The 116333-nt window shown below is 50.6% G+C and overlaps 2 protein-coding genes and 1 long non-coding RNA gene across 11 annotated transcripts; 1 reads left to right on the top strand and 2 right to left on the bottom strand.

The window, feature by feature from the left end:
• Positions 1 to 25138: 25138 nt before the first annotated feature.
• On the bottom strand, positions 25139 to 44624 carry PPP5C (protein phosphatase 5 catalytic subunit). Its single transcript, XM_026013846.2, has 13 exons — positions 44335 to 44624; positions 38108 to 38349; positions 32168 to 32315; positions 31343 to 31464; positions 30446 to 30511; positions 30030 to 30128; positions 29111 to 29216; positions 28226 to 28368; positions 27990 to 28077; positions 27132 to 27172; positions 26863 to 27041; positions 25856 to 25937; positions 25139 to 25661 (listed from the first exon to the last, which is right to left on the bottom strand). Exons 1-13 carry the CDS (start codon positions 44453 to 44455, stop codon positions 25599 to 25601), a joined length of 1500 nt encoding a protein of 499 aa, XP_025869631.1. The 5' UTR covers positions 44456 to 44624; the 3' UTR covers positions 25139 to 25598.
• Positions 44534 to 58056, top strand: LOC112931231 (uncharacterized). The gene is made up of 3 exons (XR_003237302.2): positions 44534 to 44632; positions 50705 to 50861; positions 54680 to 58056. It is a non-coding gene; the product is annotated as an uncharacterized lncRNA (long non-coding RNA).
• On the bottom strand, positions 46714 to 75804 carry HIF3A (hypoxia inducible factor 3 subunit alpha). Of its 9 annotated transcripts, none has more exons than XM_026013801.2 (15): positions 75724 to 75804; positions 70595 to 70785; positions 69258 to 69403; positions 67503 to 67587; positions 67099 to 67211; positions 66740 to 66948; positions 64667 to 64773; positions 64308 to 64455; positions 60807 to 60925; positions 59622 to 59812; positions 58388 to 58492; positions 54083 to 54354; positions 53011 to 53128; positions 51541 to 51622; positions 46714 to 49395 (listed from the first exon to the last, which is right to left on the bottom strand). In XM_026013801.2, exons 1-15 carry the CDS (start codon positions 75747 to 75749, stop codon positions 49298 to 49300), a joined length of 2010 nt encoding a protein of 669 aa, XP_025869586.1. In that variant the 5' UTR covers positions 75750 to 75804; the 3' UTR covers positions 46714 to 49297. The 9 variants fall into 9 exon arrangements, 7 of the variants coding, with proteins under 7 accessions (XP_025869586.1, XP_072611438.1, XP_072611442.1 ...); XM_072755337.1 differs by lacking the exon at positions 75724 to 75804 and adding an exon at positions 74350 to 74474; XR_012000989.1 differs by lacking the exon at positions 53011 to 53128.
• Positions 75805 to 116333: the final 40529 nt, after the last annotated feature.

Raw genomic sequence — 116333 nt, 5'->3', positions numbered from 1 at the left:
AGATGCCCCTGGGGTATATATATTTTGACCAAAAAAGGAGATCATATGACAACCTTTCTGGCCTCCCGCTGCTTTTACTAAAAAGGACCCCATGGAAACTATGCAGGCTGCATGGACCCTCCAAACCCTGGGCATTCCCAGGGGGACTTCTGCCGCACAGGTGAGCCATCCTGATGCTCCAGACACGAGGCCTGGGCCAACCTGGGGTGCACCAGAGATCCTTTCCCTTTTCCCCCGAGCCCACTATCTGTGACAGCAGTGATTGTGTCACCTGATGGACCACGTGTATTTGAGCCTTCATCTGTTAAAAGTACTTGACCAAACTATATCACTGTGTCAGGCATACTCAACATATTTTGACACATCTTCATTAAAAAATATTTATTTATGTATTTGTTTGTTTGTTTGTTTGAGAGAGAGAGAGCACAAGTGGGTGAGGGGAAGTGCAGAAGGAGAAGCAGAATCCCCGCTGAGCAGGGAGCCTGACATGGGGTCAATTCCAGGACCCTGAGTTCATGACCTGAGCTAAAGGCAGAAGCTCTACCGACTGAGCCACCCAGGCACCCCTCAATATTGTTTTTAACTTGAGGAAGATTCAAAGGGTGCCTGCAGGGTCCAGACCCCAAATGCAGCCAGTTGGCTTCTGCAGGATTGTGATTTCAAATGTGCCAGGATTTGTAGGGAGGAAGCCCCTGTGTCCACTGTGTGTTCAGGAAATTGAAACCGCCCTTTAACTGGAGCAGCCCAGCTGCCCCCCACCATCACCAAGGAGAAAAAACAAATACAGATGAAGAGGCCACCTGGGTGGCTCAGTGGTTGAGCGTCTGCCTTTGGCTAAGGTTGTGATCCAGGGGTCCTGGGATCAAATTCCACACTGGGCTCTTTTCAGGGAGCCTGCTTCTCCCTCAGCCTATGTCTCTGCCTCTCTCTGTGTGTCTGTCATGGTAAATAAATAAAATCTTAAAAAAAAAAACACACACACAGATGAAGAGAGGAGAGATGCCACCCCATGATAGGTGGGGACCCCAACTCAGGCCTCATGGTGCTGTGACAGAAAAACAGGACTCCTAGGGGGATAGGGTGAGGAGGGATTTAGAGACCGGATCATTCTCAGGCCTGCCACTTATTACAAGCTATTCCCTTTCAGCTGCTTACCTAACCTTTCTGTGCCTGCAATTCTCATCAAAAAGGCAGATTATGATAGAATATTCCTCCCAGGATTGCTGAGATGATTGAAGAAGACATAATGTATTAGAGCTCAAATCAGCCCCAACAGATATCATCTCTCCTTGTCCTATTCCTGTTCCACATCAGAAGCAGCCAGAACTTCACCAGATGTCTCAGGCCCAGTTGGGGCCCCCAGGACCATGGTTCCCATCCTGGCTGGTAGGTGGACCGACCAGGGAGGTTCCCAACACCCTTGGCCAGCCTGCATATGCAGAGATTGTCATGCAAGTGGTGCAGGGTGAGGCTGGGGCTCCCAGAGCCCTGGGGCTTGCAGGGTGATTCCAGTGTGCACCCGGGACTGACCACTGCTACCCCAGGGCTCCGGGAGATGACCAGACCCCACAGCAGACCCTCTCCAGCTGGTCGTGCAGCAGAATCCTTGGGAGGCTTTCAAAACCACAGACTGCTGGGTCCCAACCCCAAGTGATTCACTAGGTGTGGGGTGGGCTCAGGAATATGCATCTGGTCCAGCTCAAGCTCGGGGTGAGAGCAGCTGGTGCTGCTGATCCCAGGACCTTACACGAAGGGCCCCTGCGCTGCAGAAACGTGCACTCTGGGCAGCCTGACGCTCCCAGGTGGAGCTTTGACCTGGAAGGCCCTGGGCCTGGGTCTGCAGCGTCCGCGCCCTCGGGGGAGCCTCCGCCCGCGCGCCCTCCCCGAGCGGTCCTGGAGCGCCCCCTGGTGGGAGCCGCAGTGGGTGCGGGCGCTCTCCCCTCTCCCGGGGCGGATCCGGCGGCGTCTGCTGGCCCCGGGTCGCTGGATCTTCCCTCTGGAAGCTCTGGGACCCGACCCCATTCGCAGGAGTCCTGGGACTCGAGCGGGCCGAGGGGCCGGCACCGGGGGGCGGGGGGGCGGCCTGGGGGTGGAAGGCGAGGTTGGTGGGGATCAGCGGGGCGGCGGACACGGAGGCCACAGGTTCAGGAACGTTAAGCGGTTATGCGAGGGAGCCCCGGAATAGGACAAATCCGGGTTCGAGCTCCCCTCCCCGCCTCTTGAGCCTCACTTGCGTCACCTGGGAAACGGGAGTGAAAACCTGCCTTCGCCCATCCTATTCCCCCAACCCTATTCTACGCACAGGATCAAAAACAGGACACACACGAGCCAGCCCCAATCTCGTCACCCCACAGACCCCACAAGGACACACACAGCACGGGGGGTGGCACTGGAGGGGCCCGGGATCACCCGGGAATGAGCCCTAGGCTCACGGGCCTGCCTCCGGGCTTGTGCCCCGCCGCTGGGCGGCCTGAATGCTCCTCCCTCCGGGATCCCCTCCCCCAGGCCTCACCTCTTCGGGTCCTCGCTCAGCCGGCACCTGCTGCGAGAGAGCGTCCCGGAGCCCTTCTCCCTCCTCACCCCCACCCCCTACCCCCACCCCCACGGGGGGTGCTGGCACCCTGCCCCGCCGCGGCTCGCCGGCAGCCTCGGGGTGCTGCACAGCGCGCACTGCTCCAGCCGCGTCTCCCCGGCGCCCCCGCCCCCCGCGCCCCGCGAGGGTCCTTCCCACCGCCGCGCCCAGCGCCGAGCATCGGGCGGGGCTCCGTGTCCCCGCGCCCGGCGGTCCCTGCCGCCTCCTCCCGCCGCCGCCTCCAGGCTCCCTGTCCTCGGGGCTGCGGGGTCTGGGTGGGGGCTCGGGCGGGGACCTCCTAACCTTGGGGCCACCTGACCTTCCCTTTCTGCACTTGGGCCTGAGGTACCCGTGTCACCGATGCCTCTACTACACCCCCTGACAAATAGAGTCAGCGGGTCATCTGGGAACAAATTAGTGTCGCAGGTGGCAAACAATTCGAGGTTGAAAAAGTGAGATGTGTGGGAAGGGCTATATTTTTTGTAGGGTGGTCAGGGAAGGCCTGCCTGGGAATGTTTGACAGTTGAACAAAGACAGGAATGAAGTGAAAGTGGAGCTACTCAAATATCCTGGGGAAAAGCACTCCAGGCCCCGGGGGAACAGCAAGTGCAAAGGCCCTGAGGCAGGAATAGGCTCCAAGAGTTTCCTGAAAATCAAGGAGATCTGGGCATCTGAAGGCCTGAGAGAGTGGTGAGCAGTGAGGCCGATGGAATGGAGAGAGTAAGCGAGCAGTGCTGTCCCAGAGAACTTTCTGCGATGGTGGAAATGACCTATACTTGCACCTGAATGGAAGCCAGTGCCCCCATGCAGCTCTTGAGCACCTATAATGTGACTGATACGGTTGAGGAAATGGATGGTCAATCTTACATTTAATCAATTCAATCAATTAAATTTAATTTTAAATTGTCTCGTTTGGGGACACCTGGGTGGCTCAGTGGTTGAGCATCTGCCTTTGGCTCAGGGCGTATCTTGGGGTCCCAGGATCGATTCCCGCATAGGTCTCCCCGCAGGAGGCCTGCTGCTCCCTCTGCCTATGTCTCTGCCTCTCTCTCTGTGAGTCTCTCATGAACAAATAAAATCGTTTTTATAAAGTTGTCCCAATTGCCCAGTGGTATTGGACAGAGCGTCTCTAACCATTATGAAGACTTTTGTCTTGACCTTTAGTGACCTAGGAAAACATTAGAGAGTTTGAGAAAGGGAGTGATTGCCTGGAACTTGACTTCTTGGTGAAATGGAGTTAAGTCCAGCCCAGATTCAAGCGGAGGGGAAACAGGGGCGTGATGGGCACTACTGGCGGGGAAGGAGTGGAGTGGCCCTTTTGGAGACAGTCCTCTGCAGCGCACCGGCTGGCAAGAAGACCCGGAGTCCATTTGTTCTGCTCCAGGCGGGACACAGCTGAGTCGGTGGGTCTGGACCCCAGCGTGAGCATCTGCAGCGGCTCGGATGCGGAGTGGGCACTTTGGTGACCTGGAGACGGAGGCACAAGTATTCACCATTTTCAAGGCCAGGAGAGTATAAATGGTGCCTGCAAGGCCTAGTCCGCGGATTCAGCCCGTGGATCCTTCTGGGTCTGTGGTTTCGGACTCAGCACGGTTGGTAAGGCTGTGGCCCCCAGGAAACCCGGGGCCTTGACTCCAAACCAGCGTTTGTGTGGAGCAGCCTAGGGGCCCTTGGCTGTCATCAAAGGGAATGTCGACAGAACACAGACCTGGAGCGAAGAGCATGTGCCTGGGCTGGGGGGAGGGACATAGATGGGGACATCATAGGTCCCCCATTCTTGGGGGGGTGGTGACAGGAAGAGATCCTGAACCCACACAGCCTGGGTACAGGTATTTGGCATGGAGCTGCCTGGGCTCTCGCCCACTCTCTGCCCATCCTCCTTATGACCTTTGGCTGGTTCCTGACCTCTGAGTGTCTCCACTCACTCACCCGGAAAATGGGGATGGTGTTTCCTTAGCGCCCTCAGGGAGATGGGAGGGTTTGATGTGCTCAGGCTTAGGGCGGGGCCTTAGGCTGCTGTGCTGGGCTCCCCTGCCCGCTCACCTGGAGCCTCTGCCTCTAGCTCACCTCCAGCAGCTCCCCTACACCTCACATTCCCCCTTCTGCAGGAACCCTGCTGGGAGATTGAAGGACCACAAAGGAGAAGCCTCATGGATTCTGGAGCCACACAGATCGAGTTTGAGTCCAGGTAGCCCGCCTGGGTTCAGATCCCAGCGCTGTATGACCCTAGGCAAGTCATCTACCTTCTCTGAGCCTCTCTTTCCTCCTGGGTAAAATGTGAACAACAGGGAGCCGAAAAACAATCTGAGTGTCATCGCTAAAATATGGGAGGAACACAAGCGACCATCCACCAATGGCTGGATAAGCAAAATGTGTTATATTCACTCAATGGAATAGTATTTGGCCTCAACTGGGAAGTTAATTCTGCAACATGCTACACCGTGGATGAACCTTCGGGGCATGATGCTAAGTGCAATAACCCAGCCACAAAAAGACAAGTGCTTCCAAATGGTTCCACGTATAGGGGGTAGTTAGAGTAGTCAAAATCATAAAGACGGAAAAATCTCGTGGTGATTGGCAGGGGTTGGGGGGCGTCAGGGAGAATGGGGAGCTATTGTTCAATAGGTAGAGGTTTACAAATGGAGGGTTCTGGGGTGGATGGTGGTGATGGCTGCACAATAGCGTGAGTGGATTTAATACCACCAAACTGTACAATTCAAAAATGGCTCTGAAGGTAAATTTTGTGTTATGTGTATTTTAACTAAAAAAAATAAAAAATTTAAAAAATAATTAGGCACCTGGGTGGCTTGGCGGTGGAGCATCTGCCTTCAGCCCAGGGTGAGATCCCAGAGTCCCGGTATGAGTCCCACATCAGGTTCCCCGCAGGGAACCTGTTCCCCCTCTGCCTATGACTCTACCTCTCTCTGGGTCTTTTATTAATAAATAAATAAATAAAAATCTTTAAAAAATGTTTTAAATAATAAAAAAAACTGAGTACCTCAAACAGTGCTTGGAATATAGAACTATAGAAGAAATGGTTAGTGTTATTTTTGTAATTAGCGTTGAACCCCCACTTCAGAGCTGAACGGATCTGGGCAGGTTATCCCCCCCCACCCCCACCCCCACCCCGAGCTGCGGAACCCCCTGCTGGGCGCGCCCTCAGCCAGCGGTCCTGGAGCGCCCCCTGGTGGGAATCCCGGGCACCGCAGCCTGCGTAGACTGCAGGTGTCCCGCATCCGCAGACTGGGGCGGGGCGGGGCGGGGTTGCCTTCCATCCCCAGAGCCCCCATTCCTCCTTCCGGCTGCTCTAAGATCTGGTCACACACTCAAGAGTGTCCGGGCGCCCCTCTCCTTGCCTGGACGGGCCGAAGGGCCGGGACAGGGTCAGCCTCAGGGGATGGATGTCGGGGGCTGGCGTGGGGACACCAGGACCTCAGCCTCGGGATTCGGTCCACACCCCCCTCCTCCACCACCCCCCACGCAGGACTAGGGATGGTCATAAAAGGCGCTGTGGGGTCAGACCCGGGTTGGAGGTCTTCTTCCAAGCCTCTCTGAGCCTCAGTTTTGTCGTCGGGGAAATGGGAGTGTAACCTGCCTCTGTCCTGTTCTCAGTGTCAGCCTGGGAGGGGCGCCGGGGTGGCTTCCACCAACCAGTCGGTGAGAATGGAGGGGAAAGCTTGAAGGTGCTAAGTTAGGAAGTAGGGTTTGGATAAATCTAAATATGGATTTCATGTGAACGTTGTAGTCTGAGATCATCTCCTACCCACTCTTTGGCTTTGTGGTTTCCTGTCTTCACGTGGGTTGTATTTTTATGTTTGTTTCTATTTATTTTTGCACTTATTTGTGTTAGGCCACAGAAGAGGTCAGTGACCCTGTATCTGGGAGTCCCCAGGATGCCAGAGATTACACTGAAGGTGACACCCGAACTTTGGGGGCCTGCTCGGGCGCAAGCTCTCCGTGGCTGCTCCGCACACGGACTCAGGGTGGTTTGGTAGCTTCAAGGTGTGGGGTAGGCTCGTGTCAGCCAGTGTCGCAATCACACTAACATGTTCACATACACAGAGGCTCACAGAAACTAACACACTCATAAAATACACACTCGGTCACAACTCACACATTCTAACACACCGAGGCACACTCATGCACTCACACATACAGCAGACCACCCAGGTATACACAGAGATTTGCACACCTTTGAGCATTCACATGCACCACACTTAGGGAGTGGGCTGGGGCATCAGACTGGAGGCCACCCCAGCCTCTCTTAGACTGGGACTGTACTGGACCTTCCCTCTCTGTGGAGCCCTGGGCTTCCCCCTGCTATCACCCTCACCCCCCAGTCCCCACCCCTCCTGTCTGGGTGCCTCCTTTCTGGTCCCAGCTCCCTTGTCTCTTCCCCATTTGCCTTCCACGTGGCTGCACAAATCTGGCCCTGCCCCTCCCCAGCTCACACCTGCCATGGCCCCCCCAGTGCCCGGCAGGACAGGGCCTGGCTCCTCATCGTGGCCCCCAAGGTCTGAAAAAGTCTGGACTCTACTCCTCCTGGGTCTCATTCCAGCCTAAAGGGCCTGGACCCCATCAGGTGCCCACTCTGGGCTGTCACTAATGTTTCAGCCTCTGAGCTGTGAGCCCTGGGAGGGCGGTCCAGGCCTGACATGGACAATGATGGGTCCCCAGCACCACCCAGCAGGTAGAAGGGGTTCAAGAAGTTCTTGGAATGAATAGATTAATTAATTCTCCGTTTAAACTTTGGCTTCCCCCCCACCCCCAAAAAAAAGAAAGAAAAAAAAAGAAAAAAGGGCAGCCCCGGTGGCGCAGCGGTTTAGCGCCGCCTGCAGCCCAGGGCCTGATCCTGGAGACCCAGGATCCAGTCCCATGTCGGGCTCCCTGCATGGAGCCTGCTCCTCCCTCTGCCTATGTCTCTGACTCTCTCTCTCTCTGTGTGTGTGTGTGTGTGTGTGTGTGTGTCTCAATCAATCAATCAATCAATCAATCAACCAATCAATCAATCAATCAAACTTTGGCTCCCTGTTCCTTTCCCTTGAGCTGTGGTTTCCTGTGCCCACCAGAGGGCGCCCTGACCCAACAAATATCTAATTCAGCGGGTCCCTCTGGGGCAGGGAGAAAGGAGGGACAATTCTGTTGTGGACAATTACTAATTTCAACCCTACTGCCTACCAGGCAGGCGTCTGCTGAGCGCCCCCACGCACCCGGTCTCCACATCAGCAGCGAGATGAGACCTAACCAAGATGGGTGAGGAAAGGCACAGAAAGATTGTTTAATTTCCCTAAGTCACACACATCCAAGCCACAGGCAGGCTTCCACTCCAGGCCTGTGTGACTTCACAGCTCCTTGCTCTGTTGTTTGCCAAGGTTCCCAGAAGAGAGAGTGGTGACAAGGTGCTTGGCCAACGCTTGGAAACAGGGCCTCCAACCAGGCGCGCCCCCCCCCACCCAGACCCCGCAGCCCCCAACAGGGCCTGTGTGCCATAGAGCATGTTCTTCCCAGCTTTAGCTGCTGACTGTAGCTCTCTCAGCGGTCCAGAGGTGCAGGTGCTACTATCATCCCCATTATACAGAGGAGGAAACAGGTTTGGGAGAATCCGGGGACCTGTCCAGGGTCACAGGGCACGGAGGTGGCAGGGCTGTGATTTAGTCTGTAGGATGCCACAGCTGGGAAGGAGGTATGGATGTCTTTCCAGAGAGAAGAAGGAACTAAAGGGTGAGGATCTGAGGGGAGAGTGGGAGCCTATTTTAGGAGGAGGAAAGATAATCCTTTGTAGATCTGCATCAAAGGTTCAAGGGAGCCCAGGGAACCTTGTCTTCTCTGAAGTTAATTTTAAAAAGAAACCGGGCACCTGGATGGCTCAGTGGTTGAGTGTCTGCCTTCAGCTCAGATGGTGATCCTGGGGTCCCGGGATCAAGTCCCGCATTAGGCTCCCCGCAGGGAGCCTGCTTCTCCTTCTGCCTATATCTCTGCCTCTCTCCTGTTGTCTCTCATGGATAAATAAATAAAACCTTTAAAAATAAAAATAAAATAAAAAGAAACCAAAGTAGGGGGGCCTGGGTGGCTCAGTCAGTTAAGCAATTGAATCTTCGTCTCAGGGGGGTGAGTTCAAGCCCCATGTCAGAGTGGCACTTCCTTAAAAGGAGAAAACAAAATATTTTTTTTCTATTAAAGATATATTTATGTATTTACTCACGAGAGATACACAGAGAGAAAGGCAGAGACACAGGCAGAGGGAGAAGCAGGCTCCTTGTGGGGAGCCTGATGTGGAACTTGATACCAGGACCCTGGGTCACGACCTGAGCCAAAGGCAGCTGCTCAACCGCTGAGCCACCCAGGTGCCCAGAAAAAAAAAAAAAATCTTAAAAAGAAAAAACCCAAAGGATGCAGAGTGAGGAAAAAGGAAGTAATAAACCATTCAGCTATTAGAAAGAAGACTCTAGATCCCTTATGGGCCAACCTGGAAAAAAATGTCCAGGTAATGTTATTAAGTGAAGAAAAAAGCCATGGGTAGAAATAGGAGTGTAGAGCCACTCCGTTTCGGTTCATTAAAGAAATAGTTTTATAAAGCTGACATTTATTACCTGCTAATGACATGCCAGGAATGGTCTAAGAATTTTATGTGGACTTTTGTCATTAATTTCCATAACCTTTATAGTTCCCATTTTACAGGCAAAAAAATTGCACGGAAAAAAAAAAATTGCACAAAGCCCAAGAGTGGCAAAGTGTGGTTGCAGACACAGGTTTTCGGACCCCAGAACCCCAGCTCCCAGTCCCTGTTCCCTGGTGCTCACAGCCCCAAACTTGCTCTGTGCCTGGGCTCCTCATGTTTCCCACGGTGCCCCCAAATAAATACCTGTTTTGTTTATTGTCTAGTTTGGCCCAAACATAAGTCCTTGTGTCCTAACAACTTAGTAGCCATTTGGGGGGAAAATAATAAAATAAATAAACACACACACACACGTATACATACATACATATGTGTGTATGTATATAGAAATAAAAAACCAATATTTTAATTTCATTCTTAAATAAGCATAATTATTCACTAAGGAGATGTGTGTGCTTGTTGGGCACAGTCCAACTTCTCAAACCTTGGGATAAAATTGAGATCGCCCCTTTCATTCTGTTTCGTCTTCCGGCGCGGGGTTTGCTTCTTACTCTCTGCAACCCACGAAAACGCAGCTCCACCTGCAAAGGCCGGTAGCAAGCGGGGGAGACTTCGAGCTCCCTGAGCCGGTAGTTCACACAGTGTCCGACAGACGGCGCTGGAGTCCAATAAAAAACTTAAAAGATGCCTTGGGAACCGGGGCGCTGATGCTTTTCTACATATAAATAGAAAACTGTCAGAGCGAGTTTTTGTTTGAAAACCACAGATGGCCCATGAAGAGCTGAGTAAATATATATAGGAAACGAAAATTGGTTTGCTTTTTTTTAAAGATTTTATTTATTCATGAGAGACGCAGAGAGACGCAGAGAGACGCAGAGACATAGGCAGAAGGAGAAGCAGGGAGCCTGATGGGGCACTCGATCCCAGGACCCCAGGATCACAACCTGAGCCAAAGGCAGATGCACAACCACTGAGCTACCCAGGCGTCCCAGGAAACAAAATTGAATCCCTAATTTACACTGCTATTCACAAAGGTGGACTCTAGAGCTCTATGGAAAAAAAAACAAAAAACCCCAAAACAACAAAACCCACAAAAAGCCATCCAAGCTCAGAAGACTAGGATGAACTTGGGGGTTTAGGGTAAGCAAGAAGTACATCTTCGACAAAACTTCAAAAATATAAACTCTCACGCAAAATCCGGGTGAATCTGATTATATAAAAAATTAGAGTTTTTATTTAATTATTCATAAGAGAGAGAGAGGCAGAGAGAGAAGCAGGCTCCATGCAGGGAGCCCAACGTGGGACTCGATCCCGGGACTCCAGGACCGTGCCCTGGGCCAAAGGCAGACGCTAAACTGCTGAGCCACCCAGGGATCCCCAAATTAGAGTTTTTAAAAAAGAGTAGCTCTTAAAAGTTTTCACCACACACTCACAATAAAATAAATGGTAACTATGTGAAGTGATGGGTGTGTTAACTATTGTTAACTAACCTTAATGGTTGTGCAGTACACACATATACCAAATCATCCCATTGCACACCTTAAACTTACACAATGTTGTATGTCAAAAAATTTAAAGATTAAGAGCCTCTGTTAACACATCACCAGAAAGTAAAGGCACAGAGAATGGAAGTGGAACATTGCAAACTGTTACATGTTAGGAACACATGATGAGAAATGTACACAGTATTAACGCAAATCGGGGAGAAAAAGAAGGCAATCCAGGAGAAAAATGGGCGAGAATACAAACAGGCAGTGTAGAAAAGAGGGCAGCTCAAGGGCTCATCCATACATGATTAGATGCTCAAAAATCATTAAAATTCGAGATGTACGAAAGGAAGTAACAATGAGCTTATCGCTTTACAACCTGTAAGACCGGAGAAATGAGAAAGCTGGATAATGCTATTAATATACCCATTTTCCAGAGGAGAAACCTGATACTTGGTGGGGAAAAAGGTGGGGGATCTTACCAAGTCCCACAAGCTGGGAAGTGGAAGGACAGGAAGTCACTGGTCTCTCATACCTCAAACCCCACACTGTTAACAACTATACGTCAGGCAGGCTTCAGTAGCACCATCCCTGCCATTCGTTCATTTACTCGTTGATTCATTCATTCTTCCATCAGTCCATCCATCCCTCCAACCGTCCACTTATCCATCCAAGAGAGCACCCACCGTTGTTGGATACCATTGAGATGAAGATAAGTCTGGTTCCAGTTGACAATATAAGTCACATAAACATCTGTTTAATTACTACCTGTCAACAACATGGACTGTGGCATGACCATTAAAAAATCATGAGCCGGATCCCAAAGCACTGACCTGGCAAATAGGGGAAAATGGGTTATGGGGGAAGAGACCTAGTTAGTGCAGTCACTCATATCAATCAACTATAGTCAACCGTCCTCATCAATGACCTGTCAAGTTATTTAGAAAATGTATGCATTTTCTGCCCCCCTATTTAAAATTTTTTTCAACTTATGTGATGAAAATGTTTAGCTGTAATGGGGAAGATGGGTTTAAAAAAACGATTTTATTTATATATTTGAGAGAGGGAGAGTGAACAGGGAGAGGAAGAGAGGGGCAGAGGGAGAGGGAGAAATAATCTCCAGTGACTCCGTGCCGAACGCAGAGCCCGACATGGGGCTGGATCCCACATCCCTGAGATCATGATCTGAATCAAAACCAAGAGTTGGATGCCTAACCAACTGAGCCACCCAGGCACCCCAGAAGGTAGGTCTTCAAAACACTTTTTGGGGATCCCTGGGTGGCTCAATTGTTTAGCGCCTACGTTCAGCCCAGGGCGTGATCCTGGAGTCCTCGGGTTGAATCCCACATCAGGCTCCCTGCATGGAGCCTGCTTCTCCCTCTGCCTGAGTCTCTGCCTCTCTCTCTCTCTGTGTCTCTCATGAATAAATAAATAAAATCTTTTAAAAACCCCACTTTTTTAGGGGATACAAAAAAATAAAGCTTGAAGTCCACCATCCTAGGTGACTTTCATTTGCTATACATGTTCTTATTTAATTTAAAGGCGGACAGAAGCACAGGACACAATCCTGAGAAGAAAGGAAATCCTAAGTAGATGGAGCAGGAAAAGCTCCTTCTGACCAAAGACCTGCAATGATTAAGCCAAGGTCAAGGAAAGGGGGTGAGTGTCCCCCCACTGAGGCTCAACCTGAGTAGGGGAGCAGGGGAACCCTCCAGGTGTCTTTCGTGTCCTTCCAGAGGTGTACGCACATGTACACACACATGTGCAATGTGACATGTTCTTTCTGCCATACAAAAGGCATCACATTCCACACACCTTTCTACTCCTTGTATTTTGCGCTTAACACCACATCTCAGAGTTGATTTCTTATCAGGACACTTAGAACCACAACCAACTTTCTCTTTGATTTTCTCTCTCTTTCTTTCCTTCCTTCCTTCCTTCCTTCCTTCCTTCCTCCCTCCCTCCCTCCCTTCCTTTCTTCCTTTCTTCCTTCCTTCATTCTTTCTTTCCTTCTTTCCTTCCTCCCTTCCTTCTCTCCTTCCTTCCTTTTTAGGGGTAATAGCTTTATTGAGATATAATTCATATACCACGAAATTCACCCATTTAAAGCGTACAGTTCAGTGGTTTTGAGTACAGTATCAACACAATCTATTTTTTAAAGTTTTCATGACCCCCCAAAGAAACTGTACACCGGTTAGCAGTCGATCCCCATCTTTCTCCCTCCCTCCTCGCTCCCAGCTCCTGACAAGATCCTATGACCCCAAGATCGTAATCTGAGCCAAAATCAAGTCAGATGCTCAACTGACTGAGCCACCCAAGTGCCCTGACTTAGTGTATTTTTTATGTGTTGTTGTTGTTGTTGTTGGTTTTTTTTAGTGTAATATTTTGAAGGTTCATCCATGTTGGTACCACAAGTCACTGCTTCATTTCTTTTTTTTTTTAATTATTTTTTTGGTTTGATGTTTCCCCAGTTTGTAACAGTAGGATTAAAGTCTTTTTTTTTTAAGATTTTATTTATTTATTCATGAGAGACACAGAGAGAAAGAGAGAGGCAAAGACACAGGCAGAGGGAGAAGCAGGCTCCATGCAGGGAGCCCGACGTGGGACTCGATCCCAGGTCTCCAGGATCAGGCCCTGGGCTGAAGGCGGCGCTATACTGCTGAGCCACCTGGGCTGCCCTGCTTCATTTCTTTTTATGGCCAAGTAAGACTCCATCTCCCAGATCTACCACATTTGGGCTATCCATTCATCAACTGGTATACATTTGGGTTGTTTCTGCTTTTTGACTATTATGAACGTTCATGGACAAGCTTTTGTGTAGACAAGATGTTTTCATTTCTCTCAGGTAGAGACCTAGGACTGGCACTGCTGAATCATATGGGGTATCAGTTGGCTAGCGCTGCCATCACAGAGGACCAGATTGACTTCAACAACCGAAAAGTATTTTCTTGGAATTCTGGAGGCTCGAGGTCTGAGATGGGGGGCAGAGGTGATTTCTTCTGAGGCCACTCTCCTCGCCTTGCTGATGGCTTCTCTCCATGTCCTCACATGGTCTTCCCTCTGCGTGTGTCTGTGTCCTAACCTCTTGTTATCAGGACACCAGTCACACTGGATGAGAGCCCACCCTACTGACCTCATTTAACCACCTCTTATGGTCCTTGGAGGGACTCACATTTGGAGGGACTGGGGATTGGGATTTCATCATACGAATTTGGGGATGTAATTCAGCCCATCCCATGTGGTAATCCCGATTTACCTCTTGGGGAACTGCCAGACTGTTTGCCACAGCAGTATTTTTTTGTTTAGTTTTGTTTTTTTCTTTTTCTTTTTTTTTTCATTTTTTAAAAATATTTTATGTATTGGAGAGAGAGAGAGAGAAAGCCTGAGCAAGGAGAGAGAGAGAGGGAGAAGCAGGGGAAAGGGAGGGACAGGGAAGAGGAAGGGTAGGGGGAGAGGGAGAAACAGACTCCCTGCTGAGCAGGGGGCCCAACACAAGGCTGTATCCCAGGTCCCCAAGATCATGACCTGAACCCAAAGGCAGAAACCTAACCGACTGAGCCACCCAGGCTCCCCCACCTCCAGCAGCATTTTAATTTAAATTTGGCTGTGTTTTCTCTGCACTCATCCTGCCCTCTCAAAAATTCCTGTGAACTGAGGCAAGTTAGCCTAACTAAATTGTTTTCAAATGTAGAGACATGCAGGCTTATTTAATAGTTACTTGACTTGACTCACTGTCAGACATTGAAAGGAGGGTTAGCTAACCACGATTTTGCTGGTTTCTTTCTGTATTTAGGAAACCAATATATTTTTCCCTGATTCAGACATTTTGGGGAGGTGCTAGTGGGCAGAAGCAGCTGTTTTTTGAGCTCCTGCTGGCTGGACCTTGCAGACAAAGTATTAAAGCAACTCAAAGCAAATGTCTTAAGTATGTGAATTTGGGTTTGATTTTCATAGCTGTGGAAAGCTCAGCATCCCTCCTGGGGAGAAATAAGGGGAGAACTTTGCCATAGTTTTTTTCTCCCCTCGCTATAGTTTTACTATTAATAAAGTAATTTTGGGGGTGCCTGGGTGTCTCAGTGGCTGAGAGTCTGCCTTGGGCTCAGGTCATGATCCCAGGGTCCTGGGTTCAAGTCCTGCATCGGGCTCCCTGCATGGAGCCTGCTGTTCCCTCTGCCTGTCTCTGCCTCTCCCTGTGTGTCTCTCATTAATAGATAAATAAAATAAAATCTTAAAAAAAATAAACTAAGGGGAGAGGTTGCTTGAATCAGAATCCGTAGAGATAATTAAGGGTAAGGTTGCTCTGATGAAAAGCCAGAACAAGATCTTCGGTGGACTGCTGTTCTCACTTCTTCAACCAGACAGCTAGCAACCAAAGGATAATTACGGGTCAAAAAAAGGTGGATTTGTTTCAAGTCTTCTGTTGGTTGGTTCCATTCACCTGGGAGTCCGTGATCTCTCATTACCAGGATGGTCTCTCTCTCTCTCTCTTTTTTCTCTCTTTTTCTTTTTTTCTCTCTCTTTCTTTTTAAAGATTTTATTTATTTTCATGAGACACACAGAGAGAGGCAGAGACACGGGCAGAGGGAGAACCAGGCTCTCTGTGGGGATCCCAATGTGGGACTCCATTCCGGGACTCTGGGATCACCACCTGAGCCAAAGACAGACACTCAACCACTGAGCCCCCCAGGTGTGCCTCAGGACGTTCTCTAATCAGATTATTTTTTCCCTTATATTCTTGCTTTATGATTCCCCAGGTGTTCCTCTGAAGTTTTGTGTAGAAGATACAAGAAAGTGTTTTGCTGACTGAAGCCAGAGGGGAAACTAGATCTGACTTTCTTCAGGGGTTGGTGGACTGTTGTCACCAAGCGTATCCCATGACAGGAGAGTGACAGTGACTGCGGAGTCTTTCGACTCTTGCCCTGCAAGTGTCCAGCCTGAGAGCAGCCTCTCCATCCACAGCAGAGGACGACGGTTTCCAAGAAGCTATGAGTCCTGGCTCCCGGGCCTGAAACCCAGCAGGACTCTGCAAAGTCTGACCAGGTCAGGGCTGCTGGTTTGTCACTTGAATCTCTAAACACTTATTTGACTTTTTACAGGTATTTTTGACCAGTCGGATTGTTCCCACACGTGGACTTTTGGCTCTCATTCATTTCTCTAACTACTGTTATTTTAAGTGCTATTTGCTTTCATTTTGAATTGTATGGATTTCACGCCTCTGCACTCCCCCCATATTTCATATACCCAAACACATGCATATGGACATGTGGTGTGCAGAGAACCTTTATAAAGCCTAAAATTAAATAAGCCATAGAGGTAAAAGACTCAAGTTATTGAATTTAGCTATAATTAGGGGTTTGTGTCAGGGTGAGGCTGGACTGTGCCGGTCCTTCTGGGCTCTGCTAGGGGTTTATCCTGAGAATGCCGTGGGGCATGGAATTGCCTAGAACAGGAGAAGGGCACCAGCAGCGCTCCATTGCACAGAAGACTTGAAATCTTGGCCAGCGTGACAGGTGCTGAGCCCCACCTTGGGAGAACGTGGGTAAAATGGTGGCCTGCCACCTGCACAGGAGGAGGTGGGGAACGGGAGGGGCCAGGACATGCCCTGGGTGACAGAGAGGACAGAGCAGCCACCTGAGATGGGCAGAAGAGCAGCAGGAGGAGGCTTGGGACGAGAGGGTAATAAGGCCGGTTTTATGAAGCTTTCCCTGTATTCCTCAGAATGGTGATAGATTTCTTCTTTTTTAACACAACTAATAAACTAATCTACGCTCTTCGAAAGGATTTGGATAAATACAAAAGTAAAAATCAGCTAGGGGCAGCCCCGGTGGCGCAGCGGTTTAGCGCTGCCTGCAGCCCAGGGCGTGATCCTGGAGACCCTGGATTGAGTCCCAGGTCAGGCTCTCTGTATGATGCCTGCTTCTCCCTCTGCCTGTGTCTCTGCCTCTCTCTCTCTGTCTCTATGAATAAATAAATAAAATCTTTAAAAAAATCAGCTAGGATTCTTCGTAAAATAATTCCTATTGTTATTTGATTGTATACGTATAATCTTGGTTACACAGACACAGGGGTATAGATACAGGTGCAGACAGGGATACGCACATAGGTAAGGATATGCTCAGAGGTATGGATGCAGCCGTGGATGTGCATGTGGATACACAGAAGGATGTAGATGCTGCTACAGACAGAAGCATAGCTATTATAGTGGGGTGAATGTTGATCCCCCCGAAAATATGTCCACATCCTAACCCAACCCCTGGAACCTGTGACTGAGGCCTCATCTGGAATAAAGGTCTTTGCAAATGTAATAAAGGATTTTTAGATGAGATCATCCTGGATTATGAGAGTGGGGGCTAAACCCAATGACCAGCGTCATCATGGGTGAGAGAAGACACGGGGAAGAGGGGCCAAAACAGAGGCAGAGGCGGGAGCCACGAAATGCCAGGAGCCCCAGGGAGCTGGAAGGAGCAAGCAAGCTTGTCCCCTAGGGCCTCGAGACGGAGCGTGGCCCTGCTGATAATTCTGATTTAGAGCCTCTGGCCTCCAGAATTGGGAGCAAAGAAAAAAAAACATTTCTGTGACTACGCCACTGAGGTTGTGGGGATCCGTTAGGGCAGCCCTAGGAGAGGAACACAGATGGGCCTGGAAGGCGGCAAGGAGATCGCTGCGGATGCAGATCCAGATGAGGTGGTGGCTGCGGATGCGCACGCACGTGGCTGTCAGCGCAGGAACGGAGGGGCATAATAATCACTGTGGCTGCCGGCACAGACAGACAGAACCCAGGTCTTGAGGAAGCTCTGATGAAGGACCGGAGCCAGCCCGGGCTGCCTGTGGGGCGCCGCCACAGGGAGGCCACCGCAGATGTCACAGGCACAGCCTCCCCCCACACGCTCTGCAGCTGAACTCTCAAGGTTTTCTGGAAAATCCCACATATCCTGTAATCGTTTTAGTGCCCCCTGCAAGCCTGCTCATTCCTGGTTTCTGGATAATCATTTTGTCCCCCCAAATGTAAAAACAAATCCGGTTCCCAGACTCTCTGTAGGTTTCTCGCTTTTTCCTTTCTCGTGTAAATCCTGTTTGCCTTTGCGCATTGACAGCGGTCCAGTGGCCACCTCCCTCCCCTTCACATGCCCATAACTATTTTAGAATCAGGGCTTTGGAGCCTGGGAAAGAGGAGGGAGCTAGAAAGGGCTGAGGGAGGGAGGGCAGGGCCAGTAAGGAAGGAAAGGAGGGGAGCATGCACCCTGTCACCTGGGGATCCAGCAGCCAGGGCTTTTAAACCAGCTTCCCTCTCCAGACAGAAACTGTCCCACATGCGTCATGGGAAAGAGACCTCCTCCTCCCAAAACTCCTTTAAATACCCATCATCCTTCCTGATGGGAAGACTAAGGCCCAGATAGAAGGGGACACAGAAGTGCACCTCCGTGGCTCAGTGGGTTAAGCGTCTGCCTTCGGCTCAGGTTATGATCCCGGAGTCCTGGGGGAGCCTGCTTCTCCCTCTCCCTCTGCATGCCATTCCCCCTGCTTGTGTCCTCTGTGAAATAAATAAAATCTTTAAAAAAAAAAAAATAGAAAAGCGTAAGCCCACAAATACTTTGATTCAGGCTCTGTTAAGATTGGTAGTTGGAACCAAATTACAGCAATTAGAAATATGAGTATCCTGTACAAATCCTGAGGATTAGGACAAATCAGGTGCATTAGGAAAAAGTCACTCCCTTTACAGAGGCACTTCCCTGAAAATTATGTCTCTTGTGTGCTGAAAGGGCCACAAAGTCTCCCCCAGATGTTCTACTTTTAGCATTTGCATCCAAGGTTCTAATTTCCCGGTTCAGGGCTCACTTCCTCACGCTATTGTCAGGCAGCCGGCTTGCTGCCCCTGTGCCTGTGTCCTCACCTGTAACACCGGGCCACAGGTTGTGAGGAGCCAGTGTGCCCGTGCTTGCGAACTTGCCTGACACAAAGTGGGCCCTGGCTAAGGGCGCAGACTCTCGAGCAGCCTGCTGGTGTTCACAGTCTGGCTCTGCCACTTGCTGGCTGGGTGATCTGGGGCATGGAGCGTAACCTTTCTTTCCTGCAATTTGTTCATCTGGAAAATGGCCACCAAAAAGTGTGTCTACCTCACAGCTCTGACTTAATTTTTTTTAAGATTTCATTTGACATAGAGAGCATAAGCAGGGGGAGCGGCAGGCAGAGGGAGAGGGAGAAGCAGGCTCCTGGCTACCAGGGAGCCTGATTGTGGGGCTCAATCCCAGGACCCCAGGATCATGAACTAAGCCAACAGCAAACACTTAACCATCTGAGCCAGCCAGGTGCCCCAAGAATGAAATGTTAATACAGGTAAAGTACTTAGGACAGAACCAGGCATAGAGCAATTACCTGTTTTTTTAAAAATACGCTCCACTCCCATCATGGGGCTTGAACTCACGACTTTGAGGTCAAGAATCGAATGCTCCACAACTGAGCCAGCCAGGCGCTCCCAGTGCAGTTACTCTCTCAGAGTTGACCGTTAAGGTCTCCATTGGCAGACAGCATGGGTGCAGATGCCCCTTGAAGGTCTTCTCTCAGGGAGGACTGGGCGAGCTGGGAGAGAGCCCCAGTTCTGGCCAGGTTGCTGTCCCAGCCGGGGTCTCTGTGAGGACAGGGGGAGTGGCATCCCCTCTCAGCACCGCTGAGCCGCTGGACTTCCTTCCCCGCTCCGCAACATCCCACATCCCTGTTTTTCTAAGTGCATGCCTGTTTCATTTTTTTAGCAAATGCTGGCCCCATGTGTTTGTTTTATATTGCAGTAAAAATACACACAAAATTTACCATTTCAGCCATTTTGAAGTGCACAATTTGAGTGCATTTAGTACATTCACAGTGTTGTACAACTATTACAGACCACTATTTCCAAAGCATCCCTATCGCCCTGAAGAAACCCCGTCCCCCTGGGTGGCTTAGTGGTTGAGTGTCTGCCTTTGGCTCAGGTCATGATCCCAGGGTCCAGAGATCGAGTCCCACACTGGGCTTCCCATGGAGAACCTGCTTTTCCCTCTCCCTGTGTCTCTGCCTCTCTGATGAATAAATAAAATCCTTAAAAAAAAAAACCTCCACTGTCACTTCCCCTCCCACAAGCCTGGCCACCACTAATCTGCTTTCCATCTCCACGGATGTGCCCTCCTGGGCATTTCGTATTACTGGAATCCTACCACTGTCTAGATCTGCCACATTTTGTTTACCCATCCACCCACCTGCTGACGGACATTCGTTTGGGTTGGCCTTTTGGCAACTGTGAACAGCACTGCTGTGAACATTCATGTACAAGTGTTTGAAGACCTGTCTTAACTCCTTCTGAAAAGTCACCTGGCAGAGGGCTGCTGGATGTCGGGAACCACTGACACCCACAGGGGTGGCACCGCCTTACATTCCCCCAGCAATGTTGGAGGGTTCCAGTTCCTACATGACTGTGATTCAGAATATAGGCTGCGAAGCTCGAGCTCCCAGAACCCTGAAAGCTGCCCCGATTCATCCTGAGGTGGACACTCACCCTCCCCTCCTGGCACCACCAGGCTTGCACTGCTTCCACCCAGGTTCATTTTCAAATTCAAATTCAAGCTGGCTCCCTTCACCCTTTGGGCCTTGTGGATGTTAACTCCAGGTTTAGGCAGGCCTGGGGCTCAAATCCTGACCCCCCTGCTGTGTGCCCTAGGGCAAATGGCTTCACCTGTTTCCTCCTCTTACAGAAACCATGGAAAAGCCGGGTCATGACAGAATGAGGACAGCAATCTGGTGCATGAATGGAGGCAGTGACTGGTTCGCAAGCACACTGCAAGCACTCGCACCGTGCCGGGGGCTGTTTACAGCACTGAACACACAGCTGCGGACACGACAGAGAAAGCCCCTGCCCTCGGAGGCCAGGACTCTAGTGGGGACACAAGCAATGAGCATGAGCAGCAAACACTGGACAGTGTGTTGGGAGCTGGTGTGCGCTCTGGAGGAAGAGTGCTGTGCCACGTGACATGGCGCGTGCGCTCTGGGCAGACTTCTCTGAGCAGGGACTGAAGGACCGGCAGGAGGTATTTAATAAGTGAGAAGGGGCAACATGGAAAAGGCTAGAACAGATGCAAAGGCAGGTGTGCCTGTAAGGTTCCAGAACACCAAGGAGCTTGAAGGAATCTGGCTTTTACAGAGATGGGAACCACAGGCGGGTCACAGGCAGAGGGACCAACGGGTGCACCGTGTGGTGGTCAGGGAGCAGCAGGCGTCTGTCACTTTGGCTGCCAAGCACCTGACATCCCCCGACAGGTGGGTGCCCCCAGCCTGTGCAATGGGGCTGGTGATCTCTCCTTGCCTGGTGGCCAGTTTGGGCCCAGGACCTGACTAAACATGCCAATGACAGGCTGAGTGGGGTTGTGGAGGGAGGTGTGGAGGGAAAGGCAGCTTCAAAGGAAGAGAGAGGCCCAGATCCAGCTACTTCCAAGCCTCAGCTCTGTCATGGGGCAGCTGCCTGGGTCCATCACAGCAGTTGGGGAGGGAAGCTTCCGAGACCCCTTCTGGTTCTCCAGCTTCTCCTGTGTAGCCGTCCCGAACTCTGACAGGCCCTCCTCAGGTAGCAGGGTTATCTCAGGGGCCCCTCATTCATGCCCAGACTCTGACAACCTCCACATTTGTTCCTGCTCAGATCCCAAGAACTTCCAATGGTTTCTGACATGACCATGCATCACAGTGTCTACACCTGACCTCAGTGTCTCCCCACTCAGCCACCCTGTGCACCTCTCATGTCCCCAGCTTGGTGACCCTGACCTAAATTCTAAAGGCTGGGGGAGGGGAGCCCCCATCCCAGCATCTGTAACCTTGCATCTAATTACCTGTTTTCATGGGCATCTCTTGGCCAAATTCCCTTTAGTATTTAGTCTTGTATTTAGACATTGGTTGTTTTTGCTGTTGTTCAATTAGCTGCCTTGAACCTTATGTTCATACAGATCCGTCCCTACTGGTACCTGTAAAACTTACGGACATACGGCAACCTTCCCCTCACAGGTCCCTCTCCCTGTCCTTCCTGCACCTCCACCCAACCTCCTTCATGCGGATGTTTAGTGTTAGTTCTTGTTGGGGGTATATCTCCTGACTTCCTTAATTCCTTTTTTTGTCAAGACATAAACACTACTGAGGTGTTATGACGGATCACTGGAACTGCCCCTCCCAGCATCTCCTGAAGTGGTTTCTCTTTTCATTAAAAAACTCCTCTGGTAGCCACTCAGGGAAAGATAACACCCCACATACAAGAATAAGCAAACTCCAAACAGACCTGAGATCTAGATGGAAAACAAGGAATTGCACAAACGTGGGAAGAAAACCTGTCGGGGGCAGCCCGGGTGGCTCAGCAGTTTAACGCCGCCTTCAGCCCAGGGCCTGATCTTGGAGACCCAGGATCAAGTTCTGGTCCTGGAGACCCAGGATCGAGTCCCACGTCAGGCTCCCTGCATGGAGCCTGCTTCTCCCTCTGCCTGTGTCTCTGCCTCTCACTCTTTCTGTGTGTCTCTCATGAATAAATAAATAAAATCTTTAAAAAAAAAAAAAAAAGAAAGAAAGAAAAAGAGAAGAAAACCTATGGGGATTTCTATGAAACCTGGGTATAGAGTTCTAACCCTGACTCACAATGCAGAGACCATGAAAGGAAAACCCATACATTCAATTTCATCAAAATAGACTTTTGCACGGCACAAGCAAAGTCTAAAGAGAAAAGACTGGCATATAAACTGAAATATGGTTAAGACTAACACAGAGTATAAGTTTTATGTTCTGTGTAAATTTTTACAATTAAAAAATAAAAAAGGAAAGACCAGGAAAAAACTTATTTGCAGCCTATTTCCCAAGCAGAGGGCTTCCAATACATTCCTTACAAGCTGTTCCAGTTAGAGGTCCACAAGAATCTCATGAAGAAACACCAGACCAACCCCCCAAATAAGCATTCTTTAAAAAGGATCACATTCATCACAAATGTCAATGTCATAAAAGACAAAGAGTGTGAGGAAACATTCCAGATTGAAGCAGACCAAAGGGGACAGGACAACTAAATTTAATTAGGGCATGCCTGGGTCAACTGACATGAATTGATATACACGGTGGCTGGAAGTAAATACAAACATCCTATGACTGTGAGGCTGACTAGTAAGTGTAGCGTGGTTATGTTATCCTTACTCAGGAAAAACACACTGGAGGACACAGGGCTAATGGGCTATGACCTATGCTCTGCAACTTTCTCCCAAAGGCTCAGGAAACACTGGTGTGCGTGTGTGCATGCGCGCCCCACACCGAGTGTGTCAAGCAAACGGAACTGAAATGAAATGTTTTGTTCCTTGGTGAATCTAGGTAAAAAGTATACAAGTGTTCTTTGTACTTCTCTTGTGGGCTTTTGTTCAGTTTAACATTGTTACCAAATAAAAAGTTAAAAAAAAAAAAAAACCAACAGGATTTTATGAAGAATGCCAGCAATATACATTCTAGAATCCAGACATCCTTAACATATAAAGCCAAGCAGTCGACAAATTAAATGCTTGCTATAGGCCTCTTTCTATAGAAAAACTGCATCATCTCCTGGCTTAAAAGAATCTGGCTTCTCGAGATCAACCCAAAACTGTACTTTGAATCAGAAATTTGCACAAATAAATATTTATTTCTATCTGGGTTGGCCTTAGTGACTTGCTTGACAAGCAGAATGTGGTGGCAGTGATGCTGTGGGATCTCCATGATCAGGTCACGAGGACTTATGGGCTCTCCCACCCAGTGTGTAGGGTGCCTCTCCAACCACCCTCCCGACACCCCCCATCCCACACCCTGCCGCACCAGGACCCAATTACACTGGGAGAAGACCAAGCAACATGGAGGCCCTGTGTGGACGCTCCAGTGACAGTTCCCAGCCTGCACCAGCTTCCAGGCCTCGGAATGAGCCACCATAAATGTCCAGCTAGGCTAGTCTTCTAGTCTCCAGGTGACTCTGGCCCCAGATGTCACCTGACAGCAAATGCCTAAGACCTCAATTGAGAACCGCACAGTGAAGCCCAGTCAACCCACAGAACCGAGACAAATACACAGGTCTAAAGGCAGTTGTTTGTTGTGTAGCAAAAGGACTCACCTTGCCTAAATAAAGGTTTGGCCCTTGCCCAGCTCCCAGGAGGGGACCTTGAAGCCCTGAGAACATCCTCCCTGATGAGGGTTTTTATTTACTGAGGGCCTTGGGCCACCTGAGGTGGTTTATGCTGGGGACTCTGGGCTACATGACACCAGCCCGTCTCTGGAGACGAAGGGTCAGCCCGCAGTTGAGGAAGTCAAAGTGACCAACCCCAATAAAGACCCTGAGTGCCAAGGCCTGAGTGAGCTGCTTCTGTGCTGGGAGAAATCAGTGTGTGTGACTCTCCTGTGTATAGGACAAGTGGGAGCTCCAGCCTTGTCTCTCCTGGACTCCCTGCTCCCCTGTCCCCGTCCCTGTGTGTCCCTTATCTCTATTGATTTTAATCTTTTTGCTGTAATAAACTAACCATAACCGCTTTTTCTGAGTCCCGTGAGTCCTCCTAGCAAATTACCAAGCAGGAGGGGTAGGTGGTCTGGGGCCTCTTGGCTACGGCTGCTGGAGAGCCACAACCCCAGTGTGCTTGTGGAGACTGCAGCTTCTCACCAGGCCTGATCCACATGCAGGTCTGAAGGCCTCCTCAGAACACGTCCTTCCTGTGGGGAGTAAATGGGACTCGGCACATCAGGATCTGTGCCTATCCTCCTCAGGATATGCTAACCCCCAGGAAGGAGGTTCCCATACCACATTGCTAAAGTGGAGTCTCTCCAAATACCACAGTGAAATCAGGACAGCCATCTCATTTCTGCCCCAGGGGAGGCAACCCAGGGGGTCAACGTGCTCACAGGACCCCACTCTCCTACACAGACAATAACCCAGGTCTACATCTCCCCAGGAAAAGGTGGGTCCAGAGGAGCTCAAACTTGAAAACAAAAATGTCTCCAGAGGGCCAGAGCCAGGCATAGCAGCCTGGACGGGATTCGATACTCATCTCTGATGGAGAATGAAAGAACAACAGTAGAAAATACCTCTGGTCTTCCTTGGCGGGGGGAAATGTCTGCTTCACTGGGTGCTGTAAGAGCCAGAGTGGGGTCTGCCCTGGCGGACACTGAGTGGCTGAGGGCAGGCGGTAGCCTCAGTGAGGACCTGCTGACCAGATCGTTAGAGGGAAGGACGAGGCTTTCCAGCTTCTGTTCTGGCCTGGCCACCCCGGCCCAGCCTGCACCTTGCTTCCCGGTGTGCACCCTGGGCCACTGCTGGGGTGGGGGTGGGGGGTCCTCCCACCAGAGCCCGTGGGAAGGGCAGACATTGGGTGGCCTGGCTGGTCCAGTCCCAAGGTACCCCAAGCTTTGTGGCACCCCTCCCAACCCCTCCAGATGCTGTGCTCATCCCAATCCCAGCAGCTCCACCGAGACCAGTTGACTTACAATAATGACTTTATTTTAACATTTAATTACAGACATAAAATAGCTGGGGAAGGGGGTGAGCCCCAGCCTCGCCCCATCTCGGGGCTGCCAGGAGGGGGGATGCAGGCGAGGCCTCCCTGATGACCCTCCTTCTGGGGGGGGTCTTCCTATGGCGGGGCCCTATTGCTTCAGGGGGAGGGGCCATGCAAACAAGGGAGGCGGGGAAACCTCTGGGCCCCGCCCACCCCACATGCAGTGGCCTCCCTCCCTCTGCAATGCCCGGATGTGCCCCAACCCCAGCCTCTCCACCTCCTTTCTCTTTCTCCGGAGAGCGGACCCTCTGGTCGGCTCCCCACCCCCTCTGCAAACCTATAGGGGAATAAATACAAACTTTACAAAGTAAAAGGGGTCCAACGTTGCCCTGGGCTGGGCCTGGGGTCACATGGGGTGCAGGCCCTGGGACATTCGGGCCTCACATCATCCCTAACTGCAGCAGCGTGCTGGCGTAGGCCATGGGCTTGACGTCGGGATGAGGCTGGGGAGCAAAAGCACAGAGGACAAGGAAGACAGAAATGGGGCGGCTTCAGGGGGAGTCTGAGCACTAGATGCAGAGAACCTCCCTCCCCGCAAGAGCTGTTGGGCACTGGGCCCTGACCCTGACTAGGCCTCTCAGCCTGGTCCTCCCTACGTCCAGGCCAGGGAAAGCAGGGGACCCAGCTGGTGACTCACCACTGCTGTGAACTGGTGGAACTGGGGTCGCAGATCGGAGCCCCGGAGGTGGATGTAGGAGGCTTTATTCCCCATCTGGTCACTGTGGGGACAGGGCAGAGTGGCCAGTCAGGGATGGGATGGGGGAAGAAGAGACCCAAGGAGGCTAGATGGCAGAAAGTCCAAGAAAGGAGGGAGAGACAGACGGTCAGAGTCCATCGGAGACCGACAGAAACAGGTACATAGATGTTGAGAGCCAGGAGAGGATGAGAAACACAGACACAGGTGGACAGAGACATGTAAGTGAGAAAGAGGCCAACGCAGAAACACAGGGATCCTGGGGAAAGGAGGGAGGATGAGGGGAGGGAGGAGGAAGGTAGGATGGGGGGCCAGTAGAGGGCCTTCCTGAGCTGACAGGGAGCACAAGCAGCCCCATGGAGGCAGGGCTCTTGCCAAACCCTGAACTCTTGACCACCCGGAGACATAGAGGATAGAGGAACGTGTGACTGGCACCCAGGGTATGGGTGGCCTGGTCCAGAGCACAGGCAACCCTGCAGGTCAGGGCACCTGGTTTCTTCCACCAAAACCCAGCAAGTGGCAGGGAAGGAGGGACAGGGAACTGGGAGACCAGGACACTGAGAATGGGGCCCTTACTCGGGTCCTACTAGGAAGAACTCAAACTGCAAAGAGACATTTATGTGAGACGTGGAAACAGAGCTCTGCGTTCAGGTGACTTCTCCTGACACCTGACAGTAGGACAGTGGTACCCTGCTTGCATAGAGAAAAGGAGAGTCCTTTCTTTCAGAAACATAAGGGGGTGTCGGTGCATAAAAGAGGTGATGCCTAGGGTTTGCTTTAAAAGAGCCCAGGAGTTGGTAACTACTGAATCTGAGTGACTGCCACGCAGGTGTTCCTGATACTATTTGACCTACTCTTACCTGTCTTTGAAATGTTATCATAAAGTTAAAAAAAAAAAAATCAGTGGGTGGGAAAAAGAAGCCCAGATCAGCGGAGGAGGTGGGACCCACCAGTAGTTGGGGGCGGAGAAGACTGTGACACAGCGGCCACCGTGTGCCACCTCGTAGCCCTCCGCCTTGACTTCGTGGCTGCGGATGATGTAGTCCAGGTGGTTCTCTTCCAGGAAAGCCTTGGTGACATCAGGGCCAAACTGGCAGCTCACACCCCGCTTGCTGACCGAGCGCCCGTTCTGGGGAGACAGGGAGCTCAGGGTGCTGACCGCCCCACCCCTCTCTGCCCGCAGCCCACACCTGCCGGCCGCAGCCCTGCGCACACTGACCTGCGGCTGTGGGTCTGACCAGAGCAGGTCGCACATGGGACCTGGGGGGGAGGAGAGGGGACGTCAGGGACTGGCCCACTCCACAGTACAGGTGGGGTGGGGGCTGGGCAGGGCATCCCTGAGCAGGGGCATGTGAAATAGGGTTCTGAGCCTCGTGACCTCCGCTTCCTCCAGACCCATTCAATGTATTATGGCCCCACAATGGGAGGAACTTTTAACAGTATAGCTCAGATCACACACCCCTGCTGTTCAAAACCTGCTGTGGCCCCCACTGCCCTAGGAACAAAGCCCAAGCTCATCACTCAGGCCTGTGAGGCTCTGCGGGGTCTGGCCTCATTAATCCCTTTAACGTACATCCTGGCTCACCCCTAAACCACTGGCCTGCCAGCTGTTCCTCCCACCTGCAAACTCACCCCTGATGTGGGGCCCCCTGTGCTTGCCCCAGACATCTTCTATGTGGCAGGTGGGTCCTTCCCCATGAGTTCTAATGTGGCATCCCTAGAGAGGCCATCCTAACCTCTTCAGGCCCGGGCAGCACTTCCCACAGTTGTGTGCATGTGCATGAGAACGCTCCGTCAGTCCTCACTGCCGAAACAGGAGCCCTGATTTGTCTGTCACTCTCTGGGCTCGGCAGCTGAACTCACAAATGAGTGACCGATATGTGCTCCCCGTGAACACAAATGCTCCCTCACCAGCCCAGCCCCATGAAGGAGGTGCGGCAACCAGAGGACACGGAGGCTCAGCCTTGCTGTCCTTGCCGAGGGTGTGAAGCCCACCCCGGGGCAGGGCCACCCGTCTCTGCTGGAGATGCTGCAGCCCTGGAAGGAAAGGGACTGCCACTCAGCCCGCCCTGGTCACCTGAATCTGGGGGCTGCCGGTTCCGCTCGATCTTCCTGATATCGTCCAGGGTGACGCCGTCCTCACTGAATAAGCCCCCATGCATGATCTGGATGTGGGAGTGACACAGCTGTGTGAGTGGAGGTGCCAGCCACACCCTACCCCTCCAACTTGCTTCACCAGCATATCTGTCTGCATGTGGCCCCCATGGGTGCAGGGGTGGGAGGAGCCTGAGGGGTCCTGTCTGCCACCCTCACCAGTACTTTGCCGTTGATACACTGGGCCAGTGGGAGCCACTCGAACACTTCGCTGAAGAGTTCATACATCTGGGCTGTGTATTTGGCCTTCACCTCTCCCTCGAAGCCATAGATCTGGTTCATGTTGTCCGTCTCGTGGTTGCCTGGCCAGCAGCAGAACGAAGAGAAGCTTCAGCATCCCCTGCCTGGGCGCCCCTGGGGCCCACATCCTGGGGCTTAGGGTGACTGCCTGGCGGCCCCAAGCCAACAACATTCACACCTCTGCTTGTTGGCCCTTCACAGAAACCTTACAAGGTGCAGACACTGTTCTCGGTCCCTTTTCTGGAGGGAGAAACAGTCTGAAAAGCACACATCAGGTGTGTGGCCATGAGGTGCAGGCCTGGTTCAGCCTTGGGCTTCATTTTGGAGAAGCCTTGTGCCTTGTAAGCCAGAAGGACCAAGGAGGGGCCTGCTACAGAACACCTATTGTGGGCTGGCCCCGTGCTGTGCTTCCAACTTCCCACACACAACCTCATTCTCCCCTCCCGGGTTCCTGGGGCTCGGGGGAGATAAAGAAGCTGCCCAGGCCCCCATGTCTGCTGAGTCTGGATTAGTCAAATCTTCTGCTAGACCCACCTCTTCACCACCTCCTACAGAGAAGCCCACAGCAGGTGGTTACTGAGCACTTACCGTGTACCAAGTGCTGTTGTGTGAACCCCCCCGAACCTGGCCATGAACCTGGCCACCACTAGTGCTCAGACCCCTGGGAGCCCCAAGCCCGGCCCACCCTTACCCTCTCCATCTCTCAATGGTCAGGACCACCACCCCCCGGGGCTCCTTGTTCCCTGGCGAGCTCATCCTGCACAAGGCCACACTGACCCCAAACCCTGCTGCTGCCCAGCTTACCTCGAAGTAGGTGAAAGTGATCTGGGTACAGGAGCTTAAAGCCAAACAGGGTGAGGATCACTTCTACAGAAAAGGAGCCGCGGTCCACAAAGTCGCCATTAAATATCTGCTCTGCTAAGGAAAACGAGGTGGGGCATGCACTGCCTTCTTCCCCTGCCTTTCCAGGTCCCATGGCTCCCGGTTCCTTCCTAGGAGTGGGGATGTCAGCAAGCCTGGAGGATCTGGGGTGTTCTCTCTGGCCCGGCAGCTGGGCCTATCTGAGCCTCAGCAGGACAGTCCTGAGATCCCCCACCTCACCTGTTTCTCAGGGAAACAGATGGTAGAGGGGGACATGACGTGGTCAGCTCGCTTTGCTCCCCCTCCTCAACCAAATACAAGCCCAAAATCACAGGGGAAATGGAACACAGACCCTCCCACCCCATACTGTGCAGGCCTGGTGGCCCCACACGGTGGCCATTAATCAAGCAATTGTCATAACCTCAGCAAACACTTATACAGCTCTGACTGTGAGGCTCAGAGCCTCAGCTCTTTGCAACCCTCTCAACAATGAGGCAGACTCTACGATCCCCATTTTTCAAACGAGGAATCTGAGGCACTGAGAGGAGGTATTGCTAACGGTCACACAGCTGGGAAGTGGCAATGCCTGGTATTGTTACACATATGATCTTATAGCAGCCTCATCTGGAGATGAAGAGAGGCTGGGGCCCAGAGAGACTGAGCCACCTGCCCAGGTCACACAGCATGTAGGGAACGAGCCCTGGCCTATCTGGTGCTGGCCGGCCACTCGCACCACATCCTTGTGCCTGAGCAACTGGTCAGGCTTCTCCCTTTGCAGGTCCACGCCTTGCTCTGTGGCAGGAGCGCCTCTCTCAAATCCAGGTGGAGGAAGGGGAGGGTGTGCTTTTCTGAGGAAGGATACATAGGGGTTGGTCTCCGAAGGTAAACCATTGAGCTCAAATATGTTGAGGAGGTCATAGAACTGGCCATGAGTGTCCCCGCACACCGTAATCTTCTCTGTCTGGAAGAAAAGAGGCCACCGGAGAGGGAGGGGCCCAGAGAGAGACGTGGGGAGGGGGCAGAGGTGAGGGGAGGGGCAAGAGGTCACAGCAGACCAAGAAGAGGCATGCAAAAGACACAAGCAGGGGACACAGAAATGGAGAAGGTGGGACAAAGACCAGGAGGGGAGAGGGACATTCAGGGGAGAGGCAGGAGGTGGGGGGAGAGGAAAGGCAGACCAAGCCAGGTGGGTCTGTGAGTTTCTGAGCTCCACAGCCCCTCCCCAGCCAGGGAGCCCCCCACCCCTGGCCGGTCCACATACCACCCAACAGCGCGCACCTCTTTGAGTGTGGTCTCTACGAGCGTGCTCAGCTTGGAGAGGGCCTCTTTGACCTGTACCAGGATCTGGAAGGGAGGGCAGGCTGTGAGCGCAGCCGGTGGGACTGCTTGCTGCCCACTCCGGGTCCCGGAGAGCCTGGGCTGACCAGGAGGCACCACTGAGTGGAGAGCAGGGAAAAGTGGGGGCAAAACTGGAGAGCACAGAACTCCCCCAGCGGCCCAAAAATCTGGCTATGGGGCTGAAAATCCGAGTGCTCCCACAGTTCTGGAAGCTGGAGACTTCACAACTTAAAGACATTCCCAGGATGCTACCAGGGCTGAAGGAGAGTCCTGATTCCAGTGTGAAAACACCACGAGTCAGCGGTGACCGCCAAGAGCTGCGCCAACTGCAGATTGCCGGGATTCAGCCCCTCACACCAGTGGCCCAACACAAGACGGGGCCGCCATCTTCGGCGGAGAATTCTTACTCAGCTCAGTCTCTACTGTTCTTTTACACAAAATGTCTGGCATACGATTTAAAAAAGGATGAGACGCATGAAGAACAGACAACAGAAGCAGACCCAGAGATGACCCAGATGGTGGAATTACCAGAGACTTTAAAATAACTATGATAAATGTGTAAAAGATCTAGTGGAAAAGACAACGTGCATGAACATATGGGGCAGAGAGATGAAAACTATTAATAAAAATAACTAGATGGAAATGCCAGAAACGAAAATGCAGCATCAGAAATAAAGCCTTCCTCTGCACTGCTCAGCACACTCCCCACTCGGCGGTGCCGTCTGCCGTGGCCACCCTTCTTCTCAACCTGCCCTCCGTGGCTGAGGCTGGGCACTGCCAGCGCTGCGATGCTATCGTGCGGTGACAGGTGTGAGCAGTGCCTGACACAGGCCTTACCTGGTAGGCGCATTTCCGGTGCAGTTTCTTCTGGTCCTTGTACCACTGCATGAGCTCCTTCATGAAGGTGATTGTCACTTTGCCATCCTCGAGCTTGGGCCCACTGTACTCATCCTCAATGGCTGGTGTGCGAATGGAAAGCAGGGGCGAGAGTCAGTGGCCGCAGCCCTCAAGGTGGTGGTGGGGGCATGGAGGGGTGGCTGGCTCCTGGGCATGGGGTGAGAGGATGAGGGAGGGAGAAGGTCCCTCCCCTGCCCACTCCCTTCTGCTCAGGCCAGCTCTGCTAACCTCTCTGTATAGTGAGCTCCCTCTTCCAGCACCCCTCCCCCCTGCTGCCTACTTGGTTTTATAGCACTTAACACAGTTAATTCATTTGTTTACTTGTTAATCATCTCTCTCCCCACCAGGCCATCAGCTTGATGAGGGCAGAGACTATTTTAATCGCAGCTGTATCCCGAGGGCCTAGAACAGGGTTTGGCACCTAGTAGTTATCTGTAGAACGAGTGACTGAATTGTATGAGCACCCGGGGGACTGAGACAAATCCCATGGGGAGGCCCTTGAGGGTGGGGTGGGCTGTACAGATGCCAGTAGGAAGCTGGGCCCTGGCACGGGGCAGGAGGGACTCGCCCACCTCGCCTGAACCAGGGAACACAAACCCTGGCAAACCTCGGCATGGAACTGTGGCGCTCCCAGGAGCGTAGACAGAGGAGCAACAGACATTGGGCTGGGGACAGGGGTATAGTCACGTGGGGAGTGGAGAAGGCCCAGGCAAGGATGTGGTGCGTTCAGGGCTGGGCGTGGCAGGGCACCTAGGCCTGACTCACTCATGCTCTCAATGTCCAGCGAGTCCACAACGGAGCGCTTGTGCTCATCGCCTGCAATGGCCCGCTCAAAGGCTTTCTGCTTCACGATCTTGTTGCACTCCTGGTACTTCATTTTGGCATCCTTGTCGTGGGGCTTTACCTTCACCACCTGGGCAGGCAGGCAGAAAGGGAGGGAGCGAGGGAAGGAAGAAAAGAGGCATCAAGGCCCAGGCACAGCTGGCCTAGGGCAGAGAAGCAGACAGGAAGTGGGGACACTGAGGCTGCGCTCAGCCTGCCTGGTGCTGGGCTCCCCAGACACGGAAGCCAGACCACCGGCCTCCACGCACCACTGGCACACCCCTCCACTCTCTCACTTCCAGCCTGTGTGCCCCAAAACAGGGCAAGGAGAGCTGCCGGCACAAAGAGGGCTGTCCTGGGGTTTGGTAAACACCGTGAACCCATGCAAGCGGGGATTTCTTACAAAAATAAGCTCTGTCGTTAAAATAAGCGTCCCGGCTGAGGAGTACACGCTCAGCTTTTGGCTGCTTGTGGGAACCACAGCAGGCTGAGGCTCACTCTACTGACATGAGAGTCAACACCAAGGGGGATAGGATTAGAAGGAAAGGATGGGCTGGGTCTACAATCACGAACAGCCCCAGATGCAACAGAACCAATGATTTGCTGGCTGACTGGGACCGTTTTTATCACCTATAAAGGCGGGGTGTGGGTGTGGGGTGTGTGTGTGACAACATGGGACACGACTAGCTCCACCTGACAGGGCCGTGGGGAAGAACAGGTAACAAACAGAGGGCCCGGCACGTCGCAGCCAGCACCTACTGCTGTCCCCTTGGTGTCCTCCTCTGCAGGGCAGTAAAAGCTGTGGGCCGCCTGGGTTCAAATCTCAGCCCCACCAGTCCTCAGCTGAGTAACCCAGGACCAGCCTCTCTGCAAGAGGGAAGCTGTAGCAGTATCCGCCCAAGAGGCAGCAGCTCACAGGAGTGAACATGCACAAAGTGTGCACGGTGGTGCCAGCAAGAGTAAAGTCCACACAAGTGGAGGCTGCCCTTCGTGGCTCCTCTCATGGGCCGCCATGCTGGAAATGGGATTACACACACACAAAAAGCCCCAGGCACGTGACTGTGGGGTCCAGTAAGTGTGCAACAAAGGCACCTGATCCCTCCCCACCCTCCACCACTCCACCACCTTCTATCTCACTTCCCACAAACTCTGATCCTCCCAGTTTGGAAGCACACAAGGCCACATGCCCCGGCTCTGTCACTTCTTTTTTTTTTTTTTTTTTTAATTTTTATTTATTTATGATAGTCATCAGAGAGAGAGAGAGAGAGAGAGAGAGGTAGAGACATAGGCAGAGGGAGAAGCAGGCTCCATGCACCGGGAGCCCGACGTGGGATTCGATCCCGGGTCTCCAGGATCGCGCCCTGGGCCAAAGGCTAAACCGCTGCGCCACCCAGGGATCCCGCTCTGTCACTTCCTTACCGTGTCATCTTGGCAAGGACGTCATGCCCCCAGGCCTCAGTGTCATTTTCTGTAACTATAACTGCTATGCTCAGACCCTGCCCAACTTGCCCACCCTGCGGGTTGACCAAGGAGTAGGTCCTGCAGCTCCTGTGCCAGGGGCCCAGAGAGAGGTGCCAGAGCCAGCCCTCAAGTGCGGGATGCCACCGCCCCCAGGGAAAGGCTGGCAGAGGGAGTCAGAAGCCTGTACAGAGGTACTTGCTAACCCCCGTGCGGGCAACCCTGGTGGCACAGCGGTTTAGCGCCGCCTGCAGCCTGGGGTGTGATCCTGGGGACCCTGGATCGAGTCCCACATCGGGCTCCCTGCATGGAGCCTGCTTCTCCCTCTGCCTGTTCCTCTGCCCCTCTCTCTCTCTGTGTCTCTATGAATAAATAAATAAAAATAAAATCTTAAAAAAAAAAAAAAGAATAAAAGCCACAAAAAAAGAAAAAAAAAAACCCATGGGTCACTGTGGCTCATTCACTCTGGGAACGGGTGCACAGACACAGTGGATGGCAGGAAGCTGGGTCATGGCACGCGGTGGCTTCCTCCCTGTCTGGGCAGGCTTCGGCTAGGGCAGCCTGCCAGGCAGCTCCACCTGGGGTGTGGGCGTGGTGTGAGGCTCGGGGAGGTAGGCGGCACCAGACACCACCTGGAGTCCTTCCCACTGGGGAGGGTATGAGTCCACACCCTGGGATCAAGTCCAAACCGCCACTTGGCCTGGCCCACACAGGCCTGCCCACCTCTCTGCTCTCTGTTTGCCCAGCACAACCCAGCCAAACCAAACCCACAAGTCCAACGTGCCAGCTCCCTGTCACCTGGTGCGGGCTGCCCCCAGCCCAGAACACCTCACTTGCACCTCCAACTCCTTCCTAGCTCCTCCTCCTCCTCCAGCTGTCAGCACCGCCGCCCCTCCTCCAGGAGCACCCTTACCCCCCTGGCTGGGTCGAGACCCCGGGGCTCACCTGCCCCAGTCCTAAGCACGGCTGGAGATGGGTGTCTCCACTGGAAGGTGGCCCCATGAAGGTGAGGCTGTGGCTGTGCCCCAAGAGGGAGTGAATGCCTCCCAGGGGATGGATGAACCACTAAGCATTTCCTCTGGCCAGTCCCCTGTTCTCAGAGAGTTCCTAGGGTGGGTGGAGGACAGGGATAAATACTAACAAGGCAGGGAAAAGGGGAGAAGGAGCAGTAACAATACACAAGTAATTTTTGGAGCACTTATTACGTGCCTGACATCATTGTATGCACTGAACTTGCTCATTTTATCCTCAAAGTGGTTCTACTAGGTGTTACCACAATCCCCACTTAATGGATGTGGAAATTGAGGCCCAGAGACATGAGGCCTAAGGAGCCAGGATTCCGTTTTCTTCCCGCCTAGGGTCCAGTCTTCCACCATGCAAGCTAGGACACATTCCCTCCTGGCCTGCTGCCACCTGTCCCCACAGCACCTCGTATACCCTCTGGGGAGTTGCAGGGCCACGCCACCTCTATCCTCAGCTCCCCTCAGCTTTCAGGAGGGCAGGGTGCCAGTGGAGGGCCGTCACAGGCACTGGCAGCCAGCGAGTGCTCATTCCATGCCTGGTGGCTGGCACTGCTGCTAGGACTCACTACGGGCTGGCAAAGGAGAGGTGGCCCTGCCAAGCCCCCCTGCTCCTGGGGAAGGTCATTTGCTCCAGACTGGAGGGGCCTGTGAGAGAGAACTCAACACTGGACTCTTCTTTAGAAAGTAGTATGTGAGTTGTATCCCGGTCCGGATCCGGACTATGGTGTCTGCATAGTTAACACAGATGTGTCACTGGGGTAACCAGGGAGCTAGGTCTCACTTGTTCACTTCTTACAACTGCATGTGAAGCTATGATGCTCTCAAGAGCTGCTTTTGACAACTGCCACCTTCAGTTGGGAATGCTCACAGGCAAGAGCCACATGCTCAAACTGATCAAACAGGAACCCAGGTTTGTGAACCCTCCATGACACTGGAAGGCCACCTGTGTAATAACCGGGAAATGCCACGCATGATGTCACGCCCCCAACAAGTCCAATCAGCACCTAATAATTACAAGTGTTCCGGGCTGTGGTTGCAGAACCTCCAGTCACCTGGAGGGGCACACCGGCATCTGCACCCAGCCCCTCCTGTGGGCCACAGGCCCTCCCCCTCCATCCCCCACAACACCCTCCTGGAGAAATGGCAGCAAGTGCCAAGGAGGGGCAGGCCCCACTCTCAATTTACTTATCTTATTTATTCCTTGCAAGAACGCTCTAAGGCAGGCCCTAGTGTTCTTCCCCTTTTACAGAGGAGGACACTGAGGGCAGAGAGCCAAAGCACTCAGAGCTACCCAACCAATGGCTGGGTGTCCTGACCATGCTGCCAGTGCCAACTCCTACATTAGTGACCTTGAGGCTTTTGATTATGACTCACCATAAGGAAATACACATTTTATATCACATCCATATCCACATAAATGAGAATTTTTTTTTCCACAAATACATACACAATTCCTCTAAACGAATTACTTTTTTTTCTATTCTAGTTGAGGAAGACAGATGTAATGGTCTCAAACCACTAAGTCACAAGACGGGACTCCAGGTCCTAGTCTTAGCTCTGCCAGGAGACCTTGGAGGAGGGGTTTCCCCCTCCAGACCTCAGTTTCCTGCCTGTACGATGGACTGAATTCATGCGTGCTAAGAGCTCACGAGGCCCACGGTGAGCATGTAGATGAGGACACAGAGGCCAAGAAAGCAAAGGCCCTTGGACTTAAGGCCAGGGCTGCTGAGAGGCAAAGCCTCAGGCTTGTGTTCATCCAAGGTCACGTCTTGGCTCTGCCTCCATGGAAGCTGTGATCCAAGAGGGGGCCTGAAGCTCTAGCATATCTGCAAGGCACCGGGGCAGAAGGTAGCGCGCGCGGATGGGCAGCCCTGCTGCCTGCTGGGAGTTCACAGAGCCTGATGAAATGTGTCACAGCAGAGAAGCAGATCACCCCGCAGGCTGGGGGAGGAGCCACATGGGCGAGGATCTCAGGCTCATGTGGGGACTCCCCACGGCTCCTGGCTGAAGACTCCACGGGAAAATAGGCTGTGACAATTTTTTTTTTTTTAAGGCTGTGACAATTTAAGTGCTGAGTGTGGCCCCACCTGAGGGTGGTTCCCAAAGGCTGTGGATCCCCTACCACCAGCCTTCCATGACATCCAAAAGACCAAGGAAGAAGTTCAGATGTGATTATGTCCACAAGATGGCTGGAACTGACCATCTCAGCTTCATGGAGTATGTGGGGTTAGGCCCTGCCTGTGAAGAAGGAGTCTTCACCCCAGGAAAGACTTTTTCCTACAGTTCCAGGCATGGTGAAGGCCCTGCCATAGACCTGTGCTCAGGCCCTCTGGTCCTCTGTCCTGTCCCGTCTCCCCCACGTCTCCCCCTGCACTGGGAGCTCAGCAGGAAAACCCTGCCCCCGACCAACCCCAAGTGCCCTCCTGGGTTACTCATTAATGGACCCTGTGCCCCAATGACCTCCACTCACCAGAGTCCCACAGCCACCCCACTCCTCTTGCCACCATTCTCTAGATAAGAACAAGGGGGAAGTTACACTAGGGAACGCCCTGGGACCTGAAGCTCTGCAGTTCCTTCCCCCATCCTCCCAGGTATCACCATGCTTCCTCCTCCATTTTGCCCCCCAGTCTCTAAATTACTTCCTATTCCATGCCCCTGCCCCCACCCTGACACAGGTGTCTCCTGACCCACGACTTGGCTCAAGACTTTACCTGACCTGAAATCCACCCTCCACCCCAGGCCAGCAGCCAGCCCCTTTCCCTCCAACAGCAGCCTGTGGCTCTCACCCCCCCAGGCGCCCCTCCCCACACAACAGAAGTTGCTCATCGCAGTATGGTGAATGAAACAAAAGGAGGGAATATGGGGGTGAATGGGGGGGGGGTCAGAATTATAATGCAACACATTCTGATTGAGCCTCTGCTGGTGCCAAGCAATGACCCAATGAACAGAACAAGCAAAACCCCTCCTCTCAGGGGGCATGGGTGCCAGGGGTTCGAATCCCAGTTCTGCCACTTGCCAGCTGCATGCTGACAGAGAGGTGACTTAACTCCCTGGGCCTCAGCCTCCCCATCTGCACAATGGAGTTAATCACCGTCCCTCCAGAGACTCATTTATTCCTCACCGCAACCCTCAGAGGTAGGTCTCAGTGTTCTCCCCATTTCATGATGTGGAACAGGTGGCACAGAGAGGCCAGGTACTAAGCAAGTTATGGTAGAGCTGGGATGTGAACCCCTGAAGAGGGCTCCGGGCCAAGGGGCCTCACAGGCATTTATCTGTTGGATGGGTGAGGGGTGGTTGAATGCATGAATGGCCACCCATACCCTCCCAAGCCAGCCACGCACCCTGAGGCCAACCTTCCCCAGCTGGCCTACTCCCCAGGCCCACCCTCCAAGGCCCGGCTCACCGTCTCATAGTCACGCAGGGCGGCTCGGAACTTGCCCAATGCCATGTTGCTGGCGGCCCGGCGGTAGTAGCCTTTAATGTACTTCTTGTCGATCTCGATGGCCCGCGTGGCATCAGCCAGTGCGTAGCCATAGCACTCAGTGCGCAGGTAGGCCAGGCTGCGGTTGCCATAGTAGATGGCATTGCTGGGGTTCAGCTCAATGGCCTGGCTGTAGAACTTGATCGCGTTCTCGTAGTCCTTGGCTGTGGAGATGGAGAAGGTGGTGGCATGAGGCACAGCGTCGGCATGAGGTACAGCGGCTGCCACCCAGGAAGAACAGGCCCTAGGCTGGGTAATGGCCCAGTCTCCCCATTCATGGATAGGGAAACTGAAGTCCACAGCTGGGTTCAGCAATGTCTTTTCAGCCTACCTCCTCTCCCTGTCCCAACTGTCCTATGCTTTGTTTCCTCAGGTTCCAATCCCCAGGACTCAAAGTCACTTCCACATAATCATCCAGCCATGCCATCACCCCTTATGGCCCCAACCTGGATACTTCTTCCAGGACTTCAGGAGGGTCTTACTCCAGTCCTATGGCCTAGAGAGGATATATATTAGAATGCCAGAGCGGAGATGTTGTGAATCAGCAAATCTGAGTCCGCCCTGAGCCCCCTGGATGTCCAGCCCCACAAAACAAGTAAACAAGCCCAAAGAAGGGGCCTAGTAGAACAACAAGTAGGAAAAGAGAAGGGACTTACTCAGGCCTCGAGAAGGGGAAATATTAGCAGAGACCCAAAAGAAAAGAACTGGACAAGAGGAAAAGCATTCCCAAGAGAAGGAACAGGGGGTCCAGCAAAGGCCCCGGGCAAGGACAGAGGGAGTGTGCTGCCAGCATAAGCCTTGTATTTTAGGATTAGTGAGTGAGAGGCTGGTGGGGCTGCAGAGTGAGTGGGAGGATGGAAGGGTGAGGGCAAGGACAAGACACATCCCAAAGGCCACTGCCACAGTAGGGTGTGGACACTGAGGTGTAAGTGTAGAGCAGCAGGATGTGTCATCTGGCCAATGGGAAAAGGTTCATTTTATTGGAAATGAGCTATGACTGTGCCTTGCACTTTACATCTTGACTCAGGGAACCGTCACTTCTCCACGGCATAGGCACTGTCTGGTGCTCACTTTACAGATGAGCCACGGAGGTCTTGTGCAAGGTCAGACACCCAGGCTGTGTCTGCGGAGCCAAGCTTGGACCCTTCCCATGTGCCCGTTCAATAGAGAGGAGGCTATGGCTCAGGGGCTTGCCTGATTTGGGGGACCATAATGTGCCAAGTGCTACGCTGGGCTCTTGGTACATGAGTCCCTTCCCTGAACCCTCATCACACCTCTGAGGATAACTGAACTAGCCCCATTTTCCAGATGAGTGTACTGAGGCTCAGTGAGGGAAACTCATACTTGAGGTCACAAGGCAAATGGTACACAGGAACTGTGAGCCAAGCCAAGACCAAACATTCCCATTCTCATTCTCCATGCCAGGTAGCCCGAGAGGGAATCCAGCACAAGGCGCGGGTGGCCTGAGCCCAATCCGTGGCTTCACCTCTTATTTGCCGGGTGTCTTTGGGCAACTTATGTTACCCGCTCTGGACTTGAGTCTGAGAGTCCTTCTCCCAGCACTTGGCCTAAAATGGGAATGCTTGCCCTAACTCCCACCTCATTTTTGTCCAGCGGCATCAGATAAACCATAACTTTCCTTTTTGTTTGCTTATAATCTATTTCCCCAATTTGAACCTAAGCTCTATGGGGGCCAGGGCCCTGCCCTGAGGACACAGCATCCCCTCTGCTCTGGCCTGCCCTGCTGGGGCTCACAGTCCAGTGGGCGACAAACACACACACACACACACACACACAGACACACACACACACACACACACAACTGATGAGCGTTTAGCACGGGGGGCAGACCAAGAAGATGCCAGAGCGAGAGACCTGGAGAGTGAGAAAAGAATGAGTCAGGTGAAGAAAACGGAAGAGAGTTCCAAGCTCCATGAATAATTCTTCAATGAATAAAGGAAGGAAGGAAGGAAGGAAGGAAGGAAGGAAGGAAGGAAGGTAGGAAGGAAGGAAGGAAGGAAGACAGAGACAGAAAGATTGACACTAGGAAAAGGAGAAGTCAGGTCCCGGGAGACAGCCAGGAACAAAATAATACCTCCTGTAGGCTAATACCCACTATCTTTCAAAGAGGGTTCAGATGTCCCCTCTTCTGGAATGCCCTCCTTGACTCCAAGGCTGGGTCGGGCACTCCTTTGGGCTGCCCTGGCCTCTGGGCTAACCTATCCCAGCCCTGCTCATTTCTGGGTTTGTCACCTTTAGGTGATGGGTGTGTCTCTTCAGGACTAGGAGTCCCGGAGGGCAGGCCCCACAGACTTCCCAGAAACAAGCAAGGGCAGAACCAGACAGCCTAAGTCTGCCGGACCCTCCCTGGAATGCCAGCGCCTTCGAGGACTACTTCCAGCCACCTGGCTAAGTTCCAGAGGCCAGCTGGCCAGCTCTCTTGATGGCTGAGGTGTTACTCTAGTGGCCATTTGGCCTGGGGTGGGGAGCCTGGTGTCTTGGAGCCTGACACCTCGCTCTGCGGATGCTGACCACGAAGCCTCAGGCAAACAGCCTTCCCTCCCTGCATCTTCACTGGCTCATCTGAAAAAGCAGGAATGACGATCAGCCGTTCTCTGCTTCACCCAGCTGTGAGGGCTACATAAACTCTCCTATGAAATGTGGCTACGGCAGAGAAAGCCATCAGCAGATACTTCCAAAAGAAGTGAATATATGACTAACTGAAAAGGAGAGGAGAATCGGGCAGAGGAAATGGGAGGGGACTGTACTTCCCGCATCTACCCAACGACACCAAATCCTGGCCCTGTTCTATGCACCTGGCGGTGCATCTAATCCTCAAGACAGTCCCTATTTTAGAGATGAGGACAGGAAGTCACAGAGAGGTTAAGTCATTTGCCCGGGGGGTGACACAGCACATAAGGGAAATAAACAAGATTTGAATCCAGGCAGCCTGAGCTCTTAACCATGTCTACAAAATCTTAGACCCAGAGGCTTCTCTGGGGGTTAAATCCAACCCCTCCCATTTTATAGAATGGGGGATGATGAGGCCCGGAGAGCAGAGCAACAGCAGGGACCAGGCTCTGAGCTCGTAGAGGGGATTCAGCCATGCTGGCAGGGGGATATCCTCTTCCCCCTGCAGGCTGCAGGTAAGAACTCTGAACAAGAGAGCACGTGGTGAGGAAGGGGGATATCCGGGCTCTGCTGCTCACACTCTGACCTTGGGCAAGCGGTTTCACTTCTGAGCCTCAGCTTCCTCTATAAAACAAACAGGGCTGCTCCTACTACCTTTCAGTGCCCGGGGGGAAGATTAAGCAAAGTGGTGTACGTGGCCACCACAGGGGCTCAATTAAAGAGAGCTGTAATTATTCTTTTTATTGTTATTCCCACAGCCCCCGAGGCTGGGGCTCTGTGCCTGCCATTGCCTGCCAGACAGTGAGGGGCCTGGACCAGTAGCTTTCTCCTCTGTGCCAGCTCAATGCGAGCACCTCTGGCTGCATGCCTGGCCTCAGGGATTCTGAGCGCCCAGGTCCTGGGGGGCAGGGGGCCCCTCCCCGTGGCTTACGGTTTCCCAGAATTCTTACCTCGCCTCAGCATCAACCCTCATACTTGCTGCTCTTCCTCAGCCCCATTTCAGGGACAGCCAATCCCCAGCTGGAGACCATGCCTCATCCTGGACACCTCTCCCGATGACACCTCTCCCGAACCCTCAACCCCCCGAAGCCAGGCAGTCACCATGTTCTGTCAAGGCAGCCTCCTGAACATCTCAGATCTATTCATCCACTTCCATCCCTCCAGCCCCGCCCTGCCCTGGTCTGGCCTTCAATCTGTCCGCCTGCCTGGGTTCCTGCCTCAGCCTCCTCCCTGCTCTCCCAGCCTCCAGTCCTGCCTCTCTGTAGGGGTCCAGCTAAAGCACAAACCTAACCCTGTCCTTCCCTTTCTCAGAACTATCCATGGCTCCCCAGAGTCCACAGTAGAAAGCTCAGCATCCTCCCTTGCCTCCTATACTCCGGCCCCACTTACTTCCTTGAGGCTAGGTTCTGCTCACCTTTGCCAGGATAGGCCTCTGCCATCCTGTTCTTTCTGCCTGGCATTCCCTCCTCCGTCTCACCAGCCCTCATATTCTCTCTGAAACATTTCTTGTTGGTTTCTGACCAGAGACACCTCTCATCTACCTGTCCACCATCCTTTTCTCCTTCCTGCCTCCAGCTCTGCCCTTGCATCCAATCTCAGCCCAGAAGCTGGGGAATCTTACCATGCCTCCCCACCACCCTCAGGATGACATCCACACTCCCTGAACTGGCCTCCAAGGCTCCGCTTCATCTCTCACTGGTCCTCTCCTCGTGGCTGCAGCCTGACCAAATGTTCCCGCTCTGAATCCCCTTGTGCTTCCACTGAAGGCCAACTGAAGGCTGCTAAGGCTCTAGATTCCAACTCCATTTCTTTTCCCCAGCTTTGCTGCTGTAAGTCTCCCATCTCTCTTGTAGGATCAATTCCAGCTCTCTACTGGACCAGACTCTTGGGACTCTTCTTCCATCCTTTAAGAGAAAGAAAGCAAGCACCTCCCTCTCTCCATTTCTCCACTCCCTTTTAGGACGGACCAAAATACTCGAACCACTTTGTCAACATTTGCTGTCTCTACTTCACTTCCTGTTCACCCTTGGGTGTTCTCTTAGCTAATTACCAACTTCATTGTTGCCCAAAACTGTTCTTATAAACTGCCCTTCTTAGGGCTACCACCAACATTCGTGAAGCCAAATCCAATGGTCAATGCTCAGTGCTCACCCTGGCAGCACCCGACCCAAGGCACAGCCCCCCTCCTAGAAGCACTCTCTTCTCTCATCTTTCCTGACACCTTTCCCAACTTCCCTTCCACTTCACTGACCACTCCTCCTCAGCCTCTTCTTCTTCTTTTCTAAACATTAGAATTCCTAAGGTTTCAGCCCCTTCTCTCCCTAGATGACCTCATCCATTCGCAGGTGTTCTATTCCATACATAGGCTGATCAGGCCCAAATTCCTCTCCTTGCAGCTCCAGACTGGCCCATCTGTCTACTCAATGTCTCCTCTTGAATAGCCCAGTAAAATCCAAACCAGCTTTGCAATGACTTATAAAACCCCACCTGGTCTGGCCCTAAACTTATCTTGTATCCATCTCCCTGCTAACTTGCTACAGCTTCCGCCACACTAGTCTTTCATTTCCTACCTCAGGGCCTTTGCACATCTGGCTGCATCCACCTGAAACACTCCTTCACGATTCTTATCAAATGCCTTCTCAGTAAGGCTTTCCCTGACCACGCTCTCTATAAAGTAGCCTCCAGCCCTCATTCTCTCCTTCACACCCTGTTGGGGTTTGTTCAAAGCATTCTTCATAACTTCTAAGCATTTTATTATTTCTTGTGTTTTTGCTCAATGTCTTATTCTCCTGCTGAATTACAAGCTATAAAAGGGCAGGGCCACATCTGCTTCATTCCCTGCTAAATCCCCAGAGTCTGGCACAGTCCTTAGCGCAAAGCAGGTGCTCTAGAAACATAATGAATTACTGAATGAATGAGTGAGTGCCCCCACATCTTACTCTTTCCCAAGATCGGATGTCATACTATTCTTGGGATTTCCCCACCTTTACTCCCAGGGCCTCCCACGCATCCCTTTTTCTCGTGCAACCCCCAATCTCCTTGCCCTCCCATCTAATGATCTATTCCCCACCCCTACAATTCCCTACTCTACTGGGACAGTGCCCCCCCCCCCCCGCCCATCTCCCCACTGGGTAGCACCATCACTCCCCGGCCCTCTGTCACTACTTGGCAGCGCCCTCTTCAGGTCTCACCACAACTAGCACCTCTCAAGGACCTCACGTTCGGAAATGCCCTCGCTCCCGTCCCCCTCCCGCCGCACACTTGGTAGCGCCCTCCCCAGTCTCCCCATTTAGTAGCACCCGCTCCGAATGCCGCTTCTAGGTATCACCCCTCCTGTCAGAAGCCCCCCCTGTCGGCCCCTGGTAGCGGCATCCTGGGCCTCCCCAAGCCGGGTCACTTGGTAGTGCCTGCCCCGCGCCCAGGCTGCCGCTCCGCGTTGCCATGGTTCCGCGCGGGCCGGGCACCCCTTGCCCCGGGCCGCTCTCCACCCTCCCTGGCCCCCTCCGGGGCAGGCGCACCTTTGAAGTAGTCGTTGGCCTGCGTCTTGAGCTCCTCTGCCCGCTTCAGAGCGCCATCAGCCGGGGGCTCGTCCCGGGGGGGCTCAGCACACTCAGTCCGCTCGCCCTCCGCCATCGCCATGCCGCAAAGCGACCCCCACCCTGGCAACGGCCGCCAGCGGCACCCGGCCGAATCGTCGCGAAGGAGTGCCGAGTTGCTGCGGCCGCTGCTGCACAAGTGTCGTAAAGCGCGGGCCCCGAAGGCTCCCTTCGCGCGCCTGCGCAGGGCCCTTTCGCCATAGAGCGCGCGGAGGACAAGGTGACCAGAGGGCCCCTAGACAGCGCCCTTCGTAGAACGAGCCAATGGGGAGGGCGAAAGGGGGCGCGCGGGGCGGGGGCGAGCGGGGAAGGTCTGGCTGGGCCCGCGTTCGCGAAGTTGCCGTGTTCGAAGGCCGCCGAAGTTCTGGAGGGGGGTTCCCCTGCGATTTCCCCGGGGTCTTCTTGGGTGGGTGGGTGGGTGTGGCTGCAAGGCAGCCCCGTGCCCCACGCAGAACCAGAGCCGGGAGACTAGCCCTACGGCCCGTTATTTGGGTGACCTTGAGCAATTAGGGGCAATTACACCCCCCTCTGAAAAATGCGTGGATTCTCAAACCAAGAGACTAAAGTTCCAACCCTGAAGGTTAACTGTATCTCTGTCTGTTAACTGAAGGCGCTCTGGATGCCCTAGTCCTGAGCAAGGCTCAGAAGTTTGTTGCACCATCTCCTTTCTTCATCCTCATCCCCTAGTCCCCAGCCTACCACAGTGCCCTTAGAAAAACCTACTCTTTCTACTGCATTACCTAGGAAACACTGAATAGGATAGCCCCAGGCAACATCTCCAGATGCGCGCGCGGCGCGGGCACACACACACCCTAACCATTACATCCTAGCAGACCATCCTCTCCAAGCCCTCAACTGATCCTCCTGTGGAACTATGGCACTAAATCATTTAAGGACCTGCTGGGGCTCCCATCTTACAACCACAGCTGTCCCACTTCTCAGTCGCCTTGTCCTGACAGCCGGATCCCACCACCTCGTATCATAGCCAACAATCAGCCTAGAAGGTAGATAATAGTGTCAGCTCCATTTTACCACTGAGGACACCGAGGTTTGTAGAAGTCAACCAACTTCTTCCCCAAGGTCATACAATGAGAGTGGCAGAGCCAGGACTTCACCTTGTCCCATCTGATTCTGTGCTCTTAAGCCCTGCTCCACTGTCCCTAGACTCTAGATTTTTGAGATTTTTAGAAGTGTGTATGGGAAGGCTGCTGTGATGGATTTGAATCCCGGATTCGAATCCAGCTCACTCCTTCCCTGCTGTGTGACCCTGGCAAGTGATCATCCTCTCTGAACCTGTTTCCTCTTCTGTAAAATGGGGACAATAACTGTGCTTATTATATATGATTAGAGGAAATTTGATAAGATCATAGGAATAAAGTATTTGGCAGAGGGCCTAACACAGAGTAAGCACTTTTTATATACACTCCGATAAAATACTCAGAATGGTATTGAGTACCTAGACCTGAGAGTAGAGAGGAGGGGCTCACCCTGTTGGACAAGCAGGGAAGAGTTCCTGGAGGAGGGGATGTTTGAACCAAGAGCTGAGAATGAGTAGGAGATAACCAAGTGTGAAGGAGGAAGGAAGAAAAAAGCATTTTAGGCAAGGGAGCAACGAGGCCTGAAAGTTTTATTTCTTTAAAAAGATTCCTACATGATAGGGTCATGGCTGGCTCAGTAGAGCATGTGGCTCTTGACCTTGGGGTCATGATTTCAAACCCCACGTTGGGTGTAGAGATTACTTAAAAAATTTTAAAGTAGTAATAAAAAAATATTCCTGCATGGAACATAGGAAGAGGGTTATTATAAAAGTCATACAGAGATGGGACAGAACAGGCACACCCATCTGCACCTGAATCTGTCGACACACAGTCTCTCTTTCTCCCTCTTTCTTTCTCACACACACACACACTCAAATATAGAGAACCATGTCATACAGATACCAGTATACAGAATGATAGTGTCAAAACAGTCCCATATGTGTAAGCATAATTGTAACACCACAAAACCTCCCACATTCAGGAACACAGAAACCCAAAGTAACCAGAAACACAAAGCAGAATCATTTCACTCAGACACTAACATACAGGTAGAAGGAATTACAACTCCCCACCCCTCACAGGTTCACAGAATTATGTCACAGCAAATGTCACAATAAATAGACTTACAACATCTCCAGGCATACAACTTTACATAGACCCATATAGGAACACAGTCACACACACACACACTCACAGCGACATGGAACAGCCAGTGTACCCACATACCCTGAAGCAACCCCACAGATGAGTCAACACACGGAGCTCTGGTGCCCACCAAGGCAAGATCTTTATGGTGGTGTAGAAATTAGTGGGTTTCAGAGCCAGAGTGGCTGGTCCAGTCCCTTCCCCTCCCCAACCCAGCCCAGTTCCCCGGAACCTAATTTGAGGGCCCAGATTACCCCCTGAGGGAGAGAGGGCCCAGACCCTCTTCCCCCATAGCACCAATCTGGATAGGCCATCCCATGACAAAACAGTGAGAAGTGCCTTCCAAAAAGGGGGTGAATTGAGCTGAGAGAGGGAGGCCTTTTTGTGTGGGAGACCCAGAGTAGCACCATCGTAGAAATAGGTTTGGAGGGTAAGAGTGACACAAAGGTGGTCGTAGAAGACTGAGGAGTCCTGGCCTCTCTCCCCACCCTGTGATATGCAGATAGGGCTGTGCGTGTCTCTGTGCGGCTGGGGAAGTCTCTTGGATTATAAAGGGAGCCCCAGGTCCCCCAGGTACCTGGGGTAAAGTAAAGGTAAGTGCATCCCTGGAGAGCTAAGGGGGGCAGTGATGGTGGCTCTAGGACAGGGAAACTGTAAGGTATGAGCTTGAGGATGGCGAGGCTTGAGCATGAAGTCCCCTAGCAGAGGGACTTGGAATGGGAAGACTTGAGACAGAACAGGAAGTGGGGCAAGTTGAGTAGGATAGGAAGCCTAGAATAGAGTTACGAGGATGGGGTCTGGAATCAGAGAGTCAGAGGAATCCAAACCAGAGGAATCCACAGGGTGACATCCAGATTGTAGAATCAGGAACACCTGGAGGCTAAGTTCTAGAGCCAAAAGAATTTGGATCTGAAGTCAGAGATAGCTGGAGGCTGTGAGGCCTAGAACCAGAGGAATCTATAGAGCAAGAATAGAATTCACAAAACTCTAAGAACTGAGTTCTAGAACCAGAGAGATTTTGGAGTCATAAGATCTAGATCTAAAATCAGGAGTTGGGCATTGTAGGGTCTAGAACCAGAAAAATGTATAAAGGCAAGGTCTATAATCAGAAGATGTCTGAAAGCTAAGTTCTAGATCTAGAGTAATTTGGAGTCATAAGATCTGGGGAGCAAACTGGAGATTGTGAGGTCTAGAACCACAGGAATTAACAGGGTGCGGTCTGGAATCAGAAGACATCTGAAGCCACGTTCAAAAATCAGAGAAAAGAGATCATCATCTCTGGAATCACAGGGTCCTGGGAACTGCAAGTTCTAAAGGTGATGTAGTCAGGAACCAGTGTATGGTGGAGGTCACAAGGTCTAGAGCAGAAGAGACCTGGCGTGCGGTGTCTGCCCTGGAAGTACTATAATGGTTGTAAGAGTGACATAAAACTCATTTCACTCCTCTTTGATTGGAAAAGCAAGTGTTGAGTGTAAAAAGTTGAAAAGGAATGAGCTGGGCATTGTGAAGTGTACCACCAAAATGACTTAGAAATTTGGAATTCTGGGTTTGGAGCCAAATGTATCACACATGAGGAAGACTAAAACCAATACGAAGCTTGGGTTGTGGGTTCAGTCTGGAATCAGAGGCAGTTGTTGGTTGTAAGAGGTGGAATCAGCAGGAGTTGGAGCATGTGACATCTGGTACAAGGGAGACTTATTTACAGAGAGGTCTGGAACCAAAGGAAGTCAGAGTGAGTTCTAGAACCAGAGGACTCTGGTGGGTGTAGGCTCTGGAGCTTGAGGGACCTGGGAGCTGTGAGACCAAGAACCAGACAACTTAGGAGACCACGGAAGTATGAAAAGAGACAGCGCTAGAGGTGGTGGGTCCAGGACGAGAAGAGGGGTTTGGGGGATATGGGGTCTGAACCCAACCTGCTGGGGGCTGTGCAGTCTAGGACTAGAGAAGGTCTGAGGTTGTGTGGTCTAGAAGCATAGAGAGCTCGAGGTTGCATGGTCCGGGAGCAGAGGAAGCTGCAGGTTACCCCTGGTAATAGGAAGCCCGTAAATGGAGCTAGTGTCCCGGCAAGGCTGGGGGCTGCAGAAGTCCCAAGTGGAGGGGCGAGTGGAGCGGGGTGGCCACTTGGGAGGCTAAGGGATTGATCAGAAGTTGCTAGGGGTGAAGTCTGCGCCAGAGGCCCCTCCCCATTAATACCTGAGGGAGGAGGGGGGATCAGGGTCCTGCATTCTCATGGACCCCAGGCAATTCATAGCGATTAAAAACATCATGAGAACAACAAAGATAAAAATAAAAGAAAGATGGATGGAAAGAAAGGTGATCATGGTTATCAGTACTCCCCAGAGCCCAGAAACACAGGTCTGAATCCCAACCTCCCCCCCAATTACCAAAATTGAGCCAGGAGAGTTGGAGAAAGAGATGAGGTAAGCAGTATTGAGAACCCCAAGGGAAGTCCTGAGAGAAGGAGGAGGAGGGCTCCAGGGACCCTCCTCCCAGAGGTCACTGAGCTGAGACCACCCCAAAGAGCCCCCAGATGTCGGGGGCAGAGGGGTGAGGGCTGAGGTAGGCCCAAGATGGGCAGGGGCCACCAAGAAGAGAGAGGGAACCCCTCTCCTGGCACCCCCATCCTGTGCGTTGGCTGCCGGCGTGGAGTGTGGTTGAGGTCCTTTCTGGGGAGTGGCAGGGAGAAGGGAAGAGGGCCTGGCTCAGTTGGCCTGGGCCAAGCCCACCGCTGGTTGGAAGTGGCTCCTGGGCTCCACGGTGTCCTCATCCGGGTAGAGAGAGAGCAGCGAGGGGCCCAGGCCTGTGGGGGAAGATGGGAAGGTCAGCCAGTGGGGAATTACTACCCAAACCCATCTTCCCCTCATGACAGTAGCGTGGGTGGTGAGGCAGGCGTGCCTGGATTCACATCGTAGGAAAATCGTGGGCAAGTTCTAATCTCTGAACCTCAGGTGCTCGGGCTGTTTAAGGCAGCTGGAGCCAGATGCTGCCTGAGTTTGCCGCTCTTTACTTGCTGTGTGAGCCGAGGCAGGTGACTTCACCTCTCTCTGCGCCAGCTACCTCATCTGCAAAATGGGCTACTGCTACTTCCTTTCCAGGGCTGCCGTGGGAAGTAAACCAGTGAATCCCTGTAAAGTGCTTTGAACAATAATTAGCACTGGTGAGCGCTCAGTAAATGAGCTGTCGTTACTGAGGGAACAGGCGTACTTACTTATACCTACCCCATTCGGAAAATGTCTATTGAGCACCTGCTGTGTGCCAGGCACGGGGGACAGGGCAGGTAATGGGACAGACGAAACTCCCCGTCCTGAGTTCCAGCAAGGGGTGTCAGTTCGGTCATGTATACAGTAGGTTTCGCACAAAACTTGGCACAGAGTGAGTGCTAGATAAATCTTAGTTCTTCCTTTACAAACATGTACTGAGGCCCTGCTCTGTGCTCAGCCACTGCCCTGCCTCACCCAGACTGTGGAGTATGGCAGTGACAAGACAAGCCTGGCCCCTGCCCTCACACGGCTCATACCCACAGGGAGAGGACAGCCAAAAATCAAATGGCAAACACCATGAGCTTAGGAAGTTAGGGAGGGCTCCACAGAAGGGGTAATATTTGATCTGAGATCTAAAGGATGCAGTAATTAGGCAAAGAATAGAAGGAAAAGCATTTCAGGCAGAAGGATCAGCATATGCAAAGGCCCTGAGGCTATCTCCTCAAGCCAGATTGCTTCAAGGTCAGCAGGATGCCTTCTGGAGTCCCCATGTAATTAGTCCCCCAACCCTTCTTCCTTCTTTGCTGCAGTTGTACTGGCCTTGCTTCCCCCAGCTAAGATACACTTCTACCTCAGGACCTTTGCATTTGCTCTTCCTTCCACCTCGAATGCTCTTCCCCTAGAAATTTTCATGGTTTACTCTCTCACTTCCTTCAAGTCTTTGCTCAAATGTCACTTTCTCAATGAGACCACTCTTAACTGTACTACTTGAAATTGAAATCCCACCCCCCTCCCCCCACCCCAGAGTTCCTTTTCCCTTTGCATGCATTATTTTTCCCAGAAGCATGTGTTTCCCTCTCTTGCCTCCCTTCAGCTCTGTGACAGCAGGGATTTCTGTTTTGTTCACAGTTGTGTCCCAGCTCCCAGGACAGTGCCTGGCACTTATTTGTGTTCAGTAAATCTTTGTTTCATGTCTGAAGGACAGAATGAACCAAACAAAAGACTGTAACTGTGGCTGGAACAGAGGATGTGCAGCAGTCAGACCCCGCAGAGACTGGAGGACAAGGTGAGGAGCCTGTTTTTTCTCGGAAGGGCACTAGGGAGCCATGGATGAGTTTGGAGTGGAGGGAGGCCTGGGTCAGATGTGTGGAGGTTTGGAGTGGAGCTCTGGCTACTGACAGGTGTGCTGGAAGGTGAGGATGGTAGCGCAAACAAGCCTAGCAGCTGGTCTCGCTCTGTGGCTCGGTGGCGGGGCTGTGGGGCCAACATGGCGTGAGGGCAGACATTTCTTGAGTGTTTACTACCAATCAGATCTTGTGCTGGGCTCTCCTTGTGCTGCCCCTCCACAGTTCCTGCACACATCTCCTTAAGGTTAGAACTATTGTAACACATCTGTCGGAGGAGGCAAGGCTCCAGAAGCAAAAACTATTTCCCAAAGCCACGTAGCTGGGAATGACCAAGGCAGGACAAGCCCAAAGCATAATCAGACACAGGCTTCGGGAGCCTAGACTGAGCCTGGGCTCAGCTTCCACCCCAAAGGGCAGCTCTGGGAAGTCTCTGCCTTCCACCCCTCAGGACCTCTCTTTCCTCCTCACAGTGCTGCTGAGAGCAGAAAGGGGATGTCTGTCTTTACCAGGGTTGCATACAGGCACTGACAGCTGCCCCCAACTTTCTGGATTGCCCCCCCCCTCAGCCATCTGGGGCACCTTCTTGGGGAGAGAGGGATCCAGGGCCTTGCTACTCACGCAGGGGCTCATTCAGTTCCAGGAGGTGGGTGCTGGGATCCTGCTGGCTCCCTGGGGCTGGCCCTCCTGTCAGAAGGAAACTCTGTAGGAGAGAGACAAAGCTGCCACAACCATCATCGTCATCAATATCCCAGGAGACAGGATGGTGCAATGTGGTTAAGAGCTCTGCACGGTCCAGCGGCCTCTTATGGGCTATGTGACTGTGGGTTAAGCCAATGTCCTACATCTCCTCCGTGTGTCCCTCCAGAGCCCCGTCCTGCCCTTCACCTGTGCTCCAGCAGGTAGACCATGCACATGGACCCAATCAACATGCAGCCTTGCTCCACATGTTCATGTTAACGGGAGATGCCAGCACGATGGACGAGAAAGCAAGGGTATCTGATCTAGCTGCATCTCTGCTGGGTCGTCCTGGGTTGGCTGTGTCCCGCCATGGAAAGTTTTGGCTCTCACAAGACCTACTGTCTCCAGGATCGAGTGACCACCCTCTGCCGTGTGCCTTCAGGCAAGGGACAGTGCCAGCTCCCCATGCTGCTGGCCCCATGGTGATGCACCACCTCTTGCTGATTCCTAGACACTGACCCATGCAGTTGCTTGTCCTCTCATGTGCAAATGTGAATGCTAATAGTAACGATCATGGCAACAACATCTTAAGAGTGGTCATGGGGATTAAATAACTTAATCATGCAAGGCACTTAGTACAGTGTCTGCTACAAGGTAAGCACTCAGTAAATATCAGCTGTTGATACTATCAACCACAAATAGCCCTGCTCTGAGTGAGGAGCCAGAGAGCCACGGAAGATCCTGGAGGGAGGAAGTGGTGCAGCCTAGGATGGGTTTTGGAAAGGGCAGAAAGGACAGCAGAGGTGAGATGGAAGCAGGGAGATGGGGGAAGGTGGGATACGGGATGCTGCCTTTGCTTGCTTGTTTTTATACTATTTATCACAGCCACTAAGGATGGGCCTAATTTCATTTGTTTCTCTTGAGTCCTGTGAGATGTAACCATCCCACTTCCCAGATGAGGAAACTGAGGTTCACAGTGGTCCCATCCACCTGCCCGATGGTCTCACAGTTACTAGGTGGCAGACCTGGGACTTGAACTTAAGTCAGTCTGACTCCAGTGTCTGGACTCTTAATGCTACACTAATAATCCAAGGCCAAGAACTGTCTAGGTTTGGGGGGAGGCTCTCGGGAGAAGAGGAGGTTCCTATACCTACTAACATTTGTCATTTCTCCCCTTCACCCTGCTTAATTTTTCTTCTTAGAACTTACCACCAACTTACATAAATTTGCACAGCCCTTCCATACCCCTGACCTGAGCTAGCAAATCAAGGTCCTAGCCTCACCTGGATGACTGACCTTCCATTTGACCTTCAGCCAGTACCTGCCCCTCTCTGGTTTTCCCACCCATAAAACAGGCTTAAGGCCACTAGGTTCTGAGGGCCAGAGAATCACATGAGTCACCCAACATACCAGGCTGAGGGGAGGCAGCAGGAAGTTTTCGGGTTCTGGGCTAGGGGACCGTTTGGGGGGTCTCACTCCCAGCAGCTCCGCCCCCTCAGCCTCGTCTTCTGAGCTCTGAGCTAGGGTCCTGGAGGGAAACAGAATCTCAGAACACAACAACCCAAGCAGGTGTGGGCACCACTGTAAGCAGGTGATAAGCACTCATTCACTCTCCCAGGTGCCTGTTTATTCCTTTACTCATACACTCACCCATCCATCCACCCATCATCCACCCATCCATCTGTCATCTATCCATCCATCTACCCACTTACCCATCTCTCCATCCACCAATCATACATCCACCCATCTACCCACCCATCCACCAATCCATCTTCCCATTCATCCAGTGATCCATCTACCACCTACCCACTCAGCATCCATCCATCTGCTGTATTTATTAATTTCCTCCCTCCCTTGTTCAGTAAGTCTTTATTTAGGCACCCCCTGCATATCCAGCACCAAGCTGAGAGCCTTGGGAAATAATGAGATGTATCCATAAAGCCTCATACAGATAGTAAAGGGACCATTCTGGACACTAAATGGGCACATGCCTACAACGTGGAAAGTAAAAACTTGAGTATTAGTAATTTAATGTCTCTGGAAGGCAGACATGAACCCTCTGAAATTATATGCAAAATTGTGCGTCTGTATGTGTGTGTAAATGTTCTTGGGAAAGAGTCCATAGCTTTCCACAGATTCTCAAAGGTGTTAGGAAACTTGGTTTTAGACAGTTGCTTTGACACTTGCAATGTCCTTTTAACTGTGACAAAAATCATCACTAGGCCAGATAAAAATCTGTTCCAAAGGAGAGGGCTCTGGTGGACTGGATAAACAAAGAGAACAGTGGAGGGCCCTCTGGGGTGGGATGGGGGGGGGGCACAGCTGAGGCAAAAACAGAGGTTGAAATGAACATGGCATGGGCTGGGGACACCGAGAGCCCAGCTGGAGCAGAGGCCAGCAGGTCAGCAGGAGGAATGATGAGGGATGGGGCTGAAACAGGAGGTAGAAGCAAGACAGGGGGTCCCTCCCCTTATATCCTCACCTCTTCCGAGCCCCAGCCATGGAGGAGGAGGCCGAGGGGTCCCCTCTGGAAGGGCTGGAACAGCTCAGCCGGGGGTCACTCCCCCAGCGGGGCAGCAGGGAGGACTCAGTGGTTGGGGGTGACAGGCCATGGAAGCTCCGCGCACGGGGCCTGGGGATGGCTCCTGGAGGTCTGTGGAAGGCCCTGGGTAGCTGCTCACTGGAGTTGAGTTGGAAGTCATCATCCATGGAGATGTAGGGGGCCAGCATCTCCAAATCCAGAGCATCGACATCCTGCGGGAAGCAGAAGGAGGTTAAGAACAAGAGCCTTGAGTCCCAGCTCTACCACCTCTGAGTTGTGTGCCCGTGTGGCTGACATCAAGAGTCTGAGCTTCACTTTCCTCGTCTGTAGAATGGGTGGAAGGACTCTGGTAGCCAGTCCCCAAGGTGGCTCCCAAGGATCCTCACCTCTTGGTGTTCATATCCTAGTATAGTCCCCTACTACGGTGACCAGGGTTGATCTGGGAACAATAGAATATTGAGGCGATGATAGTGTGGGACTCTGGAAATCAGATTATAAAGGTACCATGGCTTCTGTTTCTGCTGCAAACTCTCTCAGGTCACGTGCTCTGTGAGAAGCCCTACGGAGAAGCTCACATGGCAAGAAACAGACCTCCCGCCAGCAAACCAGCGAGTCATCTTGGAAGTGCACCCTCTAGTCCCTTTCAAGCCTTCAAGTCACCGCAGCCCTGGGTGGTGACATCTGGACTGCAACCTCACAAGAGACCCAGAGCAAAAGCCACCCTGCTAAGTGACTCCCAGGCCCCTGATCCCCAGAAATTATGTGAGCTAATACACGCTTGTTATTTTCAGTTTTAGGGGATTGTGTTACCCAGAAACAAACAGCAAGTAAAATTTTGATCCCAAGAGTGGGGCGCTGCCCTAACAAAAAGCCTAAAATGCAGAGTGGCTTTGGCACTGAGCAGTAGGGTAAGGGCAGGGGCTGGAAGGGCTTTAAAGAGCCTGTCAGAGCCTAGATTGCCTTGAAACATTAATGGAAACTATTAATGGAAACATGAAGCACAAGGAGCTGGCCAGTGAGGGCACAAAGGGAGGTGAGGAACACGTGACCAGAAGCCCAAGGAAAGGGGATTTTTGTTGTGAAGTGACTAAAGTTTAGCACCAGTGTTGTGTGCAGTTTTGTGGAACTCAGAACACATAACTAGTGAGCCGGGCAATCCACCTGTGAGATTGCCAGCCAGAATGCCGAACGGCTGCCTGATTTCTTCTTGCCACTCAGAGTAAAGGCAAGAGGAGAAATCTTTTCTTTTTAAAGAATTTATTTATTCATGAGAGACACAGAGAGAGAGGCAGAGACATAAGCAGAGGGAGAAGCAGGCTCCTTGTGGGGAGCCCGATGTGGGACTCGATCCCAGGACCCCAGGATCATAACCTGAACTTAAGGCAGGCGCTTAACCACTGAGCCACCCAGGTGCCCTAAGAAGAGAAATGTTAAACAGAAGGAGCTGAAACTTGAAGGTCTGGAAGATTCTCAACCTCCCTGTGAAGAATCAACTTTACCCAAAATGAGGTGTGGTCTTTGCCCCAGCTCGTTGGGATTTCCTGAGTGGCCAGATATGTCTTTGCTCCTCGGGGTGAGCCCCTGGGGCCATATCTGATACTGTGCCAACAAGACAACTCAAGCTGGGGGCTGGTCATACCCGAATGGCCAACCATGTGATGGGAGGGTTGGGACCACGTGAGATCAGACTGACCTCCAGGGGAAGTGTGTGTATCAGGGAGGTAAGATGAAGATTAAGGTTAACTACATGGGGAATAATCCAGTCATGCCTACATAATGATACTTCAGTGAAAACTGGACACCTGGGGCACCTGGCTGGCTCAATTGGTTGTATCCGACTCTTGGTTTTGGCTCAGGTCATGACCTCACGGTCCTGGGATCGAACCCCATGTCAGACTCCGTGCTCAGCAGGAGTCTGGATATTCTCTACCTCTGCCCCTCCCCCTATTTATGGTCTCTCTCTCTCTCTCTCTCTCTCTCAAATAAATAATAAATTAATCATTAAAAAAACAAAATTCTGGACATCACAGCTTGGGTGAGCTTCCTGGTGTGGTGATACACCATGTATGCTCCCAGGAGCGTGATATGTCTCTGGGGTCATGAAAGCTTTGCATGTGGGACCCTCCCGGTCTCAGATTCCACCCTATGCACCTCTTCCTTTGGCTATAATATTCTTTTGCTATAATAAAACTATTATCATAAGTCCAGTGCTGTCCTAAGTTCTAGAGCTACTTTTTTTTTTAAGATTTTATTTATTTATTCATGAGAGAGAGAGAGACAGAGAGGGGCAGAGACATAGGCAGAGGCAGAAGCAGGCTCACCATGGGGAGCCCAATGTGGGACTCCATCCCAGGACCCCGGGATCACACCCTGAGCCAAAGGCAGATGCTCAGCCACTGAGCCACCAGGGGTGTCTCTCTAGAGCTACTTCTAGCAATTATTGAAACTGAGGGACTCAGTGGGAATCTCTGAATTTGTAGGCAGCTAATCTGAAGTGAGGATGGCCCTGGGGACCAAGCTTGTAGCTGATGTCAGGAGTCTTGGATAGACTTGGCAGACAGGAGGACTGCAGCCTTCACCTTGTGTTTGCCCAGATGGCAAAGGATGCTAAACCTGAGTCAAAAAGAGCACTCTTGGGAAGGCATGGTCTAAAGATGAAGCCCAAGGTGTGACTATAAAATTCTTGGTGATGGCTTTGGAAAGATCAAAGGTGTTGCCTAGAGTATCCTTCAGTCAGACAACAGCGCTCTAGAGTTTAAGGATGTGTCTTCTCAATCAGACAAAAGGGCTTCTATTAAACTTCCAGGCACTGTCACTCAGCATCTCAGTAAAAGCCCCAAGGTAGGGGCTTATCTCAAAGAGATCATGGGCATGACTTTTGTGTAATGGAGTGAACTCCAAAGAGATTCACATAAGACCCACACTTTTTTTTTTTTTTGTACAGATTAATATATAAACAGAAATGTTGTCAGCTTGGACTGGAAGGGACAGAGATGGTTACTAAATGAAAAGACCCTTGGGTCACCAAAGTCCCCTAACAAGAAAGCAGGTCATGAAAACGCTCTCAGCTGCAAAAACATGTTACCTTTTATGAAGAAGCAAGGAGGATTCCAAGCGAGGAGTCTAGTCTAGAGGGTGGAGTCAAGAACCATGGAGAAAGTAGTAGGAATAAGTTCTCATCAAGGAACTTCCCACAGTTGTCCAACCAGATTTCAAAATTGCTGTGGACCAGTGACACCTGTACACCCTCCAATCCTCTCACTCTTTTTGAATAGGAGAACACATGGCCTTACTTTGTGCCTGTCCCACCATTGTATATGGGGCATGTGGCTGGCACATCACTTGTCTCTTTAGTTCACAGGCCAACAGAGTGAGGGCTTCACCACTCTCAGACCCGATGTAGGTGATGAGGTTCCAGACTTTAGGCTGATGCTGTCATGGGAAGAGACTTTGCGGGCACTTGGGAGGAGGTGAGTATATTTTGCAGGAGGGAGAGACATGAATTATTGGGGGCCCCAATGATCCTCACTTTCTGGTGTATGCAGATGCCTTCTGCATTGTATCAGGGTTGGTCTGTATGACCAATACAATATAGTTGCTTCTGAGATTAGGTTATAAAAGACTGCATTTTCTGTCTTGGGCTCACTCTTGTTATCTCTTGGATTCCTTGCCTTGGGGAGAGCCAGCCTATGTGGTAAGGAACTGAGGCTTCCAGCCAGAGCCAGTGAGGGGCTGATGCCTGTCAACAACCATGTATATGAGCTTGGAAGTGGATCCTCTAGCCCCACATGACTGAACCCCTGATGGAGTACTTGACTTCCTCCAAACAAGGGACTCAGCAAAAACCAGCTGAGCTGCTCCGAGATTCCTGAATCTCAGAAATAGTGTGACTAAATAAATGTTACTTCTTTCAAGGTGCTCTGTTTGGGGATGATTTATTATGCAGCAATAGATAATACATCATATCACTGTCATTTATCTAGCCACTCAATCATCCAAATATCCATCCATCCATCCATCCATCCATCCATCATCTATCCAAAGAACCAGTGGCCTATCTAACTACTCATCCAAACATCCAATATCCATCCATCCATCGACCATCATCCACCTAATGAATACAGTGGCCTTTCTATCCATCCATCCATTCATGCCCTTAACCATTCAGTCACCCTCTCTAAAGCTCAGATATATCAGCCCCCAGAGCACAGAGGTAAAGACTGTTCCTTCCAGGCCATCCCTTACCTGAGCTATATCTAGATCCGTCTCCACAGCCTCAAGGTCTTTCCCTGAGGCCAAGAGTTTGTGTGTATTCTCCATGTTCATGAGTGGTTCATCTGGGAGATCAGCCTGTGGGGAGAGAGTAGCCACTTAAAGGAAATCTGGAGCCTAGGAAATGTTAACAGTAAGATAGTCTGATATTTGAGCTCAGGGGTAGAAGTGAGGGTTAAATGTCAGATGGCTGGGACACCAAGGAAGTCAAACAGCAAAAGCGAATGAATTCTGGACCCCGCTGTTCAGTAGGTGGAAGAAGCTGGGGATAGCTTGACAGGGAAAACTCAAAGATTAAAAGACTAAAGCCTGAGGCCAAGGTACTCAGGCCCTCTAGGGTTAAAGGTCTTGGAATCTGAAGTCTGGGTAAAAATGATGCAGAGTCCACTCTCCCAGGTGAGGTCAAAGGCCACAATCTTATTTTGCTGGTGGAGAAAAGATTTTAGGGGGGGCAGGGATTGGGTAAGGATGAGAAAGTCAACATCATATAATATGGGCCCCTGAGTCAAAGGTTATACTATGGGTGCCTGTGTGGCTCAGTGGTTGAGCGTCTGCCTTCGGCTCAGGGCATAATCCCAGGGTCCTGGGATGGAGTCCCACCTCGGGCTCCCCGCAGGGAGCCTGCTTCTCCCTCTGCCTATGTCTCTGTGTCTTTCATGAATAAATAAAAAAATCTTCAAAAAAAAAAAAAAGGTCACACTATGTGAACTCACGTAAAAAATGTAACTGCTCTGGTATACTGAGCACCTACTAGGTATCAGGTGTCTACTAAGCACTTCCCATGAATGATCTCAGTGAACCCTCAAAACAATCAGTGAGATAGCTACTTGCTGTGATCCTAATTTTATATATATAAAGACATGGAGAGCCCACTTGCCCAGGACAACATAGCTGGTAAGTGGCAGATTCAGGACTTGAATCCTGGTTTGTGTAATTTAAGACATTAGACATTCTTGACTGAGAGCCTGGATGATTGGTCACAAAGCAAGGAGGGGGTCACCCATGCCAGTCCCAAATATCCCAGGTTTTGGTCCAGATAAAAGTTGAAGAATCTGAGATGTAGGTCTTAAGGGAACCCCAAACCCCATCTCACCCCAGCCTTCCCATCGCACAGATGGAGAACTGAGGCCCAGAGAATAGCAAGATTCAAAAGCCAGAAGCCAAAGCAGCATGGATCCTGAGGGTTTACTCAGGAGGAACTGCTTACCGGAAGAGGACTTTGGGGGCGCCGTGTGGCTAGGGGTGCACTAGGGGTGGCGGCTACTGAAGTCCCATCCAGGATTGGTGCCAGGAGGCGACGAAGGTCAGGGCTACAGAAGCGGCGGGGATCAGCGGCCAGGGTGGCTTCGCTCAGGGCAGGGGGGTGCAGGAAGGCCAGGATCCGGGGACCAGAGGCATCTACGAGATGCAGAGATGGGGAGGACACAGGATGATCATCCAGGGCTGAGGGGCAGAGCCCTCCACACCAACCCCAGGGAGCCTCATTGACATTTTCAACAAAGTATCAGAGGAGATGCCATTCACGTGCTGCGGAGCTAAATTCTGCAGAACGCTTGCTGGACCAGGTCTAATCCCTTCCGTTGCCAGATTGTGGTGAGACCGGAGGGTCCTCGGGGGGGCCAGTGCAGGGTGGGGGGCACACAGTAGGCTCAGGATAGTAGCAACTGCTCAATGATGGGGAAATGTTTTACTATTTAAAATCAGCACGGCTGGGCCGAGGCCCGTGACTGACCCTATTTTCCAGTGACACAGAACAGCCATCAGCCACTCAGCTCTGGGGGGCTTGCATGTTAGGAGAAAAGACTGGCCCAGGGCCCTCAAGGAGGTTCTAAGGTCCCTGGAGGGGAGTTCTGAGCCAGAAAAGGAAAGGATATCAGTGACCCCATACCACACCCAGGAGCACTGGCTGCCAGTGACAGCTTGGAGAAGGTGATTGGCCTTGAAGAACCAACAGGAAGAGAAGCTGGTCCAGGATTGGGGAGTCACCGAGAAAGGAGCCAGACTTGGGAGGGTCAAGATTCCTGGATGCCAAGGAGCAGCGAGGTGGGAGCAGGGAACCAACCAGCTGAAGTGTGGGGGCCATGGGGAGCCATAGCAGGATTCAGAGCAGAGGAGCCACAAGACTGAAAGAATCATCCCAAGGACACAGGAGAAGAGGAAGGATAGCAGAGAGAAGAGCATTCTGGGCAGAGGAAACTGCCAGTGCATAGGTCCTGAGGCATAAGAGTCTAGCATGTTCCAAGAGGGCTAACTAAGGAATCTGGTGCCGCTCAGAGAGTGAGAAGAGGAAGGAGACAGGAGTCCGGTCACACAGGGCCTGGTGAGCCCTTTATTAAGGCATCTGGGCTTTTCTGGAGCCACAACCCCTCCCGGTCCCGGCCCTGCCCCATACCAAGGCTGTCCCCGGGATTAGGGGTGTCCTTCTGAGAGGGGGTGCCCCGCTGAGAGTGTCTGCGAGAGTGTCGCTCCGTTTGCTCCAGGGACAGCACCACTCCGGTCTCTTCCACCCGGCTGGGGTACAGGGCAAAAAGGGGAGTGGAAGTCAGGGAGCATCCTCGGCCCCCAGCCCAGGCAGCCCCTTCAGATGACGTCCTGTCATAGGAGGCGATCTCGTTCAGGGGCAGAAGGGCATTGTGCAGAAAATAATGTGCCACATTTACTTGTTGCCTTTAAGGATTTAATTTTTGTTGAATGCTTTTTATGATAATAGCTTTTAAAATAAAATTATGTGTGTCTTCCCAAGCTCTCTCTGTGGAAGGAGACAGAAAAAAAAAGAGTTGGCATTTAGCACAGCCTGGGTAGAGAGGGGAGACGGGTGGGGGCGGGGGTGACAAGGGACAGAGAAGGGGAGAATAAAAAGGCATAAGAACAAAATATTCTCTTTATATTTGCTTATAAACATATTCTTAGAAATGACTGATTAAGTATATATATTTAACATTCTTACATTACCAAATATGAAGAATTCAGAGGGATATATTTTAATGAATAAGATTTTATTTATGAAGTTTCTATTCATAGACATTTTTCATATTCAAGGGAATGGATTTATAAATATATCCTTCTTATGTCCCCCGCGCCTCCCTTCCCCCCAGTCTCTAGCTGCTCAGACAACCCAAATGTTCGCTAAGGGAACTGGCTTTTGGAGAATTGGTCTGGGGGCTGAAGACCAGACCCTTGTTTGCATCTCATTTGCATAACAATATGCGGGAGGGCCTGTGGGTGGTCCTCCCACCCGCTCTTTGAGAAGCTACAACCCCTTCCCCACCCTCACCAAATCCCTTCTGGGCTGGACACATCCCAGTTTAGGCTGGACCAAAGCCACCCCATCCCCTTTGAAAAACACAAGCACGCACATGTCACACATGTACACACGCATGGTACACAGGAGAACAGCAATGCTCATATACCCCCAAGTGTATACACAGACAGATATGGATGCATAATCCATGCTCTCCACGCTCACACATGTGCATATTCAGCACATGAAGTTCACTCATTCGTTCATTCCATAAACATTTCCTAGACAACTAGTACTGCCTGATGGCTAAGAGCAATGGCTCTGCAGGCAGTGGCCTGGGTTCAAATCCCTACCATGCCACTTTTGAGCTGTGTGACCTTGAGCATGCGGCTGAACCTCTCTGTGCCTCATTTTCCTTCCCTGTAAAGAGGCAATATAATAATACCTCCTCCCCAAGTTGTTATGAGGCCTAAGTGGGCAAATGCACATCAAATGCATAGAACTATGCCTGACACATGGTGAGCTCTATGTAAGTATTTGCGATTTTTGTTTATTGAACAACTACTAGGTGCCAGGCGCTGTTCTGGGTGCTGAAGATTCAGCAATGCCCGTGTAAATGAGTTTTTTTCCTTATAAAGCAATTGCTCACTGCAATGGACAGAGGCTCAGGTGTGGAAGAGGAGGGGTTCTTATATATAGAGTATTACCACCTGACACACAGATAGCCATGCAACTGCACACCACACAACAAGTACACAGAACAAGGGCAATTAACACCATATGCTCCTTATTTCACTATCATTAAGTAAACTCCTATTCTTTCCTCATCCATTTCTGCCAGGCCTGCTCTTTGCTTTGAGTAAAGAAGACTGAAATCACATGGCCCGGCCATAGAAAAACAAATCCTCACAATGAATGAAAGGCATTTCCAGAAGGGGGGGGGGGGGATAGGCCCCCTCTCATTTGTAGTGACAATGGCAATGGGAGGCCTCTTGCCACCTCTACAAGCTACTCAAAGACTCTGATTCGGAAAGGTGTTAAGATGAGAACCCCTAGATGATCAGTCTTGTTTTCTTGTACAATACAAAGACTCATATGGATATTCCTGTTACTTGCTTTTTTTTTTTTTTTTTTAAGTAAATTCCATGCCCAACATGGAGCCCAATGCAGGGCTTGAACTCAGGACCGCAAAATGGAGAGCTGAGCTGCGATGAAGAGCTGGATGCTTAACCAACTGAGCCACGCAGACACCTCTACCCATTTCTGTTTTCTAATAGAATCTGTCCTCGATCAGGGGTGCCTGGGTGGCTCAGTGGTTGAGCGTCTGCCTTCAGCCCAGGTCATGATCCTGGGGCCCTGGAATTGAGTACTCCATTGGGCTTCCCGCAAGAAGCCTGCTTCTCCCTCTGCCTGTGCCTCAGCCTCTCTCTGTGTGTCTCTTATGAATAAATAAGTAAAATCTTAAACAAAGAAAGAATCTGTCCTTGATCAAAAAGACATAAGAAAACTCCTAAGGCTTTAGAAATTGATACCATGTCCTGGAAGTTAATTTGCAAAGAAAAGCTGTAATTTTGTCTTCTGTGGTAATTTGCTGCCCTCGCCACAATGTTGTCATGGTGAAAACTTCTAATATGCTTAATGCAGTGGAGGAGAGCCTGTGATTTACCAGTGCACATCCATTAGAATGGTTAAAATTAAAAGAAGACAAAAACAGACAATACAAAATGCTGGCAGCCATGCAGAGGAACGGGAACCCTTGCAGGGCTGGTGGGAATGCAAAATGGTGCCGCCTTTTTGTAAAATGACCTGGTGGTTTCTTGTGAAGTTAAATATACACTGACCATATGACCCATCCACTCCATGCCTAGGTGTTTACCCAAGGGAAATGAAAACATGATCTCACAAAATCTTCTATGAGAATGTTTACAGTAGCTTTTTTCGTAATCACCCGAAATAGGAACCAGCCCAAATGTCCTCCAACTGGTGAATGGTAAACAAACTCTGGTCTGTTCATATTCATACCATAGAACACCACTCAGCATTAAAAAGGAGCGTCTCATACACACAACAGAGATATGTTTTAAATATATTATGCTAAGTGAAAGATGCCAGACTCAAAATGCTCCATACTGTAGGATTCCATGAACCTGACATTCTGGAAAAGGCAAAAGCCTAGGGTCAGAGAACAGCTCTTGGTGGCCAGGGGCTGGGGGGTGGGGTGGGATTCACTATGACAGAATGTTTTGGGTGATTCTCTATACCTTGATTGTAGAAGCAATTCACAATCCCACATCTTTGTCAAAACTCAGAGAGCTGTATACCAAAAAGTGAATTCATTATATGTAAATTACACTTTAGTTTTTTAAAAAGCCCCCACGATTCTGCTGTATTTCTTCTTTTTTCTGCTGTATTTCTCACTTTAAATTGAATATAGAGTCCTTTTCCATTTCAGTGAACAGTGCACACATGTGCATGGGTGTGCGCACACCCATGCATGTGTGTGTACATGCAGACACATCTGTGTGCATTTAGTCACACATGCTCTGCATACGTGCACATGTGAACACTCCCTCTCAGAGTTGGATGCACAACACACGCACGCTGTATGCACACACACACAGATCAGACCCACACACACCCCCTCACACTTACCTGATCAAGAAGTGGACGCAGACGATACTCTCAGAATGGGGACCCCGGCCCCCTGACACCACTGTGGCCTGAGTCTGGGTCCACAGATAGCCACCACTCCGGGCCAGGAAGCGATACTGCCCCGTTACTGCCTGGCCCTTGCTCAGCACTGGGGAAGGGGACGGGGAGGGGTCAGGGCCCCAGAAGGGACAAATGGGGCAAGAAGGTGCTGGGGGCAGGGACTTGGGTATGGGGACCAGGAAAGAGAAGGTTCCTTGGGGTGTGGGGAGCAGGGAGCCGGGATCGGGTTTGGGGGGAAGGCTCTCTGGAGCATGGGGAGCTGGGGGGCTGGTTTCAGAGTGCCAGGAAGTCTCACGTACGGGTGTGGATGCTCTGGCCAACGGCGTCCGAGTCCAGAGCGTGAATGTACTCATAGGCAGAGCAGCCAATCAGGTCATCAGGGCTGTAGCCAGCGACCTCTGCGATCCTGGGGTGGGTGCAGTGGGGCCTGGTCAGTTCAACTGGCTGAGGTGGAGGGTGGGGCTAGGGAACATGGGGATGAAGCTGCCAGGACAGAGACAGACGGGGTTGTAACAGAGAGAAAGGGAGAGTAAGAAATAGAAAAGGGTAATTATGATAGGCTGAATTAATGGTCCCCAGAGAGGTCTGCCTCCTCATCCTGGGGACCTGTGACTACTGCAACCTCCCAGGGCAAATGAGACCATGGGTGGCTGATTAAGTGAAAGATCTTGAGATGCGGAGCTTCATCTAGATGAGCCAGGTGGGCCCAGTGTGGCGACAGGGGCCCTCACAAGAGGGATACAGAGAACAGGACAGGTGCTGATGGAGGCGGAGGGCAGGGCCTTGTGTTTTGAAGATAGAGAAAGGGGTTCCAAACCAAGGAATGTAGGAAAATTCTAGAAGATTTTAAGGCAAGGAACCTTCAGAAGGAATGAGGCTCTTGGCTTTAGCTCCATAAACTCATTTCAGGGGCGCCGCACCTGGATGGCTCAGTCCACTAAGCATCTGCCTTCAGTTCAGATCATGATCCCAGGGTCCTGAGATCAAGCCCCACATCAGGCTCCCTCTCAGCAGGAAGCCTGCTTCCCCCTCTGCCTTCACTGCTCCCCCTGCTTGTGCTCTCTGGCTCTCTCTCAAATAAATAAGTAAAATCTTAAAAAAAAAAAAAAAATCTAACTCATTTCAGGCTTCTGACCTCCAGAAGTCTGTGATGTTTTGAGCCACTTGGCTTATGGTGATTGCTACAGCCGCATGGCAGGAGAGGAATGGGGGTGGTGGGGATGGGAAGAGTAAAGAAGGGAAGAGAGAAAAGAAGCGGGGAAGAGAAAGGACGAAAGAAAACCACAAAATGAAAGATTGGAAAAAATGAATAAAATAGAGAGTAATAATGATGATAATGATTAAAAATATTCTCTCATATTCTCTTGGCTGGCTTAGTTGGTGGAGCATGCTTCATGGAGACTCTTGATCTCAGGGTCACAAGTTAAAGCCCCACTTAATGAAAAAAAGATTTTTAAAAAAAAACACACTTTTAGGGGTGCCTGAGTGGCTCAGTGGTTGAACATCTGCCTTTGCCTCAGGTCGTGATCCCGGGGTCCTGAGATCAAGTCCTGCATCAGACTCGCTGCATGGAGCCTGCTTCTCCCTCTGCCTGTGTCTCAGCCTCTCTCTCTCTGTCTCTCATGAATAAATAAAATCTTACAACACACACACACACACACACACACACACACACACACACACACACATCTATAGCGCTCTGCACTGGGCAACCCACTGAGTGCTCAGAACAGCTGCTCTAAGGAGGTTCTGGTCTCTCACTCCACTGGAGGGACTGGGAGAGCACAGCACAGAGAGGTGCCGGCGTGTAGCGAAGGGTACACAGCCAGGCTTTAAACCCGAGCCCGACAACGGAGCCCAGACTTGCCATTCTCAAGCGACTCCAGGACCTCCAGGACGGAGGGAAGGAAGGAAGATGCAGGAACAGGAAGAGCCGATGGGAGAGAGGGGAAGAGGGAAGAAAAGGAGAGGAAGGAAAGGCTGGGGGGGTGGGTTAGGGCAGTGTGCTGAGTGCTGCCTTCCGTGTTGGGCACTGCGCTAACTGCTTCAAATGCATGGATTCATTTAGGGAAGGCGACAGAGGGACAGAGAGAGAGAGAGTAAGGAAGACTCAAAGAGCACAGGGAGAGAACACAAGGTAAAAAGACCCACAGAGAATTCAAGGACAGACAGCCACACAGAGACAGAGAGAGATAGCATTAGAGAGAGACAGAAGTGGATCAGATGGAGAACCAGGGGAGGGGGTGGGGAGGCAGGAAAAGGACCAGAGAGTGACTGGGGCAGAAAGGAAGAGGAGGAGCTGGGCCAGTGGAGGTTGGGGGGGGGGGCGTGGGGAGGAGTGGGGGTGGATGGGCCTTGGGACTCCTGCCCACCTCTCATCACAGTAGGTGAACTTCATATCCAGGCTGTGGCGGCTGAGGAAGGCCCCCCGGCCTAGTGGGGGCTCCAAGCTGCCCGGGTGGGGGATGGCTTCACAGATGAGCACCAGGCATTGCAAAGGAGGCTCCAAGTTGGGGCTCCCCGCTGGGGAAGCCTGTGCAGGGGGCTTGTAGACCCTCATGTGTCCAGAGCAGTGCAGCACCTAGTTTGGGCGGGGACAAGGCGGTAATTCACGTGGGCCCAGGGCTCCCAACGGGGCTGGGAGGTATGTCTCTTTGGGACCTCCCCTGCCTTCCCCCCAGAAGCTGAGAAGGAGAAACCCCTGACCCACCCCAGGCCAGGCCCTGCACACCTTCCAGGTGGCTGCCTTGAGGTTGAGGGTGCGCCCACGGTTGGTGAGAGTACTCTTCATGCGCAGGGAGAAGCAGCGCTCGGTGGGGACCTCCGGCTTCTTTTTGGATAGGCCTGGGGTGGGGGGCCACAGGGATGGGGATGAGCAGGTCACCAGGTGGCTCTGGACAGGGCCCAATTCCCTCCAAAATCCTGCTTACTAAAATCTCCCCGGCCTCAAAGGTCGCAGCCTCCAGCAAGGGCCCCCAGGAGTAGGGAATCCTCCCTCAGATACCCCAGGGCAGGGCTATGTCCCCCTCTTCCCATCTCCCTCAGTCCAGGCTTCCAGAGGAGGAGGGGATGTGCTGAGGGACAGGTGGAGCCTTGGCACCTATGACCAGGGTCAGAGGCCTCGGAGGAACTCACTCTGCCGCGGAGTCAGCGCATCCTGGAGCTCCTCTTGGTCGCAGGGATGGATGAAATCAAAGATACTGTGTCCGATGAGCTCAAGCTGCCGGGGAGGGGGGGGTAGGATATAGGGGGTGTCTAGGAGGAAGAGCACTTTTACCAGGGCCTCTGACCCGCCCCCTCCTACCCATCTTCACCATCCCTGCCCAAATTCATGAGCCTGGATTACTTCACTAGTTCATTCATTCATTCACTTGTCTTCATTCATTCACTCACACACTCACTGAGCAACCATCTCTTCGGCACCTGCTATAGCCAGGCCCTCTTCTAGATGGTAGGCAAAGCTGTGCCACACAGGCAAAATCCCTGCTTCTCAGAGCTTATTGGCTAGCGGGGCAGATGGTCCATAAGGAAACAAATAAAACAAAACAACACAGATATAAAACAATATGGTAAGGAAATGAAGAAAACTAGTGTAAGGCCATGAAATGAGGGGATGCTATCTTAGAGGCCATGGTCAGAGTCCGTGTCTTGAGGTGATATTTACACGAACTGCTGAACCAAGCCAGTGAGGTGGTCATGTGGCTCTCTGCAGTGTTCTGGAAAGAGGGAACAGCAAGTGCAAAGGCCCTGAGGTGAGACCCCATTCAAATCCCACCCGTTTGGGCAAGCCAAAGATTCAACCTATTGTTTCAATTTAGAAAATGAGCCTGGTGCTGGCAGGAGGGGATTCACACGGAAGGGGGCCCACACAGCTCACAGTCCAGTGGCGGTGCTGACTAGGGGAAGAAGGCTCGCTCTCCTCTGACAGCACCTCCTGTAGCTGGATTCAAATCCTGGCTCTGCCACTTCCTAGCTTTGGGGCCTTGGGACATTCACCTCTCTGAACCCCAGAGCTCAAGCTAATGGAGGAATTGGTGCCAGGAATGGGATAAGAAGGCAGGAGAAAGGAACAGATGCCAACTATGGAGCCCATTTGTGTGACATAGGAAAAAGAAGGATAACTCTCCTGTGGGGCATGCCGTATGGGTTAGCTGAGCTCAGCTCTCCACCTGTGTCTCCTGCCTTCCCATCCCCAGGCCTCTGGGGATTCTTCTTCTCCCACCCAGGGCCCCACACCCCTCCCTGTGAACGGACCCTCAAGCCTCTAGTCTCTTCCCTCCAACTCTACCTCTGTGTGCACCACAAGGGAGCTCTCCAAATCCTAAATCCGATTCTACCTCTCTCGCAGTCTCTCCCCTGCTGAATATCCTTCCATGGCTCCCCAGTGCCCTGGCAATAAACCTGATTTGGCCCTAAGGCATCTAGCTCTGTTGACTTCTCTAAACTTTTTTCTCTCTCCTTTCCCACTGCACTTAGCACATAGCCAGGACACACCTTTTTCTTTACCTCAAATTCTCTATTTTATCTTACCTCTGGGTCTTTGCATATTCTGTTCCCTCCACCATGAACACTGCCAGTCTTTGCTGTTCCCATCCATTCCCCATACCTTCTGACTGGCTAAAGGCCTTCAGGTTTCAGCTCAGATGTCTTCTTTCCCAGGAAGCCCTTGGTTCCCCACTGAGGCTGGCTCAGGTAACCCTCTTTCCCCAAGGGGCCCCCTAGGCTGCCCCCTCCCAGCCCTGGCCGTTCTGAATCTTCCTGTGTGATGACACATCTGTCTCCCCTCTGTGCTGTGAGCCCTGTAAAGACAGGGCTCAGGCAGTCTCTGTCGCCTCTGTAACCCAGCATCCCCTGCACAGGGCCAGGCACAAAGCTGGCAGCTCCTCTCACCTGACTGAGGCCCAGGTGTTTGCTGACATTCTCCGACAGGTAAGCCATGTCTCCCTCGGCAGTGAGCACCATGACGAAGCCCTCCAGGGCCTTCAGGTAGCAGGCATCCAGAGCTTCGCCCCCTGCTCCCACCTGGTTCCACTCCCCTGGTGTCCAGGCCAGGGTGGATGGGGTGTCTCTAGTCAGCCATGGATCCACCCTGGCTAGCCTCCCTCTGCCTTCCCTCACTTAGTAGAACTTATAGATGCCCCCAGGTGTGCAAGAACATATGCCAGTGGCTTGGGAATTCCAAGGAAGGCAGGGCCACCATGGATTATAATCGTAAGGGGACAGGGCTTCTCCGGGGCACAGAAGTCTAAAGAGGTGGGGGTCTCCCAGGAGAATAGAATTCAAAGGGGGTGGCCTCCTTGGATGGAGGGCAGACTTCTAAGAGGATGGGATTCCCAGGGGTCAAAATTTAAGGGGCCAGGGGCTAGAAGGAGTCAGAATTCTAAGGGGGCAAGCCTCCCAGGGGTTCAGAATTTCAGAATTTTGGGGGCAGGACCTTGTAGATGGGCAAAATTCTAAGGAAGCAGGGACTCGCAGATGACAGAATAGTAAAGGGGCAGAGCCTCCCAGAGAAGGAAAATTCTATGGGGCAGGGAAGTCTCATGGGCAGAACCTGCCAGAAGATGGCTCCACATCCCTCATAAATAAAATCTTTTTCAGGGTCCTGGAGATTCTACAGTGTGTGTGTGTGTGTGTAAAACCCCCCTGCAGGATAGATCTCCAACGGTGTGGGAATTCAAGAGGATGGCTACTCAGGGGAGGGGCGATGGACCCAGGGAGCTTGGGAGGGGACTCTCTTAAGTAGTCATTAAAAGTTGGGCAGTGGGACGCCCGGGTGGCTCAGCGATTGACCGTCTGCCTTTGGCTCAGGTCGTGCTCCGGAGCCCTGGGATCGAGTCCCGCATCGGGCTCCCGGCGAGGACCCTGCTTCTCCCTCTGCCTATATCTCTGCCTCTCTCTGTGTGTCTCTCATAAATAAATAGAATTAAAAAAAAAAAAAAGTTGGGCAGCTAAGCCTCCCAGGGATATTTATTGCAAGAAGGTCTCTCTCCCTGGGGACCAAACCCTGAGGGTTGAAGCGCTAAGGGAGCTAGCCCGCCTCCTCCTAGTCCTTAGAAGTCTAACTCGAAAGAGGTGGGGCTTCCCCAGGGGGCGGGGCCTCACCGCGAAAGCCGGCGGGGGGCGGGGCCTCGTCGGGCAGGCGGGCCCCCAGGGGAAGGGGCTCCGCCGGGAAGGCGTTAGGGGGCGGGGCCTTGCCAAGGTGGGACTTCCCGGGGGGCGGGGCTCACCTGCGGCGCAGAGGCGGTGCATGCGCAGGTAGCTGATGGTGAGGCGCATGATGGAGGCCTTGTCCAGGTGCGCGCTGACCCCGCGCGCGAAGGGCAGCGTGTGCGCCAGCTGGTACAGCACCTCGGTCTCCTGGCTGCGCCGGCTGCGGGCCGCATCCCGGGACTTCTCCTTGCGCAGCTCGGTGCTCGACCTGCGGGCGTCGGCAGCGTTCACCGGCGGCGCCCGCGGGACGGAAGGAGCTGCGTGGGACCTGCACGTGGGGCGCTGCCACATGGGGCCCGGGCTCGCGGACGGCAGGGCCGCCACCGCGCACGTCTCGCTGTGCGGCCCGGGCGAGTTTCCGGAGCTCTCTGGGCCCTGCTACGGTTATATTCTGGGGCAGCTCCTAGCCACGGATTTTATCTGTCCCCGAGCCTGCCCGGCTGCCCCCAGCGCCTCGCTCTCTGAGGCGTGCCGGGGCCACTGTCCCCTCCCTGACTTATCTGCTGTTTGTTCCCCGGGCTTGGGACGCCAGGGGACCAGGAGGCCTCCTGCTGGGAGGGGGCTGGCCGAGCTGGCCCCAAGCCAGGAAAGGGAGGGAACATGAAGATGTCAGCAGCCTCCTGGCCCCCTGCTCTGCAGCCTCCCAGAACCCCCTCTCTCCTGCCCTTTCCCCTCCTCAGCTGAGCTGAATCCTCAGAATCTTAGAACACAGATCTCAAAGTCCAACCACCCACCAACAAGGGCCCTGCCAATGTGACACAGCGAACCAACCCCAGTGTTCTGTGGAGCCAACAGCTAACCACTCACCCCTGCCCTTGAATCTGCTTCAAATGCCTGACTTCTACGTGTGGGGTTGGGAGAAGGATGGGTACGGTTTTGTCAGAAATATCTGTCACTTATCCAGCTTTTTGCCATCAGTTCCCTGTGCCAAGTGGGTAACTTACATTAACCCCCTTAGAGCTCAGACAATCCCAGAGAGAAGGTAGTAACATTATCCTCATTGAACAGATGAGGAAACCAAGGCACAGAGAGGTTGCAGTGCTTGCCCCCTAAGGAGTGAAGTCAGATTTGAACAATTGTCTGCCTGAACTCTTCAGTTTTCTCTGTTCTGTGGTCCTGGGTGTATCTCCAGGCTAGTGCTTCTCACTGTCTTAAATGTCCAAGTCCAAACAACATGGTTTTTTGATAAAAAAAAAAAGAAAAGAAAAATTAGAGTACATTATATATAGTATAGTATGTGTTATCTTCTCCATATTAATAATATTGATAAAACCATTAACAAGCAGTTATGATTTGCTGAGCAGCACATGCGTGTCTGGCACTAAGTACTCATTCAATCCCACCTTAAACTTCCATTTCACAAAAGGGACACGGAGGCTCTGAAAAGTAAAGTCCCTGGTCACAAAAAGTCACAAAGCTAGTAATTGGCAGAGCCGGGATCTGAACTCAGGGAGTGCGGTTCCAAAGCCTTCCATCTTCTTCTGATTCCTTCCTTGTGACCCACCCCGGAGAAGCAGAACTCTAGGAAGGGAGGCTGGCCCTTCCAAAAACCAGAGGCCACTCCTGGGCATGGTATCAACCTCGCTCGCACAAGCAGACCTGCAGCCCCACCCCCAGACATGACGGAAAGGGGAGGGGACTGTCCTGTCAGGCTGCAGAGGGGAAAAAACTCAGTGCAACCACTGGGAGGCACAGGAGGGGGCAGGCTGGGTGGAACAGTGGAGGGAGCCAGTGATCACCCCCATCCCCTCCTCCCTGGCTGGTGGGAGGCAGGGGCCCCCAGTCCTGCTCTGCCCAGAGGACATTCCGTCCTGTCCTGTTCTGTTCTGTTCCAGCCCTGTTTGTCTTCCTGCCCAGAGGGTGGGGGTGGGCGGGCCTCACTGAGCTGGGGGCCCAGACAGAGGGAAGAGGGAGTGAGATCGCGAATGGGGGTGGGGCCGGCCCCCCACCTCCCTGGGCAGCTGGGCTCTGTAATCCTCTCCGTGGCTTCTCCCTCCATAGAAAGAGCCAGCTGGTGGCTGCAGCAGGACCCTCCTTCCAGCTCCCAGCCTGATCTCTGGATACTCTTCTGGCAGGAAGTGTGGGCCTCTTACTGGCTTCAGAGATGCCTGGGTCTCTAGCCTTTCGTTCAACAGAGTAGGGACTAGTTCCTCTGGTTCAGGGTTCCAGTCTCACTCCACTACTTATTAGCTGTGTAACTTTGGGACAAATCACAGGGCTTCCCTGAACATAGCACCACAACCCCACAGGGTTGTTTTAAAGATTAAAATGAATTTATATACGTCAAGGACTTAGAACAGGGCCTGGCAGTTGATTAGTGCCACCGAGAAGGTTAAGCTTTTCATTATTCCTTCTTTGTCCACATCAGGAATGGAAGGCTCAGGAGTCTTTTGCTCCCTGGAGACCCCCGTGGGCTTTGGTGGTGACCCTGTGGAGTGGTGTGGGTGCAATTACACACACGACTTTTGCACAAGCGCCTTGGAAGTAGACCAAACCATCATGACAGTAAGATTAATGATCACTTTGCTGTACTGAGCACTCAAGGAGCTAGAAACCCCACCACTACCACCACCACCTTCAATCCTCTCAATAGCACTCCGCAGCAGGAAAAGTGATCTCCCTTTCCCAGGGTCTGAACCTGAGGCTCAGAGCAATGGGATCACTGGCCCAAGTAACCCAAGTGGGGCCCTCTACCCCAGAACCACCCCATGTTCCAACCACACCCCAGTCCGACTGACTGTGTATCTACTTCTGCCCAGAACACTGCTACCAAGCTTATTGCACACCTGTCGGGTATCCTGCCCTAAAGATCAGTTCCCTCACTGCTCCTCCTCTTGGGTAAGGAGAGGTATGACCCCCATCTTCTAGGATATGTTACCGGGGCTCAGAGAGGCAGTCACTGGCACAAGGCCACACATCCAGGAAGCAGATGAGCTGGGATCTGAACCTGACTTTGCAGTCAGTGCTCTTAACTGCCATGCCTGGGTGGCACGTCCACGCCAGGGGTCTCCACCCTGCCCCTCTTTGCCCAGTGGCCTCCATGCCTTCCCCTTGTCCCACCTCTGCTGCCTCCGGATTTCCCCAGCTGGCCAGTCTCCCCAGCTGGCCCCATGCCCAGCCCTGGTCCAGCCCCCTGGCACTCTGCCCAGCTTGGGACGTGCAGCTGGAACCCTGCCACCCTTCCTCTGTGTTCCAGCAGAGAACAGGGGGCGGGACCAGGGTCTGGAGGCCCCAGGGTGAGGCCTGGGAATGGGGGCTGGGGCGTGGTGCCCCCCATCCCCCAACTAAGAGAGGGAGAAGCCCACCTCTGAAGAACCTGCCACCCGAGAGCAAAGGCATAGATAAAGTAGGAAGACCCTGAGCCACACTCGGGGCTGCTCTTGGCCCTCTCTCTTCTGACACTGAGCTGGATATTGGGGGGGGGGTGTCATGAAAAAAGTGTAGGGGATCTAGGGGGCCTTAGGTTGTATCTGGGCATGGACCCCTCTTGGCACTGCAAGGCCAGAGGCAGGGTTTGGGTTTGAGAAAGGACTTGGGTGGGCTCAGTCAGGAGGAATCTCTCTGCCTCTGCTCATTCCCAAGGATATGGTAATCCAGTGGGGTGCCTGTACCCAAAGTCCCATCTTCTCTGGGAACCCTCTGATCTGGGGGGCACCCGGGGCCCTTACACCCATCAGAGACCTTCTAAGAACATCCCTGCCCCGGGGTGGGATGGCAATATGCCTGAGCTGGAAGAAAGGAAGGGGGTGAGGAGGTATGGGGGCCCACTCACCATCACCCAGGCCCCCTTTGGCCCAAGTGCCATCCTAGGGGTGCAGGAGGGGACGGAGCGTGGCCGGGATCCGGGTGCGAGTTATGAGTGGGTGGTGCGCAGCACTGGGATGACACCACAGGAAAGGGTTGGCCTTGGTGGGGAGGGGGGAGCGCCCCAGCTCAGCCAGGAGGGGCCCCCACCCAGCCAGGAGGGGGCGCTGGGAGGGGCCGGGCTGAGGCTGGCCCAGAAGGAATGGGATGGAGTTCCCTGCAGGCCAGGAGCCAGAGACTGGAATAGAACTGAAGGGGGGAACAGTGAGGCAGGGGCGGGGGGTGGGGGCTAAAAAACATGGTGTTGTGGACAGATCCAATCAGACCTGTGAAGCCAGGGAGGAGGGAAGGGGGTGAGGCTTACTGGATGCCTCAGATTGGACAAGGAAACCAAGGGCCTGCAGGATTTTCCGGGGCCCCACGAAAACATAGCCAGATAGACCCTCTGGCATCGGACCCAGAGCACTCAGCACATCTGCACCTGCTGGGAGGTGATCACAGAAACCTACCCTCTGGCCAGGAGGACCCAGCTGAACACTCTGGCAGGGGAGGTGCTCCCAGGAAGGCTTGCACTGAACCAGGCACAGCACCCTCCATGGGGGATTCCCCAAATAGGGCTTGGCTGGGGTGCTCCTGTCCCCAGTCCCTGGCCCTGAGTGGGGGTGGGGAGGGAGATAAGGGACTAGACTGTGGGAAGAGGGTCAGGCTGTTTCTCCGTTATTAAAAGAGGTGACTCCACCTTTCAAAAGGGTACAAAAAGGTCCCTGGGAACGGTCCCAGGTAGCTTCTGAAAGGGGACCCCCTCTGCTTATGTCTGGGGAACCCAAGGTTTGAGAGACTGTCGGAGAGCATCCAGTTATAGGGCATCTCTCTTCTCCCGAACTCAGCATCTGACTCCTCGTTCCAAGGGAGTCCCTGTATCTGGGAAGGCTTAGTTTGGGGGTATCCCATGAACCCTAGGATCCCAGGGGCCCGGGGGCAAGGAACAACCTCATTGCTGGGAATTCGGAGGCCAGTAGGTTCAGGATGTGGAAAGAGAATGCCGCCCGCTCCCGCAGAAGCCCGGGCACCCCCAATTCCGTGGGGACCCTGGAAACAGGAGGGAAAGCGAACCCGGAGCGGCAGGAAATTGGGGATCACCACCCTGAAGTCACTCCAGGCTAGAGGGGCGGGGCAATCCCCCTCCCCTGCAATCCGCAGGCTGGAGGGTGCGGCGGGGACGGGCCTCCAACCGCGCGTCCTGGGGCGTCCTCGACTGGACCCGCGCATCCCCCGCCCGGCTCAGGGGTCCCTGGAAGGAGAGCCCCCCGACTCCGAGCATTCCTGCCCCGAACCCCGGTACCTTGCGCGCTGGAGCCCCAGCGCCATGGCTCGCCGTCGCCGCTCCCGAGCCCTTCGAGGCCCCTAGCCCCCTCCCCTGCCCTGCGAGCCCCCTCCCCAGCCCCGCCCCCGCCGCGCCATTGGCTGCGCCGCGCCCGGCCCGCGGCTCCGGTTGGTCGGCGGGTGTGTCACTTCCGAGAAAGAGGCGGGACCAGAGGCGAGGACCTGGAGCTCCAGGGGTGGGGGGGCACCGCGGCGTCCGCCGCCCCCCAGCCACACCCCTCGCCGCGGACTTCCTCGCCTCCTGGCCCGGCCCCTCGCGCGGAGTTCCCGCACCAGCGCTCTCCCGAACCCAGCCGGGCCGCCCTGACCCTTACCCCGCCGCCCCGGCCCACCCCTCCATTCCCTGCCCCCGGTCGGGCCCCTCGGACCACCAGTCCCACGCCCTTCTAGTCGCACAGCTCTGCCTCCTCCGTCGCTTCCTGAGATCCCCCCGCTTCTCGCCACCCCCACCCCACCCCGGCTCTCCAATCCCTCCCCCTCCGTACCCCACCTTTCCCTCTCGGTCCCATCCCTGCAGCCAGTACTCCCACCTCACCCCGCTCCTGCTCCCCAGCCTGGCACCCCCTGCACCCCAGCCCCACCTCCTTGCCTCCCTAACTCCCTTCTCAAGTTCCAACAGCTGAATGATTACGTTTATGTCAAGTAAATATGTCAAACCCAATCACACCCACTTTTGAAAAGAGCAGAGAAATGGTATCTTTCTACTAGGGAAGTAAGAAGAGAAAGGTACAAGGTCACCAAGGAGTGGCTAAAGCCTTAGGATTGGTTAGGGAAAAGTGTGTGTGTGTGTGTGTGTGTGTGTGTGTGTGTGTATGGAACAGTTTACTAATCCACAGGGCACCCTTAGTCTGGATGCAGCTTTGAACAGGGAAAAGAATAGTATAGCCAAAGTTTGTAGGATTTGCCTTCTCCAGTATCTCACTCATTTTTCTTATAGGGAACCACTTCTCTCTGTTCTATTCTGTTGTCGTTTTTTTTTTTTTTTTAAGACTTTATTTATTCATTCATTCCCACTGAGCAGGGAGTCTGGTGCAGGACTCGATCCCAGGACTCCAGGATCATGACCTGAGCCAAAGGCAGATGCTCAACCACTGAGCCACCCAGGTGCCCCTGTTTTACTCTATTTAACTTAAATAGGGCTGACCATAACCCTCCCTGCACCAGCTCCAGGGACATAGGATTCAAACCCAGCCAATCAGTTTATTCTGTTTCCCTGGTCACAGAGATTGGTTCAGGGAAGATGTGTGACCTAACCCAGCCCAGTGAGAACCATTTGCTGCAGACTGGGACATTTGCTGCAACTAAAGAAAAAAGATTCTTTATTTCTCCCAGAGTTGCCCAGCTGGTGGGAGGTGAGCCTGGAACTGATGGAAAGAAGAGGCTTTACAAGATAAAAGTCAATACGGAAGAAGGCAGAAATGAAATTTTGTGAAAGATAGTCCTGACATCAGCACTTGGGTACCTGGATCCAGCCATACCTAAACTCCAATTTAATATCAGAACCATTTTGGCTTTTCTTGGCTGTTGCTGTTGTTAAATAAATATTACTTTATTCATTTACTTTGTGCTTAGATTAGTATGAGTCGGGTTTCATCTGCTTTCACCCAAAAGAAAGAATCTTGATTAAACAAAGGAAATATCTCCCAAGCTCCAGCGTGGAGGCATGTGGAGTATGAGAAAACAAGAGGCCTAAATTAGACAGGGCTGCAGGGGAAGCAGTGTCCTACAGGAGGAAGCAGAGGCTATGCAAGTCATAGCAGAGAGCCAGTGTGAGCGTCCGAGGAAACCTGGCACGTGTTAAACACACATCAAAACGGAATTCACAAATATGTACGGATGCGCCGGGCATCTACGGTCTGGGTTAGCATTAAACTTCACTCACTGGTTCCTGGCAGCTAAGGCAATAGGGGAAATGTGTTTGTTGAAATGGTTTCCAATTTTTGCTGAATGAGTAAGTTCTCGTCTGCCTCGAGAAACAAGGTTTGTTCCTGGAACTGAAGTTCAGCGGATACCTTCTCGTTATTAAAATGTAGAGTAAGCCACCAGGGAGCTCTGTGGAGGTGCCTCCTCATCCAGGCCGTCAAGAAGGTTTCCTAGGGAGGAGACATCTGAATGAATAGGATGAACAGCAGAGAGGAAGGTAAAGGGAGGGCTAGGGGAAGGTACTCTGGACAGGTGGAAGTGAATATAATGGTGTGGAGTCAAGAGAGCTTGGTACCGCGAGGGACCCAAGAAGTAGACTGCCTGTAACCTGGAGGGTAAAGAGAAGAGGTGGGAGGTGGTGGTGGAGTGGTGCGTGCAGGTGAAAGCCGTTAAGGAAGTTTGGGCGACCTCCTGAGGTCACTAGGGAGCTATGGCAGAGTCTTGAGCAGGACAGGAACATGATGTGTGCCCTTTAAAGATTCCCCTGGTTCCTCTGTGGAGAGTGAACTATGGGATGGGACAAGAGGTCAGAGAACAGGAAGGAGGCTGGGTATAAAGAGGACCTGGGCCGGGGTCGGGGGGGGAGACCCCTTTGCCCATGGGGGGTGAACGAGAGGAGACAGATTGAAGAGATATTGAGGTTCACATATCAGCACATCGATGTATTGATACGAATCACAAACTGTGGAACACCCGTACTGTGAACACTACCCAGCAAGAAAAAGGAACGAACTATTGAAACACATGGATGAATCTCAAGATCATTATGGTGGAGGAAAGAAGCCAGACCCAAAAGACAATATGCTGTGTGGTTTCAATGGCGTGAAGTTCCAGAACGGGCAAGGCTGATGCCAGGTGTGTGTGGGGGAAATCAGGACAGTGGTTCCTTATCTTGTTAGAGTTTGGGTTCCAAAGGCATATGCATTGGCCAGAACTCAGCCAATGGTACTCTTAAGATTTGTGCATCTTGTTGTTTGTCAGTTTTGCCTCAAGATGGAGAATATGAAGAGCAAACAAATATTGATAGACAGGCAGAAAGACTCATGGGACTGAGGGACAAACATACGCGAGGTGCTGTTGTAGGCGCTTGGGATCCAGTGGTGAACAAGGCAGGGAAAGAGCCCTGAGCTGCCTTCGTGGAACTTACCCTCTATTTGGGCAGACTACACACAGAAACACGAGTGGAGTATATAGCACATTATATTGTCACAAGTGCTATAGAGAGATGTAACCCAGAGAATGGAGGGGCACCGTGATTTGGGGCAGGAAGCAGTTAAAATTTTAAATGGTTTGGTTATGGAAGAGCCTGAGGAGGAGGTAACGTTTGAGCAAAGACTTGAAGATGAGGGGGGAAGCCCTGTGGATTTCTGGGAGAAGAGTGCGCTAAACAAAGAGAACAGCAAGCGCAAAGGTCCTGAGGTTGGAGTGGCCTGGTAAGCTCAGGGGTCAACAAGAAGGCCAGTATGGCTAGAGCAGAGAGATGGATGGGGAGAGTGGGAGATGAGGTCAGAGAGGTGGTGTGGGGGGAAGTGGGGGGCAGTGGTGTGGGAAGATCACGCAGGATGGGTTTTAAGGTTATGTGTAGACTTTGGCTTTCACTCTGAGGGAGATGGGAGCTTGGGAGGCTTTTGAACGGGGACGTGACATTGAAGTTGGTTTGGATGAAGTCCTCTTTCCCTTCAGGTGAGAAAGAACTGGAAGCTCTCTAGTTTAAAAAACAGACCACCCCTTGGGATGCCTGGGTGGCTCAGCGGTTTAAGCGCGTCTGCCTTTGTCTCCGGGAGTGATTCTGGAGTAGTGGGATCGAGTCCCTCATCGGGCTCCTCACAGGGAGCCTGCTTCTCCCTCTGCCTGTGTCTCTGCCTCTCTCTGTGCTTCTCATAAATAAATAAAATCTTAAAAAAAGATTTTATTTATTTATTCATGAGAGACACAGACAGAGAGGCAGAGATAGGCAGAGGGAGAAGCAGGCTCCATGCAGGGAGCCTGATGTGGGACTCAATCCCAGGACTCCAGGATCATGCCCTGAGCCAATGTCAGGCGCTAAACCGCTGAGCCACCAGGGATCCCCAATAAATAAAATCTTTAAAAAACAAAACAAACCACCCCACGAAGAGATTTATTTTGCTCAAGAACTGCCATCTGGGCAGGGCTCCATGCAGGCAGCTCATCTCCACCCTATTTGGCATCAGCAGGGACCACTCAAGGGCTGTGTGCTGGAGTGAGCTGCAGCTCCCCCGTTCACCTGCCTAGCACTTGTTGCTGCTATCAGCTGGCGCCTCAGCGATGGGCTGCGGCTGGGACATCTCCATGCAACCTTGCCCCGTGGCTGCTTGGGCTTTCTCACATCATGGCAGCTGGGTCTCAAGGGAGAGGAAAAGTGAGCAAGGAAATAGGCAGGAGCTGTGTCTCCTTGATGACCTGGACCTGGAAGTCATGCTGTGTCACCCCCTTTTTAAAAAATTATGTATTTATTATAAATTTTTTTAGCCTTTATTTATGTATTCACGAGAGACACACAGAGGCAAAGACCCAGGCAGAGGGAGAAGCAGGCTGCCTGTGGGGAACCTGATGCAGGACTCGATCCCAGGACCCCGGGATCACGACCTGAGCCAAAGGCAGACGCTCAACCACTGAGCCCCAGGAGTCCTCCATCCCCCTTTCTCCAATCAGACATGAGTCCTGTCCGGCTTCCACTTCCTGATGGGAATTGGCAAGCTCGTGCAATGAAGAGTGTGCGGGACTCAAAATATTACTGTGGCCGTATGGGGGAATATCTGCCACACTCCTCGCGAGACAGGATCTTGGAGCTCTGCCTAGGAGCAGCCCGTGGGGTGGAGTCTTAAGTCTTGAGATTCTGGAGAAGGGACAGAGGGATAGCGTCCCCGGAACTGTGCACGCACCCAAATCTGGTATCCCCGGCCACTGTCGCCTGTACACCTGCTCAGACATTTCACCCCTAGTATTCACCTCCTTATGTTCACCGTCCCTGCTGCCAGAGACGGGAGGGAGTTGCTCCTAACCTCCTTACAGCTACCTCTTGTGATCTGATTCTATCTCCACTCTCCCTTCCCCGGACTCTGACACCTGATCATAGGGGTTTATAAAGGCCAGCTGGCATTCCTGGAACACTGCCAGGGGCAGAAAATCCCTCCATACTCAAGCCAAGACTAACCTGGAACTAGGTGATGGAAATAAACAGCACGGGCCATAACTATCATGCACGGGTGCTGTGCCAAGCGCTGTACTAAGCCCTTGGCATTCCTGCTCTTACTAGAACATCACGCCAGCCCCATGAGGTGCGCTCCCCCTTTTTTTTTTTTTTAAGATTTTATTTATTTATTCATGAGAATATACAGAGAAGAGAGAGGCAGAGAGAGAAGCAGACTCCACGCAGGAACCCGACGCGGGACTCAATCCTCGGTGTCCAGGATCATGCTCTGGGCCAAAGGTGGTGCTAAACCACTGAGCCACCCAGGCTGCCCGTTTTTTGTTTTTTGTTTTTTGTTTTTGTTTTTGTTTTGTTTTTAATTAATTAATTAATTTTTGCTCCCTTATTTCCCCGCAGTGTAGCACTATGATACAGGGGGCGCTGGAGCCCGCCGCCTGCTTGGGTTCAAATCCTGGATCCTTCGTTTGCAGCTATGGGATCTTGGGCAAGTTATTTAACTTCTCTGTGACTTAGAATCATTTCTGAAAACTGCATTTGATAAAATTAAAAAAAAAACCAAAACCACACACTATCACCCGGGGTAGATTGGATTATTGTTTCCCCCTCTCTCCATTTCCTCCTTGTTCTAGAACCACAACCACGACTTCACTATGTGCCCGTGGAGGCCCTCCTGAATAAATCAGATACAGTCCCAGGCGCATTTGGTCACGTGACATCGCTCGGCCAACGAGAGGGGGACAGACGCTGCTGTCATCTCACACACACATACCAAAGACTCCACCAAACTTGATGATGTGCCTCCTGGAGGGAGGACAAGCAGCATCAGTGAAATACTTTCACCAAAGTAACAAAACTGAATCTCGCAAAGTTTCCGGATGTCACTATCCATTTACAGTGGACAGAAGAACACATGAAACACACTATGAAGAAACAATCAGCCAGATGTAGACTGTGGGAAACCCTAGACCAGCACTGTCCAATAGAACTTTCTGTGATGATGGAAATGTCCTATATCCGTGGTGTCCAGTATGGTAGCCACTGGCCCTATGTGACTCCTGAGCCCTTGAAATGTGTGTAGGGTGACTGGGGAACGAATTCTTTATTTTTAGCTTCTGGGGTAGCTCCTTCTTTTCCTTTCTTTCTTTTTCTTTAGGATTTATTTATTTATTCTAGAAAGAGAGGCGAGGGGAGAGCACAAGCGAGTGCAGTGAGGGGCAAAGGGAGAGAAGTCCCCAGGCAGATGCCTCGCTGAGCGGAGAGCCCCATGCCGGGCTCGATCTCACAACCCTGAGATCAGAACCTTGAGATCATGACCTGAGCCGAAAGCAAGAGTCAGACATTCATCCGACTGAGCCACGCAGGTGCCCCGGTGTAGCTCTTTCTTTTTTCTTTATTGAGGAGGTGAAATTTATATAACATAAAATAAACCGTTTTAAAGTGTATAATTTGGAGGGGTCTGGGTGGCTCAGTGGTTGAATATCTGCCTTTGGCTCAGGTTGTGATCCCAGGGTCCAGGGTTCGAGTCCCCCATCGGGCTCTCTGCAGGGAGCCTGCTTCTCCCTCTGCCTGTGTCTCTGCCTCTCTCTGTGTGTCTCTCATGAATAGGTAAATAAAACCTTTTTGAAAAATAAAGTGTATAATTCAGTGGCCTTTAGTACATTCACGATGGTGTGCATCCATTACCTGTGCCCAGTCCCAAAGCCTTTTCATCACCCCAAAAGAAAACCTGGCACTCTCATCCAGCCTCTGGCAACCACCATCCTACATTTGTCTCTGTGGATTTACGTACTTTAGACATTTCATATAAATGGAATCGTACAACATGTGGCCTTTTGTGTCTGGCTTCTTTCACTTTGCACAATGTTTGCAAGGTTCAGGCGGTAACCCACTGTGCAGCTTGTATCCCCACTTCATTTCTTTGCATGGGTGTTATTGCATTACTCCACTGGATGGCTATCCCACCTTTTGCTTATCCATTCATCAGCTGATAGACATTTGGGTTTGATCCTATGTTGTGGTTGTTACAAACGATGCCGCTGTGAACATTCATGGGCAAGTATTGTTTGAACACCTGTTTTCAATTCTTTTGGGGTATATGCCTAGAAGGTGGAATTGCTGGTAAATCTAAGTTTTTGAGAAACTGCCAAACGGTTTTCCACCACGGCTATGCCACTTTATAATCCCACTAGCAATGAACAAGTGTTCCAACATGTCCACATCCTCACTAGCGTAAGGGCTGTGGACCCATGATGATAGGGGAGGGAGAAGGAACCCCTCTTCTGCCTAATGGTTAATTGTCCACTAGACACCCCCCACACACACACATGCACACACACACAGGGCCAGGTGTTCCTGGATTAAATGGTGATTAAACTGTGTCTACCTCTTTTCTTCTCTGAATTGATGATAGGAGGCTGCCTTCTCTTCTTTTAGCCTGCTGAGTGCCTGCCCTGGAAGGATGGCAATGTATCTCAAGAATTGGAGAAGAGGACTGTCCCATCATAATTGGAACAAGCCAGTGGTTAAGAACACTGGGTTTGGAGTTTAAGAGGCCTGGGTCAAATCCAGGGTCTGTCTGCTTTTTTTTTTTTTTTTTTTTTAAACAGAGAAGGAAAGAGAGTGAGAGCAGAGAGGGGCAGTGGGAGAGAGAATCCCAAGCAGGCTCCATGCCCAGCCAAGCCTGATGTGGGGCTCAATCTCACGACCCTGAGATCATGACCTGAGCTGGAATCAAGGGGCAGATGCTTACCCGACTGAGTCACCCAGGTGCCCCAAAGTTACACAGTGTCTTGATGACTCAGTTTTCCTCTTCTGTATGGTGGGGATATAATAGTCCCTACAACTCTGAGACTGGAGAGGATTTAATGAGAGCAGGGCCGTCCACGGTAAGCTCACAGGATCATGTGCCATTCACTTGCTCATTCCTTTTTTTTTTTCTTTTTTTATGATAGATATATATATAGAGAGAGAGGCAGAGACACAGGCAGAGGGAGGAGCAGGCTCCATGCCAGGAGCCTGACGCAGGACTCGATCCCAGGACTCCAGGATCATGCCCTGGGCCAAAGGAAGGCGCTAAACCACTGAGCCACCCAGGGATCCCCTCACTTGCGCATTCCTTAGAGCGTTTATGATGCATCTATTCTCTGCCTGATGGAAGGGACATAGACTTTCACCAGAACTGCCCCTGCTGGCCAAGGGGCTCCAGCCTGAAGGGTGGACAGAAAAGGCTCAGACAGGCACTTTCCCTATCCACATGTCCACATGTATATATGTCATGTACGTGTCGATGTCACACATGTGCCTGTCACAAAACAGGCTGCTGTTAAGGTGTTTCAGTATCAACCCATGTGGATTCTGACACATACACGTGTCATACCGTAAGCTTGAGATCTGTATCTTAGCCTGCGACACACAGTGATATTAGCACGCTTGTTGATGTTGGCACATGGATGCATGTTGGCACCAGGGCATATCTGGGTTCTGCAAATAAGGGCACCGGTCATAAATAAAACAGGCGAAAGCTCACAGTCATGTCCATGATCGCAGGTGTGTGAAGGTCTCACACATGCCATAGCTCCCTGTACAGATGTTGGTGTATATGTTTGTGTTGGCACAAGTACGTGCCCCGGACAGTGAGATGATGGAGTGGATGCTGTGGCCCAAGTCCCCTGGTGCCCCCTGCAAGAGAATCTCTCACTAGACTCTGCGAAGCCAGGGAGTCTCAGAGCCCTGAGCCCCCATCTCACCTGCTCATGCCTCTCAAAGCCCAGTGAGCAGCCTCAGCAGCCAGGGTGTCCCCAGGAGGTGTATGCAAATCAGGTTTCTGGCAACTGGTGGCTGGGCCCAGGGACCCCAGCCATTTCTGATGCACTGCACCGCCCGGCAAGGAGGGGTTTCCTGGGTCCTGCAGGAGTCTGCTTACTGTCAGAGGCTACAGCAACTCCCATTTTATATCCAAAAGAATTCTGCACTATTTTAATCTGCTCTGAATTTTCCAGAAAAGTAAGTCCAGGTGAATCAAGGGAAGATCATACTCTGTTTGGGGCAGACGTTGGGAGTGTTCAGAGAATCCGAATCCTATCATCGACGTCTCTCTCATCGTGGTATTTGAACCCCAGCCAATCTAGCTGGCCGTTCTGCTTTGGCTTCCCTTGTAGTCCACATGGACACATCAATGTTCTTAGTTAGCCCTTATTTCAGAATGTCAACGAGGGCAGCCCAGGGGGCTCAGAGTAGCGCCGCCTTCGGCCCAGGGCGTGATCCTGGAGACCCGGGATCGAGTCCCACGTCGGGCTCCCTGCAAGTCCCACGTCGGGCGCCCTGCGTGGAGCCTGCTTCTCCCTCTGCCTGTGTCTCTGCCTCTCTCTGTGTGTGTCTCTCATGAATAAATAAATAAAATATTCAAAATAATGTCAATGATGAAGAAAAATAGACATTGATTAAATCTTGTCTTACTGGGATCCCTGGCTGGCGCAGCGGTTTGGCGCCTGCCTTTGGCCCAGGGCACGATCCTGGAGACCTGGGATCGAATCCCATGTTGGGCTCCCTGCATGGAGCCTGCTTCTCCCTCTGCCTGTGTCTCTGCCCCTCTGTGTGTGTGTGTGTGTGTGTGTGTGTGTGTGTGTGTGTGACTATCATAAATAAATAAATTAAAAAAAAAAAAGAATCTTGTCTTACTTTAAATCTAAACATATAATTCACCCAAAGCAGGAACATCTGGCTCGGTTATATCTGTGAGCACTGACCTAACGGAGCACTTCATATTCCTCATAAATTACAGGCTCTCCATCAGCCACTCATAATTCCAAGATCCAAATAACTCTGAAAAGGAAAGAGTGTTGTTTAATTTGATGACAAAGCCTGGCCTGCCACAGGCTATTCTTGATAATCTGTATTCAGCCCACTTTGATGTGAAGAGCCCGCATTTCCCTGCATTAATATTGAAATGTTTGATTTCCAGAGCCACCCTGACCCTAGCTGGGCTGTTACAGCCTAGGTGCCATGGACGCGTGTCACTTTTCCAAGATCTAACCACCTCCTTGATTCTTAAACTCATGTGTCTGGTGAAGGACAACAGATTGTCCTTTTTTTCCTTTGTTTCTTCTCTATATTACAGACAACGTATCACAGTGAATTTCAGTTAGAGATTTTAGGCGCGGGTAAGGTATGCTGTGTACGAATTTTGTTTCATGATAACAAAAGGGTATTATAAAATATCTTTTTTTTTTTTTTAAAGAGGGGTATTGGATTGAACGGAGTTGAGAACTGAAATTCGAAGCCCATGGTTCCCGAAGTGTGTGGTCTGCAGACCCCGGGGGTCTCTAATATCCATTCATGGGATCCACAGGATCAAAACGATTCTCATAATAAATCTAAGATGTTATTTGCCCATTATTTTCCCCAGGGCACAGTGAAGCTTTCCAGAGGCTATGTGATATGTGATGATGTCACTGCTCTGACAACACGTAATGGGTTTATTATTGCTATTTCAAAATGAATAAATAAATCTTTAAAAAATTTGCTTAGGGTAGCCCCGGTGGCACAGTGGTTTGGTGCCGCCTGCAGCTTGGGGTGTGATTGATGCTGGAGCCCTGGGATCAAGTCCCATGTCGGGCTTCCTGTGTGGAGCCTGCTTCTCCCTCTGCCCATGTCTCTGCCTCTCTCTCTCTGAATAAATAAATAAATCTTAAAAAAAATTTTTGCTTAAATTGACGTAAGGTAAATATGGCTAGCTATCCAGGGCCACTGGTGCCAGCCCCTACAGACACACGGATCCAACTGTTACATTTTCAGGATCATCTGAGCCAGTTGTTAAAACTTTGGTGGCTGAAATGGGCCATGGGGGGAGTACTTACACCACGGAAACACCACATCACGGGGTTACTTTTCCTTCAGACAGCTGGTTCACCAGCACACCACACCATATACAGCCTGCACAAACAGAAACTCTCTGGGGGTCCTCAATAGTTATTAAGGGTGTAAAGAAGTTCAGGACCACTTGTCTAGCTAAACAAAACCAGTAGAGCCCTAACCTAACCTGAGGTGCCCTCTGTTGGTAAAAATTAGGGTGGTTATGATGATCTACATACTCAAACATCCACATCTGGGGTGGGGGGGGTGTGTTTGTGTGGTTATGAAGAAATGGCAACACAGAGAAGTCCCATCAGTTAAATATTTTTGGTGGCTTGATTTTACTTTTTTTAAAGGATTTTTTTAAAAGTAATCTCTAAAAATAAATAAATAAATAAATAAATAAATAAATAAATAAATAAGTAAGTAATCTCTACCCCCAACATGGGGCTTGAACTCACAACCCCGAGATCAAGAGTCCCACACCCCACCAATTGAGCCAGCCAGGCACCCCTCGATTTTACATTTTAATTATTGATTCGTTCAAAGATGACATGCCAGGGACTGTTAACAAGCTATTTCACATCACACAACTTGATCCTCACATCTATTCTATGAGTAAATATCATTACCTCACTTTTGTGTCCTGAGCCATTTGGGGGTAAGTGGCCAGTGTCATGCCTCATCACCTCACCTCTGAATCTCTGGTGCGTAACTGCTGGAAACAAAGGCCCGCTCCTCCCTATGTGTGCTTGTGACTTCTCTTCTACCTTTTAGGCCGCTCAAATCTCTTTCCACCCTGATCTTGCCCGCGCCTCTCTTTCTCTCAACCTGTCCAGCACAAAACTGGGGTCCTTGTTCTTGCCTTTGGAACAAGTCAGGACAGAACAGTCTGATTTAAATCACTCAAGAGGGAGGCAGCTGTTAGAAACTTTGAACTCGGGGTGCCTGGGTGGCTCAGTCGGATAAGCGTCTGCCTTTGGCTCAGGTCATGATCCCGGGGTACTGGGATCCAGCTCTCTGGCTTCCTGCTCAGCGGGGAGTCTGCTTCTCCTTCCCCCTGCTTGTGCTCATGCTATCTTTCTCTCTCTCTGTGTGTGTGTGTGTGTGTGTAAAATAAATAAATAAAATCCTAAAAAAGAAAAGAAAAGAAACTTTGAACCTGCCCGGGGCAATCACCTGTGTGTCCCTCCCGCTCGGGAACCCTCACTATCAACTAGGACCTCATGGCTCCGTCTCTGGGTGGGCCTGGGAGGCCTCCCCTCCCTGGCCCTGGGATACTCTGATGATGAGCTCTTCTTCCACTATAATAAGCGAGAGCCAGGGCAGCCCCCGGGGTCTAAGGACCTGGGAGTGGAGACCCAGGACCTGAAGGAGAATGAACAGTAGCTCAGAGTCTGGTAGAGATAGTGGCCCGGAGGGGCGGGGGGGGCGGGGGGAGCAGGGCCAGAGGCATGTGAGTCCCAGCTCCAGTCTCTGCCCTGTTCACCCTGCAGCTGGGGGATGGGAGGGTGCGGCAAGGCTGGAATTGTACAGAGGTGAGGCCTCCGTGAGACTGCCCCAGATACCCTCCACTTGGGTGGAAGAGAGGACACACCCTTCTGGGCTGGAGTCTTGTTTTGTTTTTAAGATTTTATTTATTTATTCCTGAGAGACACAAAGAGAGAGGCAAAGACACAGGCAGAGAGAGAAGCAGGCTCCCTATGGGGAGCCCGATGCGGAACTCGATCCCAGGACCCCAGGATCACGACCTGAGCTAAAGGCCCATGCTCAGCCACTGAGCCACCCAGGTGCCCCAGGGATGGAGTCTTGTAGGGTTGAGGAGGTTAGGGACAGGGAGGTGACAAGTCACTGCCTGGAGCGGGCCAGGCCTTCACTCCCACCAGGCAACACTGGGCTCTGAGCTCTAGGGGGGCCTCAGTACTAGAAGCTTCTAGCAGTTGACTACAACGGGCAGGACTTCCTCACCTTCGCCCTAGGGCTCCTCGTGTGGATGGTGGGTGCGTTCTTCTCCAACATCAGGAAGCTCTGGGAGACACAAGGCCTCAGGGCTGATCTGGTCAAGGCTTTCCTGCATGAGACTTGTCCTGCCCAAGCCCTTAGATAGCTGGCCTCCTGCAGGGACAGTGGACCCAGGAGGAGGGTCCACTGAGTCTGCCCTGATTCCTATAAGGATGAGAACTTTCCTGTTGTTCTCTGAGTGGCTCTCCTCCTCTGGCACTAGGTTAGGTGCTGAGTCCTGACTTGTTGGTGGGTGCCTAAGGTCACACCCACGTGGTTGGGTGAGTCGGAGTGTCCTCCAGACCCACTGCTGATCCTCCACCTGGAGAAGCAGAGGGCCCCTAGGTGTGCACCTGGGTCTCGGACCTCAGGCCACAGGCAAGCAGGAGAGAGAAACATTTTCTCTCCAAGACCCTTATTTTCTGGGATATGGACCTTGAGGAGGGGAGATCTCTCGGTTTGAACTCCTTGCTAGAGGCACTAAGATGGGGCCAACCCGGCTGGCAGCTCATACAGAACATAAAATATTCCAGCCCTGGAGCGTGAGGCTCACATATTCAAACCCAAAACACCCAAAATCATGTCCACCGGGGCCATTCCACGTTCGTTCTGCTATTTCTTTTGGGGCAGGTCTAGACGGAAGTTTCTTCCTTGTCTAGTCTCATGACAGAAAATAAAAGGTTCTGGGATGCTGGTGGGCAGGAGGAGAACACCTACAATCAGCCAGAGGTCCCCCACGAAAGGGAAGGCCCAGGACAGGGCAGCCCCGGTGGCGCAGCGGTTTAGCGCCACCTGCAGCCCAGGGTGTGATCCTGGAGACCCCGGATTGATTCCCATGTCAGGCTCCCTGCATGAAGCCTGCTTCTCCCTCTGCCTGTGTCTCTGCCTCTCTCTCTCTCTCTCTCTGTGTGTCTCTCATGAATAAATAAATAAAATCTTAAAAAAAAAACAAAAAACAAAGGAAGGCCCAGGACACAAGAATCAGGGCTGGCCATCCCTGTGGGCAGTCCCCCCACCGCCCCCTGGGGCCTGCGGAGCTGATTTTGTCAGGCAAGAAAGAGGTGCAGCACACTCAGGTCAGATTCTCAACCCCTGTGGCCCAGAGCAGCCCCCTCTGTCCTGTCAGTGCCCACAAATTCATTCACACCATGTGCCCACGCATTCAGGGCAGGATTCAGGGGAGCACCAGGTGGACCTGCTGGTCCCCAGGAGCAGGGAGTTCAGCTCCTCTTAGACTCTCCAGGTGCATGAGGGCCTGACACCCTTGGAGGGTCCTGAGATTGTTGGGGCAGCACAGGGGGGCCTCCCACATGTGTGACCACAGGGGGGCAGGACGGGTGGGGGGGGTTAGCTGGAGGTGCATGCGCACTGGCGATTCAGGCGGGCTACCTTCTAGCTGTTTTCCTTGAAGTGGATGGAGGGAGGATCCTCAGCCTCCCTGCACTGTGCCTTGTCTTCCTCCAGGTTCCTGTGGGTGACTGTGACCCACAGCAAGGACCCGGTGGGCAGGGTCACCCTGAGGTGTTGGGCTTTTAGCTTCTATCCTTGGGATGCCACCCTGCCCTGACCTCATCTCGGGATGGGGAGCCTCGGCATCAGGACTTGGGGCCTTTCTTCCCAGAGGGGACAGGACCTACCAAAACCGGGTGGCCACTTGAGGGATCTTCCCCGGAGAGGAGTGGAGGTTCACCTGCCACAGAGGATGCTGCAGACTGAACGAGTCTTTGCTGAGAACTGGGGAGGACTCTAGGGGTCCAGGTTTCTGGAGGTAGAGTCAGTGTAAGAGCCTCGTATGAAGAAGGGCCCACTGGCTATCATTGCAGCCCTTTAAAAAAAAAAAAGATTGGGGATCCCTGGGTGGCGCAGCGGTTTGGCGCCTGCCTTTGGCCCAGGGCGTGATCCTGGAGACCCGGGATCGAATCCCATGTCAGGCTCCCGGTGCATGGAGCCTGCTTCTCCCTCTGCCTATGTCTCTGCCTCTCTCTCTCTCTCTCTCTGTATGACTACATAAATAAATAATAATAATAAAAAAAAAGATTTTATTTATTTATTCGAGAGAGAGGCAGAGACATAGGCAGAAGGGAGAAACAGGCTCCATGCAGGGAGCCTGATGCGGGACTCAATCCCGGGAATCTGGGATCAGGCCCTGAGCCAAAGGCAGACACTCAACCACTGAGCCACCCAGGTGTCCCATCACAGCCCATTTTAAGGTGGCCTCCAGGGCACCTAGCTCAGAGGGATGTGGGTGCTGCCTCAGCGGCCACTCTTCTGACTGTATCCCCTCTCGCTGCCGTGTTGAATTTGGTGGGTGACCCCTGGCTACCTGAGGAAGGACACAGAGCCTGTGAGAGCCCAGGTGGAAGGCACCTGGGGCAGTGAGGACAGGTCTGATTTATTTTTTCTTGGGGTGGTGACTGGAGATACCTCTCTTCTCTTATAAACGAGACAACAGGCCCCTGTGCTAACTGAGCCTCATGTCACCAAAGCAAAACTTAACTAAATGACAGTTTCGGATTTCGCAGAAACAGAGTCTTAAACCAGGGATCACCTGGTCAGCACTAGTTAGGTGATCTGCCTGAGAGCCCTGCCATCCCTACAAAGGAAAGAAACCTTGCAACATCCATCTGCCTTTTCTTCCTGCGCCTTCTGTCTGTACAACTGCTCCCCCCTGTATCGCTTTTTGGGGCTCCTTTGCACCTGCAAGATGGGATGCTGCCCAATTTATGAATCACTGCTTAAAGCCCATACAATCTTTGAAATCTTCTCAGTTGTATTTTGTTTCTTAACACTTTTTTCCCTTCGGGGACAGGAGAGGATTAGACAAGCTCTCTTCCTGTTAGAGGATCTAGGAACCAGGTCAATATTATGAAAATTGGTTTAAAAAAAAAAAAAAAGGAGGGACTCCTGGGTGGCTCAGCGGTTTTGGCACCTGCCTTCAGCCCGGGGCATGGTCCTGGAGTCGCGGGATCGAGTCCCATGTCGGGTTCCCCGCAGGGAGCCTGCTTCTCCATCCCCGTGTTTCTCATGAATAAATAAATTAAATATTTTTTAAAAAGGATAATGAATCAAGCATTCATCCTGCCTTTCACATTAGAACTGGACTTCAAGGGCATCTGGGTGGCTCAGTTGGTTGGTCGTCTGCCTTCAGCCCAGGTCATGATCTCAGGGTCCTGGGATCAAACCCCTTGTCAGGCTCCCTGCTCAGTGGGGACTCCGTTTCTCCCTCTCCCCCACTTGTGCACGCTTTCTCTCTCTCTCTCATAAATAAATAAATAAATAAATAAATAAATAAATAAATAAATAAACATCTTTTAAAAAAGAACTGTTGTGGGCAGCCCCGGTGGCACAGGGGTTTAGCGCCGCCTGCAGCTGGGGGTGTGATCCTGGAGACCCAGGATCGAGTCCCACATCGGGCTCCCTGCATGCATCCTGCTTCTCCCTCTGCCTATGTCTCTGCCTCTCTCTCTCTGTGTGTCTCTCATGAATAAATAAATAAAATCTTAAAAAAAAAGAACTGTTATTAGTTGAGAAAGACAAATATTTCTTCGCAGAAGTAGTCTGAATAATAAATGTAGGAAAAACAAAGAGGCAGAGTTGTATTATGATCATTTTTTTACCCTAATGAATGAATAGATCTAGGCAGTAGCTCACTGCCACCCTCAAGGGCTGCCAGCTGCAGCTTGGGAGGCAAGTGGTGTGAGGTGCCTCCTAGTGGAAGTCCGTCACTACATGTGATGAGTCCCTCTATCCACTCACTGGAAACAGGAGGAACAGCCTTAAGCCACTGGGGGGACAGGTGGACAGGCTCACTGCAGACTGTGGAAAACCACGGGACAAGCAACCTTGTTCCTTCACTAAATAAACTACCAGGAAACAAACAAAAAAGATGCAGGGGGAGTGGATAGATTAAAAGGCATTAAAAAAATTAAAAAAATTAAAAAATAAAAGGCATTTAAGAAACATATTTTTCAATCACCACGTCTGAACCTAATTTGGGTGGGGTTTTTCTTTTTACTTTCTCCTATTTTGCTGAGATATAATTGACTTTGAGCACTGTTTCTTTTTTATTTTTTTTAAGATTTTATTTATTCTTGAGAGACACACAGAGAAAGACAGAGAGGCAGAGACACAGGTAGAGAGACAAGCAGGCTCTATGCAGGGAGCCTGATGTGGGACTTAATCCTGGGTCTCTAGGATCAGGCCCTGGGCCAAAGGTGGCGCTAAACCGCTGAGCCACCTGGGCTACCCTGGAGCACTGTTTAAATAAGTTTAAGGGATGCCTGGATGGCTCAGTGGTTGAGCACCTCACAAGCTCAGTGGTTGGGCGTCTCATAAGTTCTACAATGTGGACTGTACTATGATTTTATTCATGGCCCCATGGACCCAGAAAGGCACTAACCAAGGCCACTTCAAGTTTGGCTAAGATCAGGATCCCAGGGTCCTGGGATCAAGTCCTGCACCAGGCTCCCTACAGGGAGCCTGCTTCTCCCTCTGCCTATGTCTCTGCCTCTGTGTGTGTGTGTTTAAATAAAATCTTTAAAAGGTAAGTTTAAGGCATACAGCATAATGATGTGACTTACATGCACTGGGAAATGATGACCACAATAAGCTTATTTAACATCTATCATCTCTAGGTCCCTGGTTGGCTCAGTTGGAAGACCATGTGACTATTGATCTTGAGGCTGTGAGTTTGAGCCCCATGTTGTGTGTAGAGATTACTTAAATAAGTAAAACTTTGTTTTTAAAAAAGGTCCATCATCTCTTATAAGGACAAAAATGTCTTCTTTGTGATTAGAAATTTTAGGATCTACTCTCTTGGCAACTTTCAAATATACCACAGCAGGTTTAACTACGTATAACTATGGTCATGTTGTGGGTTACATGCGGTACTCATCTGTCTTATGACTAGAAATTCGTATCTTTTGATCACCTTCATCCAATTTCGCCACCCCAATCTGGACCTAATTTGGATTTTTAAAAATATTTTATTTATTTATTTGACAGAGCAAGAGAGTACAAGCAGAGGGAACAGTAGAGGGAGAGGGAGAAGCAGACTCCCTGCTGAGCAGGGAGTGGGACTTGGGCGATCCCAGGACCCTGAGATCATGACCTGAACCCAAGGCAGACACTTAACCTGACTGAGCCACTCAGGCGCCTCTTGACTTTAGTATTATGAGAAAATATTCTTTTGTTCCTAATTCTACATTTCTGCCTGTCTCTAAGAATAGATTTTGTTCAGGAAAAAAAAAAAATCTGAATCTTACTCTGCAACTTCATAAAATTCTGGGTTGAAATGACATGTGATACACATACACGCACATGTGTGCACACACAGACTACAATAATTTCTAAATTAATGTTTTTTCCAACCAGGAACATACTACACTTTAAAATATTTGCTAAGATACTCATGACCTTGTAACTGGGGGAGTTATGTGGTATCTTATACAAGGCATAGGGAAATGTTCTCTCTTTTCTCTCTGTATATACAGATGTGGATTTTTTTTTAAAATAATTCTGGGGCACCTGGGTGGCTCAGTGGTTGAGCATCTGCCTTTGACTCAGGTCGTGGTCCTGGGGTCGTGGGATCGAGTCCCACATGGGGCTCCTCGCAGGGAGCCTGCTTCTCCCTCTGCCTATGTCTCTGCCTCTCTCTGTGTGCCTTTCATGAATAAATAAAAATAACTCTGAAGGACCTTCCTAGTTTTTTTTCTTTTTTCTTCCTAGTTTTTTAAAGATTTATTTTTCCTTGAGAGAGAGAGACAGTACACACGAGTTTTGGCGGGAGGAGGAAGGAGAGGGAGAGAGAGAACCTCAAGCAGACTCCCTACTGAGCGCAGAGCCCAACTTGGGGATTGATCCCATGACCCTGGGACCAAGAGTCATATGCTCAACCGAGTCACCCAGTGGTTTTCTTTTTTTAATAAAGCACTTAGTACATTTGTAAGCATGTTCTGCACCAGTGGCCACAATTTTATCATGAAGTCAAGTGAGAGGGCTGTGGAGCTCGTGAGTTGACCAAATCATGGGAATGTGAATGGAGAATGGAGGGTCAGCACTGCAAGCTCCTCCCTTGTTTCATCTCCTTCACGGTCACCTCCAACCTCTGTGAATGGGAATCTTCTTTCTAACCTTATGAATTCATCATCTCAAAGCTCTACAAGGTTGACTGTGCCATGATCTTATTAATGGCCCCGTAGACCCAGAAAGGTACTAATCAAGGCCACTTCAAGTCCTGTCCCAAGTCTGGAGACACCAGAACATTTATCACCCAGGGACATGCTTCTCTAAGCTGAACTGGTGGTGGCTGTGGAGGGAGAATCCCACTCCACTTCAGAAATAATGGGGACAGCTCTCTTCCCCCAACTGGAGCCCATGTTCAGAGTTCCTCTTCCAACACCACCCCCAGGAAAAGAGTAAGAGAACTGAGTGCCAATCCTTCACCCCAGCACAGTCTTTCCCCCAGTAGTTGACCCAGCAGGGACGGTATCAAAACTCTGATATGAAATTGGAAACTGGGATCCCTGGGTGGCGCAGCGGTTCGGCGCGTGCCTTTGGCCCAGGGCGCGATCCTGGAGACCCGGGATCGAATCCCACGTCGGGCTCCCGGTGCATGGAGCCTGCTTCTCCCTCTGCCTGTGTCTCTGCCTCTCTCTCTCTCTGTGTGTGACTATCATAAATAAATAATAAAAAATTAAAAAAAAAAAAAAAAAAAGAAATTGGAAACTGGTTGTGAGACGAACTGTGGGTGGGTCTGAACTCGAGGACATAGCACAAGAGACGAGAGGAAACTGGGAAGGTCACAGAAATGGCAGGATAAAGAAGGAGAGAGTCTAGAGAGACTTTGGGGCCATATGGAGAGTTGATTCTGGTTCTGCAGTTTCCGGTCTCCTCGGAGCCCACCTGGCCCACTCCTGTGTCTGCTCAGCCCTTGATCTACTAGTCTGAGAACAGGCCCCATGTTTACTGGGGTCAGGAGCCCACCCGTATGGCCACACTCTGGATGCCCGGTTCCCAGCCCCCATCCCACATTCCTACCCCCCATGTGCCCAACCCCTGATCTTCTCTGCTCAGTTCTGAGCAGAGCTGCACCTGCAGCCAACTCCCTCCCCAGGGCCTGGGCGGGGGTGTGGGGTGGGGGTGGGGGTGGGGGGGTGGAATTCTGGTGAGGAATGGGTTGCAAGGTTATCCAAATCCACCTCCTCACTCTGAAATGGCCCTTCTCCTGGCCCTTCTCCCTCCTGCCGCTTCCCTTCTTGGTCCCAGGGTTTGTGGTGAACTTCCCTAATGCACTTTTTAAATTGTGAAAGACAGGGGTGCCTGGGTGGTCAGCGGGTTAAGCATCTGCCCTCTGCTCAGGTCATGATCTTGGGGTCCTGGGATCAAGCCCCACGCAGGGCTCCCTGCTCAGCAGGGAGTCTGCTTCTCCTTTTCCCTGTGCCGGCTCCCCCTGCTTGTGTTCTCACTTTCTCTCTCAAATACATGAGTAAAATCTTTTTAAAAAAATAAATTGTGAGGGCAGCCCCAGTGGCGCAGCAGTTTAGCGCCGCCTGCAGCCCGGGGTCTGATCCTGGAGACCTGGGATCGAGTCCCACATCAGGTTCCCTGCATGGAGCCTGCTTCTCCCTCTGCCTGGGTCTCTGCCTCTCTCTCTGTGTCTCTATGAATAAATAAATAAATACATCTTAAAAAAATAAATAAAATAAATTGTGAAAGACATGGAAAGTATTTTCTATGCATTAATCTCACGTTCAGCACTTTTATATCAAAACTGGACAGAAAGGGGAGGTGCTCGGGGTCACTGATGGGAGTATGTGTCTCCCCAAACAGGCCTCAGGCAAATATGCGCCTCCAGCCCCCTCCAGATGCTGGTGTCATCGGTGTGGCCCATACTGGGGGTCCTGACCTGGAAATGATTTTTAGTTGGAGGTTCCAACACCCCTGCCTCCCATCCACCAAAGCTGATTCAGGAGGGCCCTAAGAGTCAATCCTTCCTCTGAGGGGGAGGATCAGTCCTATGCATTGCCCACTTTGACCTTGTTCTATTTTGTTACTAAGTCCAGAGCTGTCGGTTTCCAGGATCCCATAATGCTGATACGTTTGGTTTATTCAGAGAGATTATTTTGGAGGGGAGTACCTTCTTCCTGTGTGAGAGTCCAAACCCCTACACCACTGCTTCCTGGCTGGTGGGCACAAGCCCTGGGTTTGGGATTCCAAGGGAAGAGAATTTTTTTCTCTCTAGGGCAGGCGATTCCCACCTGGTCCACACGCAGCGGCCCCATCCTCCCTCCCCTGTGCAGGTGGAGGCAGGTGGGACTCAAGCTCGGGGCTGACGTCTCCTTTCCTGTATATCGTTTGCATGTCCCAACTCCTTGTCCCACACCCTGGTGAGGTCACCACAAAAATCCCGAGCCTTGCACGGGAGATAGGATTTTATCCAGTGAAACCAGGAGATTATGGTTATTTTGAAATTTGTTCATATGCAGGAAAAGCGTGCAGACCTTGCCACCTCTGGAAGCAGAGAAAGGACTCCATGTCCACCATTTCTGATGCTTCCCAAACCTTCAAGCTCCCAGGATGACAGGCTATATGTAAACCCGCAAAAAAAAAAAAAAAAAAAATAATAATAATAATAATAATAAAATAAAATAAATAAATAAAATAAATAAACCTGCAAAATTTATGAAGTGCCTTGTGTTTTGCATCTGGCAAGAAAAGGGCCTAAGGTTATGAAAAATATATCAAAGACATGTCCCCAGTGCCAGCCTGGAGATTGTGTCTAATGATTTTGGCTATAGGGGTAAGTGTCAGGGGTCAGGGCCCTGGGGACTTCCCAGAGCAAAATAACCCCTTAGGATTGTCCAGACTCATAGATCGGAGACCAGTCACCCTACCCAGGATAGATCCAGGCTGTGTCTCCTGTGCTCAAACACCACTCGATGTCCCAGATCTAAGTCACAACTGATCCCACTCTCCAGGCTCATTTATGAAACAGAATCCAATGGGTCCTCTGATCACCTGATCATCTGTCAGCTGACACTGAAGAGGGACAGAGAAACTGAGAGGGGGGTGGGAGAGAGATGGAGGGACAGGGGACAGAAAGAATGTGGGCAGGGCAGTGGAAAAGAGAGACCCGAGCAGGACACGCTCCCCTCCCACCCCACATCACCCCTGTTGCTGGTTCGCTCTCTCCAGCAGCTGCAACGCAGAGCAGTGTTCTCCAAACTGTGGCTCTCACTATCTTAGTAGGTCATAGGACCACCTGAGTTGGTCATGAAGGATATTGTTTTTAATTAAAATAGGTTAGAAAAGGGGCACCTACCTGGGTGGCTCAGTGGTTGAGCGTCTAACTTCAGCTCAGGTCATGATCCTGGGGTCCTGGGATCAAGTCCTGCACCCAGCTCCCCATGGGGAGCCTGCTTCTCCCTCTGCCTTTGTCTCTGCCTCTCTCTCTCTCTCTCTCTCTCTCTGTGTGTGTGTGTGTCTCTCATGAAAAAATAAATAAAATATTTTCAAAAAATAGATTAGAAAATGGTTATTATGTGCCTCTTGGAATCATATCAAAAGCTGTTTACTGAAACTCATCCTCAGGGCTGCTGTAAATCGAAGGAACCAGATGGTTAGAGACTCAGGAATGGGGGAGGCCCTGGGCAAGGGCCCCTTTCCACTTTGCTAAGTGCTACTGACTGGGCTGCCCGGGCATGTCTCCTGGTTGAGGTCCCATCTCTCATGGCCTGGATTCAGTGCACTTCCTGGGCAGACGTGGGGCCGACCCAAACATAGGCCCTGTTGCCTCCACCAAATCCCAAGTGCAGTAGAGACATGGAAGCCAGCCAGGGGGAGGGGGAGAGATCACAGCCCTCAGCACAGGGCTGGAGAGGTCTCTGAGGAGGGATGAGCCCAGCATGTCCCCCTGGGGCGTGGAGCCACATGTCTCAAAGCATCCGAGTCACAAAAGGGCAGGAAGGAGGAGGGAGACCCAGACAGGATCTATTTACCCGTCTTTGATTTTTTTGTATAATCAGAAGAATACAATCCGTGGTGCTCAGCTTTGTGTCTGGCTTCTTTGACTTGTCACGAGGTTTTCAAGAGTCATCTGTGTTGCGGCTTGTTAGCAGTACTTCGTTCCTTCTCGTGAGGAATAATATTTCATCATAGGGATATATGGCATTTACTTTATGCATCCATCAACTGATGGACATTTGTGATATTTCCACCTTTTTAAAAATATATATTTATTTATTTTGGAGAGAAAGCGAGAGAGCACAGAGGGGCAGAGGGAGAGATAGAGAATCTCAAGCAGACTCCCTGTAGAGCGTGGAGTCCAATGCGGGGCTTGATCTCATGACCCCTCAGATCATGACCTAAGCCAAGACCATGACCTGAGCCAAAATCAAAATCAGATGCTTAAATGACTGAGTCACCCAGGAGCCCAATATTTCCACCTTTTGACTCTTGTGAATAATGCCACTATGAACATTTGTGGACAAGTGATGGTTTGAGCAACTATTTCAATTCTTTTGGGTAAATACCCAGGAGTAGAAATGCTTGTTCACCTGGTAATTCTATGTCTAACATACTGAAGAACAGATACTTTTCCACGGGGTTTGTAACCATTTTACTTTTCCACTAACAAAGCACGAGGCATGCAATTTCTCCATGCCCACTAACGCATTTTTCCTCATTTTAAAATTATCACCAGGGCAGCCCTGGTGGTGCAGTCTGCAGCCCAGGGCATGATCCTGGAGACCCAGGATCGAGTCCCACGTCGGGCTCCCTACATGGAGCATGCTTCTCCCTCTGCCTGTGTCTCTGCCTCTCTCTCTGTGTGTGTGTGTCTCTCATGAATAAATAAATAAAATCTTTAAAAAATAAAAATAAAATTATCACCATATGAAGTGATAATTCCTAGCAGCTTTGGTTTTAAGTTCCCTAATAAAAATGACTTTGCGCATCTTTCCACGTGTTTGTTGGACCTCCGCATATCTTCTTTGGAGAAATGTCAATGTGAGTCCTTTGCCAATTTTTAAATTGTGTTGTCTTTTTGTTACTCAGTTGTACAAGTTCTGTATATATTCTGGATACAATATTCTAGATCACTATTAGATACATGATTTGCAAATATTTTCTCCCTTTCTGTGGGCTGTATTTTCACTTTTTTTTTTTTTTTTTTGGTAGAAAGAAAAAGATCCAATTTCATTATTTTGCCTGTAGATATTCATTTTCCTCAATACCACATGTTGAAAACCATTCTTCCCACATTGAATGAATGGTCTTGGCACCCTCATCAAAAATCAATTGGCCACAGATGTATGGGTTTATTTCTAGAACTTCAATTCCATTCCACTGATCTATATGTCTTTCCTTATGTTATACTGTTTTGATTCCTGTATCTTCATAGTAAGTTTAAAACCAGGATGTGTGAGTCTTCCAACTTTGTTCTTCTTTTTCAAGATTCTTTTAGCTACCCAAGGTCCCTTGACATTCCATATGAATTTGAGAATGAGCTTTTACATTTCTGGAAGAAGTAGCCCAAAAAAAGCCATTGGGATTTTGCTAGCGATTGAACTGAATCTGTAAACTGCTTTGAGAAGCAATAATCTTTTTTTGAAAAAGAAAAAAGATTCTATTTATTTGAGAGGGTAGGGGGAAGGGGCAGAGGAAGAGGGAGAAGCAGATTCTCTACTGAGCAGGGAGCCTGATATGAGACTCTCTATCCCAGGACTCTGAAATCATAACCTGAGCCAAAGGCAGACGCTTAAACTACTGAGCCACCCAGGTGCCCCAAGAAGCAATAACCTTAATAAATAGATGAAATTGATTTTGGAGGTGAGGATGGGGCCTTGCTATGGAAGGAGATGAGAGCAGGGAAAGGAAGGCACTGGGGTGGAAGTTGAGATTTGCTCGGGAGTGGTTGTGATTGGAGATGGGGTTCTGTCCTCTGTACCCTGGAGGCTACATCGGGGTAGCCACGTCTCTGCAGTTGCCATTGGTTTAGCCCTTGAAAAAGCAACAGATTTGGCCAGTCCCTTTGTCTCTAGAGAAGAATGGGTGGTGGCAATGGCCCTACAGTCCTCCTCCCTGGCCCCCTGGACACCACTTGGCTCTGGAGCTGGGCAGGCATCATACAGGGCATCTGTCACTTTGGAACCAGATGTCAGGTCCTTTAAGAGCCTGAAGAGGCCAGATGACCCCTTTAGTCCCCCAAATACCTCCTTCTTACCCCCTGGTAACAAGGCTGCTTGAGCAAAAAGGAAGGCATGGCATAAGCCTCAGAGCCATCCCTACTCTTCCAAATTGAAATAGTGAGTAATGCCTAATTGATGTGACCCTGCAAATCTTCTTTCTCCGGGGCCTTCTGTACATGTCCACCCCTCCTGCGGGGCCTGTCCGCTCCCCGGCCTCACACTCCCAGCCCAAGGACTGGAATGTAGTAATTGCTCACCTAACCACAGCTGATGTCCTTCAGGTGAAAGACACTGTGACAGGCAGTGACATTTTCTTTACAGATTGGGACATTCCAATTTGAGTTGAGTTGGCAAAGTGGAGAATTTGCCAGGTTTCTGGAGTCACATGTAAAACCAAGACCCCGGGACTCAAATGCCACAGGGACACTAGGTCGACCTCCATATCCATATTTATCCAAGGACTCACAACTTGTAACATCCCAGGCACTGATTGCAGGGTTCAAGGATCTGAGGGTCAGTGTGGAGGGTGCCCCGCAGCAATCACTACTCTCATTGGGTTCGGAGGGGAGAGAGAGGGCAGGGGGACACAGGAGAGTAGAGAAGACTATACACGAATGGGAAGAAGCTGTACCGGGCCCTACGAGAGCGATTGGTGACTTCAGAGGTGACTGATGTGAGATCAGTGTCATTATCATACTTGGTTCACTGATGTGTTGGACGGGAAAGCCTGTCACTAGACCCTCGAGTAGATCATGGCCCCCTGATAGTGGACGGAAGGATGGGTACAAGGTTTGCACTCATCTCCTTCATAAAAAGTAATCTGCTTCATGGTTGAATGCACTTGATCCGAGGGAGGGGGGCATAGTTCTTCCTCCAAGGGAAGCCACTTGGGTTCAGAAGGTGAAGGAGCCACTCCCCTGAGGGAGGCTGATAGTGTGGTTTATTGCCTATTTTTCTTTTCACTTTGAGACTGGGTGTAAGCCGCACCGTGGTGTAATATCTACTTTTCCTACTAGGTGCAGGAAGCGGTTAGTAAAATCAGGACTAGAGAAGGCTCTGGGGGTTCTGGCAGGGCCCCCATGCTGTTGGTAGCCTTGGTTCCCGGCTCCAACACAGGGCTGGGTCTGATGTGTGTGGAGTAGAGGAGCAGGGGAGCCGGACTCTGAGGGAGGCTTTTCTGGAGAGGGAGGCCCTGAGGCCGCCCCCAGAGCATGAGATCTCACAGGGCCTGGCTGAGCAACAGCACAGGAAGGACAGGGAGGCTGCCTGGAGACGGAGAGGCTGGGTGTTTAGGCCAATTTCTGACCAGTTCTCAGAAAGCCAGTATGTCAGGACAGGCATGTGGAGTTAGATACATGCTAAACACAGTGTTTCCATCCATCCATCCATCCACCCGTCCAACCATCATCCATCCATCTGTCCAACCATCCATCTATTCATTAATTCAGCATTCCCAAAGCATCTGCTCTGTCACCAGCCCTGTGCTAGTTGATGCTGGGGACACAGTGATGACTTAGTCTCAGAACCTGTTCTTCTGGTTTTTACATCCAGAAGGGGACATAGACCACCTCAGACAATAGTGATTCACAGTGAGTAGGGCTGGGAAAGAGGGCCAAGGGCATCAAGGAGGGCTTCCTGGAGGAAGGGACATCTGAGCTTTGACTTTAAGAGTGAGCAAGAGGGGCACCTGGGTGGTTCAGGTAGTTAAGCATCTGCTTTCAGCTCAGGTCATGATCCTGGGGTCCTGGGATCGAGCTCTGAGTCAGGCTCTTGGCTCAATGGGGTGTCTGCTTCTCCCTCTCCTTCTGCACCTCACCCCTGCTCATGCATGCTCTCTCTCTCTCCTATAAATAAATAAAATCTTTAAAAAAAAAAAAAAGTAAAAAAAAAAAAGTGAGCAAGACCTGTTTCAGTGGGGTTCAGCCCTGGGAGGGCAGGGCCAGTCCTCCTCTGGGCCTCAGTGAGGATTGGACTTAACCTCCCAGGGCCCTAAGCAGGGGTGGAAGTGGTGAGGTTTGAGTCTGTGGAAGATCCTGGTGTCTGTTTCCTGCAAGGGGGGTAGACAGGAGGGTTGAGACAGGAAACCAGGGAGAAGGTTTCTGAAGCAGAAACAATTGTGTAATTACCAGAGTCCTGCCCAAGGGGTGGGGGACAGCACGTTCCCCTCCCTACTTCACGCTCCCCTGCTCTTCAGGTCTCCCCTCTTCTCAACTAGCTGCAAGGTAGAGAAGTGTTCTCCAAACTATGGATCAGGACATTCACTCGGGACGTAAAAGCAATGAGTTTGTCATAATGGGTACTTAAAAAAATGCAAGGAGGATACACAAGAAATAGAATTGTATGCACTGCAGAGAATCTGGACCATTACTGGGTAATTAAACTTTCTTTTGGACTGTTAGCCATATAATGATGTCACGTCACTTTTTCCTGGTGAGTCACATACAAATGGTTAATAAGCACGGGAACACCAGGGGCTCCAGCTCTTCTTTCCTAAGACCCATTGATTTAGCTGCCCCATCACTTCTTCTGAAGAATGGATTCAGCTCTCACATCCTCTGTCCCAGGCGTTTCCTGGGGAGGCTGAAGGTAGGCTCAACATAACCGTGAGTCTTTGTGCCCCTCCCCTTTCAGCAGCACTGCCTCCTCTATCGTCTCATGAGTCCAGCAAGTTCCCTAGGTGTGGGTAAGGGTGTCTATCGAAGTTCTGGTATAAAGTCCCAGTCCCAGCTCTGCTGCTTCCCTACCATCAACTGCTCTGGAGCCAAGGATCGAGAACCATGGAGCCCAGGATCTTTGGTAAAGATCCATGGCAGGGCACTCCGGCCCCAAGCTTCTGTCTTGATGCATCTCCAATGCACCTCTCAACCTCAAACTTCATGCTGTCTTGCCTGTTCAATTCTTGGCTTCCTCCTTGGTAATCACTCCCAGGTGATCTCTGACTGCATCTCAGCCTCTCCCCTGCCCTGCAAATATCATCCCCAGCCCTTCCCAGACCCCTCCCTGCCACCCTGCCTCAGTGTCAACATCCACTCTGAGCTGTTGCCCACGGTGAAGGCAGCTCAGTGACGTCATCTTGTGTATCCTGGTGCTGACCAGATGCTTATACTCTCAACATCATTCTCATGCCCCTCTGCTTCTCAGCTGCTGCCTTCAATTTTGAACTCCTGAGCTCAGGCGTGGAAGGAATTGCAGGTGAGAACAGGTGTAGTGTGGAGGGAGGAGATGGTACCATGGATGGAGGTGGGGTCCTAGGCTAATCTTTAGATACAATCCAGCTCTGGCTCCCCCAGATACTAGACTCTAGATGTAGCCGCTGGTGCTTAGGTATAGACAGTCCTACAAACCTCTTAAGAGTGGTGGCGAGGGGGCCTTCTTACCTTTTAAATGGGCCTGCCTCTGTGGCTCCAACTGCACCTTCTGACTCTGTTTCCAGCACCATTTCCCCAAGTCCTTGAGCTCTCAGATCAGGAGGTTGGGAGGTTGAAGGTCTCAGGCATGAAGCTCAGTTGCACCAGGATCTGTGCCCAAGGAGCCCATTCCAGTCCAGGCTCAGGGAGGAAGGAGAAGTGGATGGAGTTTTGTCATCTATGGTCCATCCAGATGAGCAATGCCTGCTGCGTTCCTAATACTTCCTTTTGGGTAACTATGTCTCTCTCATCTCCTTCCCTGTATTCCCTTTCCCTCCTCTCTCCTTCCTCCCCTCTTTTCTTGTGTCTCTGAAGTTGAAGGAAGAGTAGCCCAACCATCTTCCAAAGTTGCTTTTTACCTGAGCCACCTAGGAATGGAGCCAGAGACCACCCCGTACCCATTTACCCGTTGCTTCCCATTCCCTCTTATCCCTACCCCTGGCAACCACCAATCTGCTTTCTATCTACATGGATTTTCCTATTATTTGAGACATTCTGTATAAAGGGAACTAATCCTACCATATGTGACCTTTTACGTTACTTTCATCTTTCACTTGGGTAATATTTTTGAGGTTCATTGACACTATAGAATTTATCAGTCCTTCCTTTTAGAGCTGAATATTTAGATATTCCATTTGCATATATATCACACTTTTTTTTTTTTTAAGAATTTTATTTATTTGAGACAGAGAGAGAGCGCACAAGCAGGGAGGAGGGTCAGAAGAGAGGGAGAAGAGGTTCCCTGTTAAGCAGGGAGTCTGATGCAGGGCTCGATCCCAAGATCCTGAGATCCTGAGATCCTGAGATCCTGACCTGAGCTGAAGGCAGATGCTTAACCCACTAAGCCAACCAGGGGCCCCACACAATTGGCTTATCCATTCATCTGTTAATAGACCTTTGGGCTGTTCCTATATTCTGGCCCGTGGGAATAGTGCTGTTACAAATATGCATATATGCGTATTTATTGGAGTACCTGTTCTCAATGCTATGGGCTATGTACCTTGGAGCAGAGTAGTTGGGTCAACCGGTAATTCTATGTTTAACTCTCTGAGAAACTATCAAACTGCTTTCCATTGCTGCTAAACCACTTCATGTTCCTATTGGCAACATAGGAGGGTTCAGATTTCTCCACCTTCTCTCCAATCCTTTTATCTTCCACTTTTCTTTTTATTACAGCCATCCTAGTGGGCGTGAAGTGAGATCATGTAGTTTTAATTTGCATTCCCTTAGTGAACAGTGATGAGCATCTCTTCATGTGCTGACTGGCTGTTTCCTTTTTGGAAGAGCGTCTCTTCAGATACTTTTTCCACTTTTAAATTGGGGCGTCTTTTCATTATTGAGTTGTTCAACATATTCTAGATACTTCTCCCTTACCATATATGGGATTTTCAAATACTTTCTCCCATTATGTGATTGTCTTTTCACTTCCTTAATATTTTTGTGTGCAGTCCATAGGTTTTCGATTTTGATAAACCCTATTTTTTTCTTTGCCTCTTATGCTTTTGATGTCATAGAAAATATGGCCTAAATCAAGGTCCTCAAGATTTATTGTTTTTTTTTTTTTTTTTTTTTGCTAAAGGTTAGCTCTTAAATTTAGGTCTATGATCAATTTGAAGTTAATCTTTGTGTACAATGTGTTCTCCTTCTTGCTCTCTTTCTCCACGTCCTTCTTAGTCTCTTTTTGCCTATAGACACCCAGTTTTCCCACGACCATTTGTTGAAAAGATTACTCTTTTCCCTATTTAGTTGTCATAGCACTTTGTTGGAATTTAAGTGACCATAAATATGCGGGTTTATTTCTGGACAGTCTATTCTGTCCATTGATCTATATGTGCATCCCTTAGGTCAATACCACACTGAATTAACTACTGAGGCTTTGTAGTAAGCTTTAAAATTATGAAACAAAGTTCAACAACTTTGTTCCTCTTTGCTTTGACTATTCTGAGTCCCTTGCATTCCAATATGAATTTTAGGATCAGCTTGTTAATTTCTGCAGAGAAACCAGCTGGATAGGGATTACACTGAATTTATAGGTAAACTTGGGGGCAATGGCATTTGAATAAGATTGTTTTTCAATTTATGAACATGAATATGGTACAATTAATTTACACATTCTTTAAATGCTTTCAACAGTTTCATTGTTTTCAGTGTACATGTTCTGTGCTTCTTTTGTTAAATTTATTAACAAGTATTTTTTTACTGTTGATACTGTTATAAGGAGAATTATTTTCTTAATTTCAATATCATATGGCTCTTTACTAGTGTATACAAGATTTTTATATATTGGTCTTGTACCTTGCAACCTTGGTTAATCCATCCGTTAGTTCTATGGTGGTCTTAGTAGCTTCCTTAAGCATTTTTAACGTACCAGATGATCATGTCACTTACAAATAAAAATAGTTTTATTATTATTTTTTTTTAAGATTTTATTTATTTATTTGAGAGAGAGCCAGGTTGCGGGGTGGGGGGGGGGGCAGGACAGAGGGAGAGGGAGAAGCAGACTCCCCACTGGGCAGGGAGCCTGGTGGTGGGACTCAAACCCAGGACCTCGAGATCATGACCTGAGCTGAAAGCAGATACTTAATCGACTGAGCCACCCAGGTGCCCCAGAAATAGTTTTACATCTTCTTTTCCAATCGGTTTTCTTTTTCTTTCTTTGCCTGATTATTCTGGGCTGAACTTTCAATGCTGTGTTAAATTGAGTGGTGAAAAAATAAATAAATAAATAAATTGAGTGGTGAGAGTGAATGTACTTGTCCTGTTCCTGACATTGGGGGGGAGCACTCAGTCTTTTACCATTACAGTAATCTGTGGGTTTCCTTATAGAGACCCTTTTTTTTTTTTTAATTTTTATTTATTTATGATAGTCACAGAGAGAGAGAGAGAGAGAGAGAGAGGCAGAGACACAGGCAGAGGGAGAAGCAGGCTCCATGCACCGGGAGCCCGATGTGGGATTCGATCCCGGGTCTCCAGGACCACGCCCTGGGCCAAAGGCAGGCGCCAAACCGTGCGCCACCCAGGGATCCCCTATAGAGACCCATTATCAGGTAAAGGAAGCTCTCTTGATTCCCAGTTTGTTCTTTGTTGTTGTTTTAATCATGAAAGAGTGTAGATTTTGTTAAGAGCCTTTAATGTGGGGATCCCTGGGTGGCTCAGAGGTTTAGCGCCTGCCTTTGGCCCAGGGCGTGATCCTGGAGACCCATGTCGGGCTCCCTGCATGGAGCTTGCTTCTCCCTCTGCCTGTGTCTCTGCCTCTCTCTATATATATATCTATCATGAATAAATAAATAAAATCTTTTTTAAAAATGCCTTTAATGTATCATTTGAGATAATCATGCCCCCTCCCACCATATTCTACTAATAAGGTGTATTACGTTGATTGATTTTCATATGTTGAATCAATTTTGCATTCCTGGGATAAATCCCATTTGGTCACAGTGTAGAATTCTTTATATAAATATCCTGTTGGATTTTGTTTGCTAGGATTTTTTTGAGAATTTTTTAGTTTATATTTATAAGAGATGTTGCTTTGTCTGGATTTGATATTAGGGTAATATTAGTGAGTTGGAAAGTTCTGTTTTTTTTTAAGTTTATGAATGATTGGCATTAATTTAAGGATTCTTTTTTCTTGGTCATTTTAGCTAAAGGTTTGCCAATTTTGTTAATTTTTTAAAAAACATACTTTTAATTATATTGATTTTTTTCTATTCTCCCATTTCATTTATTTATTTATTTATTTTAAATTTGTATTTATTTATGATAGTCACAGAGAGAGAGAGAGAGAGGCAGAGACACAGGCAGAGGAAGAAGCAGGCTCCATGCACCGGGAGCCTGACGTGGGATTCGATCCCGGGTCTCCAGGATCGCGCCCTGGGCCAAAGGCAGGCGCCAAACCGCTGCGCCACCCAGGGATCCCCCATTTCATTTATTTTCATTGGTATCTTCATTATTTCCTTAGTTCTGCTCCTCTGGACTTATTTGCTCTTATTTTTCCAATCAGAAGACTAAATTATTGCTTTGAGATCTTTCTTTTTTTTATAACATAGGCGTTTATGTCTATGCAGTTCTCTGTCATCCTTGCTATAAGCTGTGTGCCATATGTTTTAATGCATTGTGTTTTCATTTTCATTTGTTTCAAATATTTTTGAATTTCCTTTGTGATTTTTTTTCCTTGACCTACTAGTTATTTTACTTAGGAGTTGGGTTTTAAATTGCCACATATTTGTGAGTCTCCCAAATTTCCTTCTGTTACTTATTTCTCATTTAGTTCCACTGTGGTCAGAGAACATACTTGGTAGGATTTCAAACCTTTTACATTATCGAAACTTTTTAAATGGCCTAGAATATGGTATATATTGTAGAATGTTACATGGGCATTTGGAAAGAATGTGTATCTTACTATTTTGAAGTGTTCTACAGATATCTGTTAGGTTTAGTTGGTTTCTAGTGATTTTTCAAGTATTCTATATTCTTGACCACTGATCTGCCTTATTCTATTCTGGAAAATGAGGGTGGTGAAGTCTCTCTGGCTGAACTGCCTATCTTTTTTGTTTGTTTAGAACTCAAAACCTTTATTTGTGCTGTAAAAGGGAAGAAAAGTGATTAGTAATCATGTGCATGATGCAACAGGACTAGTTCTTACAATTTCACAATATCATACCCAAACATATTTCCCCATATGTGCATGACTAATACTCGCTAAATCTCAATGACAATAACTGTATTAAGTCATTGGTAAAGAACTGAACTCTTGTGCCAATGTATATTTAAACATTAAAAAAAAAAGAAAAAACCAGAAGCCAGAAAAATCCCAAGGGCAAAAAGTATTGGGGGTTTTAAACTTTTAAAGTGAAATCTAAAAAAAAAAAAAAATTTTTTTTAATTTTAAAAAAATTAAAAATATTAATAATAAAGTGAAATCTAGGGGTGCATGCTTAGTGGTTGAGCACCTGCCTTCAGCCCAGGGCCTGATCCTGGAGTCCAGGGATCGAGTCCCACATCGGGCTCCCTGTGTGGAGCCTGCTTCTTCCCTCTGCCTGTGTCTCTGCCTCTCTCTCTGTGTCTCTCATGAATAAATAAATAATATCTTAAAAAAAATAAAGTGAAATCTAAGGGGAAATGGGATATGATTAAAAGCCACTGGTATTACTTTACCAATTCAATAGATGAATCTCAGAAAACTATTATCATACAAGGTTTTCAGATCTTTCCCTGAAGTTTTGTAAGCAGACCACATCTGGTAAAGGTCCATCCTCCCCCAGTTTTGCTGTTATTCCCCAAACTGATTTTGGGTGGTAGTTTCCCCTCTAGTACTGGATCATTTAAAAAGCACATTAGACAAACAAGGTGACAGGTGGAGCCCATTGGGAGCATCCAGATTCAATGACCTCAGTTTGCCCTGCACTTCCCTCTACCCGAGCTGCACGCTCAAGTACTGCATCACATACCACCACTACTTATTTTTATTTTATTTTATTTATTTGAGAGAGAGAGAAATAGCATGTCAGTCAGAGGAGAGGTAAAGAGGGAGGAAGAAGGACAAGGAGACTGCATGCTGAGCGTGGAGCATGACATGGAGCTCAATCTCATAACCCTGAGATCATGCCAAGAGCTGAAGCCAAGTCGTTTGCTTAACCAACTGAGCCACCCAGGAACCCCTCCTACTTCTTCTTCTTCTTTTTTTTTAAGATTTTATTTATTTATTCATAGAGACACAAGGAGAGAGAGGCAGAGACACAGGCAGAGGGAGAAGCAGGCTCCATGCAGGGAATCGGACATGGGACTTGATCCAGGATCTCCAGGATCATGCCCTGGACTGAAGGCAGCGCTAAACCACTGAGCCACCCGGGCTACCCATATTATTATTATTATTATTATTATTATTATTATTATTATTAAATATTTTATTTACCTATTTTAGTGACAGAGAGAGAGCAGTGGGAGGAGCAGAGAGAAAGGGACAAGCAGGCTTTGTGCTGAGTGCCGAGCCCAAGGCAGGGCTCAATCTCACAATCCTGAGATCATAACCTGAGTTGAAATCAAGAGTCAGATGCTTAACCCACTGAGCCACCCAGGCACCCTGTTATTATTAACATTATTAAGATCTGCCCTCTAGAACCATATGCTCTTTGGAGCCTCACAACAACCCCCTGAAAAGAAATTGCAACTGTTGGGGCAACGGGGTGGCTCAGTGGCTGAGCATCTGCCTTTGGCTCAGGTCGTGATCCCGGGGTCCAGGGATCAAGTCCCGCATTGGGCTCCTCGCAGGGAGCCTGCTTCTCCCTCTGCCTGTGTCTCTGCCTCTCTCTGTGTGTCTCTCATGAATAAATAAATAAAATCTTTAAAAAAAAAATTGCAACTGTTGCTCTCCTCTGGTTCCCTTCTAGAGTTTATGGAGCCTGTGCTCTTCTGCTAGATCATGTGACAACTGTGAGAATCATTCCAAATAGCTTTCCAGAGTAAACAAAGTGGTTTGGGACACAATCTCCTGAAACTTCTAAGGATAAAGTACTTGGGAAATACAGATATACCAGGTGTTTTATTGGGGAGAAAGCTTAAAATAAATGGAGGGAGCCACCCTCTCTGACTGTATATTAACTGACAATGCCCAGTAGTGCTGGAGGCCAGCAGCATTCTAGAACCATAACACGGAGTGAACCTCAGAGCTGCCTTCAGTCTCTGATACCCAGTAGCCCCTGGTGGGGCTGAGGTTATAGAGTAACAGGGCATTTTCCACTTGCAAGCACAGAAGATGAAACCATACCCTTTGCATCCTGTTTTATCCATGAAATCCCATTGTTACCAGCCCCTACATGCTTTCAAAATAAGGACAACTGTGGAATACATGAACTGGGTGAATCACTAGCCCAGGCATGTGACTGCATCTATAAAACCCTTCATGACCTATTCCTTCTTTCCCAACTCCTGTATCTCTCCATCTCCATCCATAGTCACAAGGGCCCAGAAGCTGCAATTCAGGGAAGGGGAGCCCCAACTCCAAGGCCCGTTCAAGGCCAGTCATATCCCCAAAGCAGCTCTGCCCCCAAATTCTCTTCTTGTCAATCTACCTCAGCTTCCTTCCTCTTCCTTTTCATTCTCTGGATGCCTTTAACACCCAACTGGGGAGCTACGCTGCATTTTTAGAATCTTAAGCTATGGCATGCTAAGAGTTTTCCCTGAATTCTCTCCCCTTAAAGGGCCCAGGATGCTCTGGACTGGACTCTTACCTGCGTCAGGATCTAGACCCTATGCAGAGATGGCCCCAAACCCAAGTCTGTAGAGCAAATCTGGGGCTAAGACTCCCCCACACTGGCCTGCCTCCTTGAGGTCAGTCAGCCCAATGGCCACACTCCAGCCCCATAGTCAACCTCCTTTCCCTCTCCTCCAGCTCCTGTCTGTGTGTTAGTCTTCCTTCTCCTCCAGTGCTCAAAGACAGTCACAGGGAAGTACAAGGATGGTGAAGAGTGAAGAGGGACAAGGCTCCCCGGGGTCACGGTTCACAGAGGGCTCCTGACTAGGGAAGTTAGTGCCTGGTCCTCTGTGGGCTCACACCAGTGATCTCTGCTCAGACACCCCTGCTGGCCCAGGGGTGTGGCTGTGCCAGCAGGTGTCCGGGTGTGGAGATCAGATCTACAATCCCTTGGAGCAGTGCTGTGATGATGATACTGTCCTGCCCCTGAATCGGACCAAACTCTGTGGCCCCAACTGCATCTGCCCTGCTTTGAGCTCTGCTGTCCTGAGTCCTTTGGCTCCGAGAAGAAGTATGTTGTAAAGTTAAAGGTTCTGGGTGTGAATTCCTGATGCTCTTCCTCCCCCATCTCTGGGGACTGTGCCAGGTAAGGACCTTGCCCCTTGCTGTGGGGTGGGGATGAGGGTGGGGAGAAAGGAGGCAGGGAGTGTGGGTGTCCAGACCACTCCTTTTGAGGAAACCCTGCCCACTTCATCTCCAGCAGTGACTCAATTCTCATGTTCATCTCCTCATCTGTGCTTTGTAACTTCTTGGTTCCTTCTTCTTTGCAGCAGAAAGATATTTTCTCATTGAGAAAGAAACTGAAGAAAATAAATTTCCACTAAGGCAGCTCAGAAAAGAAGGCTGGGGCAGGCCTCAGAGACTGTGCAGTGAAGAGCCTGGGATTCACAACTTTGAAAGGCCTTATCTGACTGCCACCTGATGTTGCCACCAGGCTCCAATTTATGGTCTGCCCATTGTATCAGGCTTTGCTCCTTGTCTGTCTGCCCCTCCATCCTTATCCCCTGGCTGATATGTTAGTCAATCACCTTGGGAAGGCACTCTGTACCACAGGGTACCCTTGATTCTTTACTTGCTCTGTGAAACACCTTTTGCAATTAAGTATCTATGGGATTCTGTTGCAAAAATGTTCTTCAGACTCTAACTTATCCAGAGAGGATTTTCCAGAATGTACCAGACTTGCTTGTACTTCCATATGGCCTCTAACTTAAGAGATATGACCGATGCCAGCAGGCCTGTTGGGTAACTCCTAGTTGCTGAGCTCATTATGTTTCAAGTCACTAATGACATATGTGAAAGAGTCCTCACTCTTGCAAGATCAGAGTATAAAGATCTATCTAGTAAGGCTCATAGACTTCACCCTTACAGATTATGCCCAAGAGAGATCACTTAAATTGTCCTGTGTACAGCCCTTGGGAAAGAGGATTTCTAATTACCTTAAGTTACCTGAAAGAATAACAGAACTACGAGCGGGCCTGGGTGGCTCAGTGGGTTAAGTGTCTGCCTTTAGCTCAGGTCATGATCCTGGGGTCCTGGGATTGAGCCCCACACTGGGCTCCCTGCCCAGCATTGGGCTATCTGTTTTTCCCTCTGCTCCTCCCCCTGCTCTGTCTCTCTCTCCCAAATAAATAAAGAAAATCTTAGGAAAAAAAAAAAAGTAACAGAACTGTCATCAAAATGGTGAAACAGAAGTTTTCTACCATCTTCCCCTCAGAAAAAATCAGAGCACTGATTTTTCCCATCACCTACTGTTCAAGAGTTTAGCTCAGCTATTCCATGGTATTGGTGCCTCAACATCCATTTTGTTTAGGCAAGCAGCCTGCAGGGACCTTAAGCTGACACTTTCCCCCATTCCCCCCCCTACAAGTGCATGCCCAGATAAAAGCCCACAGAGTTAGAAGCAAATCTAGGCGCCTGACTTCTCTAATAGCCCTTGGGATCAACAGTCTCCCCCAGCTCCCAGGGCTTTCCCCTGTGTGCCCCTGAGATAAGAACCCTGTGGAGCTTATCAAAACACTGCCCTTTATGGTTTCAAGTGACCAATCTGGCCTTGGCACAGGAGCCCAAAACCTTCCATTCACAGATCCAAATAAAAGCATGTGTCCTGAGTCCTGCCTCTCTTTCTTTCTGCCTATTCCCTGCCCTGACCGTGTCATGTGGTCTCTTGAAGCCTGCTATGGAACTGAGTAGCAAATTCTGTTTCATTTTCTCTTGTGGTCTTTTATTGAACCATGGCTCACTATCTGGCCCTCTTGGCTCTACTTAACAACTGTTGATTTAACAAAATCGTAACACCCACAGACAAGGTGCCTTGGTGGAAGTCTGGGAGTCAGCAGAGAGGTTCCAGCACGCCACTGTAGGGAAAAGAAAAAGGAAGGAAGGAAGGAAGGAAGGAAGGAAGGAAGGAAGGAAGGAAGGAAGGAAGGAAGGGAGGAAGGAAAAAGAAGAAAGAAAAAGAAAAAAGAAAGAAAGAAAGAAAGAAAGAAAGAAAGAAAGAAAGAAAGAAAGAAAGAAAAAAGAAAGAGAAAGAAAGAAGAAAGAAAGAAAGAAAGAAAGAAAGAAAGAAAGAAAGAAAGAAAGAAAGAAAGAAAAAGATTGGCTACACTTCAAAGTGTAAGAAAAACTGTTTCACCTGGTTCTCATTACGCCTTTCACAAGGCGGTACAGCTAAGTGCCAAGAGAGACTTCTCAACCCGTGGTTTCTCCCATGGGTAAATTGGAAGCCTGTGAGTAAGCAAGCACTTGGCTCCCCAGGCTGTGTGGAACGCTGCCCAAAAGATCAACTTCTTCCTCACCCCACCCAGAAAGATAAGGTGTGCTGTATGACTGGGGAATGTGGAGTGGCTAAGAGAACTTCATCCAGGGTCTTCAGAGAAGAAAAGTGCCACAGATCCTACTAATCACTTTGCATACACTGTCAGGAAGTTCATCCCTAGGCTGCTAGGAATGCCTCACCTGTAGATCCACCCCCCCAGGTGGCCCACAGGCAACCTCAACACTGTGCTTCTCTACTCCTTTCCCACCCTCCCACATCCATCCCAGCCTATGCCCTGGGGGGCAGCTAGTGAAGGCCTTTGCCTACAGCTAGTGAGCACACGCAGAAAGCTGCTCCAGCTCTGCAGGTTGGGTAGAAACCACCCAAACTTAGGCATTCAACACTGTTCAGGAAAAACAAACAGAAGGCTATCAGTACCTGGCCTGCCTTAGCAGTATCAAGAGAAGGCACACAATTTTAAGAATTCCACCCAAAGTGAGAACAAGTAGTATGGACCAGGAGTATCCATAGAAAAGGTCTGAGAAAAAAAAAAAAAAAGAAAGAAAAGGTCTGAGAAAGCCTCAGAATACCTAACAGTATTGATGGAAGGTACTTCTCTCCCAAAGCCAGTTCAGTAAAGCCTGGAGGGGGTGAATGCCTCTTCAAATGCAAAGCCAGCAATGCAAGGGTTCAAGAGTTCAAGGGACATGGAAAGTCAAGCAAACAGGACACTGCCAGTGGAACGGGATTTTCCAGTAACTGGCAGCGAAGAAAGGGAAACCTGCAATTTATCCAACAAATAATTCAAAATGGTGGTTTTAAAGAAGCTCAGTGAGCTACAAGAAAACACAGACAACTCAGTGAATTCAGGAAAACAATATACTATCAAAGTGAGAAGTTTAACAGAGAAATGGGAACATAAAGAGCCAAACAGGGCAGCCCGGGTGGCTCAGTGGTTGAACGTCTGCCTTCGGCCCAGGGCATGATCCTGGAGACCCGGGATCAAGTTCCACGTCGGGCTCCTTGCATGGACCCTGCTTTTCCCTCTGCCTGTGTCTCTGCCTCTCTGTGTGTCTTTCATGAATAAATAAATAAAATCTTAAAAAAAAAAAAAAAAGAGCCAAACAAATTCCATAGCTGAAGAAGTGAATGAATGAAATGAAAAATGCAATGGAGAGCACCAGTGGCAGACTTGATCAAGTAGAAGAAAAAATCTGTAAAGCTAAAGACAAGTCAGTTGAAATGATCTAATCAGAGGAGAATGAAGAAAAAAAGAATGAAAAGGAGTTTTAAAAGCCTAGCCTCTGAACAAAGGGATACCATCAGAACAAAACAAAACAAAACAAAATACGTTATTGGAATAACAGAAAGAGAAGAGAGGGAGAAAGAGAAAAAAATTATTTAACAAAATAATGGCTGAGCATTTCCCAAATGTAGGGAGAGATTCAGGCATCTAAGTTCACAAAGCTCTTAAGTCGCACCCCCCCCCCCCAAATTTCAACCTAAAGAAATGTTCTCCAAAATACATTATAATAAAACTGCCTAAAATCAAAGACTGAGGGAATTTTATTTTCTTTTTTTAAGACAGAAAAATTTAGGGGATCCCTGCGTGGCTCAGGGGTTTAGCACCTGCCTTTGGCCCAGGGCATAGTCCTGGGGTCCTGGGATTGAGTCCCACACCGGGCTCCCTGAATGGAGCCTGCTTCTCCCTCTGCCTGTGTCTCTGCCTCTGTGTGTGTGTGTGTGTGTGTGTGTGTCTCATGAATAAATGAATAAATAAATAAATAAATAAATAAATAAATAAATAAAATCTTTAAAAAGAAAAATTTTAAAGCAGCAAGAGAGAAAAAAGATTCTTCACAAATAAGAGAAATTGCATAAGGCTATAATAGATTTTTCAGCTTAAACTTTGCAAGCCACAAGAGAATGGGATGATATATTCAAAGTTCTGGGGGGAAAAAACCCTGCCAAGCAAGAATACTTTACCCAGCACATGTGTCCTTCAGAAAAGAAGGTGAGACCAA

This window comes from Vulpes vulpes, chromosome 1 (genome assembly GCF_048418805.1).
Source record: "Vulpes vulpes isolate BD-2025 chromosome 1, VulVul3, whole genome shotgun sequence".
In the NCBI taxonomy this organism is placed as follows: Eukaryota; Metazoa; Chordata; class Mammalia; order Carnivora; family Canidae; genus Vulpes; species Vulpes vulpes.
Note: the sequence above shows the minus strand (reverse complement) of the source record. Positions and strands in the feature narration are given on the sequence as shown.

Coding starts and splice junctions, on each gene's coding strand:
- PPP5C (XM_026013846.2), bottom strand. CDS start 44,455: ATGGCGATGGCGGAGGGCGAGCGGACTGAGTGTGCTGAGCCCCCCCGG. Junction 30,512..31,342: donor ACCGGAAATGCGCCTACCAG/GTAAGGCCTGTG, acceptor CCTCCCTTCCAG/ATCCTGGTACAGGTCAAAGA. Junction 28,078..28,225: donor GTATCAACGGCAAAGTACTG/GTGAGGGTGGCA, acceptor TCCCACATCCAG/ATCATGCATGGGGGCTTATT.
- HIF3A (XM_026013799.2), bottom strand. CDS start 70,868: ATGTGGCAGCGCCCCACGTGCAGGTCCCACGCAGCTCCTTCCGTCCCG. Junction 64,456..64,666: donor TGGCCAGAGCATCCACACCC/GTACGTGAGACT, acceptor CCCCTTCCCCAG/TGCTGAGCAAGGGCCAGGCA. Junction 60,926..64,307: donor TGCGTCCACTTCTTGATCAG/GTAAGTGTGAGG, acceptor CCTGTACCCCAG/CCGGGTGGAAGAGACCGGAG.